Below are 142,270 nucleotides of genomic sequence, written 5' to 3'. Positions count from 1 at the left end.
GACATAGTCACTCACAGGGCTAAGTCCTCAGTGACAAGGATGTCCTCCCTTCTTCAGATAATAATTTTCAAGCACTGGGAATATATTTCCTTGATTTCTGGAATTCACAACCTAATGATTCCACATGGAACACATTTTCCCCCTTACTAGTACCAAACTGAACACCTTGTGCATATTAAACAGGTGTGGCAGCACTTATGCTATGCCTTCAGACCATTCATTTTTGTATTTTGTTTGTGAGACAGGGTCTTGCTAAATTCTAGAAGAATAAGGTAGCTGGGTTTACTGGCATGTGGCAACAGATGTATCTCACAGAGACTTGCGTGTTTTGGGGGGTTTTTTTGGCCAGTCCTGGCGCTTGAAATCAGGGATTGGGTGCTGTCCTGAGCCTCTTTGTGCTCAAAGCTAGCACTCTCCCACTTGAGCCACAGTGTCACTTCAGCTTTTTTGAGTAGTTTATTGGAGATAGGAGTCTCACAGGGACTTTTCTACCCAGACTGGCTTTGAACAACCCTTAAATCTCAGTCTCCTGAATAGCTAGGATTACAGGCATGAGCCACCAGCACCCAGCAAAGATTCACTTTTAAATTTAATTTGTGTTACTTTCTCGATCTGAACATTTAAAAATATAAGAAATAAATAAGGGTCTGGGAGTTTGGCCTAGTGGTAGAGTGCTTACCTAGCATGCACAAAGCCCTGGGTTTGATTTCTTGTTACCACATACATAGAAAAAGCCAGAAATGGTGCTGTGGCTCAAGGGGTAGAGCTCTAACCTTGAGAAAGCCCAAGGACAGTGTTCAGGCCCTGAGTTCAAGGTCCAGGACTGGAGAAAGAAAGAAAGAGAGAGAGAGAGGGGGGGGGGGGGAGGGAGGGAGGGAAGGAGGGAAGGAGGGAAGGAGGGAGGGAGGGAGGGAGGGAGGGAGAAAAGAAAGAAAGAAAGAAAGAAAGAAAGAAAGAAAGAAAGAAAGAAAGAAAGAAAGAAAGAGAAAGAATGTAGCTAGGATTACCAGGAACTTGTGGGTTATGCCTGTAATCCGAGCTACTTAGGAGGCTGAGATTTGAGGATCATGGTTCAAAGCCAGCCTTGGCACCAAAGTCTGTGAGACTCTTATCTCCAATGAATCACCAAAAAAATTGGAAGTAGTGCTGTGACTCAAGTGTCCCTGGTGAAGAGCTCAGGGACAGCACCCAGGCCCAGAGTTCAAACCCCATGACAGAAAAAAAGAAAAAGAAAGAAAGAAAGAAGACCCTAATTTGCAGCAACTGCCATTTTCCATGGTTGAAAAAAAGAGAAATCTTTAAGGTAAGCCTTAGACATCAATATTACTGAACCACAGGGTTGGGGAGACTCAGTAAAAAATGTCACAGATAAGGGCTGGGGATTTGGCTCAGTGGAAGAGCCCTTGCCTGGCAAGTGTAAGACCCTGAGTTCGGTCCCTGGCTCTGGAAAAAAAAAAAAAAAGAAATGTCACAGATATACAAATCTAAGCATAACTGATATCATACAAAGTAAATCAAAGTGAAAATCAATAAAATAAAGAAAACAGGAAAAACCGAACATTTGAAAACTAGGTAACATACTTCTAAGAAACCTATGAGTCTAAAGAAGAAGCTTGGAAATAATACAGTTAGCTCAATGAAAATAGAAACAAACATAAAGCACATTCATATTCATCAGATTCAGTTAAAGGTCCTTCATACCTTGTTAGCTGGGAAATGAAATGGTCTAGCCATTGAAAACACAGCTGTACAGTTTCTTGGAAAACTAAGCTTGTAACTACCATTTGACTCCTTAGTTGCACTCCGGGCATTTTTGCCCAGAGAAATCAAAATCAGTTTACATAAATCCAGCAAACAAATGTTCATAACAACTTTAATTATAAGAGCCCCCAAATTGCAACCAACCCAGATGCCCATTAACACATGAATGGTTACTCAAATTGTATTAAATTCAACCAGGGAACCACTTACTACTCTATGACAAAAAGAAGCAAACAATATATGTGACTCTCCAGAAAACTGCAAAGAAGGGCAGGGCAAAAGCTGACTCTGTTTATAGAATTTGTGGCGGGGGGGGGATGGGTGGGGGGCTCAGCACTGGAACCAGGGTTTGGACTCAGTCAGGGCCTGAGTACTTGTCCCATAGCTTTTTCATTCAAGGCTGACACTCTACTAGTCGATCACAGGTCTACTTCCAGCTTTGTGGTGATTAGTTGGAGATAGAGTTTCATGAACTTTGATCCCTGGGCTGGCTTTGAACCAAGACTCTCTTATCTCAGCATCCTGAGTAGTTAGGATTACAGGTGTCAACTACAGATGCCCAGCTAAGCATATTCTTTTTTTTTTTTTTTTTTTGCCAGTCCTAGGCTTGAGCTCAGGGCCTGAGCACTGTCCTGGGACTTTCTCAAGGCTAGAGCTCTACCACTTGAGCCTCAGCCCCACTTCCAGCTTTTTTTCTATGTATGTGGTACCGAGGAATCGGTATGCTAGGCATGCTAGGCAAGCACTTTAACCACTAGGCCAAACTCCCGCCCAAGCATATTCTTAAAATGACAAAATTCTGAAAAAGGAGAGCAGATTTATGTTTTCCCAGGATTGAGGAGAGAATGGGTTTGGTAAGCAAGTGGCTGTGGCTGGGATGGGGACTGAGGACTTTTTGTGCTAAGAGATGTTCTGGGTCTTACTGCATGGTGTCAGTATTTTATTGACAGTCCTGGGGCTTGAACTCAGGGCCTGAGGACTGTCCTTGAGCTTTTTCCTCAAAGCCAACACTCTGCCACTTGAGCCACAGCACCACTTCCAGCTTTTCTCTGTATGTGATACAAAGGAATTGAACCTGGGTCTTTGTGCATGCTAGGCAATCACTCTACCACTAGGCCAAACTCCCTGCCCCTATGGTATCAATATCCTGCCTGCCACAGTTCTGCAAGCTGTTTCCATTGGAAGAAACTGAATGCAGGATACAGTGATTATTTGGCACACTTGTATGATAAACTTTCAAAAGACAAAGTACAAGCCCAGATTTCATATTAGACTGTCATAAACTTCATCAAAAATGTTAAAACTCTGCTCTTCAAAAGACACTATTAAGAAAATGGGAAAAAAATGAAGTGAAAGACTAAGGGGAAATTATTTGCAATATATCTGACAAGAACTTGTATACAGAATATATAAAGAGGTTTTACAACTCAGTAAATGATACAAAAAAAATAAAACCATAGTGAGAGACTCCACAACCATCAACATGGTTAAAATTAAAAAGATTGACAATGTCAAGTAACGGCCACAACCATGAACAATAGAACTGTCACAGTCAGGGCTTGAGGACATCAAAATTAATAATATTTTGGAAAACTTCATGGCAATCACACCTACACATTAATCCAAGAGAAATGAAAGCATGCATTCACAAAAAGACTTGTCCAAGAATGTCTTTTCATAATAGTCACAATCTAGAAACAACCCTAATGTTCCTCAGCCGGCAAAGAGATAAACAAGTTGCGGCATATCTATACAGTGGAATACAAAGGAACAAACTGTCAATAACCCGAAAAAAACAACCTCAAAATCAGCATGTTGCATGTAAGACAGACACAAAGGACTACACACTGTATGACTCCATTTACACACAATCTTGGAACAAGCAAAACTAATTTAGAGTGGCAGAAAGCAGAACCATGCCTGCCTGGGACCAGGGGAGAGGGAGGGAGGGAACTGATGGACTTCTCAGGGATAGCAGTGGGCACTAAAGGGGATGGAAATTTCCTGTATCCTGATTGTGGTGGTGAAAGCAAGTATCTGTCAGAATCATCCCCCATGGTCTGAGAGGTGTAGCTCAGTGGTAGGGCATTTGCCTGGTACACATGAAACCCTGGGTTCCACCCCCAAAACCATAATCACCACCACCATCAGCATTATGCAATTGTCCTCTGACGATGTATTTCACTTTTAGTAAATTATAACTCACTAAGGAATGAGTTTTGTATGTGTGCCAGTACTGGGACTTGAACTCTGGGCATTGGCTGCTGTCTCCCAGCTTTTGTGCTCAAGGCTCTACCACGTTGAGCTGCAGTGTCACTTTCCTTTTTCTGTTGGTTAATTGGAGATAAAAGTCTTACAGACTTTCTTGCCCCAAGCTGGCTTTGAACTTCAATTGAGGATCTCAAGTCTCCTGAGTAACTAGGACTACAGGCCTGAGCCACCAACACACACACACACACACACAACTTGTCCTTTAGCTTTGTCAGTCAGGCACTGTGCCACTTTAGCTGCAGCTTTTTTGGTGTTAACTGGAAATAAGAGTCTCATTGAACTTCCCTGGCTTTGAATTGAAATCCTCAGATCTCCCCACAGTAAGGATGACCTTTTCTTTAAAAAAAAAAAAAAAGCTATAGCCTCACCTTCTCTCTTAGATTCGACAGAAGATAAACATGCTGTTTCCAGCCACTGGAAGCTGAGGCAGAAACAAGGCCAGCCTGGACAGCACAGTCAGTTCTGACCTGCCCAGTTTCAAGACAGTAAAACCTTCTGGTGCAGACGGCTCCAACTGAGATCCGGAGAATGGTGGCAGGGGAGGGGGGGGGAGCCGTCTGACTATCTCTAATCAATCCTGGGCTCAGACCCCAACGCCACACACAAAAGAAAGGAGGAAAGGAAGCAATGCAGAAGGAAGCAATGCAGAACGGAAGCAATGCAGAAAGGAACCAATGCAGAAAGGAAGCAATGCAGAAGGAAGCAATGCAGAAAGGAAGCAATGCAGAACGGAAGCAATGCAGAAGGAAGCAATGCAGAAAGGAACCAATGCAGAAAGGAAGCAATGCAGAAGCTGAAGTGGGGTGACTCCCCAGCCCTCTCCCGGGCTCACTGGGTCTTAAAGCCGGGCTTGCGCTGCAGGCGCAGCACCTGATACGTGTTTAGGCCCGGCACGTCGAAGCCCGGGGATAACCCGTGGTGATCCAAGGGGTGGAAGTGGAGCAGCTGCCCATGCTGGGCCTCGAGCGAGAGCCAGGCGTCGCCGCCGAGCGGGAGCGCGCACGGAAACGCGCGCGCCACGTGCAGCTGGAAGACGCGGCCGCGCACGTGACGCAGGGCCAGCGTGCGGAAGGCGGGAGGCACCAGCGCCTCGACGCGCGGCCCGAACTGGCGCAGGCGCAGTTCGCCCCCGGGCCCCGCGCGCACCTCGTAGAAGGTCAGGTTGGCGAAGGTGAAGAAGCCGGCGAAGGGACGCGCGCTGGGCGGCGGCGCGGGGCGGCGCTCGGCCTCGCGCAGGGCGCGCTCCAGGGCGGGCAGGAGCACGTCGTAGGCCTGCGCCACCAGGTCGGCCCCGGGAGGCCGCGGCCCGGCCAACAGCAGCACCAGGCCCAGGCGTAATGGCGGCACCAGCGAGAAGGTGGCGGCGTAGCCGTCCAGGTCGCCGTCCTTGCGCACCACGCGGTAGCCCCGCTGCGCGTGGAACTCCCACGGCGTGCCCGTCTCGTTGGCGAAGTAGGCGTCCGGGCAGGCCAGCAGCGGCGCCAGCAGCGTCTTGGCCGCCTCGGGATGCAGGAGCCGCGGGGGCCCCGCGCCCAGCAGCGCCATGGCCAGCTTGGCCATGTCGGCGGGCGTCGAGTACATCTGGCCCGAGGGCCGGTACCAGCCCAGGTCGTAGAGCGGCGCCGGCCGGCCGCTGCCATAGAAGCCGGCCGCCAGGCGCGCGCGCACCGAAGGCGTCAGGTCGAAGCCGGTGTCCGCCATCCCCAGCGGCTCCAGCACGTGCTCCGCCACCCAGCGCTCGTAGCCGCCCTGCGCCGCGTGCGCCGCCAGGACGTGAGCCAGGAGCGAGAAGGCCAGCGTGCTGTAATGGCACCTGGGGGACAGGAGCGGGGCGCGGGCTGGGACGCAGCCCCCCCCCCAGGCGCGCGCGTCCCCGCTGTCCCACGCGGAAGGCTGCCCCCCCCCCCGTGCCATGGACCCGCCCGGAAGGGAGTTCAGAGACCGGGGAAGGTAACTATCCATTCTACATTTGGGGAGACTGGGGCCCAGAGGGGAGCAGGGAAATAGTCCCCAGGTCACAAGCCGGAAGAGAGCTGGGTCCATGGGGAAAGTGGTGACACAGGCCTTATTGACCCTTATCCTGTGTGTGTGTGTGTGGATACTAGGGCTTGAACTCAAGGACTGGACTCTGTCTCTTGCTTCCCCATCAATGTTGATGCTCTACCACTTGAGCACCAGCGCCTCCACATCCCGGCTGGGCTCCAACAGCATCTCAGCCTCCTGAGGAGCTAAGATTACAGGATATATTACTAGTGCCCTGTGGTCCTTATGCTTAAATATGGTTTATCAAATGGAAAATAAAAGTTTCAAACTGTGGGGAAGGGGAATGGTAATGGTGATGTAGCTCAAGGGTTAAGAATAGGAAGCAGTTTGGCCTAGTGGTAGAGTGTTTGTGTAGCATGCACAAAGACCTGGGTTCAGTTCCTCCGTACTACATACATAGAAAAAGCCAGAAGTGGTGCTGTGGCTCAAAAGTGGTAGAGCGCTAGTCTTGAGGAAAGCCCAAGGGCAGTGCTCAGGCCCTGAGTTCAAGCCCTAGGACTGGCAAAAAAAAAAAAAAATAGGACGTGGTGTCTCACCTCTCTTCTGCCAGTCTGTGGCTTTCACAGCTAATGCATAGGGGGAAAGCAGACGTGGTTTCAGAAGCCTCAAGAAGGCTCAGGAAGGATATGGATTCACACCCTACAGGATGTTCCTGAACTTAGCCACCTTGTTCTTGCTGGTGAGGAAAGTAAGCCTCACCTAAGGTCTCAGCAGATCAGATCAGAGCTGGGACAAGGCTCCAGCCTGCTGATGCCCAAATATTAGCCAAAGCCTTGTCCTTCAGGGAAGTGGGCTTGAGGTCAGCCTGTGGAGCAGCAGAGGAAAGCTTGGAAAAGGGTAGCAGACCTGGCAAGGAGCCTCTGAGGCAGGGGAGTGCCAGCTGCCCTTTGTCCAGCCACACAACCCCAGGGCTCCCAGACTTCTCTGTTCATCTGTCACTCAGTCTTTCATTCTTGGCCACCCGGGCATCCCATTTATCTGCATCATAACAAAGTCTGTATTTGTGTATTGATTCCCTTCATTGTCAGAATGAGGAGAAGCTTGGTGGAGTGTTTTGTGGAGTGTGTTTGCTGCTGTTATTAGTGCTTAGCACGTTTTGGCAGAGTGCTTAATGTTGAATGGATGATTGGAAGAAACATGAGACTGCAGCAGAACTGGATGGTGGCCCCAGCAGGCCAACATCTCTCTGTGGGCTCCCCTCAGGCCTTTGTCCTCCCTGGCTGCAGGAGGGGATCGTGTTCAGTGATTCCCAAGGTCTCTCTTGACCTCTACCACCCAGAACTTCCCAAGCAGGCTTGACTCTTCAGGTGTGTCTAAGGTGTGTCTGAGCATTGGAAATGGTCCTTACCTGGTTCCAGGGTCAGCCACTAGCACATCATCCTTGAGCAGGCTTAAGGCCTCCTGGGTGCTGCCTCTCCACAGCAGTGAAGTGGAGCGAAGCCTTCTGGGGAGCCCTAGGGAAGAACAGAGGCCAGGCCCATGAGGCCTTCTTGACCCAGTTCTGCCAGTTCTTGTCCCAGCTTTGTCTCCTGGTACCAGCCTGTTCCCATCCCACCACCTCATCTTGGCTTCATATCTATATATAGAGAGAAAGATAGATATATATATATGACTATATATATACATATATACACATATAACATAATTATATATGTGTGTCTATATATATAATTTTTGTCAGTCCCAGGGCTTGAACTCAGGGCCTAGGCACTGTCCTTGAGTTTTCTCTGCGCAGACACTCTACCACTTGAGCCGTAGCACATCTTCCATGCATACTTGTCATTACACATATATGTACTATAGTACATATAGTACTATTTTTATGGTAGTATACAGTGTATGCCCTTTTCTACCACTTGACTTAACGTTCTTTCTTTAAAAAAATAATTATATTAAAATAATTGTACAAAGAGATAATACATGCTCTAGAAGCTTTTCTCCTACTTGGTATTGCTTTCTTCCCTCACCTCTCTCACAATAGTACTGAGGCTTGAAATCAGAGCTTTGTGCTTATTAGGCAAGTACTCTACTGCTATGCCATGCCCCTAACCCTTTTTTTCATAATTTTTTTGGGGAGATCATGGGGCTTGAACTCAGCCTGGGTGCTGCCCCTGAACTCCTCAGCTCAAGACTACCCCCCTACCCTTGAGTCAAGCTAGACGTTAATTGGAGATAAGAGTCTCAGGTTCGGGCCGGGAGTTTGGCCTAGTGGTTAAAGTGCTTGCCTAGCATGCATGAAGACCCGGGTTCGATTCCTCGGTACCACATACATAGAAAAAAGCCAGAAGTGGTGCTGAGGCTCAAGTGATAGAGCTCTAGCCTTGAGAAAGTCCAAGGACAGTGCTCAGGCCCTGAGCTCAAGCCCAGGACTGGCAAAAAAAAAAAAAGAGTCTCAGGTTCTTTTGTGCCCAGGCTGGCTTTGAACCTTGATCCTTAGATCTCAGTCTCCTGAGTAGCTAGGATTACAGGTGTGAGCCACTATGCCCGACTTCATAATTTTGATAATTTTGACATTCCTATGGCTTGAACTCAGGGCCTGGGCACTGTCCTGGAGCTTTCTCAAGGCTAGCTCTCTACCCTTGAGCCACAGCACTACTTCTGGCTTTTTCTATGTATGTGGTTCCAAGGAATGGAACCCAGGGCTTCATGCATGCTAGGCAAACACTCTACCATTAGGCCATGCTTCTGGGCCCCTTACTTATTATTTTGCAATAGTGCCCTACTTGCTTCTGGGACACAAACCTGGACCACAATCCTCCTTTTCCTTTTCTTTTAACTTCCCTTCATAGCTAGGATGACAGGTACATGCCACTATTCTTGGCTTCTTCCATTGAGCTGGAGCTTTGCAGACTATTCTGTCTTGTCTAGGTGACTTACAACATTGATCCTTCTGATCTTTGTCTCCCACATAACTAGGATAAAAAATGTGCCACAGGGCCCAGCTATTGGTTGAGTAGAGATCTCATAAATGTCTGCATAACTGGCCTCACATTGTTGGGGGCTGAGTAACGCCATGTCTAATGCCTTTCTGCTGAGACCCGTAGTAGGGGTAAACACGTGGACCTCTTTGTCCTGCCCACCTGTTGTGCTGATAGGCTACGGCACCGAGTAAAAGGAGGGATTTGGGGAATAGAGAGGAAGTCTTTCCTGCCTTGATGAAGCTGCCTGGCGTCTCTGTTCGTGCCTTGGGGTAAGAAGGCTGAGTACAGGGGACAGTGGGCCCTCTCCTCGAGTGGCTTGGTCCCTCCTACTAGTCGAGAGGGACCAGGGACGAAGGACCCCGACATACTGGAACCCAATGTGGGGCACGAAAGGGGCACGACGGCGGCACGACAGCGAGTTGAGCCAAGCAAGAGATACATGGAGGAGGGACTGAAAAACCAGAGAAACCTGAAAGGCACAAAGAAAAAGAAAGGAGGGGCTGAAAGGCCAGGGAAACCTGAAGGGAAAATGCAGGCTGATATTGCTCACAGGGAAAAAGAAAAAAAACAGGGAAGAAGACATGGAGAAAGAGAGGGACAAAGAGAAAGAAAAAAAAAAGTGGTAAACAAGAGAAAAGGAAGCAACTACCTACAAAAGTCAAAGAAGTAAGAAAAACTCCTCAGACTAAAAAAACCAGAGAAACCTGAAATGAAAATATAAACTAAAAAAGGCAAAAGATAAAGAAGAAAAAGAAAAGCCCATTAAAAAGGCAAAAGATAAAGAAAAAAACCCATAAAAAAAGGCAAAAGATAAAAAACCCATAAAAAAGGCAAAAAGATAAGAGAAAGAAAAACTCAAAGAAAGCAACCCACAAGGAGAAAATTGAGAAAAAAGAAAAACTAAAAAAGCTAAAGAGAAAAAAGACAAAGCAGCCAGGTGTTTTAACAGTAAAAGATTTTAATAGATCATTCCCAGTCCACCTCCGAAGCGCAGGTCACTTCGGCACGGTAGGGAGTCACTGAGGAACCTCTAGGGAGTCTCTGGCCAGAGCGGTATAAGGGTGAGGCAATAAGGGGTTCGGAAAAAGAACCGGAATGATGGGTTCAGAACCTTCTAAGAACCGGATGGTTAGAGTTAGAAAAGAGTTTTACTTATGGTACTGCAGTAAAAGAAGCCACGGTTGAGCCTTAGGTGGAAAAATGAACAGCCGATATTAATTTTGTGCGCTTTAAGATCTTTAAGTATGAATGTGTGTGAATGGGTGTGAGTAAACATGTTTAAGGTTAAAATTGTCAGCATGCTATGTGAAAGAACAGCTGAAAAGAAGCGCAGAGACACTTGGAAAAATTAAGTGGTAGTGATTTAGAAAGCCTGTGCTTGGGTGCAGAAATAGGGAGCTACCACCCATAGTTGAAAACAGGCTAAAGCTTTTTAGGGTCTCTAACTAAATGTAGAGACAACACCGCTGAGTCAGCTTGAAGAAGTTATAGAAGACAGATCTTCGCCCATCATCCCCCTTAAAATGAAGGGACCAGAGTCATTTTTGGAAAATGAGACAGGATAAATTAGAGACATGGGAGACAGTAGTTTAAAATAAAAGTGGGGGGGATTGGAAGACTCCCAAGGAAGATAATACAAAGTAAACGTGTCAAAGACGGGCAAGTCCCCGCTGTTAGCCTATCAACCTAAAGACAGGAGCCAAGTAGGACTTGGTGATCCCATGATGGGTAAGAAGACTAATGAGCTTGGAGACACCTAAGACAGGCACAGTCGATCTGATATGATGGTAACCCCACATATCCTAGGTTTTTTTCCTTTTTCTAAAAGACGAGTGAGATGTTGGGGGCCAAGTAACGCCATGTCTAATAACTTTCTGCTGAGACCTGTAGTAGGGGTAAACACGTGGACCTCTTTGTCCTGCCCACCTGTTGTGCTGATAGGCTACGGCACTGAATATAAGGAGGATTTGAGGAATAGAGAGAGAGACTTTCCTGCCTTGATGAAGCTATGTGGTGTCTCTGTTCGTGCCCCCGGGTAAGAAGGCTGAATACGGGAGGACAGTGGGCCTTTTCCTCTTGCGGCTCGTCCTGGTTGGGGCGTGTTCTCCCTATCCCTTCTGCTGATTGAGAAGGGCTGGGGACAAAAGACCCCAACATCACATCACAATCCTCCTGACACAATCCCGATCTCACCTTCTCAAGTACCTGGGACTCCAGACTTGAGCCACTGTTTTCAGCTCTATGTGTATAACTGGAATTAGGAGCCCCTCAGCCCAAACTGGCTTCGGACAGGAACCCTCAGATTTCAGCTTCCTGAGTAACCAGGATGACAGGCATGAGTCGCTAGCTCCTGGTCATATCTTAAGATTCTCATGACTGCCTGGTGCTATGGTTCACACCTGTAATCCTAGCTATTCAGGAGGCTGAGATCTGAGGATCAAGGTTCAAGGCCAGCCTGGGCACAAAAGGACCTGAGACTCTTATCTCCAATTAACCTCTAGAAAATGGGAAGTGGGGCTTGGTTCAAGGGTAGGGTGGTAGCCTTGAGGATAGCACCCAGGCCCAGAGTTCAAGCCCCATGACAAAAGAAAAACAAAAAATATTCTCAGTGCCCTCTTCTTTGACCCATCAGTTCTGTTGCCATCCTTTGTCTGCACATTCAGTACGTTGTTGGCCTCACATTGTACTTGTAGATGTTTACTTACATAACAAGGGCCATTAAGTCTTCACTGTAACCTTGCCTGCAGATGTTACTGTTACTGTTGATGTGACACTTGGATCTTGACCTGTACCTTGGCTCTGACTAGGAACTGACTTCACTTGGTTTTTACCTCTGAGATCTTCCAGCTCCGACCCACACCACTCGAACCCCACTGTTGAGAAGTAGAGTGGACAGCAAGCAGAGCAAGGGCAGTTCATTCTGAGACCCACCTGAGAGCTGGCTGGCCATCCTCCGGAGGGTGACAGGTGACGGCCGTGGGACTGGGCCCACCTCCTCCCGCAAACCCTGTGAGTGGGGGGCTGATGCTACACCCAGCGGGTTGTTGATGGTGAAGGTGCTGGCATAGCGCTCCAGAGGGTCATCCAGGGAGCCCACGAGGCCTTCCTCCCATAGGCGGTACAGCATGAGGACTGGAAAGATCTTGGAGATGCTAGAGATCCTGAGCCGGGTTGGGACACAGGGTGCAAGAGGACCTGCTGACCCCAAAGCCCATCCCTGTCCCTGTGTCTCCAGCCTCTAAGCCTGCTAGTATTTTAGAAAAGCACCAAATTTATGATCCCCCAGCCTCTGTGGATCTGGCTTTGTCACACTCAACATGTCCGAGGCAGTGGGTCTGGGTAGTATAGACACCCCTCAGTTCCTGCTCCAAGCCAGGCCCAGCACCAGATCCTGCCGATTCTGGGGCAGACCTGGGTTGGCTCTGTTCCCCACCTCTCCTCGGCTGCAGGGCCTGGACAAGTTATAAGACCTTTCTATAAGAGCTTCACTGTGTGTGTGCAGAGGGCTGTCAGGACACCTGGCAGATGCTGGGTCCTCAATAGTGGTGGCAAAGAGAATTGTGAGCCCAACCTGGCACCAAGCTGGTGCAGCACCAAGGCCAGTTCCTTTCCATGCCCTGTCACCCCGCAGTGTCCCAGGAGCAAATGTATCCACTGCACACATGAGTACCCGGGGACCTGCACACAACTCCCAGGAGAAGAGTTCCAGGCATACAGAACATGGCACAGCTGCTTCCACCTGGGCACTGCCATCAACTCACAAGGGCCTGACATGGGCAGGAACTGCCTGTGACTCCTCTGTGGTGCCCGGGAGAGGTGGGAAGACCACAAAGCCTCTTATAGTTGAAGAGGCTAAGCTGAAGGGTTTCAGAAGGATCCCCTTCCTCACCACCTGTCACCCCTGCGGTGTGACAGTGGGCACTCACTGGGTCTCTCCCTCCCCCCCCCCCCCCGCCTCTCTCTCTGCCTCTCTCTCTCTGCCAGTCCTGGGGCTTGAACGCAGAGCCTGAGCACTGTCCTTGGGCTTTCTCAAGGCTAGAGTTCTACCACTTGAGCCACATCACCACTTCTGGCTTTTTCTATTTATGCGGTACCGAGAAATCTCTCCAATTAACCATTAGAAAACTAGGAAGTGGGGCTGAGGCTCAAGGGGGAGGGCCAAAGAGCTCAGGGACAGCACCCAGGCCAAGAGTTCAAGCCCTATGACCCACAAAAAAAATGTCTCACGGACTTCAGTGCCCGAGCTGGCTTTTAACCATGATCCTCATATCTCAGCCTCCTGAGTAGCTAGGATTGCAGGCATGAGCCACCACACCCGGCTTTTTTAGTATTCTGAAGACTTAATTATGGGCCCCTTAGCTTGGACCCCTGCTGTGATCAGGTCTTCCTGTCTCCTGGATCCTGGTCGCGGGTCCCTGCCATCCTTCCCCCCTTCACCAGCCCCTAGAAGTTGCCCAGCTGACCGGTACATGGTGTACTCATTGGGGGTGCCAGAGTTCGGGTCTGAGCCGTTCTTCCTTCCAAAGTTGCCAGTCCAAAGCACGGTGTCATTGTGGATGACCACTGCAGACATGGCCGCCAGACCAGGGGCAGACATTGCCTGGCTCAGGAGCTCGTCCACCTTGTAGGGAGAATGTGGATGCAGTGGCAGCTCCATTGCCCCCACCCCACTGGCTGTTCTACACATGGCCCATTCCCATGGCTGTACTGTACCAGGCACCCTGGGGGCCTCCAGCCCAGAGTTCCTGCAGCTCTGGGCCCTTTGTGGACAGAGAAGCTTGGGTGAACTTAAAACATGTACTAAAAATCTCTTGGGGCCGGGAGTTTGGCCTAGTGGTAAGAGAGCTTGCCTGAGGGCCAGGAGTTTGGCCTGGTAGTAGAGTGCTTGCCTAGCATGCATGAATACCTGATTTCAATTCCTCACTACCACATACATAGAAAACAGCTGGAAGTGATGCTGTGGCTCAAGTGGTAGAGCCTTGAGAAAGCCCAAGGACAGTGCTCAGGCCCTGATTTCAAGCCCCAGGACTGGCAAAAATGTAACTATAAAAATCTATGATGGGCTATATACTCTACAGGCATAATGTTTCATTACATAGATTAATATGTATCAATGGCATACAAAGACTCAATTGTGTTCTAAAATCTGTGTGCTAGTGATTGTATACAGAGATTCCCTTCTTGAATACTTGTTTGTTAAACATGACATTTGAAATACGATGTAAAAATCAATATTAATAAAATCATTAAAAAAACAAAAATTCATAAAATCATCTAGTTCAGGGTTAGATAGTCATTCATTCCATCTAATAATGAAGAAGTAAATGCCAAACAAAATCTCTCAAGCTGGCTGAGGCAGTCTCCCAGTTGTGATTAGAGGGGTGATCTTCAGGGACTGAGGCAGGGCGACCATGAGTTCCAGGTCAGCCTGGGTTACATAAGACTGTCTCAAAAAGCCAAGACAAAACCAGAAAAGTAGCCTGGTTTATTTTCAGGGATGAAGTATCAGAGTGTCGATAAGAGCTAACATTTACTGTACATTGAGAATGTTCTAGGCATAGGCTGAAAACAGTGGCACATGGCTGTATTCCCAGTTATTTGAGAGGCATTGGAGATCAGGAGGATTGAGTTAAGTTTAGCGTAAATAAAGCATATTTTGTAATCCCAGCTACTTGAGAAGTTTCAGGTAGGAGGACTCAGACCAGGACTGATCCCGAGGCAAAAATATGAGCCCCTATCTGAAAAATAACTAATGTAAAAATAGATTAGGGGTGTGACTCAAATGGTAGATCACCTGCCTAGCAATGCAAAACCTTGGGTGCAAAAGTACCAGGGGGAGGGAGGGAGAAAGAACATTAGAACCCCATGCTCCCTGCAGCCCCAATTCCTAATCATTTGCCAGATACACTGCTGGCCAGTGTACTGTCCTGAGCCGTCCCTACCTCCTAGCTTCTGCCAGCACTTCCTTCACTTCTCTGAGCCTCAGTTTTCCGCCATGAAGACAGGAATTCATATGGCATGCATGGGGAAAGGTAACCTGGCATGCCTTCAGTGGAGGCAGCTGGGGTGACTTTTGCTTTTCCTCATTACCATGACCCCTAGATGCACACAGTACCTGCTGCTCCCTGTCTCTAAAGCCTCTCTGATGTGTGTACACTGCCCTTCCCCCCCTGCCAAGTGCACCTTCTCTCCCTTCCCCCCTCCAATTGTCTGTTCCTCTAGGGTTCCAAGTCCCCCCACTAGGCTGTGGTCATGTACTTCTGACCACAGCTGGAGGTGGGGAACACACGTGGGCAGTGCGTGACTGCTACACAGTGTTTCAAGTTGCTCTGGGAAGGGGACATGGGTATGTGGTGTATGCTTCTATTGGAATGACTTCTGTATCCTCTCCCATTTTATCTTTGCTTTCTTTCTGCCTTTAGCCATTTAGTCCTCTGCATGAGCCTTGTGCTGATTCTCTGCCTCTGGGCCTTGGTATATGCTGTTCTGTCTGGAGCAGACCCTTCCATCCCCTGAGCTCCATGCATACCTCCAGGGTAACTTCTGCTTGTTCCATCTCACTCTAAACGCTGCTTCCCCCAGAGTCCTCCTTGACTCCAAGGCCACATCCTATGCCCGTACAGTCCCCTAAATTCTACTTATCCTCACTCTTGCCCTTTCCCTCCTCCAGGAGAGTCCTACCCAAATTTCTGCCCCCATAGAGTTGTCTTGACTCTTCCTTTCACACCCAGACTAGTAGTTCTTGAAGGTAGGGCCACGCCTTCTTCCTGCCCTGCCTCTAATGCCAGCAGCCTAGAAATGGATGCTCAAGAAATAGATGGATGGATGGATGGATGGATGGATGGATGGATGGATGAGGTTGAATACCATTCCAGCCAAGAGGGCACACTCCTTCCCTCTCCCAAGCCTCCCCGTGTTCCTGTTCCTTCAGCTCATCACTGACCTTCTCCAGAGCCTCCTTGAGCACAGGGAGGGGGTGGGCCAGCGGCACAGGCTCTGGGTGCCGAGGACACATGATCACAGGGGTAGTGGTGGTCTCTGATTCTGAAGAACCTGGAGGGAACATTCCATGGCGAGCAGGGTAGAGATCAGGTAGGAGTCTGGCATTACTCCAGAGAAGGGGTGCCAGAGCCATGCCTGGGCAGCAGGAGCCTGACTAGATCTGGAGGTACATGGATTGGCAAGGACAGAATGAGCAGAGGCAGGAAGGCGGGGAGGGGATGGCCCAGACCTTGCTTTTCTGATACTTAAGCTTCTTGATCCCTCCCCTGCTCTCCCTTGACCAGGTCCTGAACTGATGTGATTGATGACACCTCCTCCTTAGGGCAGGCTCTGTCCTGTCTGCCTCCCTCTCCTATCCTCACTGCTTATGTTCTGGGTAGAAAGTAGGCTTGGAGTCCCAGGCCTTAGAACTTCAAGGACAGCTTGTTCTGTATCATGGGGAGTGGGATAGTGCATCCCTTCTGCATCCCTCCACAGCAGGGCTGCCACCAAGCTGGGGGAAGAGCTGAGGAGTGGGCAGGCCAGGTCCCAGGCCTTCTTTCTCCCCTAAGGCCAGTACAGGGTATTAAGGGCTGTGGGAACCATCAGGGGAGCTACAGTCCTCTCACCCCCACTGCTGTGTGACCCCAGTAAGCCCTCATTATATACACAGGCATCAAAGCCCAGAGAAGTCACCAAGCAGATACACAGTGGGACAGGAGCACAGACAGGGCCACAGTTCCAGGGCTAAATCTTGGGTACTTCCTGCTGCCTCAGATTGGTGGCAGGTCAACACAGAGCAGGACCGCAGGGGTCAGGGCGACACCACAGTGGCTGCCCCACTCACCTGTCTGCAGCTTGGGGAGGTGATACTGCCACAGGAAGCAGCCAGTCATGGCCACGGAGAGCAGGAAGAGGAAGCCGCTGCAGGCTGGGAAGATCCATTTCTTGCTTCCTTTCAGCAGGCGCAGCTGCTGGCCACCCTGGAGGAACAAGAACCCCAGGCCCAGTCCCCTGGGGAGTCAGTGAAGGGAGTCAGGGCCCCCCACCCTGATATCTCCAGAACCTGAGGTTATACAGCTCTCATGAGAACCCACAGCTCTGAATAAATGTCATACCTGTACCACTAAGGCCATTCCTAGAGCCAGCCCTCCAGCAGCCTGGCCTGGTATCTGTGTGCCCAGTGAATCACCCTTAGACCCACCAAATGCCCCCTGCAGGAAGCCCTCCCAGCTCTCCTCACCCTTGTCCCTGAGCACCTGGTACAGCCTGCCAGCACATGGGTCTACTCCAAGAGCCGTGCCTTTTCTGTCAGCCTCCCTGACACAGAGCCCCCACACCAGGTACGGGATCACCCTCCCGGGCTATGGTTTGCTATGCTTACAGGTACATGTTGGGGTGTCCTTGTGAGTCCAGAGGCCTCCCACCCAACCCTCCACTCCCAGGGTCGGTGGTGAGACTTGAGCTCTGGGCCTGGGCATTGTCCCTGAGCTCTTCAGCTCAAGGCTACCACCCTACCCCTAGAGCCACAGTTCCACTTGCAGTTTTCTGGTGGTTAATTGAAGATAAGAGCTCTCAGCCTTGTGAGTAGCTAGGATTACAAGTGTGAGCCATCGCACTCAGCAATTTTGGGTTTTTTTTTTGCCAGTCTTGGGGCTTGAATTCAAGGCTTGGGCACTGTCCTTGTGCTTTCTCAAGGCCAGCACTCTACCACTTGAGCCACAGCACCACTCTGGCATTTTCTGGGTATGTGGTACCGAGGAATCAAACACAGGGCTTCGTGCATGCTAGGCAAACATTCTACCACTAAGCCATGTTCCTAGTCCCTGGTCAGTGTTCTTGAAACTGGAACAGGGCACCCAGCAAGGCAGCACCTACTCCCAGTGTGGCTCTTCTGCCACACTGGTAGTGGTGAGGCTTGGGAAGTTATCCCATTGGCTGCTGCAGAGAACAGAGCTGATGGGGGGAGGTGCCAAGGGAGGAAGAGACAGAGGTGGAGGGAGGCAGAGGGCTGAGAGGGGAAGGCTTATGGCTACCCAGCCCTGAGAAAGCTAATCAAAAGCCTGGAAATTATTCTACCTGTAGCCAATAGCACAGAGACTGGGCTAAGCTGGCTGTGTTGTTTTGTTTTTGTTTTTCTGGTAGCACTGAGTTTTGATCTCAGAACATTGAACTTGCTAGGCAGATGCTCCATCACTTAAGCCACGTCCTCAGCCCGTTTTTTTCTGCTGTTTTTCAGCTAGGTTTATCTATACATCTGCCCTAGCCATCCTCAGATGAAAAGTCCTCCTACTTCCATCTTCTAAGTAGCTGGGATTATAGTCATGAGTCACCATGCCCAGAGAGGGATAAACCTTTTTAAAATGAGCATTACAGCATCTTGAGGTATGTGTGTGTGTTTACGTTACAGAAGGGGCTCAGTGAGTTAAGTGAGCTGCCCATAGTCACACAGCTAGTTTCAAAGCTAGGGTTTGTTCCCAAAGCCCAGGCTCCCACTTCCTCAGCTAAGCCTCTAGGAGAATGTTAAGGGTTATCAGTTGAACCCTTTCATTTCTGGCTAGAGAAAACAAAACAAAACAGAGGCTACAGGAAGGAAAGGATTTGTCTAAAAAATAACTAAGCTGTTCATGGAGTCCCATGTCTATAATCCCAGCTATGCAGGAGGCAAAAGTCCAGGTGATTGCAGTTTGAAGCCAACCTGGACAGAAAAGTCCAAGAAACTTCATCTCCAAAGTAACCAGCAAAAAGCTGGGTTGGAGACATGGTTTAAATGGTAGAATGTCCGCAAGCAAGCAAGCTGAACAGGCAAGCGGCCCTGAGTTCAAACCCTGATAACAGCAAAAAAAAAAAATTATCATTGTCACCTAAGCTGGCATGATGGCTCACACCTGTAATCACAGGAAGCAGATATTGGGAGAATCATGGCTCAAAGCTAGGCTAGGCAAAAAATAAAAGCATGGTGGCATGAACCTAATATCTCAGCCACATGCGAGGCATCAGTAGTGGATTGCTACCAGTTTGAGGGGGGAGGAAACAAAACCTGGGGCTCTACTTAAAAGGTAAATGAAGCTAGGTGCACACGTGGTGCACACCTGTAATCCTAGGAAGTCAGGAGGCTGAAATCTGAGGATCTCAGCTCAAAGCCAGCCCAGGCACTAAAGACTGTGAGACTTATCTCCAATTAATCTCTAGAAAAGGGGAAGTGGGGCTGTGGCCTTGAGCGGAAGAGCTCAAGGAAAACCCCCAGGCCCAGAGGTAGGGTGGTAGCCCTGAGCTGAAGAGCTCAGGAACAGCACCCAGGCCCACAGTTCAAGCCCCATGACCATCACCCCCCCGCCCCGAATGAAGCCAAAGGGGGCCATCGATGTGGCTCAGATGGTAGGGCATCTACCTAGCAAGTTTGAGGTCCTCAGCTCAGACTCTAGTACCAACAAATAAAAGAAATCGTCCTGGGCCGGGAGTTTAGCCTAGTGGTAGAGTGCTTGCCTAGCTTGCATGAAGCCCCGAGTTCAATTCCTCGGTACCACATACATAGAAAAAAAAGCCAGAAATGGTGCTGTGGCTCAAGTGGTAGAGCTCTAGCCTTGAGAAAAGCCCAAGGACAGAGCCCAGGCCCTGAGTTCAAGGCCCCCCCAAAAAATTATCCTTATATATTGACTATATCATATATTGAAGGCCAGCTTCATGCTAGCCAGAGCGAGAGAGAGTGTTTTGAGAATGGGTCTCCCTGTAAAACTCAAGCTCTGATCCTCCTCCATCTCTTGTGCTGGCTCATGTTCAGTGTATCTCTGGCACGTGACTCAGGAAGTACTCAGTAGGCAATCTGTGACAGCCAAAATACCCTGTGTGCTTACTACAGGCTTAGCACTGCTCTAAGAACTTTACATTCATTTGTTTGCCAGGTGTGGTGGTACATGTCTCTAACATGTCTGAGGCAGCAGGATCATGAGTTCAAAACCGACCTAAGCTATCTAGAGAGACTCTATGTGAAAAGAAAAAAAAGACAAACATTCATTGCTGTAATCTTATAGGCACTGTTACTTTTCATAGTCCTGCAAATTGAAAGACTTAGATTCAAATTTCATCCCTACCTCCTGTCTCCTGTAACTCTGGACAGAGCCCCTCTTTGGGCCTGTACAAAAAGAATGTCTTCAATTATTAGGTTATTTCTAAAGAATTTACTTTTACCTTTAGAAATCTCACTGAATTTCAGAAGTATCTTCCAGCTCTCGAGCTTAGGGCTCACACTGAAACTGTTCTTGATCTTTAATTTTCAAAGACTGAGTCAACAAAAACACTTCCATTTGTAAATGAATAAACTGTGGTATGAATGGCTGATCTAGGATCCCAGCTCTGAGCTCTGCCCCACTTCCCACCTCCACATGCAGCTGGGGGGCTCTGCAGCCCTCTCAGGCTCCTCATCTCTCATTGCTGTCTCCATGCCCGGCTTGTTCCAGCAGACCTGCACGGGCTCAGGGCTAGCCTCTAAGCTGCACACCAGCTGCCCTGCTCAGCTTGGACTCACAGCAGCTCAGGGGGTCTCTCTCCTTCCCAGCTGGGAGATGCAGGCTTCCTCCCCCAATGTGGCTCTCCGGCCTCCTCCTCCCCTGGGGTTGTACTCAGGCACCCTTGCCTCCAGTGTCTCGCCCCTCTCGGTCCAGCCACTCATTCATTCCTCCACTCACTCATTCAGAAAGTTACAGATAAAAGCTTCTGCTGAAGAACCACCAGCCCCGTACAGCAGCGGTCAGAGACTTAGACCTAGGGCCAGAGCAGGTGGAACTGGATTCCACCCCGAGGTCCCAGTTTCCGCCTCTGAGTAATGGTGCAGCAATTGTTCCCCCCTTCACCCCGTTTCGTTGGTGGCAAGTAGAATGAAACCTGCTGTTCACTAATTGAACAATTAGAGTAATAACAATGTTATTACAACAATTGGAGTGGCTGTGATGATTTCTTTGAGGAAAATGTAAACAGCAGGCTCTGAGGCTCAGATGAGGGATGCAGGTGAGCTGGCCCTGGGAGGGAAGGGGAGAAAGACGGTGCTGAGCAGGGAGCTGGGGCACCCAGGCAGAGGTCTGGAGGTGTGACAAGGAAGAATGACTCCTGTGTGCAGATCTGATGAACAAATACTCAGAGCACTGGACCCTGACCAGGTGAAGGTTCTGAAAGTGCTGCTGCTACTGCTGCTGCTGCTGGAGATGAACAGGGGTGATTTAGAGTGCTAGATGGACTTCTTAGTGCTGGGCCTGACCTGGGTCTTCATTCTCCCTCGGGCCTGGAAGGTACGGCTCCTTGGAGATTCCAGTCTACACCCCCAGAGACTCTGTGAGGAGGAAACTGAGTCAGAAGAATGAAGACAAAAAGAGGTAGGATAGGCTGGGAAGGAGAGGAGAGAGAACTGAGAAAGAGAGCAGATGTGGATAGGGGAGGGGGGCCTCCCCACCCTGTAAACCCAAAACAGCCACGCTCAAGCTCCCCTCCGCCCCCAGCTGACTGCCCTGATTGCCAATGACTGTTCTGTGTTAACACAGCAAGTCCCCTTGGTCCCAGGTGAACCAAGAAGGCTAGACCCGGGACCTGTGCCTGCGTTCAATCACAGCACCTCCCTGCTCCAGCCTGTGCCGAAACAACCCTGTCGGGCCACTACTTACCCTTTCCAGACAATTCAGGTTCTACCACAGCTGGCTTGTGCCACTGAAAGTCCTCCTGTGTATCCGTCCCTACGACCAGTGGCTCCCTGGGCCTGAGGTCCAGATGCAGCGCTTTACCCAAGCTCTCTGGGCTGGCAGATGTGTGGGCAGTTTTCCCCACACTAATCCCCAAGTGCTCTTTGCCAAGGGGATTAGTGCCTGGGTGCCTGAGCAGCAGGGAATGGGACAAATCTGCCAGGCAGCACTGGACATGCCATGTGACCCCAGATGCTCTGGGCTGCCCCGGTCGGGGATGCTGTTCCCTGCAGTCTCCGCTGAGACCAGTGAGGACAGGTGACAGGTGGTGGCTACAGGGTGGGGGGCCCCAGTTCCTCAGTAACTGCCAAGAAACATAACCTTTGCTTAAATGGCCACTGGGTGACCGAGGTTCAGTCCCAGTCCTGCCTCTGCTTTGTAAGCCTGGACCACCCACTCTCCCTCTTTCTCTCCTTCCTTTCTTCCCTTTCTTTCTTTCTTTCTTTCTTTCTTTCTTTCTTTCTTTCTTTCTTTCTTTCTTTGGTGTGTGTGTATGTGTGTTGGTACTGATGCTTGAACTCAGAGCCTGCTGTCCTTTAGCTCTTCCCCCCCCCCCCACCAATCATGGGTATTGAACTCGGGGCCTGGGTGCTGTCCCTGAGCTCTTTGCTCAAGGCTAGGGCTCTACTACTTTGAGCCACAGCACCTATTATGGTTTTCTGGTGGTTAATTGGAGATAGAAGTCTCACAGACTTTTCTGCCCAGGATGGCTTTGAACTCTAGTCCTCAGATTCCAGCTTCCCAAGTAGCTAGGGTTACAGGCACAAGATTCCCGTTTCTTTTTCCATTTAAAATAGAGATGATGACGGCTGTTGGTGTGAGGATGTGAGGACTACAGTTCAAAGCCATAGCAGTGGGCTGGGGATGTAGTTCTGTTGTGCAGTGCTTGCCTACCATGCCCGAGGCTCTGTGTTCAATCCCTGACACCACACACAGAAGTATGTGATGGCCCATACCTATACTTGGGAGGCTGAGGCAAGAGGTCATGAATTCAAGGCTGGCATGGGCTACAAAGTAGCAAGACCCCGTCTCATAAAAAGGGAGTGTAACAGGAAGGGAAAAGAAGAGGAGAGGGGAAGGAAGAGAACCTTGCAGTATGATTATAAAGCCGTAGCCCAGGTGCTGGCAGTGAGGTGGGTGTTTTGAAGCCAAACATCAATGTAGTCCTGTGGCAGACATAGGATCTTTCTCCGCATTCTAGGAGTGCCGTCTTCCATCTTTAGTTGACATAAAAGTTAAAACATGTCTTCCTTGCTCAGATTCTTTTAACCCCACTGGAGTCAGGCCTCCATAGAGTCCAGGTGTTACAACCTGGATGCCACGATTTTCCAAGAGTTCTGTTTTCCTGCTGTGTAGTTGAGGCTGATGTGGCCCCAGCTGAGGTTCTGTTCTGTCCCAGCTTACAGGCAGGGCCAGGGTGGCCAGCTGTGCATAGGGGCATCCTGGAGATTACAGGGAACTATAGATTCTGATACCCACAAGTCCAGTGGGGACAGAGAGGCTGTTTCTGAGGTGTTCCTGGGCCGTGCCGATGCTGGCCATGAGCCTCAGCCAGCAACGGAAGTCTTCCCCCGCAGCATTTCTCTGCAGAGCCTCTCCAGCACTGGTGGTAGGACAAGGCTCGATGTCTTCCTTTAGCTGGTAGTCGGCATACTCCTGGTTGGGGGTGTGGGTGGATGGAGGCAAGCTTTCTGGATCTTCTGTATCCCCAGGGCCAAAAGTCTGGGAGATTTTGACTCAACTTCACCTCACATTGAGTGGATGAGAGAGGAAGTCACTTTCCAAGGTCACAAAACAAGTTTAGCGATGGCAGCAGAGCTGGGATCTGGCTCTTTTCCACGAGTGGGGAGGGATGGTTGTTTGCTCACAGGGAGCTAAGCTGAGCCCAGGGCACAGACAGTGTTTATGCCCTGTCCTGTGCTCTAGCCTTTGTTCTGAACAGCAGTCCCACAGAGCAGGTTCCATTTTACAGTCAAGGAAGCTGGTCCAAGGAGCAGGGTTCTCAGGAAGTGGGTGAGATGAGATTGGGATCCCAGCATCTGTCATACTCCGAGGTGAGGTCTGCAAGCGAAGCTAAATACCTGGGTCCAGCTGCAGTCTCAGAGTTCCTCCTTTGTGATGGCTCTAGCTCCGGTTGCAAGGTTTTTTTAATTTTTTTTTTTTGTTTCTCTGTGTCATCTGGGCCTTGAATCAAGGAATTGAGTGCTGTCCCTGAGCTTTTTTTTTTTTTACTCAAGACTAACACTCTACCACTTAACTGAAGCTTCACTTTCAGCTTTTTTTGATGATTAATTGAAGATGAGTCCTGCAAACTTTTCTCCCCAGGCTGGCTGCAAACCACGATCCTCAGATCTAGGATTACAGGCATGAGCCACCAGCGCCCAGACAGATGCTTTTTCCTCCTGAGACTGAGTTTAGTCAGATCAGTCCATCAGCATGTGATATAGAAAGGTGGCCACAAGATGGCAGCATGCGCCCACATTTAAAAATCTCAGCTGTAGGGCCGGGAGTTTGGCCTAGTGGTTAAAGTGCTTGCCTAGCATGCATGAAGACCCGGGTTCTATTCCTCAGTACCACATACATAGAAAAAAGCCGGAAGTGGTGCTGAGGCTCAAGTGGTAGAGCTCTAGCCTTGAGAAAGTCCAAGGACAGGGCCGGGAGTTTGGCCTAGTGGTAGAATGCTTGCCTACCATGCACGACGACCCAGGTTCGATTCTTCGGTACCACATACCTAGAAAAAAAAAAAGCTGGAAGTGGTGCTGAGGCTCAAGTGGTAGAGCTCTAGCCTTGAGAAAGTCGAAGGACAGTGCTCAGACCCTGAGCTCAAGCCCAGGACTGGCAAAAAAAAAGAAAAAAGAAAGTCCAAGGACAGTGCTCAGGCCCTGAGCTCAAGCCCAAGACTGGCAAAAAAAAAAAAAAATCTCAGCTCTAGCCTACATCTCCTTTGAAAGCCAGCCCCCACCCCCTTGTTATGGGGTGGGGGATGCTTTCCATTCATGACTGAAGACCATCTCCTCTTATAGCCCTGGGGGTTTGGGGGGTGGGGTCAACCACCCTGCTTTTGAATGAGTGATCATACTTGTTCTTTGTATAACCTTCCATGGCTGTTCCTACAGCGATTCCATAAACTTTTTTGTGGTTCATGGGGGTTGAAGTCCGTCTCGGCACTGTCCCTGAGCTCTTCAGCTCAAGGCTACCACCCTACTCTACCCTTGGGCCAGGCCCCACTTCTGGTTTTCTAGAGGTTAATTGGAGATGAGTTCTAGGTCCTTTGGTGCCCAGGCTGGCTTTGAACCTTGATCCTCAGATCTCAGTCTCCTGAGTAGAATTACAGGCCTGAGCCACCATGCCCAGCTTCCATGAACTTCTTGTCCCCAGCAAAAGCCACTGGGGATGAGTGACACACAGCACAGAACAAGTACTGAAGACATTCAGACCTAGGCTTAGAACCATTTGTGCCAAGAAGGAGAACATGGTTATGCAGACCAAAGGCACAGAAATGCTTGTGACTGTGGTCTGCTCTGCTACAAGTAACACCCCATATCTATAAAGTGGATAAACAGGTCTGGAGACATGGCTCAGCAGTAGAGCACCTAAGCTCTACTCATGTTTCCTAGGTGGAAACATGAGACCCTGAGTTCAAACTCCAGGAATCACCCACCCCCAGAAAACCACATGGTATTTGTGCTGAGGGGTGACCCCAGCCTGGCATCAGGTCATGCTGAGTCCCAGCAAGATGGTTCTCCCTGCAGAGCAGCTCAGGGTGAAGCCAGCCTGCCTCTGACAACACTTGTTCACACATCTTTTAACCCCAAATTCACCAGCTCTCGTCCCTCAGTAGCAGAGCAGCTCTGGCTAGAACTTTAACATGGCTTGTTTCTGTCCTTTTTATAGTTGTATCCAAGTTAAGCCACTATTTTAAATGTTTATGTATTTGAAAAATTAATTTACAGAAAAATCTTTTATTTTCCCTTGAGGCCACTTAAGATGGCAAATTTAACAGGGCAGCACTGAGTCCCACGCTCCGAGGGCTCACAGCCGGGGCAAACAGACACGAATGTCAAATGTTTGGCATCCTCTGACACGGCTTGACGCTTGGATGTGATGACTGGTGAAGGAGCGGAAGGCCAGAAAAGAGCTCAAGGGCCTGGACAGCCCAGGAAGACGGTAGGGTTTTATTTTGGTCTCCAGCTCAGGAGCCACAAGGTCAATGTCAGAGCTCTCCTGGGCAGCACTTGCTCTGGCCTCTCAGAACAAGGGGAGAAGGAAGACAGAAACAGGTAAGGTGAGGGTGGCAGAGGACACCTAGGAAAGAGGAAGGAGCGGGCTCCAGAGCCCTGTTGGCTTGGATTTGACCTGCTGTATGCCGTGGGTGGTGAGGTGACCTGGCAGCCTCTGGTCTTCCTGCACGCTACAATGTGACCAGACATTCCCTAACTGGGTTTTACTGAGTGAGTGCTGCGGTTTGTCTGCCAACAGTTCGCCAGTGTAAGGGTCCTGGGACACGGTATAGTACCTTTAGGACTTAGAGGGAAGGTATTAGGTTATTGGGGTTCTGTCATCTGCAAGGATGCTCCTATCAGGGACTAGGGACTGGATTGGTTACTTTGGGACTGGATTGGTTTGTTACAAGAGTTTTTCTCTTACTTCCTTTCTCATCACATGACCTGTCTCTTTGCCTTTGTCTGGCTCTGGCCCTCTGTCTCTCTCCCCCCCCCCCCACACACACACTTGCTCCCACCGCATGGCGCTATCCACTGTATTCTTGGTTCTCTAGAAGTGTGGACTCAATCACCCTCTTCATACTGTTCCCAATCTCAGGTAATTTGTTATAGGAACCACCACAAGAAAAAGGCACTGAATCAAGACATCAGCAGCAGAGGGCAGCCCACTTCAGTCTCATTCAGTGGGAAAGCTGGAAGTACAATCAGAGATGGTAGAGAAAGCGGACTCCTGCCTCCGTGTTCTGTATTTTCTCCTGGGGTAGTTCCAGTGTCTGCTAGACCGCCCTTGGTGGTTGATCTTATTCCACATGAGGAACATCTGGTTTTCCAAGACCTTCAGCTTCATCTCACTGAACACCAGGCGCTGGAGGATCTTGTCCTGGAGGGCAAAGCAGGCATGTACCTTCTCGATATCTTTCATGCTCATAGCTCGGTCGTTGGGGTTGGCTTCGGAAATTGCTGGTTTCTGTTCCCCCTCCTAGGCTCCCCACCAGGAAAAAGAACAAAGTCGATTAGCAATGGTAACATCTTCCCTCCCTAAACACCTGTTCTACTTAACTTCTTACTTATGTATTATTTTGGCGGGGTCTCGCTGTGTAGCTCAGGTCGTCCTTGAGCTCTTGATCCTCATGCCTCAGCCTCTTGTGTTCTGGGATTACAGGTGTGTGCTACAATGCTCAGCTCCGTACCATTTTCTTAACTACTAATCAGTGCTCACACTTTCTAGCAAGGAGAACATCTTTGCCACCATTTGTGAGTGAAAGGATCAAGGTGTCACCAGGCACTGATAACTCACACCTGTAATCTTAGCTACTAAGGAGGCCAAGATCCAAGGATTGTGGTTTGAAGCCAGCCCAGGCAGCACAATCTTTGAGTCTATTATGTCCAGTTCATCTCAAAAAAGCCAGAAAGCTCAGTGACAAAGTGTAGGACCTGAGTTCAAATCCAGGACCAGCAAAAGAAAAACTGTTGGGGGTTGGGGGTGGGGCTGGGGCTGGGGATGTATTTCACTTGTAGAAGGTTGCCTAGCATGTAAGAGGCCCTCTTCCCATCCCCAGACCCACTAAGCTAGAATAAAATAAATAGGCCAGGAGTTTGGCCTAGTGGTAGTGTGCTTGCCTAGCATGCAGAAAGACCCAGACTTGATTCCTCAGTACCACATACATAGAAAAAGCCAGAAATGGTGCTATGGTTCAAGTGGTTGAGCTCTCGTCTTGAGAAAGCCCAAGAACAGTGCTCAAACCCCAAGTTCAAGCCTAGGAGTGGCAAAATAAAATAAAATGTAATAAAATAGAATTAGGGTCCAGAGAGGGAAGATCACTTTTTCATTTTCATAAGGCTTCAAATTCCCAAGATCCACTTGTCTCAGATTCAAAGGAATAATCTAATTATAGAATATATAAAGCCCTGAACCTTAATATATGTCTCCCAAAATTTGCCCTTTCTGGGCAATTTGACAGGCCAGTGAGACCTCATACCACAGTCTCTGTGGTCTTATGACATGCTCTGGTCTCTGTGACCCTCATTAATCTTCCTCTGCATGAACAATCATGCTATTTTTTTTTTGTTTTGATTCAGTTAGAGACTTATGAGCTTAAAACATTTTAAAAAGAAATATCCCAATGGGTATAAAAAGTTTAACAAATTCCTGTGTTGTCATACATGCTTAAGTAAAGTATCACCAACATACCGAGAGTCCCTGTTGCTCCCTCCCACTGTGTTTCTCTTCCCGCCCCATTGCCATTTGCCTTGCTTTACTACTGACTTCTTTCATGGAAAATTGTATTCTTTGGGAGGCTGTTTGTCCTCCCTGGAGGGCAATGCCCAGAGATATCTTTTGTTTTTGCGCAAGCCAAGAGGGGACGTTCTATACTGGCATCTGCATACAGAGCATGAGATACTGCTAACCTTGTAGCCATGCACAGGATGACGGACCCTCTACACAAAGACTATCCATCAGCACAGTGCCAAGGATGAGGCATCTTGCCTTAAATACTTTCTTTTTTTTTTGCCAGTCCTGGGCTTGGGCTCAGGGCTTGAGCACTGTCCTTGGACTTTCTCAAGGCTAGCACTCTACCACTTGAGCCTCAGCACCACTTTCGGCTTTTTGCTATGTATGTGGTACCGAGGAATCGAACCCGGGTCTTTGTGCATGCTAGGCAAGCACTTTAACCACTAGGCCAAACTCCTGGCCCCTGCCTTAAATACTTTCACAATGGGCTGGGAATGTGGCTTAGTGGTAGAGTACTTGCCTAGCATGCATGAAGCCCTGGGTCTGATTCCTTTGTACCACCTACAAAGAAAAAGCTGGCTGTGTGGCCCAAGTGGTAGAATGCTAGCCTTGAGCAAAAGAAGCTCAGAGACAGTGCCCAGGCCCTGAATTCAAGCCAAACACACACACACACACACACACACAAAACCCTTTCATTAGACACATGCCTACAGGAACAATAAAGGCTTTGCACACATGCTTTGAAACATTAGGTAAAACCTGCCCTCCTTCAATTAGGAACATCTTTGCATGCCTCTGAGTTACATGAAAGGTTTGTCCTCCAGCCACAGCGCTGCTGGAGGTGGGAACCTTCCAGAGGTAGAGCCTCATGGAAGGCGTTCGGGTGATTGGGAGCATACTCTGAAAGGATTGTGGGACCTTGATCTTGTGGCTCTCATTTCCTGTCACAAGGGGAGCCGCTTTTGCTTCTCTATGTAATGATGTATTCTCCATCCTCTGTGCCACTAGAGTTTGAAAGCAGGGAGTCTGCCCAATCATGGACTGCAGTCTCCAAAATGGCCCTTTTCTCCTTATGATTGTTTCAGGCACTGGTTATGGTAACAGGAAGCTGGCTAACACATTGGCACGTTCCATGAGCCTTTCAGCTGTCCTCCTCACTGGATTTTAGAGTCATAACTGAGCTGGTAAGTCTCTCTAGGGTCATCTGCTCATTGAAACATGACGTGGGAGGACTGGGGAATGACACAGCACCTAGATGGGGAGCTAGGAATGCTGATGCTGAGGTGATGAGAAGGCAGTACGTCCTGGATGCTAATGGTGAGGGAATGAGTGGTGATACATAACAGGGTCTTCCTCACAGCCCTCATGGCCATGATACCCCTGCCAGACACGCTGGAGGAGCTGATGATGCATAGCCCAGGCACATACAAAGAGTTGATGACACTTCCACTCAGCTTTCCGCACTGACAACCTCCATATCTCACCCCCCACCCCAGTGTCCCCAGGCTTGAGGTCTTGAGACCTCCAGTGCAGCTCCTTCTTGACATCTCCCTCCTCCACAGGACACAGGGTGCCCTGTGCTTTGCTTTGCAGTGATAGATTTTCTTTCTGTCTCAATCTCCAGTGTGTCTGTCCTTGAGCTCTTTCTTGGATGAGAGCAAGAACTTTGCATCCTCCAGATCCGGTGACCTGAAGCAGTTCACATATTTTGGTGAGCCAAGCCAGATGGTTAAGGAACAAGGGATTTTATTCTCCTTTGATTCTGGTAAGCCTACCCAACTTCTTAGCAATATTGGGGGATTGTCTTAAATTTTGCTCTCACCCTGGACTCTTTTCTTATAAAATCTACACTATTAACAGGGTGCATTGGCCCACACCTGTAATGTCCGAGAAGTGGAGATGGGTAGGGTGGAAGTTCATAGCCAACCTGGGGAAAGAGTTAACAAGCTCCCATGGAGCTAGGCAGCAGGCAGGCATAAGCAGGATGACTGTGGTCTAAAACTGGACTCTGATAAAAACATAGACCCTTATTTAAAAATAGCTAACCATCGCCAGGCATGGTGGCTCACACCTATAATCCTAGCTACTCAGGAGGCTGAGAGCTGAGGATGGAGGTTCAAATCCAGTCCGGGCACTAAAGAATCTGAGACACTCATCTCCAGTTAACCACTAGAAAATGGGAATTGGTGCTGTGGCTCAAGGGGTAGGGTGGTAGCCTTGAACTGAAGAGCTCAGGGACATCACCCAGGCCTAGAGTTTAAGCCCCATGACTCACCGAAAAATAAAATAAATAAAGCAAGCAAGCAAGCTAACCAAAGTGCTGTGAGGCTGGCCTAGTGGTAGAGTGCTTGCCAAGCATACACAAAGCCATGGGTTCAATTCCTCAGTACCACATACATATAAAAGGCTAGAAATGGTGCTGTGGCTCAAGTGGTAGAGTGTTAGCCTTGAGAAAGCTCAAGGATAGCGCTCAGACTCTATAAGTTCAAGCCTGAGGACTGGCAGAAAAAAAAAATAGCTAACCAAAAAAACAGCTGGAGGCATAGCTAAGTGACAGAACACCTGCCCAGCAAGTGAAGTGTGAGCTCAAACTCTGGGACCGACCCCTAAACAATGTTTCTCTAAATCAGGTGCAGGTGGCTCATGCCTATAATCCTAGGTACTCAGGAGGCTGAGCTCTGAGGATCAAGGTTTAAAGCAAGTCTGGCAGAAAGTCTGAGACTAACCAGGAAAAGGCTTTTCCTGGCCTAAGTGGTACGCAACAGCCTTGGGCAGAAAAGGTGATAGTATGAAGCCTTTAGTTCAACTCCAATATCAGCCCAAAAAAAGAAAGAAAAAAGGTTTATCTAATGGAAATTATGATGCAAATACTTTTAAGTGCAAAGAATGAATCTTTAGAGATTTCAGTGTAGTACTGGAGTTTGATCTTGAGTCCTTGTACTCAGGAAGGTGCTCTACTAGTTAAACCTCCAGCCAAACAGGATAATTCCATGGATGTGTGCACTAGGACAGGGGCTTCATGCTCTTGCTCAACTGTCTTTCTCATGGCTGGTGCTTTCCCACATGAGCCATACCTCTGGTCCAGCATTTTGCTGATAGGCTGTAAATGGAGTCACACAGACTTTTCTGCCCATGCTAGATTCAAACTTCCATCCTACAAGTCTCAGCCTTCTAAGTTGCTAAGATTACAGGTGTGAACTAGCACCCTGTGAAGATTAATTTTTTTCTTTTTTTTTTGCCAGTCTTGGGGCATGAACTCAGGGCATGAACACTGTCCTTGGACTTTCCTCAAGGTTAACATTCTACCACTTGAGCCACAGCACCACTTCTAGCCTTTTCTGTTTATGTGGTACCGAGGAATTGAACCTGGTCTTCATGCATGCTAGGCAAGCATTCTACCATTAGGCCAAACTCCTGGCTCCCAGCTAAGATTAATTTTTTTTCCTGTCAGTCATGGGACATGAACTCTGGGCTTGGGAGTTGTCCCTGAGCTCTTCCGCTCAAGGCTACTGTCCTACCCCTCGAGCCACCGCACAACTTCTGGTTTTCTGGTGATTAATTGGAGATAAGAGTCTCATGGAGTTTAGTGCCCAGGCTGGCTTTGAACCTCGTTCCTCATATCTCAGCCTCCTGAGTAACTAGCATTACAGGCGTGAGCCATTGTGCCCAGCTAAGATTAATTCTTAAAGATCTATGTTTTGATACCCAAAGGGGCTACTACTTGTCATAAATTGAGATCCTGCTCTCTCATGCAGGCAGCTGGTCTCATTGTTGTCTGACTGCTAGACTCCTACGTAGTAGAGTTTCAGGAGGTCTCAGAAGTAGGACTGAGTCACCTCTCTAGGGCAGGCTGGCATGCCCCTCCAGACTGTGGCAAGGTGGTCACTGACCATACTTTAAGGAACGTTGCATCTGTTTGTCAAGGTAGAGTGGCCATGGTGCCCAGGCACAGGAAATTCCAGAGAATCTGAGCCACGATACTCACCTCTTTTCCTTGTTTCTTTTCTTCTTCCTTCTTTGTTCCAGGTGCAGAGCAGAACTAAACAAGATGGATGACATTTTTAGCATTAAAGAATTAGGATTTTAGCTGAATGCTGGTGGCTCACACCTGTAACCGTTGCTGCTCAGGAGGCTGAGATCTGAGGATTTTGGTTCAAAGTCAGCCCAGGGAGGAAAGTCTGCAAGACACTTATTTCCAATTAAGCACTAAGAAGCCAAAAATGGAGCTGTGGCTCAAGTGGCAGAGTGATAGCCTTAAGTGAAAAGGCTAAGAGACAGCGCCTAGGCCTTGAGTTCAAGCCCCAGGACTGACATAAAGGGTTTTTTTTCCCCATCTACCAATGATAGTGTCCAGGGATTCAGCCAGGACCTCAAGATGAGCGCCATCAACAGGCAGGACTTGTCAAGCTCTGCCCACGCCCCTTTCCGCCACCACAGCCTCAGACATTATCCAACAACACCTCCGAGGCCAACAGCTACACAAGAACTACTTTCCAAGGGAAGACATCTGCAGCCCCTTATAAGATTGTAAGACCCACACTTCGAGGGTGTACTGATAGAGGAGACAGGTGGAGAGTTAGGAAGCCTGATGGCTAAGAACACGGAATCACATCTTGGACTGCTGCCATTAAAGGAATGATTCATGATATACAACGAGGTCTTCTTTACCTGCCCAGCCTACAAAAAATGACAGCTCAGCTCTAACCTTCCAAAGCCATGAATTTCCTAGCTGACATACAGAAAGGGTAGACAACACATGACTCAGTCTGCAGAAGTGAATGGCACACACACCCAGTTTTCAGGACTGATTGCCCATGTCCATAGACTTCCCAATAAAACCTGAGGTCCTGGGCCTTCAGCACAACTCCTTCTTGAACTAACACACAGGGAGGGTGTACCTTTGCTTTGCTTTGCACTAATAGACCTGCTTCTGCTTCAGGCTTCACTGTGTCTGTCCTTAAATTCTGAGATGAGACCAAGAACTTTCTGGCTCATGAGCCTGGTAACAGGTGAAAGGATGGCCCTTATTTTACAACTAAGGCAACTGAGACCTTGGAGAAGGAAGTGACTCATCTGCCATCACCCAAGGGAAAGCCAGAGAGCAGAAACTGAGACCAGAGTTCTCAACTCCTGAGCAGTCTTGTCCCCTTAACCTGATACCTTCTCAGCAATCCCTCATCTCCAGTCTAATGGTAATGGTTCCATAACTCCTAGCTAAAACTAAGCCCCCTCTTACTTACCTGCTGGGGATGGGGTTCAGAGGGCTGGGGTGTGAATTCATGTCTGACAAGCCAGTTGCTAAGCAACAACAGAAAGAGTAGGAACCCAAATAAGACTGGCTTATAGCTAATTAGCCAGGCCAGTACTGCTCCGATGGTGCCTGAGGAAGCAAGAATCCCATGGAAACTCCTAAAAAGAAATATTAGTTCCCCCAACATTGTGGTATGGAGGAGGTCAGGCCCCAGGATCCTGCCTCAGTCCCTTCCATGACAGAAGTCACGGCCACCCACTCTGTCACTTCCCTCTCCCACTCAGCTTCCGTGTAACAATAATATGAACTACTGTGTTTTAAAACACCCACCATGTGACAAACTCTTGACAGGCAGTCTCCCATTATCACCTCATGGTGTCCTCATAACAGCTGGGTGATGTAGGTCTTAGCGATATTGCTGTCATTCAGCAGTACTTCCGGTCTAACCACAGGGAGCAAGATGGCCAATGGTTCACAGTACCTACTGATGGTGGGCGGGTCTACAAGAAAAAGTGATCAGAACCTGGACATAAGGCGTAAAGATTATCGTGTGCACTTTCACAGTCACCTAACCAGCCTGCCTGTTGGTCCCTGAGACTTTAGGCCCTAAAGTTTAGGGGAAGGTAATTTTTTGACTCATACTTTGATAGTGATCAGGGTATTAACTTTTAGAAAATAGCTAAGTTGCACTATCAATTCCACTTCTAGAATTGAAAGCAGGTTCTGGAGATACTTGTATATCATGTTCACAGCAGCATTCGCAGACAAGTGTCAAATAGGTGTGTAGATTAAAAATACGTAATTTAGCTGGGTGCCAGTGGCTTCCACCAGTCATCCTAGCTATGCAGGAGGCTGAGATAGGAGGATGCAGTGGGAAGCTGGCCTAGGCTGGCTGTGAGATTGGAAAAGTCCCTGCGAGACTCTTATCCCAATTAACCACTCAAAAGCCATAAGTTGTGGTAGTGTGCTGCCAGGTGCCAGTGGCTCACGCCTGTCATCCTAGCTACTCAGGAGGCTGAGATCTGAGGCTCGTGGTTCAGACCCAGCCCAGGCTTGAAAGTCCATGAGAATCTAACCACCAGAAAACTGCAAGTGGTGCTGTGGCTCTAGGGTAGAGCGCTAGTCTTGAGAAAGCCCAAGAACAGTGGCCAGGCTCTGAGTTCAAGACCCAGGACTGGAAAAAAAAAAGTAAATTTATAATGTTATTTCCTAACTTATTTTGACATAGTTTTTGTGTAATGGAAGACTTAGCTCCCAACACTTCTTCCATTCCCACCTCATCATCCCTCCTTCAAACCCATCAACAACCCCCAAAACTCTTTTTCTCTGTTCTCTCAATAATAAACACTTGGGTTGAAACAGTATTTGTGGATTATGTTTATTATGGCCCTGTGAATAGAGTTCATAGCTGTGACACTGCCAAGTGTTATATTTTCTTTATCTTATAGGGTCTTTTTCTTCTTCTTGGACTTAGTTGTATAACCTTTTTTTATTTTTCCTCTTGTGTACTGCGAATTGAACCTAGGAATTGATTACCCTCAACCCCTTCACCACTTCCGCCATACTCCTCCAGCCCTTTTGTTTGCATTAAAAAAATTTCTCTCTGCCAGCCCTAGGGCTTAAACTCAGGGCCTAAGCACCGTCCTTGGGCTTTCTCAAAGCCAGCCCTCTACCACTGCAGCAACAGCATCACTTCCAGCTTTTTCTCTGTATGTGTCACGGAGGAACCAAACCCTGGTCTTCATGCATGCTAGGCAAGCACTCTACCACCAGGCCAAACTCCCAGCCCCTGCATTTTGTTTTTTTTTTTGTTTTTGTTTTTTTGTTTTTTTTGCCAGTCCTGGGCTTGGGCTCAGGGCCTGAGCACTGTCCTTGGACTTTCTCAAGGCTAGAGCTCTACCACTTGAGCCTCAGCACCACTTCTGGCGTTTTTCTATGTATGCAGTACCGAGGAATCGAACCCGGGTCTTCGTGCATGCTAGGCAAGCACTGTACCACTAGGCCAAACTCCCAGCCCCTGCATTTTGTTTTAACATGGGATCTGGCTAACGTTGCCCAAACCCGTCCAGAACTCGATTATTCTGCCTTCAGTTCTTGAGTAGCTGAGATTACGTAGATGCATGACCACATCCTGCTTGAAAACAAACAAAACTCATTGAGGTTCAGTTTGCATAAAACAAACATGATTCTTCTACACATATCAATGAATTTTGATAAAAAGTTACAACGTTTGGACCATCATCCCAAACAAGATATATAATTTTCCTCTCAAACAGGGACTGGCTCAAGTGGAAGAATGCTTGCCTAGGAAGAAGCTTTCCTCTCCTTACTCCTATTTTTTTTCCTCTTGCTCTTTTGCAGCCAACCTTCTCTATCCTAAGCTGGCTAGATTTCATCACCACAGAGCAGTCTTGAACCTCATGTAAATATAATCGCGCGTGGTGCGCACGCGCGTGTGTTTAGATGTGTGTAATAATCAGAAAGAAATTGGAAGAACACAGGACCTGGTTCCAAGATTGGGTCCTTGAGTCGTTATGTGAGAGGTAGAGGAATGGGTTGGGGGAGTTGGGGAGTGTGGAGGATGTGGGGGATGGGGAGAGAATGAGAATGGGGGATGGGATGGGTGGGATCATGGGATGGGATGGATGGGAGAATGGGATGGGGTGTGAGATAAGAGTGTGGGGTGGGGGGATTGGTGGGGGTGTGGTATGAGGTATGGGGGATGGGATAGGGAGTTGGGGTGTGGGGGAGATGGACAGGATGATGGGATGGGGTTTGTATGGGATGAGTGGGGGGATGGGATGGGGTTTGTGTGGGATGAGTGGGGGAATGGGATAGGGGTGTGGGATGGGTGTGGGATGGGGATGTGGGGGGATGGACAGGGGGATGGGATGGGGTTTGGGATGTGGGGGATGGACAGGGGGATGGGATGGGGTTTGTGTGGGATGAGTGGGGGAATGGGATAGGGGTGTGGGAAGGGTGGGGGATGGACAGGAGGATGGGGGAGGGTCCTGACGATAAAGTCCATAAACGAAGGTCAGAGAATTACAGCGATTCCACCAGAACCCGAATTTCCTCACTTTCCTCCAAGTTCCTCCTCTGAAACTCCAGCGTTCTTTCCAGTTTCCCTCAGTGACCGCAGGGCCTTTGAAAGCGAAGACCTTCAATCCCTTGTCTGGTCCTAAGTGTTGTCACGCCGGCTGACGGGCCCCACGGGCGAGTGCGAGCATGAGTGAGTGAGAGGTGGAGAAGGGGCGGTTGAGGGGAGGCCCCGCCCACGCGTCCCCCGGGAGCCCGCTGGGCGCAGGCGGACTCCCAGCCGAGGGCGGCGCTCTAGGCCGGCACCTGGCCGCTCTAGCCGCCAGGCCGCCGCTCTATGGTACGGGGAGGCGGGGCCTGGGGGCGGCTCGGGCTCTTTTTGTCTCCACGCGGCGGGAGCGCGCACCGCGCGTGCGTGAGCGGTGGCGGCAGCTGGATTCACCCGGACCGTGTGAGGCGAGGCGGCGCGGGACCCACGGAGCGGCAGTCGGAGCGGCCCCTGCGGCCGGCGGCGGCCAGGCGGCCGGAGATGTTGTCCGGAAAGAAGGCGGCGGCGGCGGCGGCAGCGGCGGCGGCGGCGGCGGCGGCGGCGGCGGCGGCCGGGACCGAGGCCGGCCTCGGGACGGCGGGCGGCGCCGAGAACGGCTCGGAGGCGGCCGCGCCACCCGCGGGCCTGGCAGGCCCCGCCGAGGTCGGGCCGGGCGCGGTCGGGGAGCGCACCCCGCGCAAGAAGGAGCCTCCGCGGGCCTCGCCCCCGGGAGGTCTGGCCGAGCCCCCGGGATCTGCGGGGCCTCAGGCCGGGCCCACGGTGGTGCCGGGCTCTGCGACCCCCATGGAGACCGGAATAGCGGAGACCCAGGAGGGGCGGCGGACCAGCCGGCGCAAGCGGGCTAAGGTAAGAGCCGACCCCTGCCCCGCGACGCGGCCCCGGACCCCGCCGGCCCCGGCCGCCCCGGTGGGCGCGCGGCCGCCTGCCCGACGGCTGGGGCGGGGAGCGGAGCAGGTCTCCTTTGTGCCCGGACCGGCGGACGCGGGGACCGGCGGGGGGGGCAGGTTAGGACGCCGTTCTCGTCGAGTCCCCTGAGCCTGGCATCTTCTGGCCGGGGAAAATGGCTTCCCGACGTGGAGTCAGCTGGAGATGTTGGAGACACGGCTGTTGGTCACCGATTTGAAGCTGTTGAGCTGGGTGGTGGCTCCTTGGTTGTTGCTAGAGAAATCGTGTCAGGGTACTGGAAAGAAAGGGAGCTACTGCTGTTATCCCTCCGCCTCATTGTTATTATTATTATTATTAATGCTCATACTGGTGATGATGATGATCATCAAACACCTGCCATCAGCCAGGATTTTGCGTCTTTGTTTTTACCCTCCCAGTGGCCTTCTGAGAAAGCCAGTGAACAAGGTCGAATGTCCATATGAATCAAAGTACAAGTCTATGGGAAGAAAAAAAAGACTTGGTACCAGACAGGACGTAAAAGACAATACCTGCCTCATTTTTCTTCTGTGTGCCCGTTGCTGTGTTCACAGCAGCGCCCAAATGTTCCTCTCGCTGTACACACAGGCAGGTACTGTTAGCTCTGTTTTAGGAATGAGGCATCCAAGTTAAACAACCGAAGTCACCTGGATAAGTAAACCCCATCACACTGTGTTGTGATGGAGGGGATTTAGCCTCCCAGAACAAAGGGTCACATGGGACAATAACTCTTCAGGGCACAGGGGTGGGGCAGGGTTTGCCTGTTGATGTGAACTTTACCTGGAGATGTCATATTCTGATGGAAAAAACAAATGGAATTTATGAGTAATTCATAAGTAGCCTGGGGCTGTTGCCCAGTGGTAGAGCCTTGGCCTAGGCAAGGCCAGGTAAGGTCCTGGGTTCCATGAAAAGAGTGTGTTAAGTAATTGATAAGTACAAAATTACCTGTAGTTTTACGTTATTAATGTCAGGTCTCATGTTTCACCTGGCTGGTCTCAAACTTGAGCTGAAATCCTCCCACTTTATCTTCTGGAGTGGCCAGGAAAATGGTGGTTGGAAGGACTGGTGCCTGCCACCCTGGCTGCTGTGTATCATTTTTGTTTGTTTATTTATTTATTTTTTTGCCAGTCCTGGGCTTGAGCTCAGGGCCTGAGCACTGTCCTTGGACTTTCTCAAGGCTAGAGCTCAACCACTTGAGCCTCAGCACCATTTCTGTTTTTTTTTCTATGTATGTGGTACCAAGGAATTGAACCTGGGTCTTCATGCATGCTAGGCAAGCACTCTACCACTAGGCCAAACTCCCGGCTCCTGTGTATCATTTTTAAGCACAAATACCAAGTCATTGGGGATGAAGTGCTTCTTGAGATGAGTGTTATTGAGACTGAGAGCCCTCAGTGTGATTTGTCTGCTTGAGGTTAGTGACCCGTAATAGTAACCATGGTGGATGAAGTGGCCAGAAATGTGTGGGCAGAATTAATAACAGATTTGGGATTCTTCACATAGAATAAAAGTTACCATTTTTCAGGTATTCAATGATTTGTTTTAGCATAAGGATGTGCAATCAGCACCACAATTTTAGAATGTTCTCATCTTCTCTCTCCATACATACATATATCATATAGCTCTTTCACTTTTATGAATTTGCCTATTCTGAATTTGTTGTTGGTTGTGGGGCTTGAACAGGTCTGGGTGCTGTCCCTGAGCTCTTTTGCTCAAGGCTAGTGCTCTACCACTTGGAGCCACAATATCACTTTCTGGGTTTTTTTTTTTTTTGTTTTTTTTGGCCAGTCCTGGGCTTGAGCTCAGGGCCTGAGCACTGTCCTTGGACTTTCTCAATGCTAGAGCTCTACCATTTGAGCCTCAGCACCACTTCTGGATTTTTGCTATGTATGTGGTACCAAAGAATCAAACCCTGGTCTTCATGCATGCTAGGCTAGGCAAGCACTCTACCACTAGGCCAAACTTCCGGCCCAAATATGTCCTTTTTTTTTTTTTTTTTTTTCTGCCAGTCCTGGCTTGAACTCAGGGCCTGAGGCTCTACTACTTGAGCCACAGCACCACTTCCAGCTTCTTTCTATGTATATGGTACCAAGGAATCGAACCCCAGTCTTTGTGCATGCTAGGCAAGTACTCTACCTACCACTAGGCCAAACTCCTGGTCCATTTCCTGTTTTTGTGTGATACTTTTCAGCCCTGGCTGGCTTTGAACTGGAATATTCAGATCTCAGCCTCCTCAGTAGCTAGGATTATAGACATGAACCACCAGTGCCCAACTTACTCTGATAATTTATATGAAATCATGTAAGGTTTAATCGTGTAGTTCAGTACTTCATAGCTCTTATGTATGTTTTTTCTGGCTCCTTACTTTCTAGTTGCTTGCCAAAGTAAGCACATTGCTCATTTGTCATCTGAAAAGTTTAGAGCAAAGCCAGGTGCTGGAGGCTCATGTCTGTAAATCCTGGCTACTCAGGAATCTGAGATCTGGGAATCACTGTTAAACCAGCGTAGACAGGGAAGTTTTGAGACTCTCATCTCCAGTTAACCACTAAAAGGACTGAAATGGGAGTGTGATAAAAGTGCTAGCCTTGAGAGGGGGCGGGGAGGGAGTGTTCTAGGATAATGAAGAATTACCAAAATAAAAATCCTACAAGCCAGGCTCATGCCTGTAATCCTAGTTCCTCAGGAAGCTGAAATTTGAGGATCTTGGTTCATAGCCAGCCAGGGCATGAAAGTCCATGAGACTCTTATCTCCAGTTAACCACCAGAAAACCAGAAGTGATAGAGAGCCAACCTTGAGCTGAATAGCTCAGGTACAGCACCCAGGCCCAGAATTCAAGCCCCATGGCCCATTAAAAAATAAGTAAATAAATAAACCTTGTGTTACCAAAATAAATTCCAACTTTTTTTTTCCCCTGTGCCAGTCCTGTGGCTTGAGGTCAAAGCTTAGGTGCTATCCCTGAGCTTTTCTTGCTTAAGACTAGTGCTCCACCACTTTGAGTCATAGCTCCATTACTGGGTTTTTGGTGATTAGAGATCAATCTCATAGACTTCCTTACCCACGCTGCCTTTGAATGGTGATCCTCAGATCTTAGCCCCCTGAGTGGCTAGGATATTTATCCTTTTGTTTAACCATTTGATGGATAGTGTGGCTAAGTACACTGATGTATATTTTGTATATGAGCTGATATTTTCACTTCTTCATAAGTCTATAATATCTAGAAGTAGAACTTACAGTGTGTTTTTGTTGAAGTTATAGTATATTCATTGTAAGTACACAGTGACAAAAATACCCATAACAACTAATTTTTAGGAGTTGTAGGGAAACTCAATCAGCAATTTAAATTAGTCCGTGCTATAATAAAAAAAATATATAGATCAAGTTAAATTAACACAGAATTGTTTCATGAGGTTTTAGTCTTACTTTATTTTGGTGTTAGGCATACGGCTTGAACTTAGGGCCTGGGAGCTGTTCCTAAGCTTTCTTCCTTAAGTCTAGTGTTTGAGCCATAGCTTGAGCTATAGCTCTGTTTCTGGCCTTTTTGGTTGTTAAATTGGGGATAAGAGTCTCATAGACTTTTCCTGCCCAAGTTGGTTTAAAACCAGGACCCTCAGATCTCAGACTCCTGAGTACCTAGGATTACAGATTTTAGCCACAGGCACTTGGCAGAAGGCTTTAGATTTTTAATAATTACCTATTATAAACTAGTTTTTTGCTATATTCACATTTCCTTTAAAAGTTGAAGTTAGAAAGCTATTCGTGCTGGGCACAGTGGCTCACGCCTGTAATCCTAGCTACTCAGGAGGCTGAGATCTCAGGATCAAGGTTCATAGCCAACCCAGGCACAAAAGAACCTGAGACTTGTATCTCCAATTAACCTCTAGAAAACAGGAATTGGAGTTTGGCTCAAGGGTAGGATGGGTAGCCTTGAGCTGAAGAGCTTAGGGACAATGCCCAGGACAATGCCCAGGCGTAGGGCAGAATCCTTGCTGAAGAGCACAAGGACAGTGCCTAGGCTGACTTCAAGCCCCATAACCCACCCCCCCCCAAAAAAAAGGAAGAAAAGAAAAAGAAAGCTATTCATATTACTTATTACTAGTGGTCCCAAATAGAGTCTCTGATTTTTAGATGTTCATTGTATTTTTAAATATGTGCTGTTAATAATTTCTACATAGGTTGAATACAGAGAGATGGATGAGAGTTTGGCCAATCTCTCAGAAGATGAGTATTATTCAGAAGAAGAGAGAAATGCCAAAGCAGAGAAAGAAAAGAAACTCCCACCCCCACCTCCTCAAGCCCCACCTGAAGAAGAAAATGAAAGTGAGCCTGAAGAGCCATCTGGTAAGTAGAGTAACCAACTATGGCTTCTTCATTCTAGAAATAAGATGAGGTGGATATTAGACTTTGCAGTGTTATTTGTGTCTTCATCTTTGGTTTCTGCTTTGCTGTTGGGGCTCTTGCCTTGTGTGTCTATGTATGTGTATACATATTGGCAATTTCTGTGTGTATTTCTCTACATATCTTGGAGAAAAGGAAAGGATGGTGCTGGCAGGACAGTGGCAATGTAATTTGGCTAGTAAGTGCTGAGAGAAAACATCCTTAAACCAGTTCTGACTCATAATTTAAAGGAAATATGAATTACAAATTATTCTGGTTAAATTATGCATTTACAATATAGATTTTGTTGTTGGTGGTGGTGGTGGTTGTGGGGCTTGAACTCTAGGCCTGGGTATTGTCCCTGAGCTCTTCAGCACAAGGCTAATGCTCTACTGATTGGAGCCACAGCACCACTTCCAGTTTTCTCATGGTTAATTGGAGATAAGAGTTTCACAGACTTTTGTCCCCGGGCCGGCTGAATTGCAGTCCTCAGATCTCAATTTCCTGAGTAGCTAGGATTACTGCTGCCTGGCAGAAGAACATCTGTTCATGGCCATGAAAGTTCTTTCTCCCTCTCCCTTTCTCTGTCTCTCTCTCTGTCTCTCTCTCTCTCTCTCTTTCTCTCTCTCTTTCTTTCTCTCTTTTGCCAGTCCTGGGGCTTGAACTCAGGGCCTAGTCTCTGTCCCTGAGTTTCTTTTGTTCAAGACTAGCACTCTTTCAACTTAAGCCACAGCACCACTTCTGGCTTTTTCTGTTTATGTGGTACTGGGGATTGAACTGAGGGCTTCATGCATACTAGGCAAGCACTCTACCACTAAGCTACATTCCCAGACCCAATATAGATATTTTTCTCACAAAACCTTTATGATATGGGTAAATTTTGAGAAGAGCATTTTTCTGGTGAATAATTGTAAATACACATACACGCATATATTAAAGTGGAACTGTGATTGAATGCAATTGCTACCACTTGAGCCATGTCCATTCTATAAAAATACATGCTGAAGTCAAAAGGGAAAGGCCTATATAGCTGTAATTGTTTAGTGTTTTTCAGCCCTCTAATCAAAGGAATGGCATAATAAAATGAAGCTGGGCATGGTCGCTCATGCCTATAATCCTAGCTACTCAGGAGGCTGAGATCTGAGGATTGCAGTTCAAAGCCAGCCAGGGCACTAAAAAGTCTGTGAGGCTCTTATCCCTAATCACCAGAAGACTGGAAGTGGTGCTACGGCTCAAGGGGTAGGATGGTAGCCTTGAGCTGATAGAGCTCAGGGACAACGCCCACGCTCAGAGTTCAAGTCCCATGACCAATCAAAAAAAAAAAAAAAAAGAAGAGAGAATCTTAAGATCTTAAATGTATACAAGCTTTTTATTTTTATTTTTCCCCCCAGTCCTGGGGCTTGAACTCAGGACCTGAGCACTGTCCTTGGACACTTTTTGCTCAAGGCTAGCACTCTGCCACTTGAGCATAGCACCACTTTCAGCTTTTTCTGTGTATGTGATACCGAGGAATGGAACCCAGGGCTTTGTGCATGCTAGGTGAGTGTTCTACCACTAGGCTATGCTCCCGGCACCATACAAGCTAGCTAGCTTGCTTCCTTGCTTTCTTTTTCTTTTCTTTTTCTTCTTTCTTTCTTTTTTTGATTGGTCATGGGACTTGAACTCTGGGCCTGGGCATTGTCCCTGAGCTCTTCAGTTCAAGGCTACCTCCCTGCCCCTTGAGCCTCAGCACCACTTCTGTTTTTTTCTGGTGGTTAATTGGAGATAAGAGTCTCATGGACTTTAGTTCCCAGACTGGCTTTCAACCTTGATCCTTAGGTCTCAGCCTCCTGAGTAACTAGGATTATAGGCATGAGCCACCACTCCCAGCACAAGTTTCTTATACCATGGAAAAAGAGTAATTTCAGATCTTCAGATAGCTTTAAAGAACTCAGTATTCCTATCCTAAGTTCTTGCTTCCTGAGAGATCAAGCAAAAAGCATAATCTTAAGGATTTTTGTATTTTTCTGCCCTTAATAGCCTTTTATTAACTTTCTGACTTTGAATATTTCCTCCCTTTTCTTTCTTTCTTTCTTTCTCTTTTTGTTTTAGAGGCATAGTCTCTGTAGTTCAGGTTGGTCTTGGAACTTGAGATTCTCCTGCCCTCCCCTCAGGAGTGCTGGGGTAATAGGCATAAACAACCATGCCTGGCTCTTTGAAGTCATTTTTGTATTTTATTACAGGCCCACTCATTTCACCAGTCTTTTTAGTCCTATATCTTCTTGTTAACTAGTCCTACAAAGAGGTTTCATTTCCAGAAGGTTATGAGTGCATTGCATCTTGATCTATGTTACCGCTGTGTTACCGACATGATTCCTATTTCAGATCATATCTGTTTCAGCATCAAGTATTCATTTCAGTTTAGGTTTAGAGCTTAATTAGGACTAAAACTCTTTAAAACTTTATGTAATATACAAAGGGAAATAAATTATAGTAAAGGAAAACTGTTTGAAAAGAGTGAAAGATTAGGTTCTGATTTCATTCATCCCAAGTGCCACAGGCTTTTTCAACATGTGATTTTCCTAGAACTAAAGTGATTTCTTAGGCAAGTGCTTGTTAGAAGTTTTTTCCTCTCAGTGGTGACAAATTGACAAATTTCTTTCCTTTTTTGGGGGGTGTGTGTGGGGGGGGTGGGTCATGGCCTGGGTGTTGTCCTTGAGCTCTTCAGCTGAAGGCTACTACCCTACCCTTGAGGCAAGCCCCACTTCCTATTTTCTAGAGGTTAATTGGAGATAAGAGTCTCAGGCCCTTTTGTGCCCTGGCTGGCTTTGAACCTTGATCCTCAGATCTCAGCCTCCTGAGTAGCTAGGATGACAGGCCTGAGCCACTGTGCCTGGTTAATGGTGATAAATTTCTAAACATGAGCCTAGCCTTTTTTATATCTCAACACTGTCTCTTGTGTTGTTGGTTTTTCCTCTTATATTTAGCTCTCTTCCTTGTTTCTGTTGGATCTCTACTCCTCCCGTACTCTGTTCCTTTTTTCTATACTACTTTTGATCCTTAGCCTTTCTTCTGCCTTTGCTGTGCATCTGGTAACAAATACCTTTCGTAGACTAAGATGCTGCTGCTTTCTCAGGCTGAGGGCTGTCTAAATATGATACAGTGATGATCTGGTATCTCAGATGCCACTTAACCTTCTCTTAATGTGGCTATCAGTGTTCTCAGTAAGTAATTGGTATATTATAAATACTAAACTTAAACTTTTTATTCTTTCATTTTCTGCTTTCTTCACCTCTTCTGCTTAGAGGCCAAATCTCTGCTCAGGAGAAGCTGATAAACTTTTTATTCTCTGAAAATTTTAAATCAAGCTTTGGTTTCAGCATTTTCTCTTTTCTTCTCCTTCCTTCCTTCTTTCCTTCCTTCCTTTCTTTTTTTTTTTTTTTCCAGTCGTGTGGCTTGAATTCAGGGCCTGGGCACTGTCCTTGAGCTTTCTCAAAGCTAGCACTATATCACTTGAGCCACATCACCAATTTTAGCTTTTTCTGTATATGTGGTACCAAGGAATCAAACCCAGATCTTTGTGCATGCTAGATAAGCATTCTACCACTAGATTACACTCCCATACCTGGGTATTTTCTTTTTTTGTGTGAAAGACATATGTTTTTATTACATAAATGCCAGGCATTGTTCCCATATAGAATGTTGCAGCAAAGGGATTTAGGACTTGGGGCAACCATCCTTTTTCTACTGTGTTATAGTAATCTAGTTATCTTAATATACTTGGGGGGATTTTATCTCAGTTGAGGAAATGCAGTGCTTAGAGATATATTGATATCAGCTATAACTTTTTAGTACATTATTTATGCTTATGAAAAGTATTTTTTCTTCTAAAAGAACAGAATCAGCCAGGTTCCAGTAGCTCACATCTGTAATCCTAGCTATTCAAGATGCAGAGATCTGGAGGATCTTAGCTCACAGCCAGCTAGGCATTAGCTGATTACTGGTGGCTTGTGTCTGTAATTCTAGCTACTTAGAAGGCTGAGATCTAAGATCATGGGTAGAAGCCAACCTAGGCAGAAAAGTCCATGAGAATTATTATTATTATTATTATTATTATTATTATTATTATTTTTGCCTGTCCTGGGGGCTTGGACTCAGCCTGATCACTGTCCTTGGGCTTTCCTCAAGGCTAGCGCTCTGCCACTAAAGCCACAGCACTACTTCCGGCTTTTTTTCCCCCTGTGTGTGTGGTGCTGAGGAATTAAACCCAGGGCTTCATGCATGCTAGGCAAGCACTCTACCACTAGGCCACGCTCCTGGCCATGAGACTTTTATCTCCAATTAAAAGCAAAATTAAGCCAGGCACCATGGCTCACACCTATGATCCTACCTATTCAGGAGGATGAGATCTGAGGATCAAGGTTCAAAGCCAGCCAAGGCACAAAAGGACCTGAGATTCTTAACTCCAATTAACCTCTAGAAAACGAAAGTGGGGCTTGGCTTAAGGGTAGGGCAGTAGCCTTGAGCTGAAGAGCCAGGCCTACTTCAAGCCCTATGACACCCCCCACCCTCACCCCCCAAAAAAGAAAGGAAGGAAGGAAGGAAGGAAGGAAGGAAGAAAGGAAGGAAGATAAACAAAGTCAGGTAAGGTGGCTTATTACTGTAATCCTAGATACTTAGGAGGCAAAGATCTGAGTATTGCAGTTCAAAGCCAGTCCAGGCAGGAAAGTCCATGAGATTCTTATTTCCAATTAAGCACCAGAAAACTGGAGGTATACAATGTTAATTTTATGTCAAAGAAAACTTTGAGCCAAGAGCTGGCAGCTCACAACCTGTAATCCTAGCTATTCAGGAGGCTGAGATCCGAGGATCAGGGCTGAAAAGCTAGCCTAGGCAGGAAAGTCTGTTGTGACTTATCTCCAGTTAGCCACCAGAAAACCAGAAGTAGAGTTGTGGCTCAAAGTGGTAGAGTGCTAACCTTGAGCAAAAGAGCTCAGGGACAGCACCCAAGGCCATGAATTCAAACTCCATGGCTGACAAAAAAAGGCAAGCAAGCCACTTTGTTCATTAGGAAAGCACGAGCCTTGTGAAGTCAGTTTGGTTGGCGAAGTTCCTCTAGGAGATGCCTGGAGAGGAGGACGTTGAAAACCATATTATGAGTAGTCTTGGTCGTCGGGAAGTTGAGCAGTTATGAAGTCTGGTTTCTGTGGTGCTAGAAATCTAACTCAGAACATGCCAGACAAGAACGATAATACTGAGTTTAGGTTCTGTTACATAAGAGAGACTAGTGCTTACATTGGCTGTAGAAGGATCACTCTTACATTCTCTGTAAGAGATGGAGTACAGGAGTAAAGTTGAGGATTAGAGAGACAGGTACTTTGGTAATTGGGCTTAGGTGATTTCAGCCAGTATCATTTGATATCAGATGTCAGTTAATAGTTATTTTAAGGGAGGTTGTTGCTGGGGATGGAATTCAGGGTTTCTTCATGCTAAACACATACTCTATCACTGATCTATGCAGCCAGGCTCTTAAGGTGGTTTTTTTTGTGTGTTTATTTTTAACGTTAATGGATTTGGCTTTTGTTGTTGTGTTTTGTTTTGTTCTGCTTGTTGGATTGGATTTGTTTTATTGGGCAGACGTTTTCTAGATTTAAGCATTGTTTCTGCATTTTCAGTTTTTGATCCTAACTTGCTATAGCATTGTGTAGTTCTGATAAATATATAAGAAACTTTAATAACATTCTGTATTTAAAACCTACCTTATTTTGTTTAAAAGTTTCTGTGCATTTTGTACTTACTGTATCATTTGACATATTTGTTTTCAACAAATGATGGTTTTATTTGTGTCCTAGAACTTTTTCTGTAAAAATGAAAACTTACACTCCTCCCCCTTGAGTCACAGCAATGACTGTTCATTGGGTATGTTTGGTTATTAATAGTGTCATATAACAGTGGAGCATCTATAAAAGAATAAAATGTTATTCAGTTGTACTTTACTAGTTGAGAATAATTTCCCCACCATTCAAGTAGCCTTCTATTGGAAAATGCTTTTCTGTTATTTTGATTCATTTTGTTATCCTCTGCACTGTTTTAATTTTGGCAGTAATAGGGATTAAACTCAGGCTTCAAGTTTGTATTATGTCATGTGAGCCATTCTCCAGTATCCTATATGTATTTGAACATATTTCAGTTTTTATTTTTATACAAAAGAATGTTTTAGTCCCCACTTGTACTGTTTAAGCAACTGAAATTTACCATAAAAATATTGATATTTTGAACAAAAGACTTAGATTTGTACCACAGAATTCTGATTTGAAAGGATATATTTTGTTTTGAGCTAGATATAGTTTTGTTGTATATTGCCTGAGATGTTAGTGAAATAATATTTGTTGTTTGTTTGTTTGTTTTGGAAGGGGAGGCCGTGTTGGGATCTGAACTTAGTGCTTGCTTGCACCACACTCTAAAAGGAAACTTGGAATAGGCTGTTAGGATGCCCTTCTCAAAGCTTCTTTAAGCTAATGAAATTCTCAGTAGATTCATCAGAAATGTGTATGTGTGTGTATATAAAATCATTTGCCTGTTTATTTGCTGTTTTTTCAGTGAAGCACACAGCTTCCTCAAGTATCATGCATTGGTTAACTGCTGACAAATGACATTATGTTCTATAATTAACATAATCTACTTTATTGATGGAGTAGAAGAAGCTACTTATCTCCTTGCTTATATTATTTTTGGCTAGAATTTGTTCCAGAGTTTATCTCTTATGAACATGGTAACTTTGGAAGTGTAAATATGGTTAAAAGAGATGCTGTTAATAAGTTGACAAAAATCATTGGTGTGAGAGTTTCGCATAACAAAAAGACTGTGTTTTCAATTTTAGAATTTATCACAGGACCCTAATGTAACAAACTGTGGGCTGAAAGTAATATAAAAATGTACATTGAGCTGGGAAGTAATAGCTCAGTGGTAGAGCCTTTGCTTAGCCTGAGCAAGATCCTAGATTGTAAAAATGCTAAATAACCCAAAGTATATGAAAGGTACAGATGGAAGTTTGATTCAGTGATAATTGATCACAGGAGCTATTAAGAAGATTGATGCCAGGTGTGGTGGCTCACGCCTGTAATCATAGCTACTCAGGAGGTTGAGATCTGAGAATTGCAGTTCAAAGCCAGCCTGGGCACTAAAGACTGGGAGACTCTTACCTCCAGTTAACTACTAGAAAACCGAAAGTGGCACTGTGGCTAAAGGAGTAGAGTGGTAGCCTTGAGCTGAAGAGCTCAGGGACAACACCCACCCCCAGAGTTCAAACCCCACAGTACACACACACACACACACACACACACACACACACACACACACGAAGACTGAGGACCAAAAAAATTTGAATTGATTGTTCAGTATAATGAAAATACAAAACAACAATCTTTTAAATCATCTTTCAAAATGAAAAAGCCAAAACATTGTAATTTTATATTAACTAATCTATGTGAATTTTGCCTTAAGTGTTGTTGAAATCCAACTATATTTTGGAAAAAAGGATTAAATTCTGGGCCTGCGCGCTGCCCCTGAGCTCTTCAACTCAAGGCTATTGCTCTACCACTTGAGCCACAGTGCCACATCTGGTTTTTTAGTGATTAATTGGAGATAAGAGTCTCACAGACTTTAATGCCTGTGCTGGCTTTGAACTGCAATCCTCAGATCTCAGCCTCCTGAGTAGCTAGGATTACAGGCATGATGAGCCACCATGCCTGGCTAAGAGTTCACTCTTTAAAAAAAAAATCTAAAATCCTTGCAGCCAGGAGTGTGGCTTAGTGTTAGAGTGCTTGCCTAGCATGCATAAAGCCCTGAGTTCCGATTCCTCAGTACCAGATACACAGAAAAGGCTGGAAGTAGTAGTATTGCTCAATTGGTAGAGCACTAGCTTTGAGAAAGAATAGTGGTGGGGCCCTGAGTTCAAGCCCCAGGACTGGAAAAAAATTATAATCCTTATAATGTTGGTAATTGTCAATTACATCATTGTTTATCTTTTTCTTCAGTACATGAATCTATAAAAAAATGAAGAGAAGCTGGGTACTGGTGGCTCAAGCCTGTAATCCTAGCTACTCAGGAGGCTGAGATCTGAAGATCATGGTTCAAAGCCAAGCCAGGCAAGAAAGTCTGTGAGACTCTTATCTCTAGTGAACCACCAGAAAACCAGAAATGGTGCGGTAGCTCACAGTGGTAGAGCACTAGCTGAAGAGCTCAGGAACAGTGCCCAGGCCCAGAGTTCCAGCCCCACAACTGACCAAAAAAAAAAAAAGGGCTGAGAATTGATTTCAGTTTCCTTACTTTAAAAGAAAAAGTAATCCATGCTGCTAATAGCTCCTTATTTTGTTTGATTCTTTGCCTGTAAAGTACCTTGGTCTCCCTGCAAAGCCAGCATATTGACAACAGTTGGTAGTAGGTGTGGTACCAACTATCTTTGGGTCTTTGTGTTTTTTTAAATCTTGTATAACAATTCTCAGATTTTGTTCTCTACACCTACATGTAGAATCAGAGGAGGGGTAGCTTTCAGTTTTGGTAAGATTACCTCTATAGGAAAAATAACAGGATTTTTAATATACCTTGTTGCTCAGTAGAAGACCTGTATATAGATTTATGAGATGTGACTGGGGAATTCATTCCTAGTGGATTGTCAGATTGTCTTTTAGACCTGCTAGTGTGAAGTAAATACCTGAAATGATTTCAATACTAATCATATGAAATATGATGTGTACTAATTCAGAAAACACGTACGATTAATTTTCTTGGTTATTTTTCTTTTTTTCTTGAATAACATCATTTCAGATTTGGAATTGTGTTCTAAAATAACTTACCACAAGACCAAGGAAAATAAGATGACAGTCTTAATAAGGTGATCTAGATCAACTCAGAATTCTGGTATTCTTTTATTTGGAGAGATCTAAAACTGAACCAAGATAAATAGACTGCATAACACTTGGTCTACATGCTCAGATTATTTAATGCCTAGGATACAAATATATATATATATATGTATATATATGTATAGATGTATATATTTAATAGAAGGGGAACCTCTTTTGTGCATTAAATTTCTGTTTAATTCTAGAAGGTCTTTGAGGGTTATGTGAAAGGAAGTTTTCTTTGAAAAGGAAGTAATCATTCTCCAATCACAAAATCAGATTGATTCAGATATGGTTCTTCACTCACTTTATTCTGCCCACATAAGTTATATGGCTACAATATTTTGCTGCTTGGCATAGTGCTGGGTTTTAGGGATTCAGAGATAAAGATTAGGCCCTTTTGAGGGGCCGGGAGTTTGGCCTAGTGGTTAAAGTGCTTGCCTAGCATGCACGAAGACCCGGGTTCGATTCCTTGGTACCACATATATAGAAAAAAGCTGGAAGTGGTGCTGAGGCTCAAGTGGTAGAGCTCTAGCCTTGAGAAAGTCCAAGGACAGTGCTCAGGCCCTGAGCTCAAGCCCAGGACTGGCAAAAAAAAAAAGATTAGGCCCTTTTGAGAAGAGTTTGGTCCAGAAGCGTATAATTGTTAGTAATTGGCTACACACAGTATGTAGTGAAGACACTACAGTGAAGTTGGGTACAAAGTAGGGAGAGGATTTAGAAGTTTTAATTTTTGAAGTAATATGTATTGTTGGATGACTAGATCTGGTAAATTAACCTAGGCATTACTTCCCATAGTTATCACTTTTGTGCTAAGAATACTTACTTAATATCTACTTTTCAAGAATACAGTATGTTATTCTAACAGTCACCATATGTACAATAGATCAAAGGTTTTAAAATAATTTTTTTTTCAAAATTGGATTTGGGAAACATTTCATTAGAGTTAAAGGAATGATATTGGGCTCGTTAAGAGTCATTGGGTTGGGGCTGGGAGTTTGGCCTAGTGGTTAAAGTGCTTGCCTAGCATGCATGAAGACCCGGGTTCGATTCCTCGGTACCACATACATAGAAAAAAGTCAGAAATGGTGCTGAGGCTCAAGGGCTAGAGCTCTAGCCTTGAGAAAGTCCAAGGACAGTGCTCAGGCCCTGAGCTCAAGCCCACGACTGGCAAAAAAAAAAAAAAAAAAAAAAAAAAAGAGTCATTGGGTTTTACTGTTCATTGCTTCTCATTGGCAAAACTGTTAAATCAGATACTTGGTCTTTTGAGAGATTGAGCTTCTTAATGTATGAGTCAATTTTATTGATTGTTTTGCTTTTTATTAAGGAAAATTATTTGTTTAGCTGAGCAACTTTGTTTTTTTTAATAATGTCTTAACTTAGGTTCTTATTCTTTTTTGCTACCATTATTTATTTGATCTGGTTTGCAGTACTTAGAAGAGTGGGGGTCTGGAGTATGGCCTAGTGGTAGAGTGCTTGCCTAGTATGCATGAAGCCCTGGGTTCCATTCTTTGGTACCACATACCTAGAGAAAACTGGAAGTGGCACTGTGGCTCAAGTGGTAGACCGCTAGCCTTGAGCATAGAGAGACTCAGAGACAGTGTCCAGACCCTGAGTTCAAACGCCAGGACTGGCAGCAAAAAAAAAGAAAAGAGTGGTATAATCTGTGAGGATTTCCATCTTTGCATATGTACATCTTTATTAAACAGAGTATTTATTAAACATAATAGGAATAAGGTAGATGGATGTTTTATTCAGTACAGATATAATTCAAATTACTTTTTGGATTACATATCCTTTTGCAGATTCTTGGAAAGTGCTATTGTCAGTAATGCATCATTATGAAATAGTTCATTTAAACACCTGGAAATATTAACAGTATCTGTGTTTGTATAAGTTTTTAAGTTGAACTTTGGTATTTAATCTTCCTTGTTAAATCACTAAAAAGACATAGATTGGCACCAATACAGATTTACTTTGCTCCACAAGAATAACATAATCAAAGCTGGGCAACAGTGGCTCACACTTGTAATCCTCAGGAGGCTGATATCTGAGGATCAAGGTTCAAAGCCAGCCCGGACACAAAAGGACCTCAGACTCTGTCTCCAGTTAACCACCAGAAAACTGGAAGTAGGGCTGTGGTTCCAAGTGGCAGAGCACTAGCTTTGAATGAAAATGCTCAGGGATAGTGCCTAGGCCCTGCGTTCAAGCCCCATGACTGACAAAAAAAATAAAATAATCAAAATCTATTTATCAGCTATATCAAATAACAGATGTTAACATTTTATTTTATTTTATTTTATTTATTTATTTTTTTTGCCAGTCCTGAGCTTCGGCTCAGGGCCTGAGCACTGTCCTTGGACTTTCTCAAGGCTAGAGCTCTACCACTTGAGCCTCAGCACCACTTCCGGCTTTTTTCTATGTATGTGGTACCGAGGAATCGAACCCGGGTCTTCATTCATGCTAGGCAAGCACTTTAAGCACTAGGCCAAACTCCCGGCTCCCAGATGTTAACATTTTTGCCATATTTTCTGATGATAAATTTTAAACTTGGAGATAAGGTTTTGTGGGTTTTTCTTTTGTGTTTTAATATTTTATTTATAGAATATGATTGATTATGCCTATGAAGTTATAAGTCTAAACTTAAGATTTACTTATAGTGGAAGGAAAATTGTTCATATCTGGGAAGAAGCTAATAGAATCCTGAGAAACTCTTATTGAGCAGAAAAAAGGGATTCTCTTATTAGGAACTTCTCATTTTTATCAGATATGCACTGCTACAATAGTACTTTTAATACGAGCTCCAAAATAAAGTTCAGTATTGTCTTCTTTAAAACAAATTAAATGATCAGACCGAGTTCACCACTCAGACCACCTTAATCTTGGTATTTGGGCAATATAACACAAGATCTGAGTTAAGTCTTTGGAACATTTTGAGAGCTTTTACTTTCCTCATCTTCCTCCTCTTCCCCCTTCCCCCCTCCTTCTTTCCTCCTCCTCCTCCTCCTCCTCCTCCTCTTCCTCTTCCTCCTCCTCCTCCTCCTCCTCCTCCTCCTCCTCCTCCTCCTCCTCCTCCTCCTCCCAGTCCTGGCTTATACTCAGGGCCTGAGCACTGTTTCTGGGGTTTTTCCTCAAGGCTAGTGATCTACCACTTGAGCCACAGCACCACTTCTGGCTTTTCTATATATGTGGTACCAAGGAATTGAACCCTGGTCTTTGTGCATGGTAGGAAAGCACTCTACCACTAGGCCAATTTCCCAGCCTGAGCTTTTACTTTCTTCAGTTAAAAAAAATAAGCTGGCATCAGGGGACTAGTGATGAGACTCATGTGTATAATCCTAGCTATTCAGGAGTCTAAGATCTTGGGATCACTGTTCAAAGCTGACCCAGTGAAGCAAAGTCCATGGGACTCTTTATCTCCAATTATCCATAGAGAACTGGAAGTAGAGCTGTGGCTGTAAGTGGTAGAGCACTAGCTTTGAATGAAAATGCTTAGGAACACATCCTGGCCCTGAATTCAAACTCCATAGCTGACGGAGGGGGGGAAGGGGGAAGGGAAGCTTCCTAGATGTTCTGCTGCCATTGCTTCAGTAGTGCAGTAACTGTTCAGCTAGGCTTCCACTTCAAACAAAACAGTTTTCCCTGTTCTAGACCTTAATATTTTAAATTAATCCTTTATTTTAAATTAACCCTGAGATTGCTGTGTTTGTTGAAATCCATGAATTTAGAATAATTTTGTTGGCACAGTAGGGATCACGGTTAGCACTGTTAAAAGGCCTCTAAGAGGCCTATCGTGTATGCTGCAAAGGAACCAGCCCCTGAGGCTTTCTCTTCTGCTTACTATAGGCTACATCTGAAAACCCACTACTTTGTTTTAACTTCCTTCTTAGTGATAGATATAAATCATGTATTCTACCAAGGGTTGTAATCAGAAAAGTTGCAGAAATACATTAAGATCAGTTTACATGAATGATGTTTTTAAGAGAAAAGGTAGTCAACATTAGGTGGCAATAGTTACTAATAAAATAAACCCTTTCTCAATTTTTACTGCCTTTGGTATGGTCACTTAGTCTTTGTTGACCAGTTCCTTTTTTCAGCTGTGACTTATGCTCATAAGTCATACATTAATAACTGCCTCTGTTTCTTTTTTTTTGTTGTTGTTGTTTTTTTTTTTTTTTTGAATGTCACAGCAGACTCATTTAATGGGAAGATACCAGGGGCTAAAGTCTCTGAGTTTCTTGATACTCCCAATTTTAAAGTCTTTTGGACCCATACTCAGAAAAGTTCTTTTTTTTCCAACTACTTTTAGAAAACAGTCATTTAATTTTATCTTCAGGTTTTCTGTTTTTGTCCATTGTATTACCAGTCTCTTGAGGTTAAAAACCTTAGAGTCAATTTGAGAGTACTTTGTTTTGCTAAATCTATTATAAAGTTGTATCTTTTTTTTTTTTTTTTTTTTTTGCCAGTCCTGGGCTTGAGCTCAGGGCCTGAGCACTGTCCTTGGACTTTCTCAAGGCTAGAGCTCTACCACTTGAGCCTCAGCACCACTTCTGGCTTTTTTCTATGTATGTGGTACTGAGGAATCGAACCCGGGTCTTCGTGCATCTTTCTATTCATATCTTCCTGTCTCCTGCCCATTTTTTTTTTTTTTTTTTTTTTTTTTTTTTTTTTTGCCAGTCCTGGGCTTAAGCTCAGGGCCTGAGCACTGTCCTTGGATTTTTCTCAAGGCTAGAACTCTACTACTTGAGCCTCAGCACCACTTCTGGCTTTCTCTAAGTATTTGGTACCAAGGAATCGAACCCCAGGTCTTCATGCATGCTAGGCAAGCACTCTACCACTAGGGCAAACTCCCAGCCCCTCTCCTGCCCTTTTTATTGGTGCTAGTTCTGGTGCTGTCCGTCAGCTTTTGTGTTCAAGGCTAGAGATTTTTCTTTTTCTTTTCTTTTTCTTTTCTCTTTCTTCCCTCCCTCCATCCCTCCCTCCTTTCTTTCCTTCCTTCCTTCCTTCCCTCCCTCCCTCTCTCCCTCCCTCCCTCCCTCCCTCCCTCCCTCCCTCCCTCCCTCCCTCTCTCTCTCTCTCTCTCTCTCTCTCTCTCTCTCTCTCTTTCTTTCTTTCTTTCTTTCTTTCTTTCTTTGCCGGCCTGAGCACTGACCCTGGGCTTTCTACCACATGAGCCACAGTACCACATTTGGCCTTTTCTTTTTGTTTTTGTCAGTCATGGGTCTTGAACTCTGAGCCATATCGCCACTTCTAGTTTACTGGTAGTTAATTTGAGATGAGTCTCACTGACTTTGTGCCAAGGCTAGCTTTGATCCTCAGATCTCAGCCTCCTGAGTAGCTAGGATTATGGGTATGAGCCACAGTGCCCAGCCAAAACTTTTAATAGTAGATAAGTATGCCTCCATGGCAAGAGATTGTTACTTTCTTTGCATGTCAGAAGCAACATCATTGGCTGTCATTGTTAATACTTAAATATTGAAAATTGTGCTTGTTTTCCTATTGTGATCTCCTCCTCCTCCCTGCCCCCAATATGATTTAGTGCTCTGGTGTACTTACTTCTGTTTGGAACTAAAGTAGCAATAGTAAAAAAAAAAAAAAAAAAAAAAAAAATTAACCCTGTGATATAGTTTTTAATGAATAGATCCATATTTACTAAGATTAAATTACATGTGATTTAAACTTTAAGTATAATTTAAACATTAGGACCTATATTTTCAAGATGCTTATAGATTAGGTTTAGTAATTTCACATTATCTTCATGATTCTAGGTCATTTTCCAGGGGCTGTAAAGAGTACATATATACATCATGCCTTGTCTGATTATACCTTTCTAGAACCTCAGAGGATCATTTAGACAAGAACATAGTGACATAATGTCAGAGATCATTTTTTTGATCTAAATTCTTTATATACATAAGGATGAAGATTTCCCTTTAAAGTCTCATGGGCCTCTGAACGTTTTAATAGTAAGAGGGCTATTATTTTAGTTGGCTTTCCTGTTCCATTTAATGCAGTAGTGGAATAGAGTACTTTCCATTTGGGACATTTGAAAATAAGCTGTTTAATGAAGCTTGCAGTTTTAGATTACTGGAAGATAGTATCTTCTAAAGGTCACACTGTTTTCTTGTTAGTGTAAGAGATTTCCAGAAGCTGAAGACAATCATATACTCTGATTTTGGAAGAATCTGGAAGACAGGCTGTCTTGACTGTTTGAATTTTCAAGCTCTGACTCTTTTCCTTGAAGTTACTTCAACAAGTCAGTCAGTGGGGAAACTTTCTTAGCAAGGTTTCTGGTTAGCTTGAAGTGGAAGATCTCCCTCTACCTGCTCAAGATCTTACCTGCTTCCCTCTCCTTCCCTTCCCCCACAAATGTGGGACTATAGTGTCTGGCATCTGACTAGAAAGTTCTTATGGTGCATCTGAAAAAAGTTTTACTAAGGAAATACTGTCACGTGAAGTTTTAGTTTTTGTGTATGGCAAGTAGAACTTAGATTTACTTTTGGAGCTGAATTTTTTAAATTTTATCCCCTGTTTTGAGGAAAAGGGGAGAATTTTCCATTAAAACCACCAGTCTTTCATTTTCTTATATTTATCTTTTTAGAAACTGTTAAAAAAATAATAAATTGATCTTGAATTGCAGAGATTTCAGATCCTAGAATCATGTCACACCCATTCTTAGTATAGGAATGGTTAGTAGAAGACATTTGAAAAACCATCCCCTCCCCCCCAGCCTAGATTAAGACTGACAATAGGAATTTATCAGTTAGAAATATTATATGCTTTGTTTCACACAGTATGTTGGACCCTGATTCCAAAAGAAGGAGCTCTCTATGGGTTTACTAGTTGGTGGTGAATTCACGACTCACCAACTATTAGGCCTTTATGTCCAGATATTATCTTAATTTATGGAGTAAGGTCCCTGAGTTCTCCTCTTTCCTTCCACAGGGCAAGCAGGAGGACTTCAAGACGACAGTTCTGGAGGGTATGGAGACGGCCAAGCATCAGGTGAGGGTGGCATTAGATGCTTGCCACTTAGTAGCAAGAGCCGCCAAGTCAGGGATTGATGCTTGCAAATTTTTTGGCTGTGGTATCCACATCTTAGCCAGAAGCACAGGGGAAATGTAACCCCACAGGACAGAGTAGTTTAATAGGAGAGAGAACAGCCAGACAAAAGGCAAGCAAAACCTGTTGAAGTCCTCAGGCCGATCTCAGCCCTCCACTCTTCTTCACTTTTTTGAGGAGATGGCAGAAACTTTTTTTTCCAGCAGTAGTTGCAGTAAAAGTATCTTGATGTGAGAAGTAGAAGTAGGAATTGTCTACCTTTAAAAAGAAATAGAGAAATACAGTATTTCTAGGTAAAATATAACTTTTAAAAAACTAATTCAAAGCTCTTTTACTTTCCAGGCTAGACAATACAGATTTTTGGAAAAAATTAAAAAGTTCATAGAAGTGACTGTCTGGAAATAGTTTATTGCAGGAATCAAAGCAACATGTTAGGATTTCATCCTTTGCCTTTTGTAGGCTATTTCTGTGTGTTCCAGGGCGGAACGCTGCTTTGTAAATACATCTTCATAGAATTGAAGTAGGTATTATCTATCTGCTGTAAGTTGTCATGTTTTAATTGAGTCTACCTTAAATTTATTTGTCTATTTTTTGTGTATTTACTTTTGGTGGTACCAACCTTGAACTCCAGATCTATAGTTTGCCCAAGTCAGGCACTCCTGTCTTTTGAACCACTCCTCTAACCCCTTTTGCTTTACTTGTTTTTCCAGATAGGGTCTCTTTTTGCCTGGGTCAGGCCTCTGACCAAGATCTTCCAACCTGTGACCTCCCACTTAGATAACTTAGCTTACTGATTGAAGTAATGAGATTTTCCCTGGCTTTTTGCATAGGCTACCCTTGAATTGCTGTCCTCTTGATCTCCCCTTCCCACACCACTACAATTATAAGCATGTTCTACTACTCCAGGCTGTGTCTGTTGCAGTTTGCATATTGTAACAGGTACGGAGAGTATTTGTATTTTACTTTCTTGGTTCAAAGATAGTCCTGTATTAATACAACAGTTGCCAGTTACAGCTCCAGATATTAGGAGTGGACTACTTGGGTTCTTTTTGTACTGGTACTTGGATTTGAAACCCAGGACCTAGGTGTTATCCCAGAGCTTGCTTTTTTTTTTTTTTTTTTTTTTTGCTCAAGACTAACACACTTAAGCCACAAATCCACTTCCACCTTTTGAGTGGTTCATTGGAGATAAGAGTCTCCTGGATTTTCGTAGCTGGCTATGAACTATGACCCTCAGATCTTAACCTCCTAAGTAGCTATGAGTACAGACATGAGCCATCAGTTCTGGCAGAAGTGGACATCTTTAAATGATATGGGAGATAAATCAGTATGTGTTTATCTTGAACTGACATTCTCATTGTAAACATTTTAACTGTGGCATATAAAGCTTTTTAAGAATGCATAAGTAGATCTTCTTGGAGCTGTTGATGATTGGGCCTTCTGTTTTTGTGAGACAATAAGTGTTACTTAAACTAAGCAATATGGTATATTGCTGAAATTAAGACAGACTTTTCATAAAACTATGGGGCTATTGAATTTCTATTAGTAGATCTTGTATTTTCATTTGTCCAGGGTGAGTGATAGTGACTGTTCTTTCTTTAGGTTTTTATCGTGTTCTGATGTTCTGAATCAGGCATTTATTTGTTTTTGTTTTGCCAGTCCTAGGTCTCAAACTTAGGGCCTGGTGCTGTCCTTGGGCTTTCTTGAGGCTAGTACCCTACCACTTGAGCCATAGCACCACTTCCAGCTTTTTCTGTGAATGTGGTACTGAGGAATGGAACTGAGGGCTTCATGCTAGGTAGGCACTCTACTACTAGACCACGCTCTTGGTCCCCTAAATCAGGATATTTGTAAGACAGAGTTAGAAACTGTCTATAAATGACCATGATTCTTTTTCAGTGAAGCCAGATGACCCTACCTTCATGGAATCTTGACTCACAATCTAAGTTAATGTGTAGATCTTAAATTTCAGAGCTAGTAGGAAACTTGAGGTCATCTTATTTAGCTGGCTTCCTGTCTTAAACAGATTAGATTCTGTCTCCTCTATATTCTAATTACATCCCGAAAGAAGCCTGAAGAAATTTAATGACTTGACTCGGGATAAACTAACAGTTGTAGAGGACTGAGAACCAGGATCTGTTTCTTAGTACATATATTATCACTGGCGAGATTATTTAAATCAGAGATGTACCCTAACAGTTTAAAATCTAAAGTGTAAGAAGCAACTCTTTCCTTTCTTGATGTCCTCTTCCGTACTCATTCTGTTTGAAACTTACTAGGACATAATGTGGTGCATCTTCTGTTCACTCATTTTAAGTCTTACATTGCTTGCCATCAGGCGTTATTTAACTTTTTAGCTACAAATCTAGTTATAGTTAATTTATTTTTTAAAATGAAAGAAAGCTGGGTGAGGTGGCTTTAATCCTAGCTACTCAGGAGGCTGAGATCTGATCTGAGGATGGTGGGTCAAAGCCAGCCGGGGCACTAAAGTCCATGAAACTCTTAGCTCCTATCAGTAGAAAACCAGTAGTGGCACTGTGGCTCCAGGGGTATGGTGGTAGCCTTGAGCTGAAAAGCTCAGGGACAGTGCCTAGGCCCAGAGTTCAAGTACCACAACCAACCAAATATGTAAATAAATGAAAAATGAAAGAAAACAAGACACTGTCTTCTCTGTTTACTTCTATCTCTATACTTTACCCTAGTCAATATGTTTGTGTTTTATCAGAAGCAGGAAAATGATTTTATGGAATGGAAGGCCTATAATCTCACTTTCCCTTTTCTCCTCTTCCTTCCCCTTTGTGTGTAAATTTTGCTGTACTAAGATTAATCTCAGGGCCTCATCTGCTAGATAAGCTCTATACCAGTTGAAAAAATCTAGATTATTTCCTTAAATATGTAATTTGTCTATGTTTTGAGCCAGTAAGAACGAGCCCTATGCTTTAGCATGATTGTATTCTGAGAGGTAATGTTGGAACTGCTGTGTGAAGTCATGCACAGAGAGGAACTGAGCAGAAGTTTAGACTGATGATTTAGGCAACCTTGGGGCTACTTTCTTTGGAACACTGTAAATTTCCAGATGTATTAAGGGTATTCCAAAAGTGCTGGGCCAACAACAGACTAATTCTGGGCTTTTTGTTTGTTTGTTTTGTCCATCATGGGGATTGAACTCAGGGCTTGGACCCTATCACTGAGCTTTTATAGTCAAGGTTTGTGCTCTACCACTTTGAGCTACAGCTCCACTTCGAGTTTGGAGTGGTTAAATGGAGATAAGAGTCTCACAGGCTTTCCTGCCCCGGCTGGCTTCAAACCATGATCCTTAAATCTCAGTCTCCTAAGTAGCTAGGATTACAAGAATAAGCCACCAGTGTCTGGCCAACTTCTGGATTTTATGTACTGTTGGTACTTTTATTTTCTTGCCTTTGTCTAATTTATCTGTCTGATTTGTTAAGATACTTCAAAATTGCCATATGACCTATAGATGACATTTCTTAATGGTTACTATTCTCAAAATGCCCAGTTATTGAACTGTATTAGAGTAATTTTTTAGTGGGGGAAGGGGTGAGTTATGGGGCTTGAACTGAGAGCCAGGGAGGGCCCTGTTCCTGAGCTTTTGTGCTTAAGACTAACACTCTGGGTTTGTTGTTGTTGTTGTTGTTGTGCCAGCCCTGGGGCTTGACCTCAGAGCCTGGACACTGTCCTTGGACACATTTTGCTCAAGGCTAGTGCTCTGCCAACTTGAGCCACAGCACCACCTCTAGCTTTTTCTGTGTATGTGGTACCAAAGAATGGACCCCAGGGCTTTGTGCATGCTAGGTGAGCACTCCACTAGGCTACCCTTCCAGCCCGCTTCTGGTTTTCTGGTGGTTAATTGGAGGTGAATCTTACAGTCTTTCCTGCCCAAGCTGGCTTTGAACTGTGATCATCAGATCTGAGTCCCCTGAGTAGTAGAGTGATTTGTTCAAAACACTTAAAGTGAAGAAACAAACTAGTGTGAAATAATAGTGTAATAATAGTGATCTTTGTGATACAGGTTTTTTAAACCTGTCATTGAAAAATAGTAGTTTGTAGTAGGGTTAATACTCAGTGACCACTTGCTAAACATTTAGAGAAAAAAAATATATCTAAGAAAGGTAACTATTTTTGGCAGGAAAAAAAACTGGGGTTTTGGTCTTTTGAGACAGGTCCCACTATGTAACTTTTTTTTTTTTTTTTTTTTGGTGGGTCATGGGCCTTGAGCTTAACCTAGGTGTTATCCCTGAGCTCTTCAGCTCATGGCCACCGCCCTACCCTTGAGCCAAGCCTCACCTCCTGTTTTTCTGGAGGTTAGATGGAGATAAGAGTCTCTGGTCCTTTTGTGCCCAAGCTGGCTTTGAACCTTGATCCTCAGATCTCAGCCTCCTGAGTAGCTAGGATTACAGGCATGAGCCACTGCACCGGCTCCACTAGATAACTTTGACTGGCCTTGAACTTGCTGTGTGATCCCGGATGGTCTCAAATGTACTATCTGTCTCAGCTTCCTGAGTGATACAATTAATAGTCAGGTGCACATGCCTGCTGAGAAGTGAAATTTAATGGAGTCAATCTTCATGTCTTGTTTTCTTTCATTTTTAAAAATAAATTAACAAGATTTATAGTTAAAAAGTGAAAAATAAAGCCTGGTGGAAAGCCATATAAGAATAAAAATAGGTGAAGAGAAAATGCATCCTATAGTGTCCTAATAAGTTTCAAACAGAAAGGTTACAGGCATGAGCCTGGTACTGGCAGCATGATTTTCCTCCTAAGGAATAATTAATTGTCCTTACTCTTTAATTTTAGGTTGGAGTTAAGTGTAAATGGAAGGACTGTTGGTTTTATTTTTGTTGGTTGTAGGGTTTGAACCGATAGCCCAAGTGCTGTCCCTGAGCTTTTTTGCTGTAGTGCACCACCACTTTTGAGCTACATTGCCACTTTCAGTTTTCTGATTAACTGGAAATGAGAGTCTCTTTCCTGTCCTGGGCTGGTTTTGAACCATAATCCTCAGATCTTAGCCTCTTGAGTAGCTAGGATTACAGATGTGAGCCATTAGCACTCAGCTGGAATTTTTACTATTTATATGCTCATGTCTGAATAGCCTTCTCCTTGTCCCTAAGTGTAGTTGTTTTAGTGTGTAGCCCATGCTGGCACTAGACATTTCTGCTTGACCTCTTGTTAACCACTATTGTTTTCCAGGTTGTATTTTCCATGTGAATAGATGTCTTTGTGGAAACAGAACTCTTACTAAGTTAAATCTACATGTCTTTTTTATATTTTTATTCTCCTAATCTTATTAATACCTTTTTGTTCATTTTTTGTATTATCAATGCTTCCAACTATTTAAGTGTTTCAAAATTTAATACAATTGCAATAATCATATGTAAGCAGTAAAACAGGTACCAGGTACTCATTTACTTATCTTAAACCACATAAAACAAGTCTTGTATGCACTTGCATTTTCCTAGCCGTCCTCTGCTTTCTTTGCTAGGTGTTGAAGGTGCAGCTTTCCAAAGCCGACTTCCTCATGACCGGATGACTTCTCAAGAAGCAGCATGTTTCCCAGACATCATCAGTGGGCCTCAGCAGACCCAGAAGGTTTTCTTGTTCATCAGAAATCGCACAGTAAGTGGCCATGCATGCCAGTCTTCTTTTCACTTGGATTTTGAAAGGTCCTTAAGATTTACAAAGACTAAGAGAAAAAAATAGGGGGCGGGGATCTTGTAAAGTAAATGGAAGCCAGGCACTGGTGGCTCACACCTGTAATCCTAGCTACTAAGGAGACTGAGATCTGAGGCTTGTGGTTCAGAGCCAGCCTGAACTTGAAAGTCCATGAGACTCTTACCTCCAGTTAACTACCAGAAAACCATAAGTGGTGGTGTGGTTCAAGTGGTAGAGTTCTAGCCTTGAGCTGAACAGCTCAGGGACAGCGTCCTCCTCTCTCTATCCTCTGCTCCTTTTCCTCCCTCCTCTCCCTTCCTCTTAAGATATATGTACTGCCAAGTCCTCCTTGTTCTCTAGTCTTCAACTGTGACTGCATCGTTTTTTTTTTTCTCTTAGTTTAAAAAAATTAGGACTTTAGGACTAACCTGAGATTTTTGTTCTATCATGTGGCAGAAGGAAGATGGCTATGAAAGTTGAGGAATTGGCCCCAGTATATATATATGGAATTCCATTTTCCCTTCAGTGTGATCACAGAGAGAAGTAGAGTGTCCATGTGGATCTCTTCACTTTTCTGCTATTTGGTTTATTTATATCTAACCAAAACTAACTCCTTGATTAGAATCTTGTCTATGGGGAAATACTGCTAATTGTTTTTTACATGACAAAGTTGTTTTTGTTTATTTGTTTGTTTGTTTTGCCAGTCCTGGGGCTTGAACTCAGGGCCTGGGCACTGTTATTGAACACTTTTTCCTCAAAGCTTGTGCTCTGCCACTTGAACTACAGTGCCACGTCTGGCCTTTTCTGCACATGTGGTACCTGGGATTTGAACCCATGGCTTTGTGCATGGTAGGCGAGCACTCTACCACTAGGCTATGTTTCCCCCTCCATTTTTTTTTTGCCAGTCCTGGGCTTGAACTCAGGGTGTGGGTACTGTCCCTAAGCTGCTTTTGCTGCTCAAGGCTAGCTAGTTCTCTACCACTTGAGCTATTGCACCACCTCTGGCTTTTTTTCCCTTCTGTTTATGTGGTACTGAGGAATCAAACCCAGGGCTTCATGTGTGCTAGGCAAGCACTGTACCGCTAAACCACATTCCCAGCCCAGTGTTTGCTAATTTTTAGCGGAGATTTAAATTAAATATGGTATATTTAGTTTGCTGTATTTGTTCAAATAACCCACTGTAAAGATAGTTCCATGGGCCAGGAGCATGGCCTACTAGTAAAGTGCATTTCTAGCATGCATAAAGCCCTGGGTTTGATTCCTTGAGACCACATACACAGAAAAGGCTAGAAGTGGTACTGTGACTCAAGTGGGAGAGCACTAGCCTTGAGCAAGCACAAGGACAGTGCCAGGCCCTGAGTTTAAGCCCCAGGACTGGCCAAAAAAAAGGCAACTCCTTTTGAAACCTACTGACTATACTATACTTTTATTGTACTGTATTTTTATATTTTTATTAGCATATATCAGTTATACAATATACTTAGTATCTCTGACATTTTGTGACCCTAGGTATAAACCCTAGTTCTTCCTACCTCTATCTAACCTTGGCAAATTACTAGGCATTTTTCTTTACTGGGCCAGATATACTCCAGCATCTTCATTAATCCCCCCATTTGGCAGTTTTGTGTTACATTGGTTTCCCTATTAAGAATTCAACCCTTCCTGTTTATATGATAAGAAAACCTGTATGTGAATTCTTAAAAAGATGATTTTACAGATGATCAAATGCCAATGCCTATTTGTTTTAATACAATTTCTGTCATTTATTCATTTAAATATAGTTGCAGTTGTGGTTGGATAATCCAAAGATACAGCTGACATTTGAGGCTACTCTTCAACAATTAGAAGCTCCTTATAACAGTAAGTATGGTTGATAAGATTAGTTTGGGGTCAGATTGTAAAAATTGGTATTCCTTTTAGAAGCCTCCTAGTTCGTTCAATTAATTTTTTTATTCATGTTTATGATCTATGTTATCTTGTGTCAAGCAAAACAAATGAGTCTTACAAATGACTGAGCCAGGCACCATTGACTCAAACCTATAATCCTATAATCAGGAAGCTGATTTCTGAGGATTGTGGTTTGAAGCCAACCCAGGCAGGAAAGTCTGGGACACTCTATCTCCACTTAACCACCAAAAAGTGGGAAAGTAGAGTTGTGGCTGAAGTGGTAGAGTACCAGTCTTGAGCAAAAAACTTCAAGGACAGAGCTCAGGCCCTGAGTTTAAGCCCAGGACTGGTGAGTGCTGCATGCATAAAACCAGAAAAACAAAGGTGTCTTAAAAGTACTTCACAGGGGGCCGGGAGTTTGGCCTAGTGGTAGAGTACTTGCCTAGCATGCACGAAGACCGGGTTCAATTCCTCAGTACCACATACATAGAAAAAAGCCAGAAGTGGTGCTGAGGCTCAAGTGGTAGAGCTCTAGCCTTGAGAAAGCCCAAGGAAAAGGTTCATGCCCTGAGCTCAAGCCCAGGACTGGCAAAAAAAAAAAAAAAAGTACTTCACAGGGACCAGGAGTTGTTTAGTGGTAGAGCATTTGCCTAACATGCACGAAGCCCTGAGTTCGATTCCTCATTGCCACATACACAGAATAAACTGAAAGTCATGCTGTGGCTGAAGTGCTAGCCTTGGGAAAGCTCAAGGACAGTGCCCAGGCCCTGAGTTCAAGCCCAGGACTGGCCAAAATGGAGAAAGAGGAGAGAAGATTTTTCTGTTTAAACTACTGGAAATGTAAACCATGTGTTTCAATTTATTCTGTAGGTGATACTGTACTTGTCCACCGAGTTCACAGCTACTTAGAACGTCATGGCCTCATCAACTTTGGCATCTATAAGAGGATAAAGCCCCTTCCAAGTAAGAACAATGGATTTAGTGGTTTTAAGTTATGATTATAGGACAGTATAGAGCTGTTAACATTTCTTTTTTATTTGTAAGTCTATGTTTAGTCAAAATATTCTTTTACAAGTCAAATTTAAATTACAGTCTTTAAGCTGGAAACCAATGGTTTATACCTGTATCCTAGCTATTCAGGAGGCTGAGCTATAGAAGATTGAAATTCAGAGCCAGCCTGGGCAAAATAGTTCATGAGACTCCTTCAATTAACCAGAAAAGTTAAGGAGACATAGCTCAAATGGTGGAATTCAGCCAAGAGCAAAGAGGCTGAGTGATCATGACAAGGCCCTGAATTCAGACCTCATGAGTGGAAAATAAGTTGAACAAAATCTTTCACTGTTTGCTTTTTTTAATTTCTGATTTGATAGGTACTTAGGAAATATTTTTTTATGAGTAAGATAACTTTGAAGAATAGAAGAAGTCATCTGGGTGCCAGTGGCTCACACCTGTAATCCTAGCTACTCTGGAGGCTGAGATCTAAAGATCATAGTTCAAAACTAGCCCAAGGCAAATTCTTGACATTTTCCTTGTTGTTGTTGGTCTTGGGGCTTGAACTTGGCCTGGGTGCTATCTCTGAGCTCTTTTTGCACAAGGCTAGTGCTCTACCCTTTGAGCCACAGTGTCACTCACTTCTATTACTTTGGGGTTTTCTGGTTAATCAGAGATAAGTCTCATGGATTTGCTGGCTGGACTGGCTTTGAACTTGATCCTTAGATCTCAGCATTCTGAGCAGTTAAAATTATAGGTGTTAGCCACCAATACCAGGTCTCCTTGAAACCAATATCCAATTAACCACAAAAATGTAGAATTTGGCCGGGCACTTTGGCTCATACCTGTAATCCTAGCTACTCAGGAGGCTGAGATCTGAGGATCGAGGTCCAAAGCCAGCCCAGGCACTAAAGACCCTGAGAGTCTTATCTCCACTTAATCTCTAGAAAAGGGAAAGTGGGGCTGTGGCTCAAGTGTAGGGTGGTAGCCTTGAGCTGAAGACCTCAGGGACAGTCCTAGGCCCAGAGTTCAAACCCCATGCTCTCCCTCTCCCCTCAAGAGCTTTAAGGAAATAGGTTTCACTCAGAATATTTCCTAGTATAGCTCTGAGTTAAATAAACATAAACTAATTCTCCAGATAATATATTTGATTTATAGACATTCAAAATCAAATTGAACTTTTTGCTTTTCAGTTATTTGTTTTCAACTATAAAAACAACGAAATTGCTTACCTTTTGCTAAGAATCTAGAGGTTTTCATGAATTAAAAAGAGAAAAACTAGCCAGATTTTTAGAGTCTCCAGTCCTTTTGTGCCCGGGCTAGCTTTGAACCTTGATCTTAGATCTCAGCCTCCTGAGTAGCTAGGATTACAGGCATGAGCCACTGTGCCCGGCTAGCCAGATATTTTAATATTGTTTTTTTCCCCCCTTCTACTTGTAGCTAAAAAGACGGGCAAAGTAATTATTATAGGTTCTGGGGTGTCTGGCTTGGCAGCAGCTCGACAACTACAAAGTTTTGGAATGGATGTCACACTTCTGGAAGCCAGGGTAAAGGATTTACTTTGGTTTACAAACTTTTCTGTCATGGATCAAGGGGCTCAGTACTAGGGTTTCATATTTGCTGGGCAAGTGCTTTTAAGACTAGACAGCATGTCATTCTTTGGATAAAAGCATTTTGGACAGTAATGTTTTTGATAAATTCTCATTGATTATTTGCAATTTTAGTACATTATTTCTTGAGAAGCCACCCTTAAGTAGGAGACTTGCGCCTGGTAGGTGGCAGTTCTCAGTACTGGGTCATAATCAGTGCTTGATATTTAAACAGGAGTGATCTGGTAGGTCTTGATGAAACTAAGTCTCCCTTAATTGTTAGTCATGGAGAGTGATGGAAACTAAAAGCATAACAGATGATGGCACATAGTACAAAAATGAGCCTTACAGTAGGGTTCGTTGTGAAAATAATTGTCATGTAATCTTCTAGTGGCTTAAAAGTTCCCTGGTCTCTTATACCACTTCAAAACAAACTAAAAATCCCACAGCCAATTGCAGTGATCAGGGACAAGAGTAAAAACATGGTGCTAGAAAGTTGATTTTTAGCGTTGTAATTTATGAACATGTACTTTCCCCATGGGTGGCCCTTGGGAAAGAAAAGGAAAGGGGGCTAGAGAGATACCTTTGATGCCATTGGCTGTTAATGTATACCTATTACATTTTGTTATCTTTTTTTTTTCATTGTTGGGACAATAGTTGGGTAGTAGGTGCATTACTTCTCACACATTGATAACCCCCTCTTGTGTTTTTGTCCCCCCTTTTCCTCCCTCCACCCCTTTTGTTACCTTTCTTTCCCTCAGTTCTGGTTAAAGTTTATTTTCATATGCCATCCATAGTATTGTTGATCGTACTCCATATAAACTGTAGATCAGACTTTCTTTCTAAGTTAGGAAAGACAGATTGAATTCTGGTATTCCAGAGGCATTATGTATGGTTAACACAGAATTGATAAGTCTTGTGCTGATGCAGCTCATGTCTATAATTCTAACTACTCTGAAGGCTGAGATCTGAGGATTGCCTTGGAAACCATCCTGAGCAGGAAAGTCCATGAGATTCTTCTCTCTGATCAGAGGTGAAGCTGTGGTTCAGTGGTAAAGTGTTAGTGTTGAGCAAAACTCAGGGACAGCATTCAGGCTCAGTCCAAACTTTAATACCCACACACAACAAAAAAAATAGAATAGAATTGATGACTGGTTATTCCATTTCTTAAAAAACAGGATCGTGTGGGAGGCCGAGTTGCTACATTTCGCAAAGGAAACTATGTAGCTGATCTTGGAGCCATGGTAGTAACTGGTCTTGGTAAGTAGTTCTTAGCTTTATGCTTCAGCCACATATGGACTAAAACTCCTACATTGTTTATATTTTAAAGCTAATAAGGGCAGTTTTAAAAATACTGATTAGGGTTTTGTGTTACTTCTGTTTTCACTGGACAGTAATATAGGATAAGGGTTGCGACAATCATTAAAAAAAAAAAAAGGTGCTGGGTACAGGTCGCTCACGCTCTTATAATCCTAGCTTCTCAGGAGCCTGAGACCTGAGGATCCTGGTTTGAAGTCAGCTTGGTCAGGAAAGCCCATGGAGTTCTTTATCTCCAATAAACTGCTGAGAAGAAGCCAGGAGTTAAGCTTCGACTTAAGTGGTAGCATGCTAGTCTTGGGCAAAAAGGAAGCTGAGGTCTAGAGGACTGGCAAAAAGAAAAAAGATCTGTTTTGACTCACATGGTGTGAGGGTGTGACTGGTGGAGGTCTTCTCACAAACAGACCTGAGAGGCCATCATATGGCAAGACACAGGGCATGTGCATGCTTGTCTGCCTTTCTTCTAAGGTTTCTTTTATCTACTAAAGTCACCAAGATTCAGTCATGAAAATTTACCCTAATGACTTGATTCAATTCTCATCTTCTCATAGTAAGATTAAGTGCCTACTTCCTTAATAAATACATTATACTGGGAACTAAACTCAAGCAGGAGTTTTGAGTGGCCAGACCGTGGCAGGTAATTGTTTTTCTGTTGGAGCACAATAAATGGCCAAGTAGTCAATCCTATGCAAGACTAAAATCATATGCATCTTTTGATTTCAGGTATCCTTTTCCAGTTGTAAGAAATTATTCTAAGAACTTAATTAGAAATACATTTGTAAAGTGTTACTTTATAGTGTTAGAACATTGAAAACCACAGATTTAAAGATTAAATTATTGTACACAGAGATCCATTCAACCAGTAAGAATTATGTAGCTACCTAGTAATGTGAAATGATGCCTACACTATATCACTAAATGAAAAGATGAAAGCAGCACACGAGCTGTAATCCTTTTGTGTACATAATCTGTAATTTCGTGGAATCTGTAACTTTATGGGATTATGTGTCTTTTTATGTATTGTCTTACATTATTTTTCTTTGAGTGTGTTTTATTAGCTTTAATTCAGCATATCCTAAGTAAAGCTAGGATTAAACTAGGCCTTTCACATCCTAGGTACTTATTGTACTATTGAAGGACATCCCCAACACTTGGTTTTTTGAGATAGCTTAGGCTGGCCTTGAACTTGCTATGTAGCACAGACTGGCCTTAAACTCAAATAAGTTTGTGGGTTTTTTGTTTTTGTTTTTTGCCAATCCTGGGGCTTGAACTCAAGCTAGCATTCTACTACTTGAGCCTAGCACCACTTCTGGCATTTTATGTGGTATTGAGACATGGAACCCAGGGCTTCATGCATGCACTCTCCCACTAAGCCATACTCCCACCCTCACATAAGCATTTTTGTTTCTTTTTTGCTTGTTTGTTTGTTTGTTTTTGCCAGTCCTGGGCTTGAGCTCAGGGCCTGAGCACTGTCCTTGGACTTTCTCAAGGCTAGAGCTCTACCACTTGAGCCTCAGTACCACTTCCGGCTTTTTTCTATGTATATGGTACTGAGGAATCGAACCCAGGTCTTGATGCATGTTAGGCAAACACACTACCGCTAGGCTAAACTTCCAGCCTTGTTTGTTTGTTTGTTTGTTTGTTTGTTTTTTAACAGTCTTACAACTTGATCTCAGGGCCTAGGCACTCTCCTTGAGCTTTCTCTACCACTTGGGCCACAGCACCACTTCCAGGTTTTTCTGGGTGTATGTAATCAAACCCAGGATTTGTGCATGCTGGACAAGCACTCTACCACTCAGTCATGCTCCTGGCCCCAAATGAGTTTTGTTTTGTTTTGTTATTTTGGTCATGGGACTTGAACTCTGCGCCTAGGCACTGTCCCTGAGCTCTTCAGCTCAAGGCTAGCACTCTACCACTTGAGCCACAGTGTCCCTTCTGGTTTTCTGGTGGTGAATTGGAGATGAGTCTCATGTTCTTTAGTGCCCGGGGTGGCTTTGAACCTCCATCCTCAGATCTCAGCCTTCTGAGTAGCTAGGATTACAGGAGTGAACCACCAGTGCCCAGCTGAAATAAGCATTTTTAAATTCTGGGTAAAGATACTTCTACTTTGAAAAATGTTCTTCTCTTTTCACAGGTAAGCTGAATTTAATTGAATTTTTTTATAGGTGGAAATCCTATGGCTGTCGTCAGCAAGCAAGTAAATATGGAACTAGCGAAAATCAAGCAAAAATGCCCACTCTATGAAGCCAATGGACAAGCTGTAAGTTGAAGACTAACAAAGCTTTTCAAAATTTGTTTCAGTTGAATATTTGGCAGTAATATAAGTAATACAAATGGCATAAACTGAGAAATGGTATGACATTTTTTCTGGGTTTCCTAACTCAACACAATATAGGAAAGAATCATTGCATATATAGAAATTTATATGTCCACTTAGGTATTTATCTTTAGATTTGTAATAAAGGCTAACTAAATAGGTAATCTTTTTATTTGGTTGCTTACTGTGGCCACTCCTGAGAGACCTCTGCAATTTAAATGTAATTCTTCATTTCTTTGTATTGTGCTTCCATTGTGTGCTTTAGCTTCACATGCTTTTTATGACTTTGTCTTTGTAGGCTCAAGTTTTGGCTACTAAGTAGCCAAATAGTGGGACTTAAGAAGAGCATGGGCAGCCTAAGAATCTGTTGGTCAAAGGCATAGGCGCTTGTTACAGTTAGTGTGACAGTGGCATAAATGTGGATGGTGTGGTGCAGTGAGTAGTTTAACCACAGTTAGATTGGCTTAGACTACCTAAGCCCTCATTTTGTAGGCCTGACTGAAGATCACAAGTTCATATTAGAAGAAATTTTACCAATTCCAGTTGGTAACTCTACACTGATGATTGTCAGGGATTGTTGAGACACCATTGTTTACTTTAAACTTTACTGAATGTAGAGCAGTCCTTTACTCTCAATAGTAAAGAGAGAACTTGTTTTCCCTAGAAGAGATATTTCCAGAAAAGTGCTTCCTTGGTATTAGATGAACTGTTTGTGACTAGGTCTTACTTTGTAGCTCAAGCTGGCCTCACCTTAGACTCCTTCCTCTTATTTCAGTCAGGATCCACAGGCATTCACCACCAGTCCAGGTAACTTAGGAGGCTGAGGTCTGAGGATTGCAGTTTAAAGCCAGCCCCACCAGGATAGTCTGTGAGACTCGTATTTCCCATTAACTACCAAAAAAACAAAAGTAGCACTGTAGCTCAAAGAATGCTAGCCTAGAGCAAGAAGAGCTCAGGGACAGCACCCTGGTCCAGAGCTCAGCCCCCATGACTGACAAAAGAAAGTTTTGCAGACATTCCTGCCCAGGTTGGCTTTGAGCTACCATCCTCAGATCTCAACTTCCTGAGTATCTAAACTTACCCATTTTGTTACTACAGGAAAACAGTCACTTAGCAAGTATTTTTTGTTGTTGTTCTGTTATTTCAGTCACAAAAATTCTTAAATTATTGTCACTCTTCTCCAGCCCTGCTTGGGCAGTAAGAATATTGAGCTCCTATATTTATGGTTTTTTTTGGTCAGTTGTAGGGCTTGAACTCTGGGCCTGGGCTCTATTCCTGAGCTCTTCAGCTCAAGACTATCACCCTACCCCTGGAGCCACAGCACCACTTCCAGTTTTCTGGTAGTTAATTGGAAATAAGTGTTTCATGGACTTTAGTGCCCTGGCTGGCCTTGAACCTCGATCCTCAGATCTCAGTCTCCTGAGTAGCTAAGATTACAGGTGTGAGCCATCAGTTCCCAGCTCCTGTATTTATTTTTGATAAGAATAGTTTATTTTGGGTCTGGGAGTTTGGCCTAGTGATAGAGAGCTTACCTAGCAAGCACGAAGACCTGGGTTCGATTCCTTGGTAACATGTACATAGAAAAAGCCAGAAGTTCCAAGACATGTGAAAGGGTATCAATGTATGTGAATTAATGCACCTTCTATCTGGCAAATATCATGTAACCCTCTTAGTAATTACAATAAAAATATAAAAAAAAAAAGAATAGTTTATTTTGTAGCTCTGGATGACCAGAACAGGAACTCTTTTATTAAAGAATGGAACAATAGAGAAGAGAAGTTCCAATAACCTGTCCCTATAGTCCTACTTACTCAGGAGTCAGAGATCTGGGGATCCCAGCTTAAAGCCAGCCTGTACAAATATATCCTTAGGATTCTTTTTTTTTTTTTTTTTTGCCAGTTCTGGGGCTTGAACTCAGGGCCTGAGCACTGTCCCTGGGCTTCCTCAAGGCTGGCAGTCTACCACCTGAGCCAGCTTTTTCTGTGTATGTGGTACTGAAGAATCAAATCCAGGTCTTTGTACCCATTAGGCAAGCACTCTACCACCGGGCCACGTTCCTGACCCCAAATCCTGAAGATTATCTCCAATTAACCAGAGTGGAGGGGAGGGATGGCTGTAGTGAGAGCACCAGCCATGAGCAAGATCAAGTCCTGATACGAGCAGCAACAAGAATGATAATGGTAATAATTTAGAGTCGAAAATAACATTAGAGGTGTTAAGAAGATAGAAAAAAATTCTGTGTCGTAAGCCTAAAACAGCTAATAGAGTCAGATGCCAGTGGCTCACACGTGTAATCCTAGCTACTCAGACAGCTGAGATCTGAAGATCACTGTTTGAAGCCAGCCCTTGTAGAAAAGTCTGCATGAGACTCTCCAAAATTGAAAGACTCAAAAATTGGAAGTGGCATTATGGCTCAGATGGTAGATTTCTAGTCTTGAGCATAAAGAAGTTCAGGGATAGCACCCAGGTCCTGGGGTCAAGCCTCACAAAAAAAAAAAACAACAACAAAAAAACCCCAGCTAATATGAGAGTTGCCCATAGATGGACAGGTAATAAAAGTCTAACTTTGGCTATAATTACCTTTAACTGGATAAGGTAAAGGTTAGGAAATGGATAATTTGTATGAGGACCAGTAAAATGGCCAAAAATTTATAGATGGGGCAGATAGGAACTACCTTGACTTATTTTTTTGCATGTAGTTAGTTACCCAGTAATAACTTAGGGGCTCTGGATATATATTTTTTAATTTATTTTAATTTATTATTATTTTTTTTTGCCAGTCCTGGGCTTGAACTCAAGGCCTGAGCACTGTCCTTGGACTTTCTCAAGGCTAGTGCTCTACCACTTGAGCGTCAGCACCACTCTTGGCTTTTTCTCTATGTATGTGGTACCGAGGAGTTGAACCAGGTCTTTGTGCATGCTAGGCAAGCACTCTACCACTAGGCCAAACTCCAGGCCATGATACTTTTTTTTTTTTTTAAATTATAAAAAAGATGTCTTAATCAACTGAAGTGTTCTACATTAGACGGTCTCCAGTCACCTTTGGGGTAGATACTGTTACCAGGTAGATCCAAAGGTTCCATGACTACTTTGAGAAGCTGAGATCTTGATTTCCTCAGTGACAGTGGCTTGTCTGGGCAAGCAAGCTAACACTTGAAGGGGATGGATGCTAGTTCTTTTACAAAGCCCACTGACTATATACTATACATGTACTCAACACCTATCACAACTCTCAAGTTGTTATTTGTGCTCATGTGGAGTAGTGTATAGGTTCTTTGGCACGGGTGTATAATTCTTTTATTGTTTCCACCTTTTGAAGAAACGTCTTCAGTGTCTTTATAGTAGTCTTTCCTCTTTAAAATCATAAATGCTGATCTCTGCTGCTTTTTGGGGTGGGGGGCAGCTCTGGGGCTTGAACTCTGGGTCTAAATGCTGTCTCTGAGCACTTCAGCTCAATGCTAGGTAGGGCTCTACCACTTGAGCCACAGTGTCACTTTGGTTTTCTGGTGGTTAACTGGAGATGAAGTCTCACTGACTTTTATGCCCAGGCTAATCCTGGGCATAATCCTCAGGTCTCAGCCTCCTAAGTAGCTAGGATTACAGGTATAAGCTTCTGGCGCCTGGCTGCTGTTTTTTTTTGTTGTTTTTTTTTTTTACTTTTTATCAGTCATTTGACTTGAACCCACGGCCTAGATATTGTTCCTGAGCTTTTTTACTCAAGGGTAACACTACCACGTTGAGCCACAGCTCCATTTCCAATTTTCTGGTGATTAATTGGAAATAAGCGTCTCATGGACTTTTATGCCTGGGCTAGTGGCTTTGAACCACCGAGGTCCTCAGATCTCAGCCTCCTGAGTAGCTAAGATTACAGGCAGGAGCCACTGGCACCTAGCTCCTTTTTAATTTTCTTGTGGTGTTTTACAGGTTTTTTTGTTTTTTGTTTTGAGACAGTATCTCTTCATGTAACTTGGTTTTGAACTTAAAATCATCCTCCCTCTTCCTCCTGGGTAGTAAAATTAAAGGCATGTGTATGCCACCAAGCTCAGCAGCACCTTTCAAATTCTGAAATCTGATCAATCTCATTACTATTACATGGGTTCAATTCTTTTTTGTTTCTGGAAACTGTATGATGTCTCCCTGAGCATGACCACAGGAGGACAGGCCTGTGTGTCTAGTCCACATATACATATATATAATACCACAAGAAAATTAGAAAGGAGCCAGGCACCAGTGGCTCATGCCTGTAAACCTAGCTACTCAGGAGGCTAAGATCTGAGGATCCCAGTTCAAAGCGAGCCCGGGCACTAAAGTCCGTGAGACATTTGTCTCCAGTTAACCAGCAAAAAATCAGAAGTGTCACTGTAACTCATAGTGGTTGAGCGCTAGCCTTCAGCTGAAGTGCTCAGAGATAAGCGCCCAGGCCCACTAGAGCTCAAGCCCCATGACTGACTCCCAACTCCCCCCCCCCCAAAAAAAAATTAGAAAGGTACTATTTTTACATGATACTTTCATAAAAATAAATGGCCTTTTAAGAGTCGTAACCAGGATCTATTTAAAGTAATACTGTTTTTGTTTGCTTCTTTGAGAGATAGCTCTGTGTTAAAGTACTGCTAATTTGCTGTGGCAAGTTATTACTGTGCTGTAATGTAGATTTTGCCTGTCCTCTAGCCTGGATTGGGATCCTTGTGATGGTTTATTGAGGGTCCTTCTCAGGATGCAGTCTGAGGACCTAAAGTAAAGTGGATAAGTAAAATGAAACCGGTTCCAGCTTGGATTTAGAGATTGCCAATATTCCAGTTCCTAAAGTTGTTCTTCAACTATATGGAAAAGTAACAGGATCTAAGGGTTCTGGCCAAGGGAAAGACATGATGTGGAACACGTAGCAGCAGTCGTCTCCTAGAGTTCTTTTCATTGTCTGCACATGTCAAGTAGAACATTTCAGTTGATTTGTAGGAATAGATTCAAGCTTTAAACATATTAAAAACACATGTTGGGTGTCTCTTGCTCATTATCAAACAAGTAAGTTATCTACCATTTTCTAAATATTCCTGTAATTTTGAATTAAGTTTTAAAGTGATGGAAGAAGAGTCAGGATGGGGAGCTAACATCCCAGTAGTTGCTTACTGAGGCAAAAGATGTCTGGCGCGGGACTACTGGCTGCCTTGCACAGTCTGGTAAAGCTGAGCCTCAGCGTTAATGGGGCATGGAGGTGCAGGCCTGTCCTGGGCTCAGCAGCCACGTGTGGCGCCTCGGTTTGAGTTGTGTTTGATATTCTTGTTACTGTTCTGTGTTTTTCCTTTCTTTCATTGAGTTTTGCTTTGTTCTACACTGCTTCCTGACACTCCTCCCATCCCACCTTTTTTACACTGCCTTTCTTTTGGCCATTTCTACGCTTTGACTTCCCTGTTTTGGTCTCTGTACAGTCTGTCCCTGGTGGTTGCAGCTTCTAAGCTACAGAATGCTTCTGTCATGCTATATGTTTAAAGCCTTGATTTAACTGCTGTCATACAAAACTAAACTTGACGTGGCTGTTGGGCTGTTATTTACAGTTTATTTCTCTCTCTGCTGCACTGGTTAAAAGGACACTGTCAAGGTATTTTTTTCATAATTTTTCAAATCATTTTCTCCTCACTGTTTACAATAACCCATTAAAAGCTTGACACAGTTTCCTTTCAAAGATCCTTCCATCCCACATTCACACTGGTTTGTTGTTGTAGAGTTGCGCCTATATGTTGGGCTGGTGCCATCAGAGTTTTTGTCATCAAAAGCGCATGTAAAACGTCAGTTTTTTTTTTGTTGTTTTTGTTTTTTTTTTTTGTGGGGAGTGTGGGTGGGAAAGTGTAATGAATCAAGCAGCTGCTCAGAAAATAGAGGGAAGAAACAAAAGGTCAATTTGGTCCCTGTAACCTTGACAGTGTCCCTTTAAATATTCCTCTACCACACACCCTAAAACCCCAGTTAGTGAGGCTGAGTGCTGCATACTTTCTTCTATGGATTTCCTCCCCCATGTGACTGTCACCCTAACAGCAAAGATTAAAGCTTGTCTGAAACAAGCAGTTCAGTTGGCACTGAAAGAGCTTTAATCTAGCCCACTTGGATTCCTGTGCACTGTCCCATTCTGCCCTACAGTGGAGGCAGATGTCCAGGCCCTCCTCCCGCTCCAGCTCCAGCATCCTCTTCCTATGCATTCCAGAGGCCACAGACAGAAAGCGCCATTTGTATTCCAGAAACAGTGGTCTTACACATTGTACTGTTTTCAATTTGGATTGCATAACTACATGGATTTTTGTAGCATCATGGCAGGAAGTTACCCTGGAAGTAGAAAAGTTTCTGAGCAAAATCTCAGTTTTTCTGGTTAAATCCATTAAGTTATTGAGGAAGTGATGAGAAAATGAGTGAGATTCCTGATAGACCCTCTTCTACAAGCTCCCGTACATGCATTCAGAGTCATAGAGACATCATCAACAGCTCTCCTTTCAGCCATGGAGTTGACCACAAGGTCCTGGGATCACTCTAATATAAATAGCACTGGGCATCCATAGTCTCATTCTCTGCCTCAGCTCTCCACATAAACCACAAAGTTCCTGGGAGTTTAGATTTCCTTAAGGCTAAAGGTGGCTCTCTAATTCACTATGATAGCATTTTCTCTCATGTGCATTTAGTCTTTTGAACTGAGTGAGGCTTCAAGTGTGATTCTCATTCAGCTGCTTACGGTATCTGCTGTGTTTACAGATGCAGAGCAGGCCTCTTCCCTTTCAGTCTCTTTCCATTTTGTGTTGTATCTGTCATCTCCGAGACTTGTTGCATGATGAGTGAGGGACAGGATAGTGCTTTACTCATCTATTTAGTTGCAAAGACAGAAGTAGAGTTGGGTGCAGATTGGGGGGGGGGGGGCGTTAGGAGGATCTTTCTGTGATGATCTTGTCGACAGTTACTCTAATCATGAAGATTGCTTCTCATCCAGGTTAGTGTTTCATTTTCTTGCCACCAATTTTATGTTGAGTACGAAATGAAATTTCATGTTTTTTGAATCGTGTTTCCCAGCTGACAGAAATTGATGCTTGCCTTACATCAACATTTTCCTTCCCTCATGCTGCCATGAATTCAGCAGGGAGATGGCAAGAAGTTTGCCTTGGGGCCTTAGGAAGTAGTAGTAGCTGAGGGATGGTGTCAACTAACAGGTGACAGGAGAGTGTGGAGCAGCACAGTTTGACCTGGGCCATGGTCTCCCTTCTGTACCTCTGTTCCTCATAGTCTAAGAACCTTTACATTCAACTCTGAAGCTATCAGTGTAAGAAAAAGCAACTCTGCCAGAGTAGTATCTTCACACACATAACAGTGTGTGCTTGTTACTGGCTGTGAAGTCCACTTGCCCTGAACTTCCTTCCTTCTGAAACTCTGTCTTCTTTGGTAGGAGCCACTCACTCAGGCTTCTTTTTCCTATCCTGTCCTTATTCTGAAGGTCCTGAGGTATGTGAGCGAAGTTTTGTTCTCTGGGACTTCTAGTGTGTGTTTGCATGTCAGCTCAGCTCAGTGCATGTCGGCTTAGTGCACCTCGTGCTCCATGTAGCTTCAATTAGCACCAGTGAATTGTGTGGGTGTTACCACAAGTGGAGCCTCAGCTCTGCGGGAGAAAAGGGAGCAATCAGGGCTAAAGCATTCCATATCTCATTTAAATGGACTTAACCACTTCATAGAAAAGAAAACCAGATCATTGTCCTCAAAGGTTTTCTCTTTGAGATGCATATTTTGACTTCTTAAAACCGCAGAGCATTCATGTCTTCATGGATGGCTGTGCTTAGTTTTATAAGGACCAACTCTGCTATACTTGGATTTTCAGGTTCCTAAAGAAAAAGATGAAATGGTAGAGCAAGAATTTAACCGGTTGCTAGAAGCCACATCTTACCTTAGTCATCAGCTAGACTTCAATGTCCTCAATAATAAACCTGTGTCCCTGGGCCAGGCGCTGGAAGTTGTCATTCAGTAAGTACTCTTTGCTCATCATACGGTGAAATCCCTTTACAGATTTGCTATTTAAGTTTTTCTATAAATCTTGTTTGAACTAGTTTCTACTTAATTTCATATGAAAGTGTTTAAAAAGGAAATACATTTAAAATTATTACAGGATTCTTGACAGTTCCTTTCAATTCTAAAATCCACTGCATTTATGACATTATTATTGTATTTCACATTGCCTAGAGAACAGTTTACTACCAGCTAACTTCTGTGTTCCCATGCTTCTTTGTGCCTTGATGCCCTTGAATGTGTTTGCTGCTGAGCTGACTCTAGCTGATGTGTATATGTTGTCTCTTGTAGATTACAAGAAAAGCATGTGAAAGATGAGCAGATTGAACACTGGAAAAAGATAGTTAAAACTCAGGAAGAGCTGAAAGAACTTCTTAATAAGGTGCAATTTTATACATTCATAGCTAAAGAAACTTCAAATAGGAAAAGTCTCTTAATTTAGAAATGTTAAAAGCATGGCTTGTTTTTGTCTCCACAAGGAAGACTGCATACCTGGGTTTAATTATACTTAAAGTGATAACCAGTATTGCTAGAGGAAATTGAGCTTTCCTCCATCTGGCTAGCTGCCTCATTGCAGTCTTCCGAATTCTAGAGTTGAATAAAGATCAATTCTGTTGGGGGCCAAGTACTCAAGGATGAAGACTAACAAATCAGATCCAGTTTTTGCTGTAATGGTTTCTCTTTGAGAATTTTAATTATATATATTATTCAACATTGCCACCCCTCTTTCTCAGCTGAGGACCCTTGTCTACTACCAACCCCAGTTTAGAGTAGTTCAGAGGACTTGCTGCAACCTTTGGGTGTGCCTTGTGCTTGCCTTACCCTCTCTTCACCCTGTCAAGTGCAGGTGCAGCTCGCCCTCTGCGTGGACTGTGGTGGCGATGAGTGAGGGAAGGAAGGGCTAGAGGACCACCACTGATGGGACAGACAAGAATTTCTTCTCAAAAGAAGTTTCTATTCAATTGATGGTAGACTGTTTTTCTTGGAAGCATGAACTCAAGCCAGGTGCCAGTGGCTCACACCTAGCTACTCAAGAGGCTGAGATCTGAAGACCATGGTTCCAAAGCCAGTCAGTGATGATGTGGCACAAACTGGTAGTATGCTAGCCTTGCATAAAAAGAGCTCAGGGATAAGACAGATCCTGAGTTCAAGCCCCACAACAACAACAGTAACAGAAGCCACAAAATTCTATTTCAGTACTTTTTATTTTCCACATTAAAAAACAATATGTGAGGTAGGCCCCAGTGACTCACCTATTAGCTTACAGAGGAGGCCAAGATTGGCAGAAAAGTCTATGAGAGTCATCTCCAGTAAAGCACCAAAAAGCCCAAGGTGGAGCTGTGACTCAAGTGGTAGAGTGCCAGACTTTAAAAAATCTCTGAGTTCAAATCCCACAACATACACATACACGCACATGAAAAAAACGAACCTGTGTTTGACAAACAATGTGGCAAAACCTTCTTACCCTCTCCATGTTACCACTGTGGTTATCCCAGTCTCGTCACAGCCTGTTGGTTTAGTTCTGTTGATTGGGCTTGACTTGCTATGCCATCATTACACTTTGGCTTCAGTGCCATATTTGGTCATCAGAGCTTCACAGGATGTCTACTGGTATCTAGTTTTAGATTTCAGCCCACAGTTTTTGGCCCACAGTAAGCCAGAACATCATAGCAGCAAAAGTATATGGAAGAGGCTCTTCTTGTCATGGAAGACAGACGAACACATAGACTTAACTATTTATACACACACACACACACACACACACACACACACACACACACACACACAAATTTTTAATAAATACTCCTACACTTTCAGAAGTGCTTTCATTCCTATTTGTTTCTTGTGATGTATAATAGGTATTGATATTTCTAAGGACTTCATTCAGTATTTTAGGGGAGGAGCCAAAGGCAAGAGTGTGTGTTATTTGGGAACAAACCCCATTGCTATTTGGAGTAGTAACTTTGCACTTTGCCCTCTTAGATGGTAAATTTGAAAGAGAAAATAAAAGAACTCCATCAGCAATATAAAGAAGCATCTGAAGTGAAACCACCCAGAGATATCACTGCCGAGTTCCTGGTGAAAAGCAAGCACCGGGACCTGACCGCCCTGTGCAAGGTGCGCTATGACACACACACACACACACACACACGCTATGACACACACACGCTATGACACACACACACACACACACACACACACACACACACACACACCTGGTTTCACTTGGTACCACCCAGTCACAGGGGCCAAGAGGGTGACTTTCCCCTTCACCAGGGACTTGAGAGCTGCTTTTTCAGAGAACTTTTACCATTACAGTTGGGAATAATAGTAATGAATATAAAGTCATTTGAAGTCAAGCTGGCTTCAGTCTCTTATTGCCTCCTATCTCTGTGAACTTGGACTCCTTAATTATTTCACCCATCACAAATTAGACATTAATAATAGAAACCTAACTTGTAAACTAGTTGTGAAGCTTAAATAAAACTCTTGTCTTGCCAGGCGCAGTGGCTCACACCTGTAATCCTAGTTATTCAGGAGGCTGAGATCTGAGGATCAAGGTTCAAAGCCAGCCCGGGCACAAAAGGACCTGAGACTCTTATCTCCAATTAATCTCTAAAAAAGGGAAATGGGGCTTGGATCAAGGATAGGGCAGTAGCCTTGCACTGAAAAGCTCAGGGACAGCACCAGGCCCAGGGATAGGGCTGTAGCCTTGAATTGAAGAGCTCAGGGACAGTGCCCAGTCTGAATTCAAGCTCCATGACCCACAAAAGATTAATTAATAAAATAAAATAAAATTCTGTCTCTTAAGTTGCTTATTCTAGCACTTGAGCCATGATGAAAGCTTCAAAAATGGTAATTATTTTTTATCTCTGCTTTGAGGCACACTATTAGTATGTGTGTCCTTTAATTTCACCTTTGTATGGTAAAACCTCCCTCCTCTCGCTCCTTATCCCAGGCTTATAACTTGTCACCAGGATAGGAATCTCAGCTCTAGCCCAGCCTTAAAATGAGCTGCACTTTCCATGGCAGCTAATCAGCAAAGATGGCTCAAGTCTTTATACCTTTTAGATAATAAACCACATAGATAATCTCATCTTTTGGAATAAATTAATTCTTAATTTTTAAAATCTTACCAGGAATATGATGAGTTAGCTGAAACCCAAGGAAAGCTAGAAGAAAAACTTCAAGAATTGGAAGCCAATCCCCCAAGGTATGGAAAACTGAAGAGAGATATTTTTGTTCTTTTTAGTTTAATTTAATGGAAGATTATAAAACACCTTTATTTATAGTCAGTGAGTATATTTAAATTGTTTAGTGAATGGAAAATATCTGTGAGCATAGGGCTGTCAGGTTTATTAATCCTCTACTCTTGTGTTTTAATATGTAAGTGGATCCTTGATAGCTATACAGATGGTCTTTGAAAAGATAGTCCTTCTCCATAGGATTTGATTTTTGGGTAAGGATACAACAGATGGAAATTGTCTTCTTTAAGTGTGGTTTTTAAAAAAATGCTTTTGCTTTAAATATTCCTAATTCTTGGGACTGGAAACATACTCTGTTCGTTGGAGTAGAGAAGATAAAACTGATGTTCTATGTGTATCTGCTTTTCATTCTGTCATCAGAGATATTGCTCCTCCTTGTAATTAAGTCTTCACTTTATTTAAAATAGAAAACAGGCCATGGTGTTGAGCTCATATTGGTAGAACACTGGCCTTAAGTGCCCCAGCCCTGAGTTCAAGCCCTATAACCAACAGACAAAATGGAAGACAGACTTTTACAGTAGCTTTTATAATGCAAAAAGACTTAGTATGAAGATTTTTTGTTTAAGTTTTCAACAAAAGACTCCCCACTATAGCTTGCTTCTCTAAGGTAAGGTCGGCACTGCTCTAGGCACTAGGCAAGAAACAGGTTTGTTCACGTAAGGTATAGTCCTTATTATGCCTGACTTGCATTCTAGTGTACCAGCTCATTGAGAATAGCAGTAGGGCCAGGAGTTTGGCCTCGTGGTTAAAGTGCTTGCCTAGCATGCACAAAGACCCGGGTTCGATTCCTCGGTACCACATACATACCAAAAAACCGGAAGTGGTGCTGAGGCTCAAGTGGTAGAGCTCTAGCCTTGAGAAAGTCCAAGGACAGTGCTCAGGCCCTGAGCTCAAGCCCAGGACGACTGGCAAAAAAAAAAAAAGAGAATAGCAGTGATGTTTTTTGTTAACCTTGTACTTTCTTATTCTTATTTTTTCAGTGATGTGTATCTCTCATCAAGAGACAGACAAATACTTGATTGGCATTTTGCAAATCTTGAATTCGCTAATGCCACACCTCTTTCTACTCTCTCCCTCAAACATTGGGATCAGGTAAAATGCCTTTATCAGGTCATATCCGTGAAAGCTATTAAGAAAATTTTGTATATGTAGGTATGCCTGCATGTTGTTAGAAGATACTATCAATTTTAAGCAAACAGTTCAGTGCTGTACCACACTTAGTCATGGGCCACTACTGGAACTAAGACACAGCATTCCCAGCATCCTGAAGTTTTCTCTTTCTCCTTTGCAGTGAGTCTCTTATGCTTTGGCACTATAATTTTGTTCATTCTGCAGTCATATTATTGATTGAACTGTACATTATGTAGCCTTTTGTATGTGACTCACTCACCACCAAGTTGCCAGCAGATATATCAGTCGGTCCCTTGTAGATTGTTTATCCATTTGCTGGTATGGAGTAAATAGACAAATAACCAGCTCTAGGGTTTTTTTTTTTAAGCTATTATTGAAATTGCTAGAATGTTTATTCTTAATGTTCACCTTAGAGTAGAATTGCTAGACTTTCTGGGGAGTAGATTTTAAACCACACTTATTTGCATCACTTCTCTTCCAAATGCGGTAGTAAAATATTCGCTATTCCGCGGGTGGGGCAGGGTGATGTCTCTCATATTCTTAATGCTCTGTGGAAATGTCTGTTCACACTTTTTTCCCCATTAAAAAAAAAAAATCTGGTTATAGCTGAGCACCAATGACTGGCCTGTAATCCTAGCTGTTCTGCAGACTGAGATTTAAGGATAGAGGCTCAAAGCCAGCCAGAATAGGAAAGTCCATGAGACTTATCTCCATTTAGCCACCAGAAAACAGGGAGTGAAGTTGTGCCTCAAAGTGGTAGAGCTCTCTAACTCTGAACAGAGTTCAGGGACAGTGCCCAGGCCCTGAGTTTGAGCACCATGACTGGGGGGGGGGAGCTTGGAGCCCAATTGGAGACCCACTGTGTGCCAGTGATGCATACCTATAACCCTAGCTACTCAGGAGGCTATGATCTGAGGATCAAGGTTCAAAGCCAGCCAGGGTAGAAAAGTCCTGTGAAACTCCTATCGACAATAATGCCCCCCACCAAAAAAAATTTACTTTGCAGTCTTCTGCTTGTTTTTTTCTCTTTCTTCCTTTCTGACAGCTGTAGGGCTTGAACTCCAGGCGTGAGCACTGTCCCTGAGCTCTTTAGCTCAAAGCTGGTACTCCACCACGTGAGCCACAGCGCCACTTCCGCTTTCTGGTGGTTAATTGGAGATACGGTCTCACAGACTTTCCTGCCTGGGCTGGCTTTGAACCACAGTCCTCAGATCTCAGCCTAGTAGCTAGGATTACAGGCCTGAGCCATTGGCTCCCAGCTATTTTGGATTTTTTATTCATCATTATCACTTATTATTATTTATTTGGTGGTTCTAGGATTGATCATAGGGCCTTGAGCACACTGAATGCAAACTACCACTAAGTTACAACTTCAGCTCTATGCTTATGCTGTCTTTCTTATTTGTTTGTTTGTTTGTTTATGGTGGGTCATGGGGCTTGAACTCAGCCTGGACACTGTCCCTGAGCTCTTCAACTCAAGGCTATCACCCTACCCTTGAGCCAAGCCCCCCTTCCTGTTTTCTAGAGGTTAACTGAAGATAAGAGTCTCAGGTCCTTTTGTGCTGCAATGGCTTTGAACCTTGATCCTCAGATCTGAGCCTCCTGAGTAGCTGGGTTTACAGGTGTGAGCCACCGCACCCACCCACACCCAGCTATGCTTCTTTTATCCTAAAAATCACTTGTCTTATCTGTGGTCAAAAAGATTTTCTCCCATAAGCTTTGTGAGTGTAGTCTTAGCTGCAGGTCTTTAATCCATTGTGAGTGATTTCTCTGTGTAACTAGAGGTGAGTTAGTGTCCATCTTTCTCCATTCCAGCACAGTGACTTCCTTTGTCTTCCTCTGGCCTTGTAAATGTGAGTCTATAGTTAAACTCTGAAACAGCACCCATACCCTGACATCCACAACTTTGTTCCTTACTGAAATGGTTTTTTGTTTTTTTTTTTTTTTGCCAGTCCTGGGCTTGAGCTCAGGGCCTGAGCACTGTCCTTGGGCTTTCTCAAGGCTAGCACTCTACCACTTGAGCCTCAGCACCACTTCCGGCTTTTTTCTATGTATGTGGTACCAAGGAATTGAACCCGGGTCTTCGTGCATGCAAGGCAAGCACTTTAACCACTAGGCCAAATTCCCGGCCCTGAAATGGTTTTTTGTTTCCAGTATCTTTAGGTCTTTTGTATTTTCACACAAAACAAATTAAAGTTACCTTGTCAATTAAAAAAAAACTTTCTGGGTTTCTTATTCAGATATTAATGTGTGTGTGTGTATTTATATATATATATATATATATATTTGCCAAATTCATTATTGAGTCTTGTAATCTATGAGTGTGCTACACTTCTCCATCTGGCTTTTGTTTAACAATATTCTTGAGAGTTGCTGATGTGCTGGACTTTATGTTAAATATGCTTTCAGTATAAATTTTTTTGGAGGTCCTGAGGCTATGAACAGAAAAGCCCATGAGATTTATCTCCATTTAACTAGCATAAAACTAGACTCAGGTGTGGTTCAAGCGGTAGAGTTACAGTTGAGCAATGTGAGGTCCTGAGGTGAAACTCCTGGTTCTAGCAAGAAAAAAAATTTTTCTTTATATAGAAAAACTGACAGTGCCAGGAGGTTAACCTAGTGGTAGAGCCCTTGCCTAGCATGCATGAAGACCCAGGGTCAATTCCTCAGTACCACACACACAGAAAAAGCCGGATGTGGCTGCGGTTCAAGTGGTAGAACTCTAGCCTTGAAAAAACCCAAGGACAGTGCTTAGGCCCTGAGTTCAAGTCCCAGGACTGACAAAAAAAAAATCATGGTAAATTCCAATGAATGAGTTAGTATGATTTGGGGGCGGGGAAGGAGGTGTATTCAGTCCTTCCAGTCCAGATGTTTCTTTCATTATCTGAATTATCTTGAGCCTCCCTATAATTCTGGGTTGCTTTCACCTAGTTAGTTTAATATTGGAAATCTTCAACTTCAGAATCTGTAAATTTAAATAAGTATAGATTTTGCTTGGGTCCTGGAACGTGGCCTAGTGGAAGAGTGCTGGCCTAGCATGCACAAAGTCCTGGGTTTGATTCCTCCATACCACTTACACAGAAAAAGCCAGAAGTAGTGCTGTGGCTCAAGTAGCAGAGTGCTAGCCTTGAGCAGAAAGTTTCCATGGACAGTGCCCAGGCCCTGAGTTCAAGCTCCAGGAGTGGTGGGAGGGAGGGAGGGAGGGAGGGAGGGAGGGAGGGAGGGAGGAAGGAAGGAAGGAAGGAAGGAAGGAAGGAAGGAAGGCAGGCAGGCAGGCAGGCAGGCAGGCAGGCAGGCAGGCAGGCGTGAGTTTAATGCTTTCTGATCATCCGTGTTTCCACACCCCTCCCCTAAGCAGCATGAATTTATATGGTACTATGCTCATGGGAACTTGAGGGAAGACAGAAGTCCTTTATAATCCCACTTCCCATAGATAAGCAACTATAGTTGAGTTGTGAATGACTTTTTTTTTTTTTTTGCCAGTCCTGGGGCTTGAGCTCAGGGCCTGAGCACTGTCCTTGGGCTTTTCCTCACAGCTAGGGCTCTACCACTTGAGCCTCAGCACCTTTTCTGTTTTTTTCTATGTATGTGGTACCGAGGAATCGAACCTGGGTCTTCATGCATGTTAGACGAACATTCTACCACTAGACCAAACTCCTGGTCTAAATAACTATTTTTTAGTTACTGCTTTAAAATATTGACTCTGTACAAGCTTATTTTTTGTTTGTTTGTTTGTGGACAGTTGTGGGACTTGAACTCTGGGCCTCGGTGTTGTCCCTGAGCTCTTCAGATCAAGGCTATTGCCTTACCCCTACAACTCCACTTCCAAACTTGGGTTTTTTTGTTTGTTTTGGTGGAATTAATGTTTGAACTCAAGGCCTGAAACTTCCTGCTGCTGAGCCACACTTCTGGCTTTTTTTTCCTTTTTGGAGCTTACGCTCAGGCCCTCATTTTTGCAGGTTATTGGGAAGATAGAGCCTGTTATACTTCAAACTGAGATCCTCAAGAATATAGCCTAAATTTTTAGCTAGGATTGTAGGGTTGAGCCGCCCATGTCTGTCAGCCCTGATTGTTTTTGAGAAGTCTTCCTGCCTGGACCTGGGCCTAGTTTATACTTATAAAGTAAGCAACGCCTCCCATTGTACCTAGGATTGAGGATGCCATCATTTCCAACTCTGGGCCAAGAAGGGGTCTTGAAAACTCAGTGTTTAGACTTTCCTGAAACCACAGCCCATATCTCATTCTCCTAAATAGCTAGGGCTGCAGGCGTGCATTATCAGCTCCCAGAAAACGTGGATTTTCCAGCAGTCCTAGAACCCAGTGCAGACTGCATAGATGAATGTGGAAATGGACACTTTTCTTTCCTTGTTAGGATGACGACTTTGAATTTACTGGCAGCCACCTGACAGTGAGGAATGGGTACTCGTGTGTGCCCGTGGCTTTGGCCGAGGGCCTGGATATTAAGCTGAACACAGCAGTTCGACAGGTCCGCTACACCGCCTCAGGTATGTGGCCACTGCCCAGGTAAGGCACAGACCCTGCCCTCAGTCTCCATGGCTGCAGCAAGTCTATAGCCCCTTGTCACACGTTAGATGAACCATGGTTCCTAAGTGGAGAGATTGGGCTTGTGGAGGTTTTACAAATGAAAAATGTAAAGCTTTAGTGTTTTCAACCTGTGTGTGTAGTAGTAGTATGAGGTTAAAATAACAGCCAGTGAGTTCGGGCCTAGTTTTGCTAAGTGTACTCATAAATCCCAGGATTTAGGGTCCTTTTCCTCCCCCCCCTCCCCAATAATCCTCCATCAGCCTCTTCGGGTGTGTTCTGGTTTTTTCTTCAGAGGGACACTTGAGGTTGGTTCCTAGTTCTGGAGCAGTCTGCTAGTAGTTGATTGCAACCAGGATAGCTCTGTCCTTACCACCACTTTCGGGAGTTGGGAGAAGCTGTGGTCAGATCACTAGGATGTATAGTTTTGAACTCATGAAGATGGCTGGTCACTTCCCCCACTGATTCTTGGACTACCAGGCATGGGGGCAGAGGTGCCAACCTGAATCTGCAGCCCCTTCTGTAGAGTTGCCACCACCACTGAAGCAGTTTGCCATTTAGTCTTCTCAGCAAAGGCAGCCCGTGGTGATGGTGTGAAAGCAGGCAGTGGAGCACAGGGAGGGTAGCGGGGTCATGTCCCCAAGTTCTGCAGCCACCGGAAATGGCCATGTACCGAGCTCTCACGCCTCACAAAAGTTTATGTTGTATGTATTACATGCGATGACATCAGCATTCATTTGAGGTTAAATCAGTGCCATTCACTTCTGAGGCCAGCCTTGAGCTCACCAACAAGCTTAGCCCCCAGTGCATTCTCAAGAAGAGGGGCTGTGCACGTGTGGTCTGCACCAGCCCCCGGACCCGTTCTTGTGATCCTTGTGCAGCTAGTCTGTGGGCAGGCGCTGGTTCATTCCGGATGGCACTTCACTCTTGACCTTGTTGTAAGTTACTTAACTCCTGGGGAGCAGCAAGGACTCAGCACACTATGGCCTTTGACCTTGCCATTGTAACCTGCAGCTCTACCCCCAGCTGTCCTGATTTTTCCTTGTGGGGGAGAAGGGGGACAATCCTGAAGCTTTAACTGAGCACTATCCCTGAGCGTTGTGCTCGAGGCGAACACTCTGTCACTTGAACCACAGCTCAGCTTTTAGGTCATTAGAGATGAGTCTCACAGACTTTCCTGCCCAGTCTGGCTTCAAACCATGATTCTCAGATCTCCTGAGTAGCTAGGATGACAGACGAGCGCCCAGACTGCTTTCTTACCCGGGAGGAAAGTAGTGCTTCACTCAGAGATCCAGACATAACCCGGTGGAAGTGGTGGAAATGGCTGTCGACCCATGCGCTTGGCCCCCTTATTCCACCCGCAGCACCAATTGAGTTTCTTCCCACCACCCTCTCCAGGATGTGAAGTGATCGCTGTGAATACACGCTCCACCAGTCAAACCTTTATTTATAAGTGTGACGCGGTGCTCTGTACCCTCCCCCTGGGTGTGTTGAAGCAGCAGCCACCAGCTGTTCAGTTTGTGCCTCCTCTTCCCGAGTGGAAAACGTCTGCAGTCCAAAGGATGGGATTTGGCAACCTTAACAAGGTGATGTGCTCTAGGCTCTCCCCCTGTCCTCACTCACAGCCCCGTGTCGCCTCGTGTAGCCGTGCTTGCCTGTGCTCCCGGCAGTCTAGGATGCTCAAACATACTCACTTAAAAAAACCCAAACCTGCAAGAGCGTAGGTCAAGACTGTCATCCTGAAGAAGGCATTGGTACTAGAAATTCCCGGGCTGTATCAGAAGTGGTGGTGGTGGCAGTCTGAGGAGCTGTGGTATCTGAGACCGGGCACCACTCACGCCCCCCCTCCTCCTGCAGGTGGTGCTGTGCTTTGACCGGGTGTTCTGGGATCCAAGCGTTAATCTGTTCGGGCATGTTGGCAGCACCACTGCCAGCAGGGGCGAGCTCTTTCTCTTCTGGAACTTGTACAAAGGTAACTACTTCCTAGTGTCCTGTTCCTTTCAGGAACGTAAGAGGACGAGCTAGAGTTTTCTCAAGCATGTGTATCTTGATTTTTCATTCACTCAGTGGCAATTTCCAAAATCTCTGCCGTGTCGAGCGCACACACAGAAAGAATTCACATGCTGGAGGGACAGGCTAAGGGAGGCTTCCTAGAAGGAACTGTCACTTCTGTCACTTCTCTTGTTCATTTATTTTCTTATCATTGGACTGCTCTTAACTATATCCCGCCTCACTTGAAGAAAAGCATGCAACACGGATACTGCACTGACAGCCAGGGCCACGCGCGACACAAGCACAAGGCCACATGGCTGCCTCCCCCAGGTTCCCTGTCATTCCTGCACGGTACAGACTCTGACGCTGGGCTGTTCTCCATCCAGGCCCAGAGGTCTTGGTAGTGCCAGCCTTGTGTCCCACACCTGCTTTCTCTCTGCCCACTCCCCAGCTCCCAGCATACTGTGTCCTCAAATCCTAGGCTGTGCCTGCTGCATTCCACCTCAAGGCCTCTGCAACTACTGTGGCCTGGACCCACACACTTTCCTTCACTTTTCCCAACTTGTCTCACTCTTGTTAGCTTTAAGATCTTGGCACTGAATTGTCCGTGTTTGAAAGTGACCTTTCAGGACATGGACCTTATGTTTAAAATTCTAGTTGCCCTTAAAAAAAATAAAAATCGGTCATAAGGCTTGAATTGAGGGCTTGGGCTCTATCCCTGAGCTTTTGGGCTCAAGGCTAATACTCTACTGCTGTGAGCCACAGCTCTACTTCTGGTTTTCTGGTGGTTAATTGGAGATAAAGAGACTCACAGACTTTCCTACCCAGACTGGCTTCAAACTACAATCCTTGGATAACCTCCTGAGTGTCTAGGATTGCAGACATGAGCCACCAGCACCTGCTGCCAGTTACCTTTCGTTGGGGAGTGCCATATTCTGTGACATTCGTTGCAAGCAGTGCATTGCCTGTGTGCCACACCTCATCATTCAGGCTGTTCCTGGGAGGGTTCGGAAACCACTTTATTTCCACCATTTGTCAGATGTCATGAGACTGAGATAGGCTCAGCAGAGAAGTCAGGAGAGAAACCCTGGATTATCCTTTGTCTCCCCAGCTCCCATCCTGTTAGCCCTGGTGGCAGGAGAAGCTGCTGGCATCATGGAGAACATAAGCGATGATGTAATCGTTGGCCGGTGCCTGGCCATTCTCAAAGGGATTTTTGGTAGCAGCGCCGTGCCCCAGGTAAGCGGGGGGCACAGGCATGGACCAGGCTTCTTACTAATCCAGTGTTTGGCTTATTTGATGTGTTTGCAGCCTGAGTTCTTGGTCAGAACAAGAACAGAATTTTGTTTAAAACTAGTGCCCTCCAGTGTGGTGGAGCACGCCCACAAGCCCTGGCTGACTCCAGGGAGGGGAGGAGACTACCTGAACAAACAAGGGCTAGCGAGGGCCTGCGAGACCTTGAGGTCAAACTCTGTCCTCCAGGCAGGGTCTGGACCAGGGCTGCACTTCTCTATCAAGTTACCCCTTCTTTTTTTTGTGCGTCATGGGGCTTGAACTCGGCCTGGGTGCTGTCTGAGCTCTTCAGCTCAAAGCTACCACCCTACCCTTGAGCCAAGCCCCACTTCCCGTTTTCTAGAGGTCAATTGGAGATAAAGAGTCTCTGGTCCTGAATTTGAACCTTGATCCTCAGATCTCAGCCTCCTAAGTAGCTAGGATTACAGGTGTGCGCCACTGTGGCCAGCACCTGCCCTTTCAGACAGTGGCCAGACGCCAGCAAAAAGCTCTAAAGTCAGTTTTTTTTGTTGTTGTTGTTTTGTTTTTGTTTTTCTTCTCAGGGCCTGAGCACTGTCCTTGGGCTTTCTCAAGGCTAGAGCTCTGCCACTTGAGCCTCAGCACCACTTCCGGCTTTTTTTTCTATGTATGTGGTACTGAGGAATCTAACACGGGTCTTGGTGCATGCTAGGCAAGCACTCTACCACTAGGCCAAACTCCCATCCCTGAAGTCAGTTTTTTAAGTCCTTTAGTTCCTTCGAAAGGAGACATCAATGTTCCATATGAATATATAAGAGCTGCTGTCAAGCAGGCTGGAGTGAACTGTCAAGAAGGCAGCCTGGCGGGCCTGCTCGCCTTCTTGGGAAAGCAGCAGCATCCATCACCTGGCCCCAGTGCTCCTGTCTACGCTGTCCTGCCTGGTGTCAGTGATGACTTCATTCTTGGTCTTTCCTTCAGCCCAAGGAAACGGTGGTGTCTCGTTGGCGTGCTGATCCCTGGGCCCGGGGCTCCTATTCCTACGTTGCTGCAGGATCGTCTGGAAATGACTATGATTTAATGGCTCAGCCAATCACTCCTGGCCCCTCAATTCCAGGCGCCCCACAGGTGAGAAACGAGAAAGCCGTCTGGGCCTATTTGGAAATTATTTTTTTAGATCTGGGTCATTCTATCATTAGATTCCCAGATAAATAACCCAAGAGTAGAGAGGAGCCTTATTGACATTCTGCCATAGCTTTGTAAGTCTTGACCGTCTAAACTCACAAGTCACAAGTGGCCAGGGTGTGCTCTGCTCCCAGCTAGCTGTCGTGGGTCTTTATCTAGACTATGCCAAGAGTGAATGGGTGGAGTGGATCCCTGGTCACAGTAGCTTGCTATCTTCTCCCTCCCCTCTCCAGTGAGGTACTACTGCATGCGGCAAAGAAAAGTCTAGAATTTGAGACCAGTAAACTGGTGAATCAGGACTGGTGTAGGGTTTTGTTTTTTTGTTTTTTTTTAATTTTTTTGGTGTGTCCTGAGGCTTGAACTCTGGGCCTGGGCACTGTCCCTGAGCTCTTCAGCTCAAGGCTACCACCCTACCCCTTGAGCCACAGCTCCACTTCCCATTTTCTTGTGATTAATTGGAGGTAGTCTCAGGTCTTTTGTGCCAGGGCTAGCTTTGAACCTTGATCCTTTGACCTCAGCCTCCTGAGTAGCTAGGATTACAGGTGTGAGCCACCGCACCCGCTCTCGTGCACTTCTTGAACGAAGGGTGGGCTTCATTCATCGTCAATTTGAGGAAAACGCTTTCTGGTGAGGTGTTGTAGAAGGTAGAAAAGGTAAAGAGGACGAGGGAGAAGTCCTTCGGGAGTCAACGGGAATTGCTGACTGAATCAATAATAAGCTGAGGGCACAGCTCAAAGGGTCGAGAGGAGGATGGGCAAGTCCCAGTATTGTGAAAAACACAACAACCTGTTGATTTCCTCTCCTTTCCTAAAATAGCCCATCCCACGACTCTTCTTTGCGGGAGAACATACGATCCGGAACTACCCAGCCACAGTCCACGGTGCTCTCCTGAGTGGGCTTCGTGAAGCAGGAAGGATTGCAGACCAGTTTTTAGGAGCCATGTACACCCTGCCTCGCCAGGCCACGCCGGGCGTCCCTGCACAGCAGTCCCCTAGCATGTGAAGCAAATGAGTTGGAGGGATGAGGCCTGTGTGTTCTGCCACTTACACAAAGCTCTTAGCAATACTAGATCCCGTGGAGAAACTGCCCAGACCTGGCGTGGGGCTCCCCGCAGCTCAGGTTCCTTTGATGGCTGCATAGGGAAGAGTGTGTCCATTCTGTTCATAAAGACGGAGGCAAGCAAATTCTTTGAGGTATCTTAAGTCTCCTGATGTTTGGTGGTTTGTCTTTTTTTTTTTAATATATATTTTGAGATTAAAACTTCCTATAAAATGTCATTTTCTTTGGGTTGAGTAGTCACTTCTTTGGAAATGCAAGTTTTATCTCATAACAATAGTAATATGCACATCTTCTCCAAGCTTACAAAAAAAAAAAAAATTGGAGCTTAGCTCTGACTCCCTGGTTTGACTTCTCCACGGAGAGCAACCTGTGTCACAAGTGCACCAGGAAACTTTGTTTTCGAGATAAAACAGAACTCAAGCCAAGCGCTGGTATCCTGTAATTCTAGCTACTCAGGAAGATCCTGCTTCAGTTAGTTACCAGAAAACCATAAGTGGTGCTGCGATTCAAATAGGTAGAGCGCTAGCTTTGAACAAGAGCTCAGGAACAGTGCCCAAGCCCAAACCCCATGACCCACAGGGGAAAAAAAAAATTCTGGGGTCCAGGAGCGTGGCCTGGTGGTAGAGTGCTTGCCTAGCCCTGGGTTTTACTTCCTAGGTACTACACACACAGAAAAAATCTGAACCAAATCAGGCCTCTATCAGACCACTCAGCCCTTACTTTCCATATGAATCGAGGACTTAGATAACAGTAATATGCCAAACTCCCGTAAACCTAGTGACAAAGTTGGTAGGACATGAAACTTGTCTTGTATACACTAGAAATCACTGCCAAGTTTTACTTAGCCCTTGGAGATTTTGTTTCCTGGGTCCCTGAGCTTTTGTGCTCAAGGCTAGCACTCTCACCAGTTAAGCTGTTGTGGTGGTAGTTACTTGTAGAGTTACAGGTGTGAACCACTGGCACCTCGCTTCTCCTTGGGAATTTTTGATAGGCTGCATCTACTGAGATTATGAGCCACGCTTCCAGACTTCCACTGCCCCCGCTCCCCCCAAAAAATGAGACAGACCTTATATCGAGGGATCTGACGAAGGTTTTTAGTCCTGGAATAAGTGATAGCACTAAAAACACGGCTGGATTCTGGTGGCTCACATCTGTAATCTGTTATTGGGGAGGTTGTGATCTGAGGATCAAAGTTAGTGGAGCTGTGGCTTAGGTGGTAGAGCACTAGCCTGCACAAAAACTTGGGGACAGTGCCCTTCACCCAGTCCCTGGGACTGGTCCATGTGAGTGTGCACACAAACTCGGGAAAGTGTGATGGAAAGGTGAGAGACATACTGGAAAATGCATCTGAATCTCCTGTGCCCTGGCACATTGCTACATGTGTAGGCTTTGTGCGTGGCTGGTACTCAGGCGTTTTTTGGTTCTTAAGTTGCACAGGCAGCCTGAGAGGTAGGTGATCATTCCTGATCACAGTAGCAAGCCTGAAAATAAACTTTAGCAAAGAAATACTTCTAACTGGTTCATTTTTATCCTATACAGCCGTATGTGGACCCTTCTCTACACTAACATTTCTAGTCCTTGCAAGATCAACTGGCTCGGTATTTTATCTAAAATAGTGAAATATACCAGGTATTACCAATGCAGAGACAACAAAGTTATCACTGACACCAATCGTGGAAACAGGGAGCTTTATTGGTTACGTATTGTGCTGCAGAGCCAACAGAGAGCATTAGAGCCGAAGGACACATGCAGACAGGCAGCTTCAGCTATACACATGCACCCAAGGAACCCTGAGCCACTGCTTGTGGCGTTGCCCTGGTTTCCAGAGGCAGGTTCTGGCCTCCTTGGTCCCGTGCTTAGAGCAGGAATGTAGAAGCTGCTGCGCTCCAAGGGCTATGGGTGAGGCCCGAGCACCTGCACGAGCTAGCAGGTGGGGTGGAACAGCCTGACGCCCCAACAAAGGGGCCTAGAATGCAGAACAGATTACTGGAGGGCTATCTTCCTAGCCCTCCCAATCTTTAAAATACAAAAAAATAGACTTTATTCTCTTAAAAATACATTCCACTCTAAGCTGTGAAGCAGCAGGAAAACAGGGCCCCTTTCCTGTGGTCTTGGTGGAGTTCTGTCCCCAGCCTGGGGTAGGTATTCAACAAACAATCCCTAACAGCAGCTCTTCCCATGCAGTCTTAGTCACAACAAAGGAAGCCACACCAACAAAGGGAGCAAGGGCCCAGCCTCCAGGTCCTGCTCCTTTACTGGGAAAGCATAGCACTTGGCACTGACTTACTCCATCTAAAGAACTAAATTGGCCCCAGGATGCCAAGAACACCCTTAAGGGCCATCTCCAGTGCACACGAGGTGATGATTGGTGTGCAAGCTTGCCTGACGAGCCCCAAGCATTCCTTTAACCCGTTCTTTATTCAGTGCCACTCAAAAGCAAAGCCCACCATGGCTTTGTCTACCACATAACTGTCTCTGGTTTTAGAACCAGAATGGCAAGAGACAGTGTCAGCCCCTAGCACATAGTTCTACTTCCTCTAGCCTAGCAGCACTGTAGGCCAGGGCTCCCCCAGCTTCACCGGGGGGAGGGGGGGGTCCTCGCACAGTGGCAAACCTGCTTGGCACAATTAGAGTTGGCGCGAGGCTGCAGAAGAGCAGCACTTGTCCTACAAGTGGGTTTGTTGGCTGGGACCATGTAAATATTTGGCTTAATTAAACATCTACTCTACCCCAGGTCTCCCTGTACTTGGAGGCTTCCTCCGGTCCCTGATCATGAGGCCTGGGTCACACCTTGGTTGCATTTCAGAAATGTGCCATCTAACTTTGGAATCAGAGCCAGCCTCTAGCCAGCTAACTGAAGTCTGGAGGGACTAAACCTCCAGCCTCCACTTGTTAGTAAAGTTATTCTCTGCAATGCTGAGGACATTTAAAAATAAAAATCTATTTTACAGCGGTTCTAAAATGTGTGCAGATTAGAGACAAATATTTAACCTGAAGTAATTGTTACAATCAAACCCTATTGCACTCAGATTTCATCTGCTCCTTGTCCACAAAACACTTTGAAGAGTGACAGATATTGTTGGTGCTGCTGAAATGTGTAAAGATCCAGACTTTGGCACCAAGAACTACAGCACCAGATTCTAGGGCTCCAACACCCAGAGACGAAAACGATCGATGAGATCTTTTGAGGCATGGCTTGTTTCTACGAGCAAAAAAAAAAGCCTACAGACCTCCCTCTTCCTACACCTTCAGCCGACACCCGACACCCCCCGCCCCCAGAGCTCCATTCCCTTTGAACTCTCAGGGTTGCTAACTACAGTGAGAGAATGGCGGCGGCTGTGAGTGGGAGATTCACAGCATTTTGTGAGCCAAGTTTCTAGCCAGCAATCCAGGAAGCTCTAGAAAGCATCGTCCTTAATTGTCTATGAGTAAAGTGTGTGTGAGGAGAGGCAGGTCACCTGACAATGCCTTCTGATGGACTGGCAGAGCTTTAGAAAACAGACACAGGAGCGAGACATTGCTGTCCCGCAGCAGAATGAATGGACACCGTGCCTGACCTGAGGGAGGGGGACCCTGACCTGAGGGAGGGGAGCGGCCTTCAGTCCTGAGGACGTTCTGAGTCTTCCTGTTACCAGGAATTTCATAGCAGAGGCACAGGAACAGGAGATGCAGGCTGTGTAAAGGACAGCACCAGCCTGAGTTGGGTGGGGGCTGTGCTTCATGGCTAGTACCACACGAACCTGCGGAGCCCCTCCAATCCCTTCAAGACCAGAACGGAAGCCCTCAGAGCTCGTGCTCATGCGGTGAGAGGTGACAACCATGGGCAAAGTAGGAGAACCACAGGCCCAGGAAGACAGGCGGAGACAGCAGGGAAGACCTCTGGGGGAACCCCTTCCAGAGAAGAGGAGGCTCGGCACACTCAGTGGCACAATAGGAGAACCCGAGGGAGGTTGTCCTTAAAGTCTGTCTGCTTCGAGGAACTCACGTGACGGTCAGGGGCACTGGCGCACCTGTAAGACCCTTACCAGTGGTCACAGCCGGGGGAAAGCAGAGGCCACCGTGTCAGCCATGGGTTCCTCTCCCGAACAGTGTGCTGTGGGAAAAGCTGTGCCGAGAACGCAGTGCTCTTCCTCACTTCCCCATGTGGTTGGTAGGAGAACAATGTCTATGCGGCTTCCTAAAGCATTTGCTGGACTCTGAACTGCAAAAATCTGGCCCCCAACGGGCAGCTCCCACCGGCCCGCCCGCCAGTGAAGTCATCCGTGCTCTACCTGCAGAAACTAGGGGCCGCAGTGTGGGTAAAGTGCAAGGCCTCCCCCCAGGGACAGGAGGGAGCAGTCTCGTCCATGCCTTTCGTGGGACTATTGCTTGTGGAGTGGCTAAAGGGAATCCACTTGTTCTGGTTTGCTTTCCTCCTTGCTGGCTACTTCCTAGAGTATGCCAGGCGAGGCACGGCTTAGTCTAGGGGTTCCCCGAGGAGGGGGCGGTGAAGTCTAGCCACAGGAGCGTGTGCAGGCGAGGCCAGCAGCGTTATGGATGCCCAGGGAGATGCATGGGGCGGGTGCACTTCCGGTGCCCTTGGAGGAGGGGCAGCGCTGGGGGGGTTGGGTGTTATCCAGGGGCGACTGCATGCTCTACCCCAGGAGCTGGTCAGCCAGGGGGCCGAGGGCAAGAAGCTTCATCCTAACGGTGATCTTGGAAACCCTGGGAGGCAGCACAGACCCCTTCTGCTTTCAAAGCTGGAGGAAAGACGTTAAAGGGAGAAGGAATGGACGCCCCCTGTCTGGAGCTGATGGCCGGGAACTGGGAGTGGACAGCTGAACCCCCAAGGGGTGGACACGGTGAGGAGCCACACGCAGAGGCTGCTGGGACAGAAGCCACCCAGGAGTAGACGAGCGTTCACGACTTAACACAGTGGAGGATTTCCACAGCTTCCATTTGCAGGCCACAGTGGCCCCGCGCTCCTTGGGGATGGGGAGGAGAGGACTCATGCATCAAGGAAGGCTGGGCAGTCCAGTCTGCAGTCTCTCATCCCCTCCAGCCACGTGGCAAAATGACCTGAGCCACAGCCCAGTTTTCTAGCAGTCTCCTAGCCAAGGCCTTGTGTGGCCTGGTGGCCTGGCTCCAGATCCTTCCCAGGGCAGAAGGTAGGAAAGCTGAGGAGCAGAAGAGAGATGGCAACCCACCCCAGCTTCACTTCTCGTCGGCACAGGGCCTGGCTGGCCGTAGTGGCTCCTCGGCACGGACGCAGCCTGGCTCCGGCTCCGGCTCCAGCTCCGGCAGCCCCTGCTTCCCAGGCGGCTCCAAGGGGTTGTGCGCTCGCCTGCAGACACCGAGTGTGCGGTCCTCACCTTCCTCCTGTACCAACAGAGGCAAAGTGAGAGAAGTGAGCAGGCAGAGCAGCCCCAGGGGCCCCCTCCAACCTGGCACCAGGAGAAAAAACAAGTCAGTGTCCCCCAAACTCCTTGGAAGTCATGGTGCAACCCCAATGAACCAGGAGGCCTGAGCTGTATCTCAGTGGTGGTGTGAGATGGCTCCCTGAGCGGCCAGCAGCCACACAGCCTGGGCAGGAGAACATGCTCCTTCCCGCCTGACAAGCCCCCAGGCTCCCCTAGACCCCTCACCCTCAGTCTGACATCCAAAGCTTCCACAGCCCCGAACCCCATCATTCTTCCCCACTCCTCCCCTGCGGCATTACCTTTGTACTTATGGTTTTGGTCATGGGCCCTGTCCCTGAGCTCTTCTGCTCAAGGCTAGGTCTCTACTGATTTTCTTGTCCAGCTGGCTTTGAACCATGATCCCTAGATCTCAGCCTCCTGAGTAGCTAGGATCACAGATGTGAAGCACCGCCCCCCACAGCACTACCTTCCCAAAGCAAATGAGGGACAAGGAATCACAAGAATGAGTAAGAAAGACTGGGCATGAAGGTGGAAAGTAGACCGAATCCCGCATTCAAATCTCATCTCATAGGAGTTAACCCTCAGCTTCTGTGTGTGGCGACGGGGACACCAGCATGGTGCTGCTGCGGGGCCTGGAGGCAGGGCGTGGCGTCAAGTGCTAACTAAGAATCCACAGAGAGGCACTGGTGTTTCAAGGAACCCCCCATCACCTGCCTTCTCAAAGAACTGGGGTGTGGACCTGAGATCTCCGCCCCTCCCTCCCCCATCTCTTCAGACACTGTCCTCACTCTGTCTCTCAGTAAGGCCAGCAGCTCTGGGTTTCTCCTCTGTGGTGGGCCACGCTAAACCACGCGATGGGATCATCGAAGGCTGGACAGTCATCTGGGGCACCGCTGGGGCACTGACCAGGCAGGCAGGCCAGGCCTGCTCTCCTCAAGGGCCTTCTCTGCGTGGCTTCGGCCTCCTACCTGAGCCCACAGCTTCCCCCTCGCTTTCATGTAGGAGTGGACAAGGCAAGCTGGAAGAGGGACCTGAGCAAGCCCATCAACTCTCTGCAAAACCCACCCATGTCCACCAAGTGCGACCCGGTGGGCAGTTCCCCCAGTCCTGGTCTCACAAGGCCAGTGGGGATGAGGGGGACTCACCGTGCCTGCAGGGTGGCTCCATGCCACAGCCGTGACGGCGTCTCCTGCCCGGTTCCGCCGGGTGAGCACCTCTGACACAGTCAGGCTACTTTGGGTCCTTCTGGAGGAAAGCTCGAGGGCATCGCCTGCATTTCCCGCCCTTCGCTCAGAGAGGGAGGCCCGGGGCGGCTCCAGTTCTGAGAAGTCTGTGGACGACCTCTGGGTATAGGCATTGGGAGATTCCGTGTTTCTTCCGACCCGAGGTGAGGCGTCTTCTGAGGACTTGGGGTCGCGCTTGCTCTTCCAGGCACTGCGCACCGTCACGTGCCTGGCATCGGAGGGGCCCACCTCGGAAGGGGCACTATGGCTTTTCCACCTGATTGTCTCCGCAGGGGAGCTATGGCTATTTCTCTCCACCAGATCTGAAGGCTTGATCAGAATGCTGCTCCGAGACACCACCGTCTCTGGCCTTATCTTTGCAGCACCCTCGCCCGCTCTTTCGGCTTCGGCGAGCTGCAAGGTGAGGTCGTGTTTGTGAATGGAGAGCTCGAAGGGGGAGCTCACATGGTTGCTCCCGGACACCAAGTCTGGGGGCCCCACCTGGATGTTGCTGGTGGTGGTGTGCCTCTCCCTGGGTGCCTCGGCCGGGCCGGGCCGCGGGGTGCTGTCGGAGGGATAAATGGTGATGCTGCTTGTCACTGTGCTGGGCCCTGGCTTGGAAGTGGGCTTCTGTTTCTCCAACACAGCCTCGGTTCCCGATCCTCCCATGATCTTTTTCACATCCTTATCAATGATAACGGGCTTGATGACTGCTCGGGACCGCAAGGCCTCACGGGGGCTAAAAGGCCTTTGGCTTTTACCCCCAGCCCCATTGGTGTCCAGGAATTCCACAGGATTGGTGGAAGCCCGGACAGGCTTCACAGATTCGTGTTCCATCCCAGCATTGTTTTCGTTCTCAAATAGCAAGGTTCTGGCGCCCCCGCGGGACCTGGCCTTGTCTCGAGGGTTGGGCGCGAGTTTGGGCTCTGGCTCGGGAGTGATGGTTGTATTGACCAGCTTGGCGGTGACCAGAGATGTCGCGTCCAGGTCATCGTCCGAGTCTGGCTTCCCTCTGCTGCCACACTTGATGACGCGACACCTCAGGGCTTCGTGCTGACTAATGTCCTCCGTCACCACGGCCACCGGCTGCTCAGTGCCTTCTCTGTGTGGGGCGGAGAAGCCCTGAAGGATACTCTCCTGGCTCCTGGAGCTATACGGGTACTTGGATAAAATAGGTGCCTTGGCACTGGGGAAACTGCCATCCGCCTCCAGACCATTGGCAGCCTTTTTGCCCTTCCCCAGCCCTTCCGAGGAGGATCTCTGAGATGAGGCCAGAGCACCCATGGTCTTCAAACAGCCGGTGTCTGCGGCCTGAGGCGGCTGACTTCCACTGCCAAGCGCCTGGGCCCTCTTGCCCAAGGGCGCCTCACCCACAGCGTCAGAGGCTTTCTCGGCCTTCTCAGCTCTACCTGCAGTGTCACTGTGAACGGATGCATGCGTGGACTCGCTAAATGTCCGTGTCGTCTTCTCTACTCTTCCCTTCAGCCCGCTTTCAGTCCCTGGCTTGGAAGTCCCCTTCCAAACCTTATTGTGCTCCTGAGCGGCGGGCGGGTAGCGGCTGAGCACGGGCGGCTGCTCCCTGGCCTTCTTCCCTTCCCCTCGGTCCTCAGTTCTCCTGGTGTCTGCAGTCCCGCTGTCTGCCCCTGTGCTCGATGCTTTGGCTGCCCTCCTGCTGGCCAGGCTGGGAGAGGAAGCCTGCCTGTTGCTCAAAGCATAGTTTTCATTGTTGAGGGCAAAGTCGCGGTTCCGGAGCCTTTCTCGCTTGTGCTGGGGGGACTGCTCCCGAGCCCCGTGCCTGGGCGAGGGTGCCTCGCCCCCAGGACCTCTAAACTTAGTCCTCTCATGCCGGCCTCTACTGGCCATGAAAGCTTCTTCCCCTTCCACCTCCCCATTCTCTAACTCTTTCTGCTTCTTGATTTGTAGCTTTATCTCTTCCAACTGGTTGGCTAGGATTTTGTTTTTATTTTGTTCACTTAGGTAATTATCTTGAAGGTCATTGTTTCTGGCCCTCATTTTCTTAAGCTCCTCTTCCAAAGATTCAAAATGCTTAATTTGTGTCTTAAGTTTCTCAATCTCTTGGTTCAGGTCTTTGACTTTATTGTCTTCCTGATTGCGGTTCTTCTCGTTTTCCGTTTTGTTTCTTGTTTCATTCTCCACCTGCTTCAGATAGTCGAGCGCGCCCTTCCTTCTGGACTCCTTGCAGGGCAGTGCGGACGAGATGCCATCCTCAATCCGCAGGTCGTTCCTCTCCAGAAGATGAGAGGCGTTCCTCGTGTACTCTCGGTTCATTTTCTTATTCTGCTCCAGTTTTTGGGTAAGCTCTTTGATCAATCTCTCATTTTCTTTCTCTTTTTCACTCAAGTACTTTCTCTCACTTACAAAGTTCAGAGTTAATGATTTCAATTTTTCTAACTCTGACACCAAGCTCTGCTCAGTTTTATCCAGGCGGTCCTCAGAAGATTCCAGTTCTTTCACTTTGACTCTGAGCATTTCCAGCTCAGAGGAAATTTTCTTGGTCAGATTTCTCTCCTCATTGAGACTCAGACAAAGCTGGGTGCAGTCGTTCTTGCTTCTGCTGAAGGCTTCCTCTAGCTTCTCTACCTCGGCCATTCGTTTCTGCAGCCGTTCAATCTCAGCTTTCAGCTCTCGGGTGAGGTTCTCCTCCTCCTCCAGCTTCTCTTTCATCCCATGACACAGGTCCTCTGCTCTCTTGATCTCCTCATCTTTACCTTCGATCTTCAGCACCCGCTGGCGCAGGGTTTCAATCTCTGCCAGCATGCTGGAGTTGCTGCCTTCCGCCTGGATCACCTTGTCCTGGAGATCCAGAAGTTCATCCTCTGCTTTCTGGAGGGTTTTGGTGGCTTCCTCCAACTCATCTAGGCGGCGGCCTAGGCTTTGTAATTTAAACCGCAAGTGGCGGCTGGAGGCAGAATCCTTGTAGCTCGCAAACTCCGCCATGTCTAATACTAGCCGCTGTGGGCTCCAGGAGGAATCCAGGTACACTCGAGCGATGAGAAACAGTCACCTTTCTCTTAGCATCCACAATCTTCTTCGACAACTGGAGACCATTATCAGTCTAGAGAAGAAAAGCAGAAGCCATGTCAGTGAGCAAATCTAAAACTGTACTTCAGCTCTCATCTGTAATCCTTGTGCCAACAACATAACAGACTGCTCAGATTTGCTGACTGAGTGGGGTTGAATAAACCAGCACAAAATCACAGGTTCTTGATGGCTGATACCAAGTATCACCCTGGCAGAAGAGGAGGGGACAGGGAGAGGGAGAGGGAGAGGGAGAGGAGAAGAGAGGAGAAGTCTTAAACCATCTGCTACCTGCACAGTTTCACGAGTCATTAACTTTTCCATAATTCAGTCAAAATGAGGGTGACATACACCTACTGTATCTCTCCCCAGCATTGGTCTGAGATAATATGGAAAAGCTCTTGATAGCAAAGCACTAAAGAATCCTGAGATTAGTATAAAGAATAAGATGTATCTGTGAGCTATTATGGCTTGAAAGTAATATAATCTGCTGGGCACCAGTGATTGGTACCTGCTTTTTCAGAAGGCTATGACCTGAGAAGCTTGGTTCAAAGCCAGTATAGGCAGACAAATGCAAGAGACTTTCATCTCCAATTAACCAGCAAAAAAAAAGTCAGAAATATGGTTCAAAGGGTACAACCCCACCCACGAGTATGAAAAGTGAGGCACAGCCTCAGTGCCAGCACCAATCAATAGAGCAATCAATATCCACCTTGCTACGTAAATGGTGGGAAGCAGGGATGGGAGAATTGGGAATCCAAAGCCTATTGGAGTACACAGCAAGACAAAGGAAAGGGAAGGGGGGAAAGGAGAAAGGTATACGTGGAAAAAGGAGGGAGGGAGAGGTTAAAAAGAGAATTATCACCATCAAGTCACTGAGAAATTAGGAGCATTGACCCACAAGATGACAGCAACAGTAAGGATGACACGGCAGGACTAGGTTCAAAACTGGAAGAAGGGAAGGAACACGTAAGAGAAAAACAAACACCCTCTGAAGGAAGCATTGACTCCAACAATGATCTCTGTAACAAAGCCTGAAGCAAAAGCAAATCAATAGAAAAGGGACTTGAGACGGCAAATGCCAATCAGCTCCAACCTCAAGCGCACAGCCAGCTGTACTTTAAGACCAGAGCCACTAGGTGGAGCCCATGTTCCGTTCTTATTAAACAGGTAGGCCTAGGAATCTGAATTCTCTCTTACCCTTCCCCTATGCTCCATCACTGCTTCTCTTGGTTCACTTTCTTTCACTTTTATCTTTGTTTCTCTCAGCCTCCCCTCCTCTTTTTCCCTCGGCCTATATGTGTCCTCATTCTCCAGAAACAGAGGGTTGGGGAACTCTTGGGGGAGAGGGGGTTATTTTTGCTTTTTAAAAGCAAAAATAGGCTTGAACTCAGGGCCTCACGTTCTCACTTGTTTCCCACCCCACCTCCCAAGGCTGGTGTTCTACCACTTCTAGTTTCTGCTGGTTAACTGGAGACAACAGTCTCAGATTGGAGACAACAGTCTCCTTGCCTAGACTCGCTTTAAACCAAGATCCTCAGATCTCAACCCCCTGAATAACTGAGCTATCAACACCCAGCCATTTACTATTTGTGTGTGCACACATGTGCATTACACACCCCCCTATACTGGGGGCTTGAACTCGGGGCCTGGATGCTATCTCTTGACTTTTTTTTACTCAATGCTAAGGCTAATACTCTACCACTTGTGCAGCAAAGCTCCACTTCCAGCTTCTGGATGGTTAATTGGAGATAAAGAGTCTTACAGACTTTCCTGCCCCAACTGGCTTTGAACCATGATTCTCAGATCTCACCTCCTGAGTAGTTACAATCACAGGACTCAGCTACCAGCACCTGGAATTTGTTTACTTATTTTTATAGGAAGTTTATTCCATTATTCCAATTCAACTCAAATGAGAGTCACGTAGAAAAGGTTGGCTTTGACCTTTTGTCTGATGGTAAAGCAAAAACCTTCACGATTTATCCACAGGGTTTAGAGGGGGAGGAACTGCATTAAGTGCGGGCCATAAAAATGAGTACAGGAAGTGGTGCTGCAGCTTACACGGCAGAGCACTAGCCTTGTACTGAAGAGCTCAGGGACAGTGCCCAGGCCCAGAGTTCAAGTCCCACATCTAACCAAAAAAGTAGGTAATATCAGGGTTCAAAGCCAGCCCATGCAAGAGCGTCTGAGACTCTTATTTCCAATTAACCACCAAAAAGCTGGAAGTGGCTTTTTCTGAGAATCACAGGTTCATGTTCTACACACACACATGCAAACTTTAGAATGAGTGGGGGGGAGGAGAAGGAGAGAGGGAGAGAAGGAGAGAGGGAGAGGGAGGGAGAGGGAGGGAGAGGGAGGGAGGAAGAGAGAGAGGGAGAGAGAGGGAGAGAGAGGTGGAGAGAGGGGGGGGGAGGGGCCGGGAGTTTGGCGTAGTGGTAGAGTGTTTGCCTAGCATGCATGAAGACCTGGGTTCAATTCCTTGGTACCACATACATAGAAAAAAAAGCTGGAAGAGGTGCTGAGGCTCAAGTGGTAGAGCTCTAACCTTGAGAAAGTCCCAGGACAGTGCTCAGGCCCTGAGCTCAAGCCCAGGACTGGCAAAAAAAAAAAATCTAAAACGGCCGGAGTTTGGCCTAGTGGTTAAAGTGCTTGCCTAGCATGCACGAAGACCTGGGTTCGATTCCTTGGTACTACATATATACAAAAAAGCCGGAAGTGGTGCTGAGGCTCAAGTGGTAGAGCTCTAGCCTTGAGAAAGTCCAAGGACAGTTCTCAAGCCCTGAGCTCAAGCCCAGGACTGGCCAAAAAAAAAAGATAGAGAGCGAGAGGGCGAGGGGGGGAGAGGGGGGAGGGGGGGAGAATATAGAAGGGGGGAGGGTAAAGACAGGTGACAACAGGCAGCTGTCACCTTTCAACACATACCATTTGGCAAGGCAGGACACTTTCTGTCAGTCCTTCAGCCTGGTCCCCCAATGTTTGTTGTCTTAGAAATAGTCACTATTTTTCTACAGCAGTTGTTTTTGACCTGTACAGAAGACAAAAAGCAAGAAAGATAGGTCAAGTATGAATCACACCAAGGCCTTCCTTCTCATACAATGAAGAGACAAAGCATGGATCAGCGCCTTCATCCTGAAGGAAGCTGGCTTCATGAAACCTCCCCATCCCTATCTGATGATAGGGTCCCAGGAATTCTTCCCTTAAATTAAGAAACATATATTCCCCAGAAGTCAAAACACTAATATGGCATCTTAAAGCCAAGAAGCACCTCAAAAAAAGCACTCTTATTTTAAGGAAGGAAACTGGAGCATAGAACAATGAGCCAGAACACAATCAGGTTACAACTGGGATTCTACTAAAATTATGACAGTCTAAAAACATAGGCTTATAGACAGATAGATGATAGTTACATAGTCAGATCTGGTACCAATGACTCACAGCTATAATCCTAGCTACTGTTGGAGGCTGAGATCCGAGGATCATGGTTCAAAGCTAGCCCAGGCAAGAAAGCCTGTGAAACTTATCTTTAGTCAACAAGCAGAAAGGCAGAAGTGAGGCTATGGCTCAAGTAATAGAACATGAGCCTTGAGCAAAACTCAGGTGCAGTGGCTCACGCCTATAATCCTAGCTACTCAGGAGGGCTGAGATCTGAGAACCGCAGTTCAAAGCCAGCCCAGGCACAAAAGAACCTGAGTTCTTATCTCCAATCAACCTCTAGAAATTGAAAAATGGGGCTTGGTTCAAGGGTAGGGTGGTAGCCTTGAGCTGAAGAGCTCAGGATAGTGCCTTGGTCCAGAGTTCAAGCCCCAGGACTGGCACAAAGAAAAAAACTTACACACACACACACACACACACACACACACACACACACACGTGTTTGTTTTACATAAGGCGTGAGGATCTTATGGATAAAGAATCTAAATTTCAGTCTGATGTCAGTAGCTTACACCTGTAATCCTAGCTACTCAGGAGGCTGAGATCTGAGTTTCAAAATCCCCCTACGTAGAAAAGTCCTTGAGGCATCTCTCCAATTAAACACCAAAAAGGCAGATGCAGAGGTGTAGCTCAAGTCATAAAGGTTTAGCCTTGAACAAAAAAACAATGGTGAGACCATGAGTTCAAGTCCCAGAACTACTGCCAAAAAAAAAAAAAAAATCTATACATTTCAAAAAGCCAAGTGGGGGAAAAAGACATGGAAGCTTGGAGATTCTTGCCACTTTCACATTCCAGCAATAAACTTTCTCATAATTCTTTCAAACAATTATTTTTTAAAAAATTTTAAGCCAAGTAATTTTTCCCAAGGTCTTACAGCTTACTTAGTCATCGGCATTCAGGATATAAACCAATCCGTCTGGGAAAGCTCCTTTACAAAGCTTTCATTTTATTGTCTTCTTAGAGAGCTAACAAATGGATATGTAAATCTGAGCTATGCCATGAATCTACTACACTTGTATCTCAGGCATGTCATAAGTTTCTGCTCTGCCAGCTTAAAAAAACAAAAACTAGTCTAGCTTTATTGAAGTTTCTATTGGCCTAATGGTGGCGGCAATGCCCCTGGAAAAACCTACAACACCTACCACCCAAATCTGTTGGCATGTTGCTAAGGCCCAGGGAGTCTTTCTTTTTCAAAAGAGGGTGGCATGCAGTACCAAAAGCCAAACAAGAACTCTAAATGGTCTTTTCTTTTTGCTTTGAGACAAGGTTTCACTAGGCTGCCTCAAGACCCTCTTGCTTCAACCTCTTGAGCGCTGAGATTGCAGCCTTTCCATTTCTGAGTTGTTTCCAACTATCTCCTTTATTTCTAAAGGTCAGAAGCAAGAAGGAATTGCTTCCCCTTGCTTTTGAAAGCCATTTATTTCTTGAATCTTCAGTGTACTGGCCTCTGCAGTCAGAAACAAAAGGCAAATAACATCACGCTCTAAGCCCCTTAGAGCACTTACTCAGGAGGCTGAGATCTGAGAATCCTGGTTCAAAGCCAGCCCAGGCATCCAAAGTTTGTGAGACTCTCATCTCCAATTAACCACCAGAAAGCCGGAAGTAGGACTGTGGCTCAAGTGGTAGAGTACTAGTCTTGAGCTGAAGAGCTCAGGGTCAATGCCCAGGCCCAGAATTCAAGCCCCATGACTAACCAAAAAAAAAAAAAAAATTCATGCACTTTGGGATCACTTCCTGGTAAATAACTGATAAGACTAATGAGATAAGTATTATTTATTTGAGAAGTGACCATCTTCTTTCAAAAAAACCCAACAAAACTGGCTCTGCTATTTCTCCTAACAAGTCTATAATTCACATGAGGTGTCCGTGCAATTAGCCCATGATTATGAGGGTTAGCAACAGAACCACATGGCTAAAATTGTTAGCTGTTCACTTGTTTTAAGAAAGTTGAACAACGCTGGGCATGGTGATATACACCTGTAATCATAGGACTGGAAAGGCTAAAACAGGAAAATCACGAGTTTGAGACTACCCTACAGAAACAACACTAAAGATACAGTTGGCCAAATCACAACATGCCGAGTCCTCTTAACCTCAAAAACAGTGACCACAGATTTAGAGCTGGTGTGGCAGCAATACCATAAGGAAAAGGGAATCAAAAGGACTCTTGTTATCTATAAATCTTCACTGTGACCCTAAATCCGATAAGCTCACAAGTCACATAACTGATTAGTGGTAAATGGGTCCTCACCGAGGTATTTCTGCTCCAAGTTACGCTTTCTCCTCTTCATTGTTCCACCTCTCTAGGAGTTCTAGAGCCAGCCCTGTTCCACACTCCCAACATCAAAAACATATAGTAGCTGAAGAGTTCATTTGTTTATTGTTTTTTTTTAATTCAGTGACTACTTGCCAGTGCACCAATCTGAGGTCAGCACTGATGATAAGAGTAAAAGCAAAGCCCAACACCAGTGGCTCACACCTGTAATCCTAGCTACTTCAGGAGTCTGAGATCTGGGGATCACAGTTCAAAAAGCCAACTCAGGAACAAAAGGTGGTGAGACTTATGTCCAATTAACCACCAGAAAACCGGAAGTGGTGCTGTGGCTCAAGTGGGAGAAGAGCTCAGAGACAGCATCCCCAGGCCTGGAGTTTAAGTCCCATGATGAATGGATGAATGTATAGACAGACACAGACATCTTTATATCCACTGTGGCTCCAATTCCCTCATCTGCATATGCATCATCCCTGTTCTCTTACACCCTCACCTTTCCTATTAGCACTCAAACATGCTCTTCATTCACTTGAAGTACCACTTGGAGTGAAGCTCACAAACCAGCGTTGGCTCATACACGGTTACCATTAATTATCAGTACAGAAAGTGAGAGTAAACATTTAGGCATCTGTGTAGCAAGCTGACAGCTGCAGACTGGACCATGATCTAGACCAGTGAGGATATCAATGAAGTCACATCAGCACACGTAGAGTAAGCGTCGACTGAGCACAGTACCACATGCAGTCCCTGACTAGAAAGCAATGTACATTCTGAATCTCTCCACCCCTACCGCCTTCATGCCAGCTGTTCCCCTTCCCTTTGTACTGCTGACTCCTCTTGGTCAAAGGTCAGCATAAACTTTACCACCTTAATAAAGCTTAGATCAGCGAACATAGAGTTGCTTTCGATCTCTAATATGTCACCATGGTTTATGCTCACTTTAGCACTTACTCCTATCTGATATTTTATTTGTTTATTGTTGCCTCTCCCCTTAAAACCACTTCCACTCCTCTCTAGTTCATTATTATATGCCCAGTACCCACAGCAGTGCCTGGCTGACAATAAATTAGGTGGGTCTACAGTCCACAAGAGTGATGGGAGCTAGAGATGTAAACGTGAATGAGTCATATCCATACGTTATGGATACAGAGTGAAGTGCACTGAGTTCACCTAAGGAAAATGTCTAGAAGAAATGAGCGGCCTGGGAGAGTAAACATTTAATAGCTGTAGAGCTTATGCTAACTTTTGCACTTAGTATCCACACCACACAAAAACTGTAATATCCTTATTTTTCTGTCCTTTTTTTGTAATTCCAAAAGCCTGGCAAAGTACAACACATACATAGTCAATACATTATTATTACTACTACTACTACTACTACTATTATAATTATATAATATTTGTCCTGGGGTTTGAGCTCAGGGCTTACCCATGTGAGCAAAGCCTCTAGCCACAGTAACTTTTTAAAAATCCGAAGAACTGGGAGTTTGGCCCAGTGGTAGAGTGTTTGCCAAGCATGCATGACGACCTGGGTTCCATTCCTCAGTACCACATACATAGAAAAGACATAAGTAGTGCTATAGATTCAAGTGTTTGAGGAAAAAGCCCAAAGACAGTGGTCAGGCCCTGAGTTCAAGCCCCAGGACTGGCAAAAAAAAAAAAAAAAAAAAAATTAGCAAGGCTCGGTGGCTCACACCTATAAATCCTAGCTACTCAGCTGTGCACTAAAGAACTAGAAAACTGGCCCAAGCCCAGAGTCCAAGCCCCACAAACAGAAAGAAGAATCTGAAGACTAGGTCTTTTTTTTATTTTGTCTTTTCATTTTCGGTACTGGGGATCAAACCCAGGATGTTGCACTTGCTAAGTAAGTGCCTTGCCACTGAGTTTCATCCCAGCCCTGGGTCATTTCTTAATCAAAGTAAGAGTCTGGAACCAGGCAATTAATTCTTCCTATTATTCTTGACTGTGCTGCTTACATACATAAACATAATTCATTAATGTGTCATAGACGAGAACTGCTTAGAAACAGTTAAAGTCAAGCTGGCCTCAAACCGCTGTCTCTAAACCTCTGCCTCCCAAGTAGCTAGGATTACAGGTTTGAGATGCAGGCCCAGATTTTATCTTACAGAAAAAGTGATATATATTTTTTTAGAAAGCTACTAATTTCTTTTTTTTTTTTGCCAGTCCTGTGGCTTGAGCTCAGGGCCTGAACACTGTCCTTGGGCTTTCTCAAGGCTGGCACTCTACCACTTGAACCACAGCACCACTTCTGGCTTTTTCTATGTATTTGAGGTGCTGAGGAATCGAACCCGGGTCTTCATGCATGCTAGGCAAGCACTCTTACCACTAGGCCAAACTCCTAGCTCCAGAAAGCTACTAAATTTTACTATATATGATAGCTAAGAAATGTTAAGAAATCATTTTTGTTTGTTTTTTTTGTAGGTTAGGGGCTTGAATTCTGGACCTGGGCGTTGTCCCTAAGTTCTTCAGCTCAAGGCTAGTGCTCCACCACTTTGAACCACAGTGTCACTTCCAGTTAAGAAACATTCTTCTTTTTGGGGGGTGGGTCATGGGGCTTGAACTCGGCCTGGGCCCTGTCCCCGAGCTCTTCAGATCAAGGTTACCACCATACCCTTGAGCCAAGCCCCACTTCCCATTTTCTAGAGGTTAATTGGAGATAGGAGCCTCAGGTCCTTTTGTGCCCAGGCTGGCTTTGAACCTTGATCCTCAGATCTCAGCCTCTTGAGTAGCTAGGATTAGAGTGTGAGCCACGGCGCCCAGCTGTGAACCTTTTTTTCAAAAAGAAAAAATGTATTTTACTGTCAGGGTAAAGTATAGAGGGGTTACAGTTACATTTGTCAGGTAGTGGGTACATTACTTCTTGAACATTGATACTACTTCTCATGTTTTTCTCACTTTCCCTCCCCCCACTCGTGTGAACCTTGGAGCCTAAATCAAACAAATCACAAAATTTTAACTTAGGCCAGGAGTATGGCCTAGCAGTAGAGTGACCTAGCAGTAGAGTGCTTATCTAGCATACACAAAGCCCTGGGTTCAATTCCTTGGTACCACATACATAGAAAAAGCCAGAAGTGTTGCTATGTGGCTCAAGTTGTAGAGCTCTAGCCTTGAGAAAGCCCAAGCCTTGAATTCAAGCCCCAGGACTGGCAAAAAAAAAAAATTAAATTGAGTAAAATACTGATATAACTTGACATGTAATGGTACTGATGGATTGTTATTCATTTTGATATATTAAATTAATAGTTATATTATTTTTAAAATACTAGGAGAGTCCTCAGAATATATGTATATCTATAGATATAGATACACCTATTCATGTACAAATATAGAAAATTATGGAGTATTAGAAATTTACTTGAAAATTCAGGATTAGAGTTTGGGGGCTAAGCTCTGTGATGGAATGAATACATGATGCTCTGGGTTTGGAGGAAGATAGGGAGTGGAGTCACACGTATAAGAGCACAATAAAAGGTCACAAGTCCCTAACTATGAGAGGGTTCATTAAGAAAAATGGGAGTTGGGAGTTGGCCTAGTGGTAGAGTACTTGCCAAGCATGCACAAAGACCTGGGTTCAATTCCTTGGTACCACATACATTCAATTCCTTGGGACCACATATACAGAAAAAGCCAGAAGTGGTGCTGTGGCAAAAATAAATAAATATAAAAATTCAGAAGAGCTCAAGGGCTTTCCCATTCTGAGGATGTGTGGTCCCAAAGCTTAGGTTACCTTAGCTGACCTTCTCCTCCCCCGACCCCAGCCCGCCCTTCTGGTTTCCTAAACTGGGTATACTGCTACAGTTTATGCTGGTGACCAGCATCAACGTTTTCCCAGGTGACTTTTTTTTTGGGGGGGGGGAACCAGTCCTGGGCTTGAGCTCAGGACCTGAGCACTGTCCTTGGACTTTCTCAAGGCTAGAGCTCTACCACTTGAGCCTCAGCACCACTTCCAGCTTTTTTCTATGTATGTGGTACCGAGGAATCGAACCCAGGTCTTCATGCATGCTAGGCAAGCACTCTACCACTAAGCCAACTAAACTCTCAGCCCCCCATGTGACTACTGAGAACTTACATGTGATGAGTTAAAATAACATTGTTTGGACAATATGACCCTAGTAGCTAAAGAGAATGTAGAGTGCCTAACTTCCTTACAAACCAGACAGAATCACTCTATGGTTTCCTCGTATAGAGAACTACAGCAAACTATCGAACGTTAGCTTTATTATGACTAGATTTAGAACATGCAAACTCCCTGCCTAAATATAAAGCTTACCATTTTCTCCAAATGCTATGTATAGCTGCCTTTTTTTTTTTTTTAAATTAGTGCTGGGATTTCAACTCAAAGCCTGGCTTCTTCAGCTGGCATTTCAACCTACCACTTGTGCCATACTTCCAGCTCTGCTTTTTGCTGGTTATTAAGTCTCAGATACTTTTCTGAACTGTTTGAACAGTAACCCTCTGGATCTCCATTTCCTAAATAGCTACAATTAGAAGCACGGACCACTGGTGCCTAAAACAGCTTAGTTTCTTAATTCTTTAAATCTCTGGATTAATGAAAATGACCTATTTTCCAATTCTGTTCACCTAGTTTAAAAATCTTATGGTCTACACATGAAAAAAACTTTTTTTGACCAGGAAAGGCATCACATACCTAGTTATTTCCTTTAGAGTCTAATTCTTAAGTTGAAGAACAGCTTTCAAAGTTCCTATTAGTGGTTCTTTGTAGGTGGGAGAAAGTACTAGGGATTGATCCCAGATTGCTGGTATACTCAACTACAGTACTGGGTGGGGGAGACTGAGCTCCATCCTCAGTCCTCAAAGTTCCTCCTAAAGGAGAAAAGTCATTGGTTCAATTCCTTGGCACCACATACATTAAAAAGGCCGGAAGTGGTGCTATGGCTCAAGTGATGGAGCTCTAGCCTTGAGAAACCTCAAGGGCAGTGCTCAGGCCTTGAGTTCAAGCTCTGGGACTGACAAAAAAAAAAAAAAGGAGAAAAGTCACATAATAAAGTGAAACTAATAGGGAAACAACTGAGAACTTAATAATTAGTTCTTACACTTGCTAGGAAAACACAACCATTTCCATTGCCATATCTAAAGATGCCCATGTTCTAATCTTGAATCATGATAGCTTCAATCACCCATATAATATTCATATCCTAAACCCTACCCTCCCACCCTCTCTTTGAGAATGGTCTTCTGCAAACATGGTGACACATGCCTGAAATCCCAGCTACTCAGGAGGCCAAGGAAAGAGGCTCATTTGAAATTAGGAGTTCAGAACCAACCTTGGCAAGAGAGAGAAGGGAGAGAAACAGTGAAGGGGGAAGGAAGAAGGGAAAGTAAAAGAGGTGGTAAACAGAGAAACAGCTCTAAATACCTATACTCAAACTGCTAGCCTACATCTTTGATTATGAAGTTAAAAGAGCAAATAATTATCCAGCAAAAAGTTGTAAACTTCTGGCCAAAGAACAAGAGCCCAGAGCACTTCAGTATCCAGTAATGCACAGACAGCTAACCTAGGTGTGCACATGTTTTATTCTTACTCTTTTTATTTTAGAGTACTAGACTTGAGCACAAAAGCTCAGGGCAAGCACCCAGGCCCTGAGTTCAAGCTCTTAGATAGATTAGATAGATGATAGATTTGATAGATAGATAGATAGATAGATAGATAGATAGATAGATAGATAGATAAATAGATAGATAGATCGACCTTCTTCAGTGGTGTAACATACACAAAATTTAGAATCTCTACAAACCAAACCTAAAGGACATTTGAATGCTACTCAATAAAAATGTGCTGGGGCTGGGAATGTGGCTAGTGGTAGAATGCTTGACCAGCATGCATGAAGCCCTGGGTTCCATTCCTTAGTGCCACATACAAAGAAAAAGCCAGAAGTAGCATTGTGGCTCAAGTGGTAGAGTGCTAGCCTTGAGCAAAAAGAAGCTCAGGGATAGTAAGTGTCCAGGTCCTGAGTTCAAGCCCCAGGACTGGCAAAAAAAAAATTGCAAGAAAAACAGCTTAGTCTGGGAGTTGGTCTAGTGGTAGTGTATTTGCCTAGCATGCTCAAAGACCTGGGTTCAATTCCTCAGTATGACATACATAGAAAAAGCCAGAAGTGGTGCTGTGGCTCAAGTGATAGATTTCTAGCCTTGAGAAAGCCCAAGGACGGTGCTCAGGCCCTGAGTTCAAGCACTAGGACTGGCCAAAAAGAGAAAGAAAAGAAAAAAGAAAGAAAAACCACTTAAAGGCCGGGAGTTTGGCCTAGTGATAGAGTGCTTGCCCAGCATGCACGAAGACCCGGGTTCGATTCCTCGGTACCACATATATAGAAAAAAGTCGGAAGTGGTGCTGAGGCTCAAATGGTAGAGGCTCTAGCCTTGAGAAAGTCCAAGGACAGTGCTCAGGCCCAGGACTGGCAAAAAAAAAAAGAAAGAAAGAAAAGCCACTTAAAGCTTAAAATCTACTAAAAACAACTAATGACAAAGGCTGAAAGCCATGGCTCAAGCGGTAAAGTGCTTGTCTAGCAAGTGCAAGGTCCTGAGTTCAATTCCTAGTACCTCCCCAACAAACAACTATAACAACAAATCCAAAAACCCATCTCTTAAATGGACAGAGAATGTCAAGTTAATTGAAAAAAACAACAAACCAGGTTCTAAGGAAGTTTCACCAAAAGCACAAAAGCTTGTTTGTACACACTCTGGCTTTACCTACCATGTCTACAGCCCAAGTGAATAGTGGTATGCAAATTCCCTGTTCAAGCCAGCATTTCAACCAGCAGCAGCTCAGTCACTTCACTGACTCCTCCTAACAATGCCCTGAAGCCCAGCAACAGGACGGCAGGAGTTAAGCCAAACTGTCCTAAAAGTTAGGAGGAAATAAGCATGCCACCTGACACTTTTCTGGCACAGCCTAAGCCGATTAGTTTAGGTTACAAACATGACTCCAAGATTCCAGCACGATGATGAAACTACTTTTTCTGTAAACTAAAAATAACCTATTATCAAAAGGGGTACATTCCTTAAGTATTTGCACTGTCAGCAACCCAAAATTCTATTTACTCGAGTCCTTCATCTAGAGTCTTACTGTATCAATGCCCCCATATTCCCATCTTCCCCTCTTATCCTAATTTTGGCCTGTAAACAGAACACGAGACCTAAACTTCTTTCCTAAGTCATGCATTTAAAGTTTCTCCTCTAATAAACAAGCATATACAGAGCTTCTTGGCTCCAGCCTTGTGAAAGAGTCAAGAGTTGAGCTGCAGCAAAGGATAATGAAAAGCAAAGAAAAAATGAAAGACAAGATAGGGCATGATCGGAAGTCAACTAAATGCTTTTCATCCAGGCAGGAATGGAAAGAGCCCCACCCACCCAGAACACAGACCAGAGCAAATGGTGCCCAGTACAGGGCCAGATCGTGCTTTTACACTTTAGACTAGACATCAGCCTGCCCTAAAGACCTCGAAGAATATTAGGCTATCCTGGGGCTGAAGGACGTTTTATAGGGGAAATAAACCCCCATAGTTTAAGCCAAAAAGTCAAATTGCAGCTTTTGAGAGCTAAGAGAAAAACTTAAATCATACCACCAAGAAGTGAGTTTTGAGAATGCCAGAAAACTCCCAGGTGGCTCCTCCAGCTCTCAGGCCTGGGGTTAAGCCAGCATTCCTCTTCCCAAAGCAAAAACTATGGACTTTGAACTTCCTTGTTCTCTGCAATCAAATCAGAAAAAAAATGCCACAATGCTGTGCCACTCTATAAGGCCCCAACAGATATTTGTTATTCCAGAATAGTCACTTGGGACACACATTGATAAATATACTTCCTACAGAATCAAGTACCCTTCCCTATCTCTTATGTTACTTTTACAACTTGTGTGTGTATGTGTGGTAAGGTGCTGGTCCTACAGCTCAAGGCTTGGGCACTGTCCTTGAGCTTTTGTGCTCAAGGCTAGTGCTCTACCACTTAAAGTGCAGTTCTACTTCTGACTTTTTGCTGGTTAACTGGAGATAAGGTTTTCATGGACTTTCCTGCCCCTGCTAACTTCAAACTGCGGTCTTTCTATCTCACACTCATGAGTAGCTAGAATTACAGACATGAACCTAAAAAAAAAAAAAGTAAAAAGGTTATCTATAAAATCTATACTCTCGGAAATATTTCTCCTGAAATAAAAACTTAGCTTAACTTCACTCAAGAAGCATGGTGGTAAAGTTCTAAACAGAAGCTATGCTGTGTAACAGAGTAAACAGAAAGATGCAGCCCTTCATCAAAAAGTACCAAAACATTAGATTCATGGAATCAAGCAATATCCAAACTAGAAAGATACTTGGAAAACAATTGTCCAGTCCCAAAGAGAAGAAACAGAGGCGTGAAGCAAAGCTTGCCACCAACTCAAGCATCTTATGCTACACCTTTCTCATAAAGGATTGAGCTTATGCAAACCAAGTGGCTAAGCCAAGGAGGAAAATAAATACAGGAAATGGTACCAAGCAAAGATATAGTATATAGTATCAAGCAAAGATGCCCACTCTTTGAGAGACTATTTTGTAATAAGACTCAAAACTAGTTATTACTCACATGCCTTAATTTCAGGAGCTCTTCTCTTAAATATCATGCAATTTTTATTAAGAAGACATAAAATTCTACTTATACTTCAATGGGCTCTTCTAATCACTAAAAAAGGGGCATGGCCTAGTAGCAGTGTGCTCGCCTAGCACGCACGAAGCCTGAATTCAATTCCCCAGAACCACATACACAGAAAAAGTCATAAGTGGCTTTGAGCAAAAAAAGTATCCAAAGACAGTGCCCAGGCCTTGAGTTCAAGACCCAGGACTAGCCAAAAGAAAAAGAAAAAAAACTATCAGGAACACATTTTTAAAAGATGACAATACTGGATGACTCCTCTGAGAGTTAGTTCTAACTCTAGTCAGGGAAACATAATTTTACTTCTCAAAATCCTAGTTTCTTTGATAGAATGAGAAGTATATATTTTTACCCATTCTAAAAAGCCCAATCTCAACAGCAGCCTGGCACTATACAAAAGGCAAAGTATAAGGTCTTGAGCTTGGCCACAAGCATGGAGAGAATGGCAGACAAGCTTCTTTCTCGGCTGTTACAACCTGACAGAAACCATTAAAGTTAAAGCTGGAGCAATAGTGCATACTTTCTTCAATGTGCCTACTAATACAATGGTTGCCTATGATGCTTTTAAGGATCTGGTTTGACCAGTACTCACAGATTGCTTAAATTTGCCTTTGATGATTGTTTCCCTCTCTTGCCTTAAAACCAAATTTAATATTTGTGTCTACTACTACACAATTACTCTATCATCCTCACTGTCATTCTCTTTTATTAAAGTGTCTGCATGATATATGTACATATTACATATACACATAATGTCTTAATCACAAGTAAATAAGAAATTAACAGAAAACAGAAGTGTTTAACGTGAACAAGCATATCAGTCTATAGCCAAATCAGCCTTCTCTGTTCAGAGGCTGTTATTTCCCAGGGATGTGGCTGATGGTGAAAACACAAAATGAGGTGAGGAAAAAAGAGGAAGATTTTGTTTTCTGCTGTCTCATCAATGCTCCTTAAAATAGAGGATAAAAGTGTACCAGAGATTAAAGCCAAGAGTTAAATCAATGCAAAAGTTAATAGAAGCTCTAATGTAAATTACGCAAAAATAATGAGTCTCAAATAAGCAGGTACTTGCCTGCCCTCCCACTAAGCCTGGGGTAAAGATGATTTCAATCGACCAGATTACAAGCAGCAATTTTCAAACCTCAGTACAGATACAGAATTACCTGGGTTCTTGTTAAAATTGCAGGCTCCCAGCTACTACCTTCCAACAAAGTCCTATTAAGTGGATCTGTGGTTGATCCAGTTTTGCATTTGCAGTGTTAGACCCAAATATACTGGTGTATTAAAAGGTGACATATAGGCTGATTTACAACAGCACCAAATCCACTTCTTCCCTTTAGTTAGATATTTTTGAGAATTTGGCTAATTTCAATGATTTAATAACAAGGGAATCGCCCTTCCTTATACCTTCTAAGGAAAAGGCAACTTTTTTTTTTTTTTTTCTTGCCAGCCCTGGGGCTTGAACTCAGGGCCTGAGCACTGTCCTTGGGCTTTTTCCTCAAGGCTAGCACTCTGCCACTTGAGCCACAGCACCATTTCTGGCTTTTTCTATGCATGTGGTACCAAGGAATCAAACCCAGGTCTTCGTGCATGCTAGGCAAACTCCCGGCCCCAGGAAAAGGTAATTCTGAGGTCTGCTCACTATCTCCATTCTTCACATGAAGGGCCTTTCTTTATGATAACAAACACCATCTGCTTTGGCTCCTTTTCCTTAAGGGTCACATTCCTTGACTTCATTGCTTGCTTTATCTTGGTCAAGTTTTCTATATCATCCTATCCAAAATAAGGTCCTATTTAAAATAGGAATCCCTGACAAAAGTGGTGACACACATACAGGTAATCCTAGTACTCAGGAAGCTAACTAAGACAGGAGGATCTTGAACCTGTAGCCAGCCTCAGCCTAGGTTAGCAGGACTCTTTCTGAAAAACAACAGGCATTTCTTCTCTAAGGTTCCTTACATTTTGTATGTGCTTGTCTCTCTTACTAGAATTCAACCTTATTAGAAAAGGGGCTTCCCTACCACGAGCTCTATATTCCTAGCACCTCAAACAGGGCTTCTATATAACAGGTTCTCTCCATAGTTTTATAAAGAATATGGCACTACTTCAGGAAAAAAAACATACATATATGTATACACACTATATAATATATAGATATTATATTTAGTGCATATATTTTATAAAATATTTAGATATATTATATACACACATAGTACATACAATTTATATATAAATATTATTATACATTTATACTTACATATTTAATCTTTCATCCCTGTAGTTTGCTGGCTTCACTCACTATCTGCAGGACTTTTTGCCCTGTGTGGCCATTCTTGCTTTTAATGGCTACATCACTCAGGAAACTGGATGTAAGTACTACATCAGAACAGTGCCTGCAGCTGACTTGCACTACTCTAAGGTAATGTGTAATTTATCCCCCAGCTCAATTTCACCAAACCCTTAAAGGTAATCTTTAGTCTACAGGTTTTCCAGTGACTTACATCATAGAAAGGACATGGCTTCTACCAAGTGGGAAGTCAAACACATTAGGAACATTTTCAACCAAAACAGAACTCACACCATTCCATCCCATTCTGTAATAAGTCAGCCAGACACTTTGTGACGACTCTGCTAACATACCTATGATTATTAATGTCTTAAAGAGTGCATACTAGACTAAAGTTTTTCTATATATCACCCTATTCATCAAAACAATTCTATCATTATACTCATTTTGGAGCTAAAAGATCCAACAATTTGCAACCAGTAAATAACAAGGCTGTGGTATATATTCAGATCAACTTGACTTCAAATTCTTGTTTCTAAGCACCCCCCATCTTTTGTGCTCATCACTAAACCTGGCACAACAAACCAACTTGACAGATGTTTGCTGTATCTATGAGACTTGAATATGGTAGTTTAATGAGATCTGTTTAGGATCAAAGTCTTTTACTTTTTATTTTTATTGTCATTTTAAAGATGATGGTGGCTCACACCTATAATCCTAGCTACTCAGGAAGCTGAGATCTGAGGAGCGTGGTTCAAAGCCCAGGCTGGCTTTGAAAACAAAAGTTCCTGAGATTCTTATCTACAATTAACCACCAGGAAACCCGAAGTGGAGCTGTGGCTCAAGTGGTAAAGCACTAGCCTTAAGCTGAAGAGCTCAGGAACAATGCCCAGGCCCAGAGTTCAAACCCCATGACTAACCCAAAAAATAAAAAAGGTGATGAATAGAGAGGTTACAGTTATATATGTCAAGTAATGAGTACATTTCTTTTTGGACAATGTCATCCTTCCCTCATCCTCTCTACCAGTTTTTTTTTTTTTTCCCCTCTCGCCCCTCTACCACAAGTTGTATAGTTCATTTTCAACAGTGTCTAGTAAATACCAATGCTGCACTTGTTTACCCTTTGTCTCTCCATTTCTGTGCTCCTCCTTTACCCTCCCAGATAAAGGATCAAATTTGTGTGTGTGTGTGTGTGTGTGTACCCAGAGTTCAAGACCCAGGTCAGACCAAAACAAAAAAAAAAAGGTTAGTTGGCCGGAAGTTTGGCCTAGTGGTAGAGTGCTTGCTTAGCATGCACAAAGGCCCTGGGTTTAATTCCTCGGTACCACATACAGCTTGAAATGGGGTTAAATGTACTTGCTTCCATATCTAATGGTACCCTAAAGTTCAAGACTAATAATCCCGATAGTACTTTACAAAAATAATTAGTGTGCACTGATAGGATAAAAACAGGGTAATAAAAGACCCTTAAGGCATTATCAAAAGACTCACTGGATCTGAAGCACTGAGACAAACACCTTCAATTCCAGTTAATTTATTCTTAGGAATAAACAGGTTCACACCTGTAATGGTAGCTACTGAGGAGGCTGAGATCTGATGACAGTGGTGAGATCTGAGGATTTAGTGCCCACTGGGGCACTAAAGTCTGTGAGACTCCAATTAACCACAAGAAAACTGGAAGTGACACTGTGACTCAAGTGAAAGAGCAAAAACCCTGAGCTGAACAGTGCCCAGGCTCAGAGTTCAAGGCCCATGACTAACAACCACAACCACAACAACAACAAAAAATGGATATATTCTAAGTGCTCTATGTTCTATAAGTGCTGCCTCTCCAACTACACTATTAAGTCTCTTAATAGCAGAGACCTGGTAAGATATATACCTCAATAATGTGCTATTTGTTTTGAGAGGGATTATAGCAATTTCCTCACCGTACACTGAGGAAGACAGGTGATGGGAGTCTGGGCTCCTTCCTCTATTCCTCTACATTCAGGTAACTGTCTACCTCCATGCTATGGCACTTATCTACTTGTCTTTATTTTTCATGTGTGTGTGTGTGCGTGCGTGTGTGCGTGCGTGCGTGCGTGCCTGCCTGCCTGCCTGCCTGCCTACCTCTGTGCGCAAACACACCAGTCCAGAGGTTCTAACTCAGAATGCAGGCCCTTCCCTATGCTTATTTTTCTTATAAACAAGAGATCCTGGGTTCGACTCCCAGTGGTGCCTTAATTTTCCCTTTCCTTACAATGGTGATATAAATGGTACCTCTGGTATTTAGTAAAGTCCTGTTCTGTACCTGATTTCAAAGACTGGTTATTGGGTGGGGGGTGGGGGGAGAGGGTAATGGGTACCAAGACATGTGAAAGGGTATCAATGTATGTGAATTAATGCACCTTCTATCTGGCAAATATCATGTAACCCTTTTACTAATTACAATAAAAAAAAAAAACAAAGACTGGTTATTAAAAAAAAAAAGTGGTGCTGTGGCTCAAGTGGTAGAGCACCAGCCTTGAGCTCTTCTGAAGAGCTCAGGGACAGAACCAAGGCCCAGCGTTCAATCCTCAGGACTAACAACAACAAAAAATTCTCAGATCTCACTCTCCTGAGTAGCTAGGATTACAAGGCCTAAGCCATGGGTGGCAGCGCTAGATGATTTCTTACAGCTAGAAAAGTTCTCTTTCTTAGGTACAGCTTATAAATATGATTCGAGTGCTGGGTGTTAGTCTTCTATAAGCTCAAAAAACTAGATAGAATATACTCAATAGTCTCAAAAGACAGAATCAGTTCTAATTAAATGCCATAAAAAGTACATTTATCAGGGCTGGGAGTTTGGCCTAGTGGTAAGAGTGCTTGCCTAGCTTGCAGGAAGACCCGGGTTCGATTCCTCAGTACCACATACATAGAAAAAAGCCGGAAATAGTGCTGAGGCTCAAGTGGTAGAGCTTTAGTTTTGAGAAAGTCCAAGGACAGTGCTCAGGTCCTGAGCTCAAGCCCAGGACTGGCAAAAAAAAAAAAAATTACATTTATAGATGACAATGCTGAGATTAGCATGGGGTGATTTTTTTTTGGGGGGGGGTCATGGGGCTTGAACTCTGGACCTGGGCACTGTCCCTCAGCTCAAAGCTACTGCCCTACCCTTGAACCACTTCCTGTTTTCTAGATTATTAATTGGAGATAAAAGTCTCACAGCTTTGTAGTACTTGGGCTGACTTTGAACCTTGATCCTCAGATCTCAGCCTCCTGAGTAGCTAGGATTACAGGTGTGAGCCACTGCCTCAAGCTAAAAAAGAAAAAAATTTAAGCCCAGGAGGCAAGTGAAAGAAAAACTGTCCAGGAGCTTCTAGGATTATATTATGTAACTGTACTCTAAATAATGACCAAGTAATCTAAAAATTTAATCATTGACCCAAGCTCTAGTGGCTCATGCCTGTAATACTGACTAGTTAAGAGGCTGAACCTGGAGCATCAAGGTTCAAAGCCAGCCCAATAAGACTCCATCTCTACACAAGACAATAAGTTGGAAATGAACTTTACAACTTGTGATAGGGTGGAGAGAGGGAAAGTGAGAGAAAAACATGGGAAGGGCTGACAATGTTCAAAAAGTAATGTACTCACTACCTTATGAATGTAACTGTAAACACCTCTATACATCACCCTGACAATAAAATTAAATTAAAAAAAATCCATCCCCAATAATCTCATAAACTTCATGGTCTTGAATGACCATTTGCCCTAACAAAATTTAATTATAAAGAAGACAATATGCTTCAGAGTTTTGCATTAGATTTTAGCAACAAAGCTTTCTTATAACTCAGTATTTCCTCTTCCCATCAACAACCAAACCTTCCAACTCTTCAGCAAATTATCCTTCACCAAACTTACCTAAAGAAAAATCTGCCCCTACCACTTCCTTCATTTTCCACATCTGTTACTACATTTATATATAAAGCCATGTGCCAGACTGCATTTTGAGTTTTACATCTGCAAGCGATCAAAGTGGTTAAGAATTAGAATTCCACCTAGGATTACAGGCGTGCTAGCTCCAGCCCAGGCTGGAGTAGCTAGAATGATAGGATTCCAGATCCTTGCTACTCCAGAGGCTGAGATCTGAGGATCAAGGTTCAAAGCCAGCCCAGGCACAAAAGGACCTGAGACTCTTATCTCCAATTAACCTCTAGAAAACAGGAAGTGGGGTTTGGCTCAAGGTTAGGTGGTAGCCTTGAGCTGAGAGCTCAGGGACAGCGCCCAGGATGAGTTCAAACCCTACAACTGACAAAAAAAAAAGAAGAATTAGAATTTGAGTGCACACAGTAGGTAGTAACAGGTGAATAAACAATTTAGCTCACAAAGGATTAACATAAAAAAGAAGTATAAAGCCAGGTACCCGCAGCTCATGCCTGTAGGCCTAGCTACTCAGGAGTCTGAGATCTGAGGACCACAGTTCAAAGCCAGTCTTGGGTAGGAAAGTCCAGGAAACTCTTACCTCCAATTAAGCACAGAAAAACAGAAATAGAGCTGTGGGTCAAAGTGGTAGAGAGGTAGCCTGGAGCATAAGAGCTCCAGGACAGCATCCAGGCCCCATGTTGAAGTCCCATGAACAAAAAAAAAAGGGGGGGGGGATAAAAAAAATGCCCTAAACAGATACAGATTAAAGTCAAAATTCCTTAGTCTGTCACTTAATTCCTGGCATGTTGGCCAGTATCTTTTTCCTACCTAGTATAGACCAATCTACTCATTATTTCCCCACAACAAGTTCCTTCACATCATACCTTTGTTCAGATATTTCTCCCAACTGCAATGCTATTCTCCATCTCATCAAATCTAAGAAGCAAATCAGTACTATCCTCTTTTCTGGAACCCTTCCATTCTTACTGCTTATTAACTTTCCTTTGTTGGGTACCTAGTACTATTTAGCAGGTAAACATAGCCTACAGTATACATGCTCCTCTTTTTATTTAGTACATTTTTGTATACCTGGTGTTTATATGCCTGATTACAATGCCTTCTGCAATGCAGAACTCCTCCCCTTTTCAGCTTATATTGACATTTTTATTAGCATACATTAGTTGTGCAAGGAGTGATTTTACTGTGACATTTCCACACATGTAGACAACATACCCTGATCAACATCACCCCTCCATTATTCTCTGCCATCCACCCCCACCTTCTTTTTTTTCATATATTTTTATTGTAATTAATAGAAGGGTTACATTATATTCACCCACCAGATAGAAGGTGCACATACACTGATACCCTTTCTCCTGTCTTGGTCCCCATTTTCCTCCCTCTACCCCCACCCTTCATATTGCTTTCCTCCCTTCCCTATCCAACTTCAACACTTCCCCCCCACTTCTTAAAACCATCCAGCAGGCTTCATCATTCTTTTCATTCATGCAAAAAACTACATGGGCCATATTCACCCTCATTTACTCTCTCTGTTACCCCTCTCCTCTCCCACTACTGCCTATGCCAACAGAATACCACAACACCTGGGGACTGGGAGTTTGGCCTAGTCATAGAGTGCTTGCCTAACATGCACAAAGACCCAGGTTCAATTCTTTGGCACCACATACACAGAAAAAGCCAGAAGTGGTGCTGGGCTCAAGTGGTAGAGCTCTAGCCTTGAGAAAGCCCAAGAACAGTGCTCAGGCCTTGAGTAAAAGCCCTGGCATGGCAAAAAAAAAAATAGCAGAACACCTGAAAAAGTGTGAAGTAAATCATTTCTTAGTATTCTCACCAGTGCAACATTACAAAAATAAAATGGTTATTCAGCACAAAAATTTAGGGAAAAAAAAAAAAAGGAAACAGAGAAAGGTGCCTATCCTCAGGACTCAATCAAGTTAATTTCTTTTCATTGTTTATTTTTGGGGATGTTTGTTTTCTTTTTTAAGGTGGGGAGACATGGTTTACTATGTGTAAAATGGCTTCCAAATTTCTCAACCAGAGAGAAATTTTTTTTTTTTAATTTTTTGCCAGTCCTGGGCTTGGGCACTGTCCTTGAACACTTTTTGCTCAAGGCTAGCACTCTACCACTTGAGCCACTTCCGGCTTTTTGTGTGAGTGTGGTACTGAGGAATCGAACCTAGGACTTCGTGCATGCTAAGTACATTCTACCACATTCCTAGCCCTTACATCATTTCTTAACCACATGGTTGGTACATACATCTAATCCCAGCATTTGGGAAACTGAAGCTACATAGCAAGAATCTGTCTAACACAGATAGGATAGATAGATGAGAGAAAGAGAGAGAGAGAGAGGGAGAGAGACGCTCTTATCAATATCCTGAATCCTTCAGTGATTTTACTAAGTACCATTTGTATTCCTCAGTGGTTCCCCATTATTTAAAATGAGAACTCTACTGAATCTCACTATTGTCTTCCTCTCCTACCCCATTGTCTATCACAATCTTCTATCACCCTCTCTAACCCCAAACCCATCTCTCAGAAGCAATGTTCTTACACATTATCTTCCTGCTCCTTTATGCATGCCAGCTCAATCTGAGGATCTTCCTGCTACTGGCTTTCCTCCATCTTTCCCCAAATCCTCCCATATCTGCTACCTCCTTGTAATTCAGATCCATGTCAAATATAACTCCCTAGAGAAGACTTACCTGATGATCCAGGATAAAGCTGCACTCTTTTCCTTCCATTACTCCTTCACTGTATCCAAGTTTTTTTTTTAATGTATATCCAAAATATTCAATAGGAATTTCTCTCCAAACTAATGCATACACTCCATTCTGAAAGCAAAGATTTTGGTCAGGGTCATTTACCACTGACTGTATCCTAGTGCCCAGAATACTGTCTGGCATACAAAAGGTAGTAAATACATATTAACCAAAACCAGAAAGCGTATGTTCCCTCTTAGCTACTACCGTACTCAATAACATTTTCTATTTTTGTTTTCCATACCACCTACAACACTAAATACACTGGAATCCCCAAATAAGTTTTCAACTAGTGAGAGAAAGTCTTTCCTTTTCAGTTAAATCTCTCTAGTCACATCTTTATGTGGACAAATATTCGCTAAAGACTTTTTTTTTGGTGAGTCATGGGGATTGAACTCTGGGCCTGGGCAGTGTCCCTGAGCTCTTCAGCTCAAGGCTACCGCCCTACCCCTTGAGCCACAGTACCACTTCCCATTTTTTCTAATGACTACTTGGAGATAAGAGCCTCACCGTCTTTTGGTCTTCTGTGGTGACCTGGCTGGCTTTGAACTATGATCCTCAGATCTCAGCCTCCTGAGTAGCTAGGATTACAGGTGTGAGCCACTGCACTCAACTTCCCTAAAGAGCTATCAGGAGCCAAGAGCCCTCCTAATTTCTTTTTTTTTTAATAATTTAAAAATATGACTTCATTTTATTTGTCCATTTTTAGTTACCCTCCTAATTTCTTACTTTTTCAATTTATCACACCCATCACTAATAGTAGGGCTCTTTTTGCTTTCTTTTTATTTCTAATGATGATAGGAATCAAACCCAGGACCTTACATGCAAGACAAACATTGTACCAGTAAGCTACATACCAGCCCTCATCACTGACATTCTGAAAAGTTCAATAGTTGATCATAAACTAAAGAAATCCACCAGGCACAGTGGCTCATGCCTATAATCTGAGCTACTAAGGAGGCTGAGATCTGAGGATCATGGTTCAAAGCCACCCTGGGCACTAGAAAGTCATGAGACTCTTATCTCCAATTAACCACAAGAAAACCAGAAGTGGCACTGTGGCTCAAGGGATAGGATGGTAGCCTTGAGCTGAAGAGCTCAATGACAACACACTCAGGCCCTGAGTTCAAGTTCAAGCCCCAGGACCAACAAAAAAAAAGTGTCGGGCTGGGAGTTTGGCCTAGTGGTAGAGTACCTGCTTGCTTACTATGCAAGAAGATTCCTCAGTAACACATACGTAGGAAAAAAAAATCCAGAAGTGGTGCTGTGGCTCAAGTGGTAGGGCTCTAACCTTGAGAAAGCCCAAGGACAATGCTCAGACCCGGAGCTCAAGCCCAGGACTGGCAAAAAGAAAAAAGAACTTTGTGGCCGGGAATTTGGCCTAGTGGTAGAGTGCTTGCCTAGCATGCACAGTACCACATACACAGAAAAAAGCCAGAAATGGTGCTGTGGCTGAAGTAGTAGAGTTCTAGCCTTGAGAACACTCAAGGACAGTGCTCAGGCCCTGAGCTCAAGACCCAGGACTGGCAAGCAAGAGAGAAAGACAGAGAGAGAGAGACAAACAGAGAGTGCTAAAGAGCTCGGGGACAGTGCACAAGCCTAGAGTTCAAGCTCCACGACCAACTCACCCCCCCCCCAAAAAAAAGAAGAAAGGAAAGGAAAAAGAAAAAAAGGAAAGGAAAGGAAAGGAAAGGAAAGGAAAGGAAAGGAAAGGAAGAAATCCTGATCTGCCCAGGCACTAATGGCTCACAAGTGTGATCCTAGCTATTACTCAGGAGGCTGAACTCTGTGGTTTTAAGGTTCAAAACCAGTCCACAAGATTCCATCTCCAAAATAACCAGCAAAATGCAGGCCTGGAGTAATCTCTCAAGTGTTAAGAGTGTCAGCAAAAGAAGTGATAGCCCTTGAGTTCAAACTCTAATACTAGCAAAATAAAATAATTCCTGACCTCCCTCCTCTACCTCCCCTGCTCCCAGTCTGGTGATCTCATTTTACTAACCAATGAAATGCAACCAGTTACAGCTAGACCTGCAGGGCACCATATAAACATAATAGTTATTTTCTATGTAGAGACCACACAGAGAACTTTATTGTCCCATTATATATGTTAATCTCTCCCCTATTATTGTGCTTTCAGAAAATATTTTTCAAAAACTATAAAAGACATTCTGGAGAAATCTGGAGGCATGTGATTAGAGACTGAAAAGAAACAATCTTTTTCAGTGTGGTAATACTACAGTAGGTAGGTAGTACATCGTCCCCATGAGGGTTACACATCTGTAGCTTATCATATAGTTCAGAAAAAAAATTTTTTTTCCTTTTTCCCAGTACTGAAAGTCTCAGAGCACATGCCACACAAGCACTCTACTGCTCAGCTACTGCCTTAGCCTGGAAAAGAAAAAAGAAGAAAAAAAAAAAGCTTTTTTGAGATGTATGTGTGTATACACACACACACACACACACACACACATACACACAGTTAATAATAGCTACCACATGTAGCTATGTGTTTGGGTGGAAGGCACATGAATAGAAGGAAGAATGTAAGCAAATGCACTCATTATAGTCCATGTATATTATGTAAAAATTGAACTATAAACTTGAGGGAAGAGAGAAAAATGGGGAAGAACGCAAATCAAGATGCACTGTACTTTTTTCTTTTTTGGGGGGCGGGGGTAAGTCCTGGGGCTTGAACGCAGGGTCTGGGCACTGTCCTTAGCTTTCTCAAGGCTAGCACTCTACTACTTGAGCAATAGTGGCACTTCCAGCTTTTTCTGTGTATGTGGTTCCAGGAAATTAAACCGAGGGCTTCGTGAATGCTAGCCAAGCACTCTACCACTGAGCCACACTTCCAGCCCTGCAGTGTACTTATAACCTGACTTACACAACTGAAGTATCTTTCTGTAACTATTTTAAAATAAAATAGCTACCTAAGCCAGGAGCTGGTGGCTCACCCTACTAATCCTAACTACTCAGGAGGCTAAGATATGAGGACTACAGTTCAAAGGCAGCCCAGGAAGGAAAGAAAGTTGGTGAGACTCATTTCTCCAATTAACCACCAGAAAATGAAGTGAAGCTGTGGCTCAAAGTGGTAAAACATTTGCAAAAAAAAAAAAGCTCAGGGACAGCACCCAGGCTCTGAGTTCAAGCCTCATGACTGACAGAAAAAGAAAAAAGCTACCTAAGTATGAGGCAATTACAAAATCCAGGAGAAAGGTGTATAAATATTATACTAGTCTATCAAATTTTCTATATTTAAATTTTTTCACTAGAAGTTGGTAAAGGAAAATGTTTCATTTAAAAGGACTATTTAGTGCATTTTTCTAACTGTAACTACTTCAGTAACTTTCAATACAAGGTTTGATAAGTAAGCAAACCAAAATTAATCCAGAAACTGAGCCATTAACCATTAAAACACAGAAATAGTAACAGGAAAAACTACCCAAGGACAAAACCATCAATCCTAGGCCAGATAAATCCCTTCTAGTTTTTGTTTTGGCCATTAATGGGGATTGAATTCAAGGCCTTACACTGTTGCAGGGCAGACTTTCCACCTCTTGAGCTACATACACTTTCAGCACCTTTTTTGCATTAGTTATTTCCAAAATGCCCACCCTACAATTCCCTTACTTGTACTTTCTGTGTCACTGGAGATGCCAGACACATGCTACTGTGCCCAGCCAGGTATTGTGCATCTGTTGGAGATGGACTGACAGGTACACACCACTACAATCAGTTACTGGTTGAGATGGAGTGTGTCACGACCAAAGTGACATCAAAGTCGCTAGGATTATAGTTGGGCCACAGTGCCCAGCTAGGTCCCTTCTTAAACAGCCTTGGGGTCAGAGGAGAAAGGCACCATGTTTTAGAACACTGCTTCTAAAGTACAAGTGTGTCAGCACAACACATGCAAACTAAGGCTAAGATCTGGGGATCAAGGTTTAAAGCCAGTTGGGGCACAAAAGAGGGGCACAAAAGACCAAGAGACTCTTATCTCCAATTAATCCCTAAAAAATGGGAAGTGGGGTTGTGGCCCCAGGGGTGGAGTTGTGGCTCAAGAAGTAGGGCAGTAGCCTTGTTAGCCTTGAGATGAAGAGCTTAGGGACAGTGCCTAGACCCAGAGTTCAAGCCCTATGACTCCAAAAAACAAAAAAAAAAATACTGTTATCAGCCAGGCACTGATGGCTTACACCTGTAATCCTAACTATTCAGGAGGCTAAGACCTGAAGATCATTGTTCAAAGCTAGTCTGGGCAAGAAAGTCCATAAGACTCTTACCTCCAAATAACCACCAGACCAAAGTGGCACTGTGGCTCAAAGTGGTAGAGCTCTATCCTTGAGCAAAAGAGCTTGAGACCTTGAGTTCAAGCCCCACTAACAACAACAAAAACTATTTTCAGAAAGGTAACAGAAGCAGGCTCACAGTTCAAGCCCCACAACTAACCAAAAAAAAAAAAAAAAAAGTAATGGAGTCATAGTGTCACTTAGTGGTAGAATGCCTGCCTAACATACATGAAGCCCTGGGTTTGATTCCTTTTCTTACACAAAAGGCCAGAAGTGGTGCTATGGCATAAGTGGTAAAGCACTAGCCTTGAGAAAGTGCAAGGACAGTGCCCAGGCCCTGAGTTTAAGCCCAAGACTGGAGGAAAAAAATAAAAGGAATAGAAGAGCCGGGAGTTTGGCCTAGTGGTAGAGTGCTTGCCTAGCATGCACGGAGGCCTGGGTTCAATTCCTCGGTACCATATACATAGAAAAAAGCCGGAAGTGGTGCTAAAGCTCAAGTGGTAGAGCTCTAGCCTTGAGAAAGTACAAGGACAGTGCTCAGGCCCTGAGCTCAAGCCCAGGACTGGCAAAAAAAAAAAGGAATAGAAGATTGACTAGTCTTATTTCATGTCCACAAATCTCTCTAGTGTCTACTGTTGCACTCGTACATCTATCTGCTTCTTCATTTATCATTTTAATGTAGTATTTATTATATCTACTGCATGTGAGTATAATTACCACTAATATAATTTAATATTGCTCCTGCAATTCATGTGTAGGCACCAGCAACTTGAATTACCATTGACTGTTTTTGTATCATGAGTACAATGCTACCACAATGGAAAAAGACAAATGATGTCCTGGTATTAACTGAAACTGTTTTGACCCTGCAGATTCCTGTACTGGATTCTTAGGACCTACCCCCACCCCCAATGAATCCACAAATAATCTTTCAAGAATCACTAATCTGTACAAAAGGGCTGTGGATGCTCATCGTGCTACTCATTCAGTTGTTGAATTTTAGAAAATTTCTAAATAAATACCTGGAATCTCAGAACTCAGGAGAAAAGGCAAGAGGATGGCAAGACCCTGATTCCAAACACCAAACAAAACAAAACCCACAAGACAAAACACAAAAATATGCTCAACACCATTAGCCATAGATGAATACAAACCAAAACCACTCCACACCCACTAGTAATGTGACTATAAGACAATAACTGGGGCTGAGAGTTTGGCACAATGGTAGAGTGCTTGCCTAGCATGCACAAAGACCTGGGCTCAATTCCTCAGTACCACATACATAGAAAAAGCCAGAAATGATACTGTGGCTCAAGTGGTAGAGCTCTAGCCTTGAGAAAGCACAAGGACAGTGCTCAGGCCCTGAGTTCAAGCCCAAGGACTGGCAAAAAAAAAAAAAAAAAAAAAACAGGAAGTGTTGTGATGATATGGAAACATAAGGCCCCGGAGCCCCTGGGGCCTTGGATTCTAGCTTCCTCTCATCTCTGAGACCCTGTCCCTTTTTCCATGTCCATATCTGTGAGAACACATCTGCTTCTCTCATGACCCCATCATGTGGGAACCATCTGACCTGCTATATTGTGAACTACTCACTATTTCCATGTCTCCTTGTGTATCTCCCTGGGTGCTCAACTCACTCCCTCTGTCACAAATACATACCACCAGAACTAAGGCGATATGAAGGGAGATAAAAGCCTTTGTATAACTATCTCTGAGAGTCCCAGGAACAGGCAGAGCCTGCCACAAGGAGTATGTAGCAGAGACTTGCCAGAGATCAGAAACAGAAGAAGGGATGGGAGTTTGGCCTAGTGGTAGAGCTCTTGCCCAGAATGCATAAAGACCCGGGGTCCAGACCTCAGTACCCCATACACAGAAAAAGCCAAAGGTAGTGATGTGGCTCAAGTGGTAGAGCTCTAGCATTGAGAAAGCCCAAGGACAGTACTCAGGCCCTGAGTTCAAGAACCAGGACTGGAGAAAAAAAAAAAAAGTAGAGGAAAAACAGAGACTGCTAACAGTATTAACCTTGCAAATATATTTTAAAAGACTACTGAATTTGAGCATCAGTAAATCACTCTATAATCCTAGGTGCTCAGGGGGCTGAGATCTGAAATTTAAGGATTAAAGCAAGGTCATGTAGACAAATCCAAGCGACTCTTATCTCCAATTAACCACCAAAAACCTAGAAGTGGAGGTATGGCTCAATTGATAAAGTTACAGCCATCAGCAAAAAAAAAAAAAGTAGAGTTTTGTTTTGTTTTTTCTAATTTACTTTATTGTTGTTTTAGAGGTGATAGACCGGTTACCTTTACATACGTCAGGTAATGAGTACATTTCCTTTCCCACAGTGTCATCTGTTTCCTCATTCTCTCCCACTCCCTCTCCCATCTCCACCCTCAAGTTGCATAGTCCAGTGCACTCCACTGCTGCACTTTTTTACCCTTTTTCCTCAGATTCTGTGCCCTCCCCCACCCCAGATCTGCACATAAATATACCATATATAAGGTAAAGAATACAGAGTCATCAGATAGTGGAAAAACAATTTAAGAAAAAAGTTCTGGGGCCTAGAGCATGGCCTACGGGTAGAATGCTTGCCTAGCATGCACGAAGCCCTGGGTTCAATTCTTCAGTACCATATATACAGGGAAAGCCAGAAGTGGTGCCGTGGTGGAATGCTAGCCTTGAGAAAACCCATAGACAGTGCTCAGTTCCTATTCAAGCCCCAGGACTGGCAAAAAAAAAAAAAAAAAAAAAAAGTCCTTGTTTCCATATCTTTGAAATTTGTTTCAGTATGTGTATTTTATATACATGAAGAGGCACTTTGGGTATTGTACCTCTGTGATTTATTTATTTATTTGTTTGTTTGTTTATTTATTTATCTATTTAGTGGATCATGGGGCTTGAACTCGGCCTGGGCGCTGTGCCTCAGCTCTTCAGCTCAAAGCAATCACCCTACCCCTGGGGCCTGAGTGTTGTCCCAGAGCTCTTCAGCTTAAGGCTGAACCCCACTTCTCGTTTTCTAGAGGTTACTTGGAGATAAGAGTCTCAGGTCCTTTTGTGCCCGGGCTGGCTTTGAACCTTGATCCTCAGATCTCAGCCAAACTAGCTAGGATTAGAGGTGTGAGCCACCGCGCCACGCCAGGCACCTCATCTACCTTCATTTAATTTTTATAACAAATCAGAGATAAATACAAATATCCTGATTTTAACAAGAAATTCAACTTCAGAAAGGTGAATAACATGGGTCCAGGAGCATGGCCTAGTGGATAGAGTGCTCCTCAGTACCACATACACAGAAAAAGTCAGAAGTGGTGCTGTGACTCAAGTGGAAGAAAGCTAGCCTTGAGAAAATTCCAAGGACAGTGCTTAGGCACTGAGTCCAAGCCCTATGACAGGCAAACAAACAAACAAACAAACAAAAAAAGGTGAATAACAGCTCACAAGACTACATCCAGTAAGTATTACAAATTTATTATTGTACTTATCAACCTTCCCAATAGCCCTAAGAACTAGGTATTATCCGTATTTGTTTTACAAATAGAAAACAGAGGTTCAAGGAAACTAAGCAATTTTCTCAACATTACATTCACATTAAAAAGCAGAACTAATATTAAATCAAAAGCTGCCACTACTACTAAAGCTCTTGTCCACTAAACATAGTGCTACATTCAATCTCATCTAACATGCTTCATTCTTATACTCAACATATCCAGTGACTAATATGGCAATAGTCCCTTGCATGGAGAGGCACAATATACATTTGCTGAAGACACTCTGTCTAATATATATTAGACATAACAGGACTATCACTGGAGAAATGCTAGAACCAATACAAGGTTACTCCTCAGGCTTTCCAATGACAGTCTACAGGAGTGATGCAAAGAGAGAAAAAGGGCAAGTCTGACCAAGTCTGGATTACAGCAATGCAGAGTTCATGCGGTACATACTGCAGCAAAATCAGCTGCTGACAGCTGAAAGGAACCAAAGCAGCATAAGGCTATAAGCACTTGAATCTTAAAAATACCTCTTGAGGCTGCAGAAAACTAAAACAGCATGGAAACAATAGAATTAAGTTGAAACATAGTGTAATAGCTGAATCCCTGAAAAAAAAAATAACAGCAATAAGTCAAATTGGTAGCTCATGTCTCCAGTCATTTTTACCATTTTCTGCACATAGGAAGGTATACGATTTCCCTACACATTGCTTCAAGCTTCTCACCTTGTTACATTGCTAGACTAATGTAGGAATGACACACAGCATATTCCCCACTCCTCTAACAGCAAGAAAAGAACGAATAACCAAGAAATAGTTGGGCAGGGCCCTGGTGGCTCATACCTATAATCCTACCTGCTCAGGATGATCATCGTTCAAAGCCAGTCTAGGCAGAAAAGTCTATGAGACTCTTATCTCCAATTAAACACCAAAAAATGGGAAGTAGAACTGTAGCTCAACCTAAGTAGAACACTAGCCTTAAGCAAAAAGAGCTCAGGGACAGCACCCAAGCCCTGAGTGCAAGCCCTACAACTGATTCCCTCCCCCTCTCCCCGCCCCAATTTTGTGTGTGTGGGGGGGGGGTCATGTTTGATCTCTGGGCCTGGGCACTATCCCTGAGCTCTTCAGCTCAAGGCTACCACCCTATCACTGGGGCCACAGACCCACTTTCCCTTTTTTAGTGATTAATTGGAGATAAGAGTCTCTCGTCTTTTGTGCCCAGGCTGGCTTTGAACTGCAATCCTCAGATCCCAAGCTCCTGAGTAGCTAGGATTATGGGCGTGAGCAACCAAGCCTGGCCCCCTCAAAAAGTTTTGTTTTTTTAAGTAGCTGGAAATGATCTCTCATTCCAAATACCAAAATACTCATTCCAACCCTTTTATTTTTCTTTCAGAGTATGGTTTAATAATCTTTTCAACTTTATTCCTTTGAATTTTGATCGTGTCCTTAGACATCCACCTAAATGTTTTGTTTTTTCCTTGTAAAATGGGGCTACATATACAATTCTAGATCCTGAACCATTCAAAGGAACATTTGAAGAAAATACAATAGCTAACATGTACTGTCTTTATTTCATCTTATTCAAAACCCTTTGCATATGCTACTTGATAATTCCCCATAATAACCATAATAACAGGGGCTAGGAATGTGGCTTAGTGTTAGAGTGCTTGCCTAGTATGCACAAAGCCCTGGATTCAATTTCTTAGTACTACATAAACAGAAAAAGCAGGAAGTAACACTGTGGTTCAAGTGGTAGAGTGCTAGCCTGGATCAAAAAGAAGGTCAGGGACAGTACTCAGACCCTGAGCTCATACCCCATGACTGGCACAAAATAAAATAAAATAACCCTGAGACATTTTTTTTTTAATGTGGGTACCAAGGAATTGAACCTAGCCTTTGTGCATGCTAGGCAAGCACTCGACCACTAGGCCAAACTCCTGGCCCCAAAACAGACACTATTAATTAACCTCACTTTTCAGATGAGTAAACCGAGGTCCAGAGAAACTGAATTCCTTTCCCAGTTTTATAAAACCATTACACAGCAGAGCTTGAATTCAAACATAGGCCATAGAAGTCAATAAAGGTATGTTATTAAATTAATAAGACCTAAACAATAACAATAACCTAGTTGAAAAGTCAACAAATATTTGAATTATTTTTTGTCTACCAACACATACCCTGTACCTTCTGAGATGAAAATGTGATAGGCAATTTATTGGAACAGAGGCTATGGTCTCAAGACCTGGTCACACAATATGGCATTTAATAACAATTTGGGCAAGGGGCTTAACTGTGCTTCAAGGTCCTTGTACATAAGGAAATTCATGAAGTCAGTTAAAATTTAATTCAGAATAGTGATAGGCATATAGTAAGCACAGTAAGTATTTTTAGTTACTACTTTTAATATTATTTCAGTCTTTTGCCACTTTACCATTTTTATGTAAACAAACACCTAAAGTTGTTCCAAAGCAATCATGTAATCTTAGGTTTCACATTTTACCATCTCTAGTGGTATTACCATCCCTGCTCTGTATTTTCTAGTTTTGTGAGGGAGAAATAAGTGCTAAGGATTCAACCTAGGGCCCCAACTCATGTTAGGCAAGTACACTCTAGGCCACCCCAACAGTCCATTACAAGAATTAATTGTAATACATCACATTATACAAATGACTTTTTTTGGCTTGGGGTTTTTTTTTTTTGGTGTTAATGCTATACTAGGGCTTGAACTCAGCTTGTCTTGTGCTCTCGCTTGGCTTTTTTTGCTCAAGGCTGGTGCTTTGACACTTGAGCCACACTCCACTTCTGGAATTTTTGCTGGTAAACTAGAAATAAAGAGTCTCATAAAGTTTTCTGCCCAGGCTAGCTTCAAATACTGATCTTCAGATCACAGCCTCCTGAGCAGCTAGGATTATGGGCACGTGCCACTCACTACACCCGGCTCTTAAAGTTGTTATTGTTGTTGTTGTTTTTATTTTAATTTTTGATACTTTTTTTTTTTTTGGTCAGTCTCAGGGCTTGTACTCAGGAACTAAGTGCTGTCCTTGGGCTTTCTCACTGCTAGGGCTCTACTAGACCAAATTCCTGGCTCTGCTACTTTTTTGTGTTGCTAGAGATCTCACTAAAGGTCTCATGCACATTAAACTTGAGCACTAAACTTCACCACCAGCCAAATGGCCCCATTTCTGATTGTACTGGTAAAGAAACCCTATCACTATATATGTTTTTTTTTTGTTTTGGGGGGGGTTGTTTGTTTTTTGTTTTTTTGTTTGCCAAAACACCTCAAACTAAAATGGTAGTTATCTTCTTAAAACTCATTCAATCAGGGCCAGGAGTTTGGCCTAGTGGTAGAGTGCTTGCCTACCATACACGTAGACCCAGGTTCTATTCCTTGGTACCACATACATGGAAAAAAAAGCCAGGAGTAGTGCTGAGGCTCAAATGGTAGAGCTCTAGCCTTGAGAAAGTCCAAGGACAGTGCTCAGGCCCTGAGCTCAAGCCAAGGACTGGCAAAAAAAAAAAATATATCATTCAGTGAGGGGCCAGGAGTTTGGCCTAGTGGTAAGAGTGCTTGCCTAGCATGCATGAAGACCTGGGTTCCATTCCTTGGTACCACATACATAGAAAAAGCCAGAAATAGTGCTGTGGCTTAAGTGGTAGAGCACTAGCCCTGAGAAAGCCCAAGAAGAGTGCTCAGGCCCTGAGTTCAAGCCCCAGGACTGGCAAAAAAAAAAAAAAATCATTCAACCAGGCTTCGAATATAGCCTAGTAATAGTGTGCTTGCCTAGCATGCATGAAGCCCTGGGTTCCATTCCTTGGTACTACCTAGACAGAAAAAGCCGGAAATGGTGATGTGGCTTCAAGTGGTAGAGTGCTAGTCTTGAGAAAGCCCTAGGACAGTGCCAGGCCCTGAGCTTAAGCCCCAGGACTGACCCCCCCCCCCAAAAAAAATCAATCTACCTCCTCATTTGAACAATCCCAAGCCCAAAGGGTAGAATGAAATGCTGAAGTTCATATAAGCAGATAATGACAAATACTGAAGCTGAATCTCAAGACTGAGTCCAAAGTTCTTTATCCTCTCTGAACTATGTAATACCATAGCTAGATCAGGAAGGCAATAAATATGTGAAGAGAGAATAAGTCAAATCACTAAGAAAGACAGAAGGAAACAAGCAAAGATCCTTTAACAAAACAATAATCAAAAATAGCTTTACTTAAGCCAGGCACGGATGGTTTGTGCCTATTAATACTAGCTACTCAGGAGGCTGAGATCTGAGGACTATGGTCCAAAGCCAGACTGGGCAGGAAAAGTTCATAAGATTTTTATTCCCAATTACACACATACACACACACACACACACACACACACACACACACACACACACCCTAGCTGGAAGTGGAAAAGTTCATAAGATTTTTATTCCCAATTACACACACACACACACACACACACACACACACACACACACACACACCCTAGCTGGAAGTGGAACAATGGCTCAAGTAGTAAAGTGCTAACCTTGAGCAAAAAAACAAAGATAGTGTCTTTAGACCCCTTCGTTCAAAATCCAGGACCAGCACCCCACACCTCACGACCCAAAAAAGGCATTTCTCATGTCATCTCCAACATTTTAAGGAAGGACAGTCCTAGGAAAGGAAAACCCATGTCATCCCACTCAGTTTGAATAAGTCCAATCCATATTTGTTCACAATACTCCTTCCTAGCTATCTACAACTGAAATATATGAGCAAATTCAGGTCAAAATCTTTTTTTTTTTTTTTTTTTTGGTCCAGACTTAGTATTTGACATTTGCTTTCACTCACTGGCTGGGGCTCACTCAGCCACCTGAGCCACACCTCCAACCTTATCAGGTCATTATCTTAACAAGCTCCACCAAGTAACTATTAGAAGGCTCTGTTGTTATCGCACTCAAGAAATAACTCTGAAGAGTCTATGATACTAAAACGCTCACTGTAATTACTTAAGCAACAGAATCCTTGTGGTTGTTTTTTGTTTGTTTGTTTTGTCTGTCTGGGCCTGGGCACCATCCCTGAACTCTTCAGCTCAAGGCTACAGCCCTACCCCTTGAGTCACAGCCCCACTGCCCCTTTTCTAGTGATTAATTGGAGATAAAAGTCTCATAGTCTTTAGTGCCCAGGCAGGCTTTGAACCAAAATCCTCAGATCTCAGCCTCCTGAGTAGCTAGGATTACAGGCATGAGCCACCGCCTGGTCCAGATGTGTTACTTTTTTTTCTCAAAGCAGTACATGAACAAAGGAACATAATTTAACCCTCCGCCCCAGGCCATCCATTGGTATTCATTAGCCTTTTTCTCAACTTTTTTTTATTTTTTGGAGCTTTTTACCAAAGGACTCAATCCATATCACTGTTTTCAAAAATCTGCTCTAAAAAAAGACATGATTATTGTTTATATTATCGTTTTAATCACAGTCAAGAGCAGAAGCAGGCAATCTATTTATACACAAAGCTACAATAGGATGAAAGAAACAGTAGGAAGACTGGAAAGCTAAATCAATTATTTACTTAAGTTCACAAGGTACAGAGCACTGTAAGATGCACAGTGCCAACCCACTTCACCCCTTGTCTCCTAGACAGTATAAGGCCACAAGAAGAGGATCAGAGTCCAACTGCCAGTCAAGTACCACACAGAACAGTCTTGCCAGGCTAGATGCCAAGTTTTTATCTCCTAGTCAAAGAACAGTGGATGGGCAGCTCAAATATAGCCAAAGATTAAGGAAGACAAAAGCTATGAAAAATGTCTGGTTACATGCTATATTGGCTCTTCTGAAAGTACATTAACAGAAACAAGAGAAACGATGAGAGTAAAAGGAAAGTTGTATATAAAATGCTCTTAAAAGCAGAATGAAACAGGTGCCTGTGGTTCATGCCTGTAGTCGGTCATAGCTACTCAGGAGGCTGATAATATGAGGATCACAGTTCAAAGCCAGCTAGGGCAGACAAGTCCCCATGGGTCTCTTTTTTTTCGGCCAGTCCTGGGGCTTCAACTTAGGCCTGGGCACTGTTCTTGGACACTTTTTGCTCAAGGCTAGTGCTCTACCACTTAAGCCACAGCTCCACTTCCAGCTTTTTCTCAGTATGTGGTGCTGAGGAATCAAATCCAGGGCTTCATGCATATGCTAGACAAGCATTCTACCACTAGACTATGCTCCCAGGATCCTTCCCCGAGACTCTTATCTCCAATTAACCACTCAAAAACTGGAAGTAGAGCTATAACTCAAGGTGGTAGAGTGATAGCTTTGAACAAAAGAGCTCAAGAACAGCACCTAGGCCCTGAGTTCAAGCCCCACACCAATAATGATTTTCATTGACTTATTTTAGGATTGCCTGAAAGGAAGGACTCAAAGAGGGAACACTCAGATACAAGGAAGGTAACTGATAAAGAGTGAAGAACTAACCAGAGGTGGTGGCACATACCTGTAATCTCAGAACTAGAAAGGCTAAGGCAATAAGACTGCCAAATTTGAGGCCAGACTAGGCTATAGAGTAAGACCCTGTCAGAAATACTAGTGAAAATACTAGGAAAAAGTGAAAACTAGAGAATGCTATAAAGAAAACTAATCCATGTAGACTCTGAAAGTCACCAAAGCAATAAATATGGGAAGAGAGCAGATGATAAGGACTATAAAAAACTAGATGGGGGAGGGGAAACAGTCAGGAGCCAAGTGCCAGTGGTTCACATCCATAATCGGAGCTACTCAGAAGGAGGCTGACATCTGAGGATCAAGTTTCAAAGCCAGTCATACAAGAAGTCTATAAGACTCATCTACAATTAACAACCAGAAAACCCCAAGTGGCACTGTGGCTCAAAGTGGTAGAGTGTTAGCCTTGAGCTGAAGAGCTCAGGGACAGAGCACCCAGGCTCAGAGTTCAAGCCCCACGACCAACCCCCCCCCGACAAAAAAAGAAGTCCAGAAGAACAATAAAAAAAACTAGAGAAAACTGATTGTTCCCTTCCTTGCCCAAGGAGTTGCAGAATATTCCACAAAAAAAGAATAATAGTATTCATTAATAAATAAGTCTCACTTTCAGTTATGGATTGGGAGATAAAGGAAAGATTGAACTTTGCTCACACATGTACACAGGTTCTACCAGACACAGTATAAATGGCTGGTAAAGGAACATTAATAAATAAAGTAGAAGGGGGTGGGGCTGACCTTTATAATACTGAGGCACTAACACTAGGCAGAACTTTGAAGTAATTATCAGCAGCAAAGATGAAGGAAGAAGAGTAAGTAAACTACAGACCACATGGCTGCAAAGGACAAGGTGAAAGAACAGGGACATACCAAAAAAACATTCTAAGTACTACAATCTGAAGACAGAGGTTCAAAGCCAGCCCAGATAGACAAATTTTCAACTTTTATCTCCAAATTAACCAGGAAAAAGGGGGAAAAATAATGTGCAAAGAGGCTGATGGCTCCTACCTATAATCCTAATTACTCAGGAGGCTGAGATCTGAGGATCAAGGTTCAAAGGCAGCCCAGCAGGAAAGTACATGAGACTCTTATCTCCAGTTAACCACCAGT

The 142,270-nt window shown here is 44.5% G+C and overlaps 4 protein-coding genes across 6 annotated transcripts; 1 reads left to right on the top strand and 3 right to left on the bottom strand.

The window, feature by feature from the left end:
• Nucleotides 1-4,860: 4,860 nt before the first annotated feature.
• Nucleotides 4,861-16,939, bottom strand: Lactbl1 (lactamase beta like 1). The gene is made up of 6 exons (XM_090333868.1): nucleotides 16,825-16,939; nucleotides 15,940-16,049; nucleotides 13,460-13,617; nucleotides 11,928-12,157; nucleotides 7,424-7,529; nucleotides 4,861-5,845 (listed from the first exon to the last, which is right to left on the bottom strand). Exons 1-6 carry the CDS (start codon nucleotides 16,871-16,873, stop codon nucleotides 4,861-4,863), a joined length of 1,638 nt encoding a protein of 545 aa, XP_090189994.1. The 5' UTR covers nucleotides 16,874-16,939.
• An 8,903-nt stretch (nucleotides 16,940-25,842) lies between these two features.
• Nucleotides 25,843-36,699, bottom strand: Tex46 (testis expressed 46). 2 transcript variants are annotated; one of them, XM_090335596.1, is made up of 4 exons: nucleotides 36,491-36,699; nucleotides 33,741-33,910; nucleotides 32,145-32,198; nucleotides 25,843-26,905 (listed from the first exon to the last, which is right to left on the bottom strand). In XM_090335596.1, exons 2-4 carry the CDS (start codon nucleotides 33,771-33,773, stop codon nucleotides 26,603-26,605), a joined length of 390 nt encoding a protein of 129 aa, XP_090191722.1. In that variant the 5' UTR covers nucleotides 33,774-33,910; nucleotides 36,491-36,699; the 3' UTR covers nucleotides 25,843-26,602. The 2 variants fall into 2 exon arrangements, with proteins under 2 accessions (XP_090191722.1, XP_090191721.1); XM_090335595.1 differs by lacking the exons at nucleotides 33,741-33,910; nucleotides 36,491-36,699 and adding an exon at nucleotides 33,400-33,709.
• Nucleotides 36,700-36,893: 194 nt separating this feature from the next.
• On the top strand, nucleotides 36,894-94,174 carry Kdm1a (lysine demethylase 1A). Of its 2 annotated transcripts, XM_090335593.1 has the most exons (20): nucleotides 36,894-37,344; nucleotides 41,593-41,758; nucleotides 57,622-57,681; nucleotides 63,239-63,372; nucleotides 65,190-65,268; nucleotides 66,166-66,258; nucleotides 67,726-67,832; nucleotides 69,053-69,134; nucleotides 71,357-71,451; nucleotides 79,349-79,491; nucleotides 79,825-79,915; nucleotides 81,517-81,651; nucleotides 82,674-82,747; nucleotides 83,780-83,891; nucleotides 88,303-88,435; nucleotides 89,871-90,058; nucleotides 90,330-90,444; nucleotides 91,576-91,703; nucleotides 92,694-92,840; nucleotides 93,714-94,174. In XM_090335593.1, exons 1-20 carry the CDS (start codon nucleotides 36,979-36,981, stop codon nucleotides 93,897-93,899), a joined length of 2,634 nt encoding a protein of 877 aa, XP_090191719.1. In that variant the 5' UTR covers nucleotides 36,894-36,978; the 3' UTR covers nucleotides 93,900-94,174. The 2 variants fall into 2 exon arrangements, with proteins under 2 accessions (XP_090191719.1, XP_090191720.1); XM_090335594.1 differs by lacking the exon at nucleotides 57,622-57,681 and having other exon boundaries at nucleotides 36,895-37,344.
• A 1,453-nt stretch (nucleotides 94,175-95,627) lies between these two features.
• Luzp1 (leucine zipper protein 1) lies at nucleotides 95,628-103,649 on the bottom strand. Its single transcript, XM_090335591.1, has 2 exons — nucleotides 100,501-103,649; nucleotides 95,628-99,314 (listed from the first exon to the last, which is right to left on the bottom strand). Exons 1-2 carry the CDS (start codon nucleotides 103,534-103,536, stop codon nucleotides 99,150-99,152), a joined length of 3,201 nt encoding a protein of 1,066 aa, XP_090191717.1. The 5' UTR covers nucleotides 103,537-103,649; the 3' UTR covers nucleotides 95,628-99,149.
• Nucleotides 103,650-142,270: the final 38,621 nt, after the last annotated feature.

This window comes from Megascapheus bottae, chromosome 6, assembly GCF_031878675.1.
Source record: "Megascapheus bottae isolate mThoBot1 chromosome 6, mThoBot2.hap1, whole genome shotgun sequence".
NCBI classification, from domain to species: domain Eukaryota; kingdom Metazoa; phylum Chordata; class Mammalia; order Rodentia; family Geomyidae; genus Megascapheus; species Megascapheus bottae.
Note: the sequence above shows the minus strand (reverse complement) of the source record. Positions and strands in the feature narration are given on the sequence as shown.

Coding starts and splice junctions, on each gene's coding strand:
- Lactbl1 (XM_090333868.1), bottom strand. CDS start 16,873: ATGACTGGCTGCTTCCTGTGGCAGTATCACCTCCCCAAGCTGCAGACA. Junction 13,618..15,939: donor TCAAGGAGGCTCTGGAGAAG/GTCAGTGATGAG, acceptor TCTCCCTACAAG/GTGGACGAGCTCCTGAGCCA. Junction 7,530..11,927: donor GATGGCCAGCCAGCTCTCAG/GTGGGTCTCAGA, acceptor GTTCTTCCCTAG/GGCTCCCCAGAAGGCTTCGC.
- Tex46 (XM_090335595.1), bottom strand. CDS start 33,597: ATGTTGGGGGAACTAATATTTCTTTTTAGGAGTTTCCATGGGATTCTT. Junction 32,199..33,399: donor CTGAACCCCATCCCCAGCAG/GTAAGTAAGAGG, acceptor CATCTTGTTTAG/TTCTGCTCTGCACCTGGAAC. Junction 26,906..32,144: donor AAAAGAAACAAGGAAAAGAG/GTGAGTATCGTG, acceptor TGGGGAGCCTAG/GAGGGGGAACAGAAACCAGC.
- Kdm1a (XM_090335593.1), top strand. CDS start 36,979: ATGTTGTCCGGAAAGAAGGCGGCGGCGGCGGCGGCAGCGGCGGCGGCG. Junction 79,492..79,824: donor GCGCTGGAAGTTGTCATTCA/GTAAGTACTCTT, acceptor TGTCTCTTGTAG/ATTACAAGAAAAGCATGTGA. Junction 88,436..89,870: donor GGTCCGCTACACCGCCTCAG/GTATGTGGCCAC, acceptor CACCCTCTCCAG/GATGTGAAGTGATCGCTGTG.
- Luzp1 (XM_090335591.1), bottom strand. CDS start 103,536: ATGGCGGAGTTTGCGAGCTACAAGGATTCTGCCTCCAGCCGCCACTTG. Junction 99,315..100,500: donor GGAGCCACCCTGCAGGCACG/GTGAGTCCCCCT, acceptor CTGTTGGTACAG/GAGGAAGGTGAGGACCGCAC.